Here is a 141,168-nt window from a genome sequence, read left to right as displayed (position 1 = left end):
TTGAGGACAGAGAGGTGAAAATGGGAAGATAGTGGGAGCACACCCTCATAGAAACTCCCAGAATTATATGGATTAGACACGACAGAGGCAGGCTGCCAGAAGACTAGATTCCAGAATTCAAACAAAAAATTATCTTGATACTAAAATTTGTTTTGAGAATTGTATATTGCAGAATACACAGCCTTTCTGTATCTACTCATCAAGTGAGCAGAGCAGACCTGCTCGAACTTCTGATGTCCTAGAATTGCACCTGGATGCAGTGAAGACACAGATGTCAGAGGCTTATCAATTTACTCTCCCCCCTGCCCCTCTTCTAATATCTCAACGCCCATAATCAGCTTGAAGAAGTTAATGAAGAGTCGGCGCCCCTATTCCCTGGGCTTGGGGACTCAGGTGGTTAATATAGGGCTGTCTCTCTAGGGAAAAGTAGTGGTTTTGTTGGAACAGGGAGGATTAGCTAGGATTTATTGCATAGCCATAACCTATTCGTAGAAATATGTATAATTGTTATTAAGGTAAATTTATAATTTCTTAAATGGTACAAAATTTACTTTGATTTCAAATTTAAGGTTTTTATTGGTATGAGCTTCTTATTAATATAAAAGTGAGATGAATATTGTTACTATCATAGGCATTGCACCTGTATAGCACATTTAGGAATACAAGGGTTAGACCCAGTCCTTCTTTAACTTTTTAAACTGATTTGAGATGGCTAGCCTGTAAGTTAAGGGCCTATAGCAAATTCATGGCTCTGAGTTTATTGTTAGGGAGTTTTCTGTATTTTCTTTAGAAATAGCTGAGAGGAGTTAACAGACAACAGTCCAGATTACCTTACATGGATAGTTGGTTTTCAAAACATCAGAAATCCACAGAATTGACGTTACAAACATTTCTGTACTAATGTTCATTTTGATTAGAGACCTGTCTGCTCCTGACAGCTTCCTGTCTTGGATTCTAAGAAGAAATTGAGCATCTTTGGAGTTATTCCAATTGTGGTGAGACAGCCACTAGGTAAGAATTGCCTCTTTCCATCTACAGACAAAATACTGTCCAGAAAAGGACACACTTGCAGAATAATCAACTGATTTTATCTGCCAAGACAGAGTAATCAGCCCTTAATAATTCTGCATCACTAGGTCTGTCAGACAATCCTGACCCAGTAGGCTGAAGATCGGATGCTCCAATGTTCTGTAGTATAGGGACTGTCCAGGTGTTCAGCGGTCTCTATAAATTGGGAATGTTTTAGAAGCTATGCTTTTTGCTTCCCATAATCTCAGTTAACTCAGTCATTCTGGATTTCTGATGGTGTTGAAAACTTATAGCCTCGCCAGGCGGTGGTGGCGCACGCCTTTAATCCCAGCACTTGGGAGGCAGAGGCAGATGGATTTCTGAGTTCGAGGCCAGCCTGGTCTACAGAGTGAGTTCCAGGACAGCCAGGACTACACAGAGAAACCCTGTCTCGAAAAAACAAAAAACAAAACAAAATAAAAAAAAAAAAGAAAAAGAAAACTTATAGTCTCATAGCTGATCCTTGCTATTTACTTTCAGAGAAAAGATTTGAGAGGATGGTTTTCAGCTGACATTCATTCTAAAGCCATGAAAAAAAAAAAAGCCAGGTTCAGAACTAAGTCTTTTATTTAGGAGAGATGACAGAGGTTCTGCTTAGTCAACAAAATGATGGACTGGGTATTAGGTCTATCTTACACCTTACTGACATAAATTAATATAGTTATGCTGTAACTGTATTTTGAGAGAAAAGTTTTATTTAAACAGGAAGGGTGATATGTAGGAGGAGCTAAGGTGGGAGGAGTACAGAGAAGAGGAGTAAGGAGAGGAGGAGGAGAAGGAGAGGAGGAGCTAAGTGATGAGAGAGAAAGAGAGAGGGGGACCAGACATGGAGGCGGATGTTCACATGTCTCCGTCAGTCAAAGATAGTTGATATGTCTAGGTTGGGTATTAGGTTACTCTTCTGATTGATACTGAGCATTGCCAAACTTATAAAGCCTTTGGTTGACATTAAAAATATTGTATAAAAGCAAAAAGGAGAAGGGGGTATGGGATAGGGGTTTTCTAGGGAGGGAAAATGGGGAACGTGGTTGGCATCTGAAATGTAAATAAAATATCAAATAAAAAATAAAAAAAGAAGGTCAGCTCCTTGTACCCAGCCCCATTATTGATTAGAAGACATGGCCTTGTCCTCCACATGCAGGGCTCCCTTCTCTCCCACCTTGTCCTTCTGCCTTGTCTACTCTGTTCTATTTCCTTAGTGACTTATAATCTCTGCCTCCTTTCTTCTGTATTTCCTCTATTCCCTCCCCTTCCTCAATGTCTTTTTCATTCTGTCTCCCACCATGCTGGCTGTCTGAGCCTCTCTCTAATAATCTTACATAATGATGTTGTCAGTGTCCAAACCACTTCAGACACAATGAGGAAGGCTGGGATGAGGAAAAGACATTCAGTCTCTGGCCCTAGCATGGTGACCACCTGCTCCTTGTACTGCCTCCCCTACATCTTACTCTTTGCCCATTCTTGCCTTCAGAGACCTTTCACAGTGCCCAGGCAGAACCAAGGCCTGGAGGATCCCCTCCACCTTGCCCTGCTCCCTGGGGCACAGTCTCCAACTTCCCTGGGCTCTTGGACAGTGACTCTAAATCTTCTCCAGTTTCTAATGGATCCTTTCTATCTGCCCTTCCCATCATAACACTCACTCAGAAGAGGATACCAAGGACCAGAGGAGCCTGGCACTTGTCACGTGACGGCCACATGACTGACTGGACTTCAGTCACATTGAGTTCTTGGAGTCTTCCATTCCACACAGAGACTTCAGTCATCCTGCTCAGTGCAGCATCTGAGGAGGCTCTTTCCACAAAGCACTTGAGTGACTCCCTCTAATCATGATCATGCCAGAACCTTCTTTTGAGTAAGTGTGCAAAGAATGCACAGAGCAGCCATGTGTCACTCGTGACATAAGGTTTGTGATATGTCTGTCAGTGGACACTGCTGGCCTGTGACTTGGTTGGGGACATGAAAGGTTTGGGCGGAGGCTGTAGTGGCCTCAAGGCTGGTTCTAAGGAGGTTCATCCTAACCTTCCCCAGACACAGTCCCATCAGCTCTGTGAATGGGAGGAAGTGATATCAATCTCCATGAGTGACATGCGCAGAGGCAACTTCCCATTTCCTTAGCTTTCCTGGCATTGATCACCTTGTCCACACTTCCCTGCAGCTGGCTATGCAGCCCGCCCTCTCCCATATCTCCTTCTTTTTCTCTTGCTGGACACAGAACCTTGGATTCTGTGCATTCCAGGCAAGGAAGCACTGGACCAGATCAACATCTTTAGCCCCAGCATAGTCTACAGTGGTTCCCTCCTGGTCGTGAGTCCTCACCTCCAGATTTCATCTGCCTTTCCCTTACTCTCTGGGGTGTCTGTGTAAATGGTGACTCAATTGTTAACTCATCCATGAAGATTCTGGACCTGACATGTCTGGCATATGTCCATGTGCTGGAACACAGTATTTTTACACAACAGGTTCTGGTGGGTTCTACAGGATCCCAACTGCCCCTTGTGTCCTGCTCTAACTCTGCCACCTACTGGCTCCTTAATCCCAAGGCACGAGTTCTGTTCTAGTTTGAAGTCCTGAACTCTGTTGACTCTCCATGGGGACTCTGCTTTGGGGTGTGATTCTGCCCTGGATGCTGTCATCAGTCTCCTGAAGTGTCATCCTGCTTCCCCAATACCAGTGACTGTGCCCTGCAGCCATGATGCTTTCTCAGAATGGTACTTGCTGTGTACTAGCACAGGGTTTTGATGTGATTACCAGGATATTTGCATACCATGTGACCATTGGGTGTTTCAGACTGCAGTGTTGGAACCTGGGTGCCACTCAGGCACATGTATGCCCTGCTCCCAATAGAATAAATAGAAAATGTAATTTAAACAACTAAAACCCTAGGTGGCCTAGGCATGGTGGTGCATGCCTTTAATGCTAGCATTTGGGAGACAGAGGCAAAGGAATGTGAATCCCTGTGAGTTTGATGCTAGCCTGGCCTTTATACACAGTTCTAGGGCAGCAAAGGCTACATAGAGAGATTGTGTCTCAATAAATCAACAACAAAATATTAAAGTAAGCAAACAAACAAAATCCAACCCAAACAATAAAAACCTACAAATGAATGAAAACCCCAAGGTGTATACCCATGTTCAGTGGTTCCTGAGTAGTAATGAAGGGCAGCCCTCTAGACTGCACATACATAAACTCACACTTACTTGTACACACATGCATGGTCCTCAGACACAAGTCATGCGAGGATCCTTTCACAGCTCATCTGCCACCACATGTCTGCCCATCTTCATCCTGAGTGAACCCAGACTCTGCCACACCAGGCTCTGGGATTCTTCAGCTTCTGGTTCCTGACAGTGTCTGCAGCTTGCAGACTCTCTGATTTTATACCCAACTGGCTTGTCCCATGACAACAGTGGAACAGAACAGGGTGAACCCTTCCTCTCTGAACCCTCCCATTCCAGATACATCCCTCAAACAGCACATACTGCCGTCTCCATGGGCCCTGACACAGCAGACAATCTCATGATGGCAACTGCATCTGTTCTGTTCCTGTCACACCACCTATACACCCTCCTTGATTTCTCTCCCCCAATGAGAACACACAAACACCAGATGGAACCTCAAAGAAACTTGACCAGAGTGGGCCTTACATAGAGTGGAGGAGATGCTAGAGAGGGTGGCAGAAGGATGCTGGCTGTGGTACAGACAGGATGCTCAGGCTGCAGCTGCAGCTTTACAACAGCACAGTTGCCCTGCTGCCATCTGACCTGGTGTTTCTCCATAGGATGACATCATCATCATTAATGTCCCTCTTCTGGTGCCCAGCCTCAGCATGAGAACCCATAGCACCCTTGCCCAGCAAAGTAACCAGGAAAGGACTCTACACTGTGTCCTAAAGGCCCAGTGAGTAGGATTGGGGACCAGCCCAGTCTCCTCTGTTATGATGTCTGCCAACTTCTGCTGATAGCCAAGGAGAGAGGCATTATATGTAAATCACTGAGTGTGTGGTCACAGAAACAGAGAAACTTTCACTTCTCACTGTGTAATGTTAGGTATGTAGCTTAAAAAAAAAAAAAAAAAAAAACCACATCAAAAAAATCTGTCCACCCCCCCCAAAAAAAAACCCCAAACTGAAAACTACTAATAAGCCAGGCATGGTGCTGGAACACTTCACCCCATTTTGTAGGATGCACAGCAGAGGTGTCTCTGAAATTGAGGCCTGCCTTGTTCAGCAAAGAAAGGTCCAGGACAGTCAGACCTGTATAGTAGAAAGGCCCCTTTCTCAAAAACAAAACCAGAAACAAGAACAAATAAGAAAAACCCTCAAGTATTGATAATCACAATTTCCTAATGTAAATCAGGAGAGGAAACTGGTATCATCATCAAGTCCTCGTCTCCAACAGTAAGGGAACCAGCAGCTGACCTTTCTTCATGACCTGTCTTCACTGCTTTGCTAAGCTTTGCTGTTGGTTTCAAGACAAAGTCTCAGGTAACACAAATGGCCTCAAACTCAAGGGGTAGTAAGATTAGCTTTTGTTTCAGTGGTTCTCAAGCTTTGTAATGCTGGGACAGTATTTCCTCATACACTACCATATAATTACGTCATTGGTATTTCATGACTGTGATTTTGGGACTCTTATGATTATAATATAAACATGTGATATGCGGGACATCTGATATGCGACTCCTGTGAAACAGTCGTTCTACCCTCAAAGTGGTGGTGACTCACAGGTTGAGAACCAGTGCTCCAACTGATAATCCTCCCATCACTACCTGTCAACAGTGGGATGACAGGCATGTTATGATGTCTGATTTCCTCTGGCACTTTGTCTTACTGACCAGCTCAGTCCAGGGAACACACATCCCAAACACTGCTAGCCAGGGCAGAAACCAGTGCCTGCTCTCCAGCTGGACCATAATGTTCCCTTTGGGTGATCAGAGACACAGTCTGCCTAAGTGTGTACAACCTGGGATTCTGTACCTATGTGATGGTGAGAATTTTGGCTCTGTGCTAAGTATTTTTGTTGGTCTCTTTGTGTTTTTTCCCTTCTGAACAATGGAAAAGAACGTGGGAAACCACATAACCATTTGAGCAACTGCATTAAGGCGTCTTCTTTGTGTGTAGCTGCCTGTGGCTATAAACTGACAAACAGAATTGTTTAGATGACTGGACAGACCACCAGCATGACATCATGCTGTGTGAGCACTTCAGGGATGCTCAGAGGAAATACCACCCCAGCTCCCATGCTCACTGTGGCCATGAGAGCTGCTGAGTTCAGCCTCAGGAGGCTTGGATGCAGTCACAACCACAGCAGACACCTCACGGCTGCTCTGGGACACTTCACTTTATCATCTCATGCCTTGGTGACTTCTCCATGGTCCCAATTATTTCCACATTGTCCCATGGGATTATGGTATTTTTCCAATGACCCAGGAAAGGCCCGTGAATGACACTCATTTGAGGCTTTGTGATTGGTGGGCTGGAGCTGCATCTGTGCCACACTGGATCTATGGCTCACTGTGATTGGTAGATCTCTATCAAGCAAGGCAATGCCCCTCTTTGGGCTAATAATTAAAGTTATGAAGTTGCAGTGATATATGTTTATGTGTGTGTGTCCCCATAACATGCTGAATTGTATAAATGATTTGCAACATTATAGAAGCTGGAGAACCACGGAGCCAGACACACACAGGACACGGCTGCTTTCTCTCTCTGCCCTGAGGCCAAGCAGCTGCTATCTGACTTTACATCAGGACAACATGGCAGCTGTAGCCTGCACACATAACTGTGCTGTGGGCATCCTCTCAGAGGCTGACTTTAGTACAGTCAAGAGCCACCTTTGCATGTGGTGGCACATGCTGTAATGTCCACACTCAGGAGGCAGAGGTGAGGCAGATTGCTGTGAGTTCAAAGGCAGATAGATTTACATAGTCAGAATTAGGACAGCTAGGGCTACATGCTGATGCCCTGACATAAAATAAATAAAATATAAAATAAATATGTAAATAAATAAATAAACAAATAAAGCAGATGAAAGAAAAAATAAAGAAGTATTTAAGTTAAAAAAAAATCGAGAGAGGGGAGCAGAGTCAAGTTGTGGGTAGAGCCAAGGTAAAGGAACATGAAACATAGCTCAGACTTCTGGAGCCTGAGAGGACAAGCAAGCTAACCACAGGCATCAAAGCCTGAGCCATGGTGTCTCACAATGTGTCACAGTGAGTTGGGTCCCCAAAATTGACTGCCAACTTTTCAATCCTACGGTTGCTTGCAGAACATGGGGGAAGTATGTGGCCTGGTCAGTCTCCAGCAAGTTCAGGATTCTGAGGACTCCAGATGTTTGACCCTGTGTCTAGTTGAGGATGATCCGGTCCTTGAAGTGCTCATGTATGAAAGGTGGGGTGGATTGGTTGATATATCCTCCAAGGAAGTCTTTCCATTTCCAGATTATCTTCATCTGCAGATCCTTGGCCAACTCCCAGGGGAAGTAGAAGGAGAAGAGGATCTCAGTGGAGCCTCCCTGGACTCCAGAGAGGTTTGCTGGCTGGTTGACCCCAAAGGCAATTTCTCTGCTGGCTCCTGATGATAGATGAAAGCATGGGGAGAATCTGAAGCCACTGCAGGGATGGAAAGGACAACCCAGAGCATCCTGAGCCTTCATCCACAGGCAGGTAGGGACACAAGGCACGACTGTCCCTTTGACTGGTGGGACAGGAAAGCAAGGGGGAGGGTTGGGTTGGTCTCCCTCTGAGGGATGAGCTCTCTCTTGGAGCAGGGAGGCCTGGCTGGCTCCTCTAGCAGACACCTGTCACAAGACACCCTCTCTTCCAAGTCCTGATGTCCCCTCCTGTAGTTAAGTCCCTGCTGTTGAGGTCACCACACTCACCAGTGTGTAGACGTGCTGCTGACAGCAGAAGAAGCAGGATCCAAGCTGTGGTCAGAGTCCCTCCAGCAGAGCCTTCATGAGGGGAGTATGCCTGGTCTAGGGACATTGGGGTGCTCAGGAGTCCAGAGAGAATCAGGGTAAGGTGAGACCGGTCCCCAGGCCTTTTCACGTGGAGGACTGAGTCGGGGCAGGACCTCTCCATCTCCACCCTCTTGTGGCCAGCAACTTCCTTTATTGATCTGCCTTCTTTTCTGATGTTGCAGGAGATCCACCCTTCTCGTCACTGACAACATAACTGGGCGCCTGGGCCCTGCCCCCATGATGGCTGGGAGACATGGCTGACACCTGGGCATGGCTGGTTCTTCTCTCTTCTACCTTGACCGTTTGCCTTATGTTGTCTTTTTCAATCCCTAAGTGGCTTATAATCTCTGTCCTCTTTCCTCTGTATTCCCTCTGTTCTTTATCTTCTCCTTCCCAATCTTTTTCTCACTATGTCTCCCACCATGCTGGTTGTGTGAGTCTCTCTTTAATTACCCATTTAAGGCTGTCAGTTGTGCTCACCTCAGACACAGTGAGGAAGGAGGTGATAACGAAACACACTAAGTCCCCTGCCCTAGCACAGTGACCCCCTTACCCTTCTCTTCCATCCCTCTTCCTGCCTCCCATCTACTCTTTGGCATTTTCTTGTCTTTTAAGGACTGTTCACAGTGTGCAAACAGAACCATGGTCTTGTGGACTTTCTCTGCCTTAGCCTGCTCACTGCTGTACACACCAACTTCCCTGGGCTTCTTGGTCAGTGATTCTAAAGCTACTCCAGTTTCTAAAGGAGTCTTTCTACCTCTCCTTCCACCACCACAATACACACACACACACACACACACACACACACACACGCACGCACACGCACACGCAGAGAGAGAGAGAGAGAGAGAGAGAGAGAGAGAGAGAGAGAGAAGAGAGAGAGAGCATACAAGGCATCTTTAACAGCCGATTAGCATCCATGACTTTACCCAGTCTTCATCCTGAATAAACATGACCTCCTTCAGATCAGGAGGATGTCATAGAAGCTTCTTGCACCTGAACATGCAGACCCAGAACTAGAAGGGAACAGTCATAACTTCTGCTAATCTCAGGATGATTTCCAGCGTTTAGACTTGTCTTGATCTCAGTCTTGCTCTGAACTGACTACCCAAGTAGCTTGAGTTTCTGATCCCACTTTTATTTAAAAGTGTTATTATTTGCATGAGCCAACAGAGGACAGCGCAGTCAGACTCTCAGTATCAGAGACAGACAGGATGACCTGGGCTCTAAGGGGAAGACATGAGAGCCCACATGGCTTCTTAGAGTGTGTCACATACAATCCTGCATACAGGAGCTCTGACTCCCATTCTGTACACAGGAGGGGCTGTAATATGCAGGCTGTGTGCCCTCCATCACTACTTTGATGAAAACTCACTTTCTGGTGAGAGATTTTGGCACCAGGAGGTCTGTTGGCCGTGAATAACAGGTGGTGTCTCACCAGGAGCCTGTGGGTGATGCTGAGAGGCAGAGGACAGTTTTCTCAGTGTACCATTTGGGTCCCCAGGAATCACACACAGGTCACTGTGCTAGGCCGCAGTCTCCGAGTCCATTGAGCTATCTTACTGGGATACACTCTTTTGTTGTTCTTTAATATCTATTTTTAAAATACACCAATTAACATAAATGTATAAAATATTGTGACCATGATTGATCATCTTGAGAGAGATCTACATGGTTTTTTTTATATCATGGCCTCTCATGGGCTTGGAACACACCAATTAGGCTAGACTAGGTACACAGTCAGCCCATGACTCTGTCTGTGTCTTGCTCATTCAGGGCTGGATTACAAATTCCTGCTACATCCCTGGTTTATAATGTGGCTGCTCCGGTTCACACTCAGGTCTTCCTACTCATGCACATCACTCTGGCTGCATCATCTTTCTTACTCCCTTGCATCCCTCTCATAATAAACTTTCCTAATGGTCCTCAGCCTGCCTTTTGGGATCACAGGTGCTCACATGGCTGAGGTCTAGGCTATGGTTTGGCCAAGGTTGTCCTTAAATTTGTTATGTGTTCAAGGATGGTCTCAAACGCCTACAAATCCCACTGTCTGTGCCTCTCATCAGCTGGGATTACAGGTGTGCACCCTCCTGCCCCTTTGTCTCACGGTGGACAAAGAACCTCATTTTCTGTCCGTGACAGGCAAGTAAGCACTCTACCAGATGGACATCTGAGGCTCAGTGTGGCCTAGAAGAATGTCCTGGCCATGAGTACTCACCTCCAGATTTCATCTGCTTTACCCTGTCTGAGGTCTCTGGATAGAAGGTCACCTGACTACTAACCCACCTATGGAGGGGCTGGACCTGACAAGACTGTGGTAAGTCAGCTGCTGGACCCCCAGCATTTTTTAACACAGACTCTGTTTGGTTCTAAATGATGCCAGCTGCCCATTGTTCACTCAGCTGCCTCAGCTGCACTTGCTGCCACCTGCTGGCTCTTTAGTCCCCAGTCATGGGCTCTGTTCTTTGGACAGGAAGTCTAAGGTTTTGGTGTGGACATGGGGCTGTTGCATATCACAGGACCATGGGGAGTTGAGACTGCAGTGCTGGAACCTGGGGGATGCTCAGGTCATAGCACACGTGTCCCTACCGACCCTACACACCTGAGAATAAGTATGTAAGCACTGTTTAAAAATTATAACCCAAGCTGAGCATGGACATACATGCTGCAAGTCTAGCCTTAGGGAGGAGGAAGGCAGAGGCACATGGATCTCACTGTGTTTGAAGCGGGCCTTGTCTATATATCTAGTTTTTAGACAGCAAGGGCTGCACAGTGAAACCTGTATATAAAAAAAAGCAACAACAACAAAAGCAAAGGAAACTCAGCCAAACCTGCAAAAGCCTACGTATCAAACAAAATACCAACCAGTCAAAACCAGAAACACTGTTGATGGTGAACTTGGATAGTGTCCCTAGTCATCATATTTGAGGTTGTCCTCTGCACTTCCCATACATGAGCCTAAATTGACTTGTACACACATGCATCGATCGGCTCTCAGACACATATGCAAGGATACTTTCACAGCTAATCTACCATTACATAGTTACCCAGTCTTCTTTCTGATTAAACAAGGCCTCCCTAAGACCAGGCTCTGTGAGTCTTCAGACCCCAGTTCCTGGCAGTGTCTACAGCATTCAGACTCTCTGATTTTATACCCAGCTAACTTATCCCATGACAGTGGAGGGAGAAAACAGGCTCAAACCTTCCTCATTCTTTGGGAATCATTCAATTCCAGAGACATCCCTCAGATAACAAATACTGCAGGCTCTTTGGGCTCTGACCCAGCAGATAACCTCCTGGATAAAAACTGTCCCTCTTGTCTCCATTTTTGTCACCATTTCATTGATCTCTCTTCCCTAGTGACAACAGAGACCCAGTGTGAGTTCACAAGTAACCTACCCAGACTGATGCCTGAAGATAATGGAGATGCTAGAGAAGCTGGTGATGGAGACAGGAAGCAGCTGCAGCCTTACAATAGCACAGTTGCCCTGCTGCCATTTGACCTCGTGTGTCTCCCCTAATATGACATCATCATCTTCATCTTCATCACCTGCTGCCCAGCTCCAGAATGAGCTTCTGAGTGCAACCCTGTCCAGGGGAGTCCCAGGAAGGGACTCTACACTGTTTCCTAAAGGCTCAGTAATTAGGACTGGGGGAGCAGCTCAGTCTCCTCCAATGCCTCCTGATAGTCAAGGACAGAGATATTTGTACATGTTTCATCAAGTTTGTGGTGACAGAAATAGAGAAATTCCTACCTCCCTCATCAGAGTTATTATTTAACTTAAACAAAACAAAACAAAAACAAATAAATGAACAGCAACAAGAAAAACCCCCAAAGTGTTAATAGCCCCAGTATGGTGGTGCATTTTGTAGTGTGCAGAGGAGGGGCATCTCTGAGTTTGAGGTCAGCCTTGGTGTACTAAACAAGTTCAATGACAGTCAGACCTATAGAGTAGAGAAACCCCCTCCTCAAAACAAAAATAAAAAACAAAACGTAACAACAACAAACAAGCAAAAAGAAAATTATTGATAGTCACAAGTTTTGTAATGTAAATCTAAAGAGGAAACTGGTATCATCTTCAAATTCTTCATCTCCAATTAAAAGGAACCAACAGGTGACTTTTGTCCATGGCATCTCTGTACTGTTAGTAGTTTTGAGTAGTTTTGCTGTTGATTTAAATGTAAAGTCTCATGTACTCAGGCTGGACTAAACTTAAGAGGTACCAGGAATAGCCTCCAATTCAGTGGTTTTCAGTCTTCATAATGCTACAATGTTTCCTCATGGTATAGTGACCTAAAGCATCAGATTATCTCATTGGTACTTCCTAACCATAATTTTGCTACTGTTATGGTCGTAATATAAATACCTGATACTCAGGATATCTGAAATGTGACTCCTGTGAAAGGATGCTTCTAACTTCAAAGAGATGGTGACCCACAGGCTGAGAACCAGTGCTCCAACTGATAATTTTTCCATCACTACCTGTCAACAGTTGGGATAACAGGCATGCTTTGATACCTGATTTCCTCTGGCACGTTGTCTTAATGACCAGTTCAGTCCAGGGAACACACATCCCAAACACTGGTAGCCAAGGCAGAAGCCAATGTCTACTTTTTATTTGGACCCTAAGTTCCCTTTTGGCAGATCAGAGACACGGTCTGCATAAGTGAACTTAGTGGGCTTAGGTACCTATGTGATGTTGAGAATGTTAGCCTTGTAAGTCTTATTTATTTATTTATTCATTTATTTATTTATTATTGGATATTTTATTTACATTTCAGATGCCATCCCCTTTTCCCCATTTCCCCTCCCTAGAAAACACCTATCCCATCCCCCTCCTCCTTTTTGCTTTTATACAATTTTTTAATGTTAATCAAAGGCTTTATAAGTTTGGTAATTCTCAATAACAAGATGCCCATACAATCAGAAGTATTACCCAATACCCAACCTAGATATATCAACTATCTTTGACAGACAGAGACACATAAACATCTGCCTCCATGTTCCCTTCTCTCTCTCTCTCTCTCTCTCTCTCTCTCTCTCTCTCTCTCTCTCTCTCTCTCTCTCTGTGTCTCTGTCTCTCTCTTGTTTCCTAGCTCCTCCTCTCCTTCTCTTCCTCCTCTCCTTACTCCTCTTCTTCTTCTCCTTACTCCTCCCACCTTAGCTCCTCCTACATATCACCCTTCCTGTTAAAATAAAACTTTTCCTCTCAAAATACAATTAGAGCATAGCTATACCAATTTGTGTCAGCAAGGTACAAGATAGACCTAATACTCACTCCATCATTTTGTTGACTAAACCGAACCTCTGTCATCCCTTCTAACTAAAAGACTTAGTTCTGAACCTGGCTTTTTTCTTGGCTTTAGAATGAATGTCAGCTGAAAACCATCCTCTCAAACCTTTTCTCTCAAAGTAAATAGCCAGGATTGGCTATGAGACTATAAGTTTTCACCCCTGTCAAAAATCCAGAATGACTGAGTTAACTGAAATTATGGGAGGCACAAAGCATAGCTTCTAAAACTTAGCCAATTTATAGAGACTGCTGAACACCGGGACAGTCCCTATACTACAGAACATTAGAGCATCTGATCTTCAGCCTTCTGGCCCAGGATCATCTGACAGACCTAGTGATGCAGAATTTTTAAGGGCTGATTACTCTGTCTAGGCAGATATAATCAGTCGACTATTCTGCAAGTGTGTCCTTTTCTGGACAGTGTTTTGTCTGTAGATAAAAAGAGGCAATTCTTGCCTAGTGGCTGTCTCACCACAACTGGAGTAACTCCAAAGACGCTCAATTTCTTCTTAGAATCCAAGACAGGAAGCTGTCAGGAGCAGACAGGTCTCTAATCAAAATGAACATTAATACAGAAATGTTTGTAATGTCAATTCTGTGGACTTCTGACGTTTTGAAAACCAACTATCCATGTAAGGTAATCTGGACTGTTGTCTATTAACTCCTCTAAGCTATTTCTAAATAAAATATAGAAAACACCCTAACAATAAACTCAGAGCCATGAATTTGCTATAGGCCCTTAATTCACAGGCTAACCATCTCAAATCAGTTTAAAAGCTTAAAGAAGGACTGTGTCTAAGCCTTGTATTCCTAAATGTGTTATATAGGCACAATGCCTATGAGAGTAACAATATTCATCTCACTTTTATATCAATAAGAAACTCATACCACTGAAAACCTTAAATTTGAAATCAAAGTAAATTTTGTACCATTTAAGAAATTGTAACTTCATCTTAATAACAAGTATACATATTTCTACCAATGGGTTATGGCTATGCAATAAATCCTAGCTAATCCTCCCTGTTCCCGGAAAACCACTACTTTTCCCTAGAAAGACAGCCCAACATTAACCACCTCCGTTCTCAAGCCCAGGGAATAGGGGCGCCGACTCTTCATTAACTTCTTCAAGCTGATTATGGTCATTGAGATATTAAAAGTGGGACAAGGGGAACAGTAAATTGATAAGGCTCTGACACTGTCTTCACTGCATCCAGCTGGAATTCAGGACATCAGAAGTTCGAGCCGGTCTGCTCAGCTTGCTTGATGAGTAACACCAAGGCTGTGTATTCTGCAATATACAATTCTCAAAACAAATTTTAGTATCAAGATAATGTTTTCTTTGAATTCTGGAATCTAGTCTTCTGGCTGCCTGCCTCTGTCATGTCTAATCCATATAATTCTGGGAGTTTCTATGAGGGTGTGCTCCCATCATCCTCCCATTCCCGCCTCCCTGCTCTCGAATTCCCCAACACAAGGGAATCTGAACTTTCAGGCACCAAGGCCCTCAATTCAGCCATCATGTTATGTGACTACCAGTAGGGTGGTGGTGTGGGTCGTATAGGCTACTTGCATTTGAGCTTGCAGACCCAGAACAAGGAGGGAACTGTCCTAACTCATCTGGTCTCCGGATAAGATTTTCAGGGTTTGGACACATCTAGACCTCAGCCTTGCTCTGGACTGGCTCCCTGAGTTGCTTGTCTTTCTGATCCCTCATTTACTAAAAGTATCATTAACTCCGCAATCAAACAGAAACCAGCACTATCAGGCTGTCAGGACCAGAGACAGACAGGATGACCTGGGTTCTTTAGATAGGACACCAGAGCTCACATGGCAGAACTGGGAGTTATCGTCATATCCCTGCCCAAGGACAAGGATGTTTCACAGAACAATCCTGCAGCCATGTACATTGTGATTCCCAGGAAGAAGAATTTGAAGGTGTGGGATGCAGATGTGTGGTCACCAGTCACTACTCTGATGTAAACTCTCCTCTCTGGTGAGAGAAGCAGGCACCTGGAGGTCTGTTAGGTGGGGACAAACAGACAATGTCTCACCGGGAACCTATGGTGACCCTGAGAGAGAGAAAACAATTGTCTGTTTTATCCATGTGTCATTTAGGTCACCAAGAATCAAATCCAGATCACTGGGCTAGGCAGCAGGCTAAATTTCCCACTAGGCTGTCTCACCGTTACATACTATTGTTTGTTCATTAATATGTAATTTGAAACACTTCAAACAGATTTAGAAAATGTTATGACCACGATTTATCACCTGGAGAAACCCCCCTATGTTTTAAAGACATGATCTTCCATTGGCCTGGACCTACCCAATTTGGCCAGACTAGTTGGACAGCCAGCGTGTGACTGTGCCTGTGTCTTGCTTGTCCAAGGCTGGGACTACAAAGTTTGGCACATCCCTGAGTTATACTGTGAGAGCTCCAGATCTATAAAACTCAGGCCCTCCTACCCATGTCCCATGCTTTCTGACTGAATCATCTCTGGCTCCCTTGCATGCCTCTCATAATGAACTTCCCAGCAGCCCATCAGCTGCCCCTTGGGATGACAGGCACTCACCTCGCTGGGCTTTAGGCTTTACTCTGCTGGCCTGTAGGAGAAGAAACAGTGTCAGTGTGTCAGCCATGCTGGCTCTTAATCCTGCCTCTCAGATGTTCTCTGTGTTCAGACAACATGAGGGGCCCAGGGCAGCAAACAGCTCTGCTGCAGCCAGGCAGGGACAGGTCTGAGAATCCCCAGGACCTGAAGCCAGTGGTCAGCTGACCTTCTGTACCACACAGCAAGTCAGAGGAATGACCACTAGTGTACTGACTCATGCCCTGTCTCCCTTTCCTTCCTTCCCCTGCCCTGACCTCCTGACACAGCTCTGCCTTCTCTGCTCTGCACTCACCATGTCTCCCTTTTGCCTCCCTAGAATCTGGCTCTCTGAGTCTCCCTCTCAGTGCAGGCTGCTGCTCTCTGAGATTCAGCTCAGAGTTTGAATCCCAGTCAGACTTCTGCTGTCTCTCAGGCTGCTGCTCTCCCTCCTCTCAGTTCTACTTCCTGTAATGGAGGGTGGAGCCTGTCTGAAACCATGGGATGCACATTTAAATGTTTCTCTGTAAACCTCTATTACACTCCACCATCCATGCATCTGTCCTCATCCTGTAGTCTTCTAGTTCCCATGGCTTTAAATCTGCTCTGACCTCAGTCCACACTTGGCTCTCGTGTTCTGTGTACAAGGTCTTGGGATCCCAGTGGTCCACAGCTTGGTGTGTAACTGCTGATGTCCTTGAACTCCTAATGCTTCTCTCTGCTCTTCTTATGTGCTGGGATTATTGTGTCCCCCACTGTGTCCCCATTATTGTTTCTTAAAATAGTTACTTATGTTAGAAGACAAATCATTTAATTTTACAAAAATGTCATTGGAATTAAAAAAATTGCATTGTATCTTTTGTTGTGTGTGTGTGTGTGTGTGTTTTGAAAGGAATTAATATATTAAATTTCCCATTCTAGAAATATCCTTACATTTATTGTTTTTACATAATTTAAAAAAATATTCTTTGGGCAGTTGTTTTAAACATGTGTATATTTGCATATGTGCACACATATGTATGTATTTGCATAGTGCACACATATGTGGATGGTAGAGGACAACTTTGGGCATTGTCCTTTAGGAGGTGTCCCCTGTAGACTGTGAGACAGGTGAGTCATTGTTCACCCACTAGGTAGGGCTGGGAGCACAGTGAGCCCCAGGGATCCTAGTTCTCTGCCTGTCCAAGCATCTGACAACTCTTTACGTGGCTCCTGGAGTGATGCTCATGTCCCTGTTTGTGGGACAAAGACGTCAACTGAGACACCTCAGTAGACATTTGGTAATTTTGCTTAGGAGTGTTAGGTTTCTAGTGCCCCAGTTTTATGCCTCTTGGAGATTTTCACTGCCCATTTCTTTATGTTTGCAAGCCTATTACACACCTGCTCTTAATTTCCGTTTTGATCCCACATGCCCAATTCAAACCGGTGTGAATTTTCATAGGTTTCACTTCCTGTGAGATGTAGTCCCTGGATGCTGGTCTAACCTCAGACCTTCTTCAGCAGCCACAGCTGTTTCCGAATGAGCTGTCAGCCCCTAAGGCTCCTGTGAGCCTCCTTGGATTCCTCAGGAGCAGGTCTGTGTTCATCTGCATTTGCTCCTCTCATTTCCAGCTGATCTGGAAGGACAGCAGCTCCAGGGATGCAGGCCTTGTGGAGTTCAGACCCATTTCCCTCCTTCTGTTCTCTTTACTGTTCCCTGCACACGCCTGCCCTTCTCCATCTCCCACAGCTGAGAACACTCCCAGTGGGAAGCTCGGGTGAGGCCTGTCCTGGACCACTTACCTTTGCTTCCACCACAGAAAGATCATCCAGCCGTAGATGGGGATTATGACTACAGCTTTGACTGAGAGCATGACTCCCAGGATCAGCAGTGAAGGATCCCTCTGGCCCCCTGTGTCCTCCAGGCCAGCTGTGGTGACTGCAGAGGTGATGATGGAGGGGCTCCTCATGGTGGTGCTGAGTACTGGGGAGAGATGGGAAGTGAGCAGATCCTCTCTGGATGAGGGAGGGTGGGTGAGGGTCACATCCTGTCTCCTCTGTGTGATGTGGGATGGGGCAGAGCTGTCAGATGTTCACACAGAGAGGAGAACAGATGCTTAAGGCTGAGACTCAAGGAGAGCAAGCTCCAATGTGCAGTCCCCAACTGTCCTGGCTGTGTGTCCAAAGATTGTAATTTGGTCACAGATAAGTAAGGCAGAGACATACAGTGATTTTTTTTTTCACTTAAATATATGTAACATCCAGATTCGCTTAGTTCATAGAGAGTTTGCTGTTTTGGGCCTTAAAACCTGAGTTTGGTCCCTAATATTTATATCAAGAACCTGGTAAAATTGGCATGACCTTTAATCCTAGGTCAAGTCAGAGGCAGGCAGATCTCTGTGAGCTGACAGCTAGCCTGGTCTCTGTGTCATGTTCCACAGCAGACAGAGCTGCATGGGCTGTAATCCTAGTACTGAGGGGGTGGAGACAGGCTTGTCCCTGCTGCTCACTGGCTGGCCAGCCTAGTCTCCATGGGAAACTTGAAGCCAGTGAGAGAGCCCCTTCCAAATAGTAAGGTGGATGAGACCTAGGATCTGCTCTAGCCACTGCATACATATGTGCACACACCCCTACACACAAACACACATGGACACATACACGGACATACAGAGAGAGACATACACAAAGACACACAAGTACACGGAGATACAGACAGAGACATACACAGACACAGAGACATAAACCCACATGCACCCAGAGACACATAGACACAGAAACTTAGACACACACACATACATACACACACACACTCATACAACACATCTGACTTAACAGACCCACATGTTCACACACACTGAATACAACAAAATGTATATCAGAAAAAATACAATTTTAGCCATGTGTGTATAGCTCAGTCCAGGGCAGAATACATCCCTTTGCTTTATAAACATCACTAAGGGTAATTTTCTCAACACCTGCCTATTTGTGAATTCTAGAGCAGAGGTTCCCAACCTGTGCACCACTGACTCACATGGATTGCACACCAGGTATCACCCATGTCAGGTGTTTACCTTGTGACTCACAACAGTAGATAATTAAGTTATGAAGTAGCAATGATATACTTGTATGCATGTGTGTCCCCACACCATGAAGAACTGTATGACAGATGTGCAGCATCAGGAAGGAGGAGAACCACTGAGCCAGACACACACAGGACACGGCTCCTGTCTGTCTCTGCCCTGAGGCCGGGCAGCTGCTATCTCACTTTACATCAGGACAACATGGCAGCTGTAGCCTGCACACATAACTGTGCTGTGGGCATCCTCTCAGAGGCTGACTTTAGTACAGTCAAGAGCCACCTCTGCATGTGGTGGCACATGCTGTAATGTCCACACTCAGGAGGCAGAGGCGAGGCAGATTGCTGTGAGTTCAAAGGCAGATAGATTTACATAGTCAGTATTAGGACAGCTAGGGCTACATGCTGATGCCCTGACATAAAATAAGTAAATGAATGAATAAATAAAGCAAGCTACCAAGGAAACAGAAAGAGATACATAAGTTAACAAAACAAAAAAGATCCACAGAGGAAGAACATCAGAAACATTGCAGCCCCACAGAGTCCCTGCTTCTTTAAGGCCATGTGCAGGAACACACAGTGACTATGCTGGACCTTAGGACACCCAGTGCAGAGGACTGCAGTTACTTCTGGATCAGAGAGCTGAAGGGATCAGAAGACAGAGCAGCTACATCATGAAAATGCAGACATTTTGTTATTCATTATCTAATTACTGAAGAGCCTGGGGAGAGAAGACAGATGTGTCCTGGGGTGCTATCTGGGCATATGGGCTATATGGGCAAATGAGGAACTGTGGTGACCTGTGGCAGTTACAGTTAGACCAGAGGACACCAGGACCTCCAGTGGCCCCTACTATATGTTCTGAGCTGAGGTTGGAGCTGTGTGGAGATGCTGCATACAGGGACCAACAGGACCAAGAGAGTCAGCTCCATTCTGGAGAAGTTCATCCACGTTGAGGTCATGGGGTGAAAGTAGACAGGACCATAGTGTTAGATTTGGAACAATAAGGGTGTGACCTATGGGGTAGGGCCCATGCTGAAGCCCAGAGTGGGGTGTGGTTCTATCAGAGCAGAGAAGGACAGACCACAGCAGAGGAGGCAGCAAACACTTGTCACAACTACAAGGAAAGATGCTGTTGGCAGCGGTGTGGGCAGAGCCATGGTAAAGGAATATGAAAGCAAGCTCAGAGTTGTAAAGTCTGAGATGACATCTAAGGGATAAAGAAGCCACAGGTGTCAAAGCCTGAGCCATGGTTGCTCACCCCGGGTCACGGTGAGTTGTGTCCCAGGAAGAGACTGCCAAAACTTCATGCCTTCTGTTGTTTGCAGAAAAACTCGGCAGAAGTATGTGGTCTGGTCAGTCTCCTTCAAGTTCAGGATTCTGAGGACTCCGGATGTCTGACCCTGTGTCCAGTTCAGGATGAGTCGGTCCTTGAAGTGCTCATGTATGAAATGCAGGGTGGAGTTGTAGATGGATTCTCCAAAAAAGTCCTTCCATCTCCAGGCTATGCTCATCTGTGGATCCTTGGCCAACTCCCAGGGGAAGTAGAAGGAGAAGGGAATCTCGATGGAGCCGCCCTCGACTCCAGAGAGGAGAGCTGGTTGGTTCATCCCAAAGACAGTTTCTCTGCTGTGTGCTGCTGAGTTTCCTGGGAAGAATGAGAACAGTCTGAAGCCACTGCATGGATGGAAAGGACAACCCAGAGCATCCTGGACTGTCATCCACAGGCAGGGGTGACACACAGGACAGGACTGTCCCTATGTCTGGTGAGACAGGAAAGTGAGGGAAAGGTTGGTTTGGGCTCTCTTTGGGGGAAGAGCTGTTTCTTGGTACAGAGAGACCTGGTTGGCCCCTCTAACAGATACTTTTCCACATGACAGCCCACTCTTCCAAGCCCCACTGGCCTCTCCTGTGGCTCAGTCTCTGCTAGTGAGGTCCCCACCACTCACCAGTTTGCAGACATGCTGCTGATAGCAGAAGAAGCAGGATCTGAGCCATGGACAGAGTCCCTGCAGGTCATGAGAACACCAGTGCTTATGGGTAGGAGGAACAGGAATAAGAAGACAAATCCCCAGGCTTACTTAAGGGGAAGCCTATGTGGAGATAAGCTCTCTGAATCTCCACCTTCTTCCTTGGGGCCAGCTACTTCCCATAATGATCTGACTTCTTCTTTTTCTCCTGTGCAGTAGATATCTTCTTGTGGTCACTGACGAGAAGGTCAGCCCCTTGGGCACAGCCCCCATTATTTGCTGGGAGACATGGCCTTGTTCTCCACATACAGGGCTCTTCTCTTCCACCTTGACCTTCTGCCTTGTCTACACTGTTCCATTTCCTAAGTGACTTGTAATCTCTGTCTCCTTTCTTCTGTATTTCCTCTATTCCCTCCCCTTCCTCAATGTCTTTCTCATTCTGTCTCCCACCATGCTGGCTGTCTGAGCCTCTCTCTAATAATCTTACATAATGATGTTGTCAGTGTCCAAACCACGTCAGACACAATGAGGAAGGCTGAGATGAGGAAACACATTCAGTCTCTGGCCCTAGCATGGTGAGAACCTGCCCCTTGTACGGCTTCCCCTACATCTGCACTTTGCCCTTTCTTGCCTTCAAAGACCTTTCACAGTGCCCAGGCAGAACCAAGGCCTGGAGGATCCCCTCCACCTTGCCCTGCTCCTTGTGGCACAGTCTCCAACTTTCCTGGGCTCTTGGACAGTGACTCTAAATCTTCTCCAGTTTCTAATGGATCCTTTCTATCTGCCCTTCCCATTATAACACTCACTCAGAAGAGGACACCAAGGACCAGAGGAGCCTGGCACTTGACCCGTGATGGCCACATGACTGACTGGAGTTCAGTCACATTGAGTTCTTGGAGTCTTCCATTCCACACAGAGACTTCAGTCGGCCTGCTCAGTGTAGCCTCTGAGGAGGCTCTTTCCACAAAGCTCTTGAGTGACTCCCTCTAGTCATGGTCACACCAGAACCTTTTTTTGAGTAAGTGTGCAAAGAATGCACAGAGCAGCCATGTGTCCCTCAAGACTAGGACATTGTCTAGGACATGGCTGACAGTGTGGACACAGCTGGCCTGTGACGCGGGTGGAGACATGAGAGATGGGGTCAGAGGCTGGAGTGTCCTTAGTGCTGTTTTTAAAAAGGTTCATCCTACCCGTACCCATGATATGATGCCATCAGCTTCCTGAAAGGCAGGAACATGATTGCACCAGAGGAAGTGGCATCATTCTTCAGTGGCATCTGAGTGATGTGTGCAGACGCATCTTCCTATTTCCTTAGCTTTTCTGGCATTGATTGTCTTGTTCCATCTTCCCTACAACTGGCTATATACCCCACCCTCTCCCATATCTACTTCTTTTTCTCTTGTTGGACATAGAACCTTAGATTCTGTGCATTCCAGACAAGTAAGCAGTGGACCAGATGAACATCTTTAGTCTCAGTATGATCAGAAAGGGTTTCCTCCTCGTCATGAGTTTTCACCTCCAGATTTCATCTGCCTTTCCCCTTCTCTCTGGTATCTCTGGGTAAATGTTGTCTCAATTGCCATACTGCACAAGAAGAGGCTGGACCACAAAAGTCTGCCATATATCATGTGCTGAATCCCAGCATTTTTCATAACGGGCTCTGGTGGGTTCCACAGGATTTCAGCTGCCCCTTGTACCCTGCTCCATCTCTGCCAACTGCTGGCTCCTTAACCCCAAGTCATGGGCTCTGTTCTAGTTTCAGGTCTTAGATTTAGTTGAATATCCATGGGAACTCTGCTGATGGGGGTGATTTTGCCCAGGATGCTGTCATCAGTCATCTGATGTCATCCTGCTTCCCCAAAACCAGTGACTGTGTCGTGCAGCCATGATGCTTTTGCAGGAGAATGGTACTTTCTGTGTAAAATCAGTCTAGGGTTTTGATGTACTTACAAGGAGTTTTTGCATACCATGTGACCATTGGGTGTGTCAGACTGCAGTGTTGGAACCTGGGTGCTGCTCAGGCACATGTATGCTCTGCCCCCCACAGAATAAATAAGAAATGTTACTTAAACAATTAAATCCCAAGGTGGCCTAGGCATAGTGGGGCTATTTGAGAGACGGAGGCAAAGGAATGTGAATCCCTGTGAGTTTGATGCTAGCCTGGCCTTTATACACAGTTCTAGGGCAGCAAAGGCTACATAGAGAGATTGTGTCTCAATAAATCAACAACAAAATATTAAAGTAAGCAAACAAACAAAATCCAAACCAAACAATAAAAACCTACAAATGAATGAAAACCCCAAAGTGTATACCCATGTTCAGTGGTTCCTGAGTAGTAATGAAGGGCAGCCCTCTAGACTGCACATACATAAACTCACACTTACTTGTACACACATGCACAGTCCTCAGACACAAGTCATGCGAGGATCCTTTCACAGCTCATCTGCCACCACATGTCTGCCCATCTTCATCCTGAGTGAACCCAGACTCTGCCACACCAGGCTCTGGGATTCTTCAGCCTCCAGTTCCTGACAGTGTCTGTAGCTTGCAGACTCTCTGATTTTATACCCAACTGGCTTGTCCCATGACAACAGTGGGAGACAACAGGGTGAGCCCTTCCTCTCTGAACCCTCCCATTCCAGATACATTCCTCAAACAGCACATACTGCCGTCTCCATGGGCCCTGACACAGCAGACAATCTCATGATGGAAACTGCATCTGTTCTGTTCCTGTCACACCACCTACCCACACATTCCTTGATGTCTCTTTTCTAATGAGAACACACAAACACCAGATGGAACCTCAAAGAAACTTGACCAGAATGGGCCTTGCTTAGAGTGGGGGATATGCTAGAGAGGGTGGCAGAAGGATGCTGGCTGTGGTACAGACAGGATGCTCAGGCTGCAGCTGCAGCTTTACAATAGCACAGTTGCCCTGCTGCCATCTGACCTGGTGTTTCTTTCCTAGGATGACATCACCATCTTCATGTTCCCCATCTGCTTCCCAGCCTCAGTATGAGCACCTGCCTGTACACCATCCCAGGGGAGTCACCAAGAAGAGACTCTATCAGTGTCTCTAAATGCTCAGTGGGTGGTACCGGGTGAACAGTTCAGTCACCTGCTCCTCTGGTATGAAGTCTTCCAGCTTCTCCTGATAGCCAAGGTCAGACACATGTAAAGATGTATTATTGATTTTTTGGTCATAGAAACAGAAACTATTATTTTCTCCTCAACAGAATATCTGTAGCTTAAAACAAAAGAAAACAATAGAAAAACAATCAAAGAGACAAAAAGTATGTATTGCCAGACTCTCCCAGTAAGAGAGAGGAGGAGGATGGTGGATCTCTGGGAATTCGAGTACAGCCTGGTCTATATAGGAAATTCCAGGACTGCCAAAGCCTCATAATAGAGCATACCCCAGCCGCATCTCAAAAAACAAAAATAGACAGAAGCAAAACTATTAATAGTCACAAAGTTTGTTTGTGTAAATATGGAGAGAAAACTGATATGATCTTCAAGTTCTTCATCTCCAACCAAAAAGAAACTAAAAGACGACCTCTCTGTACTGTTTGGAGATTTGGTAAGCTTTGCTGTTTGTTTCAAGACAGTCTCATGTAACCCAGACTAGCCCTAGACTCAAGAGGTACTACTGATATCCTCCAATTCAGGAGTTCTCAGCCTGCCTAATGCTTTGATTTTTTAATACAATTCCTCAGGCTGTGGTGACCCACAGTGTACAATTATATCATTGCTATTTCATAACTGTGATTTTGCTACTATTGTGAATCATAATGTAAATATCTGACATGCAATCCCTGGATGCTCTTCTGTGTCCCACAGGCTCTTTGGTAGAAGCTGACCCACTGACTCTCAGATGTTAATATAGACGGGAAGGAAGTCTTGTCCCAGCTGAGACCCAATAAGGCATACAACCTAGTCTCCTTGGCCCACCAGAAGCCAGTGAGAGACCCTGACTCAAAAACTAAGATGGTGAGACTTGAGGGTGTTCTCTCACCTCCTCCAACACAGGAACAAATAAACACACACATACACAGACACACACTCACACAAAGTTACACTGACACATCCACATGTGCACACACACTGAATACATAAAACATTATAGCATAAAGAGGATCATTTTATCTGTAAGATTACAGCTCAGTGCAGGGCAGAATAGAATAATTTGCTCTACAAAGATCAGTACAATTAACTTCCAGAAGCTTTACTAACTGGAAACTCTAAAATCATGAAACATCTTTTTCTCTCTTCTCTGAGCCCCGGCAGCTGCTGTTTGTCATTACATCAAATCAAAATGGCAGCTCTAGACTGCACACAAAACTATCCTGAGGGCATCCTCTCACAGGTTGACTTACTACTGTCAAGAGCCATTGCTGGGCATGGTGGCACATGCCTCTAATCTTGGCACTTGGGATGCAGAAGCAGGCAGATTTCTGTGACTTCAAGGCCAGCCTGGTCCACATAAGGGGCTCCAGGACAACCAGGGCTATAGTGAGACCCTGTCCCCTATAAAGAACAAATGAAAAAACAAGATCCACAGAGCAATGTAATGATCAACAATGAAGTACACAGACTCCCCCAGGTCCTATAAGACCATGTGATGGGAGGGGGCAGTGATGGCCATACAGTAACAGGGCTGGTTCTCCAGGTCTCAGGGATCAGAAGATGGGGCAGCCCCATCGTGAAAACGGGGACATTATTACTGAAGAGCCTGTGGTCTTCTGTGAGAGGTGAGAGCACTGAAGGAGACAGGGGAGTAGGGAAACAGAGAGGAGACAAGACAGTGGTAGGGAGAGATGACAGATGTGTCCTGGGGAGCTAGGAGGGGACATGGGGCACTGTGGGACAGCTGGCAGTTTACAGTTGGCCCATAGGACATTAAACGCTCCCAATGGCATCTACTATATTGTAGGATTGTGAAAGGCAGCCTGGTTTCTGGTCGAGCACAGGCTAGAAACTCCAGTGACTCCAGGAGACCCGGAGGGGATCCCAGATGACCCTGAGGGATCCTAGGTGACCCTAAGGGACAGCAGCCATTTCACCATGCCTCCAGACACCAGGCTCCTGACAGGAGGCTGCAGCCCTCCATAGATTTGTGTTCTTCAGTCATGTAAGGATGAGCAACACCTCTCCACAGGTAGAGGATGTGACCACTGGCCACGTAGCCTCAAGACAGATCTCTTATTTTAATGAGGTACCTAAAGACCAGAAGGGCTTAGCCAATTAAACTTCCCTTCCCAGACGTTTCTCCCTGCAAAAGGGATTTAACCTCAGGCCCGCCCTGAGAAAAAGAGGTACAGTTTCTCATCTACTTTCAGCCATGACAATAAACATCTTAAAACCACAGATTGTTCCTTTTCACAGGATCCTCCGTGGGGAACAATGGAACAGGCCTTCACCTAAGGAGCCACGTCTAATCTCCTGCATTAGACCTCTCTGTGTTCCCAGCCATGGCAACCACCAACCCAAGCAAGCCAACTGCTGTGACAAGGCCAAGGACTCCCTCCCCACGGGACCCTGTTGGAGCTTCTCTCCCTTTCTCCCCTTGGCTGCTGGCCAGTCCAGCCCACAGCCCCCACTTTGTTCTCAGCTCTTCCGAGGTTTCCAGCGGAGCCTGGGTGCCCAAGTGCCTGGAACCATATGGCCCGGGCTGTCCTGCAGGCCCGGGAACCCCCAAGCCACCTCAGGCAGGTCCCCAGAACCTCAGACTGCACTTCCCCACCCCGATGTGGTATCCCCACTGTGGCTTCTCCCAGCCTAGCACCGGCCTGGCACTGGCTGCATGGGGTGATGCAGTCAAACTTCCCGTAGCCTGCTCCCCTGTGGCCTGAGCCTGGTGGCTGCCTCCCTGAGGTCCGAGCCTGGTGGCAGGGTTAGACACAGGACCCACACTTTACCCAAGACTATATGTTCTGGCCTTAGGTTGGAGCTATGTGGAGAAGCTGCTTATGGTAACCAATTTGAGCCCTGCCACAGGACAAAGAGAGTCAGCTCCATCCTGAAGAAGTTCATCTACCCTGAGTTCATGGGGAAGGGTGTATCTGGGTGGCATAGAAGTTAGAGATAGAACAAAAGGCGTATGAGACAGGCTGGGGCATATGCTGAAGCCTAGAGTCAGGTGTGGGTCTCTCTGAGTAGAAAATGGCAGACCATGGCAGAGGAGGCAGCAAACACTTGTCACAACTACAAGAAAAGATGCTGTTGGCAGAGGCAAGGGCACAGAATACGAAAGGAAGTTCAGAGTTGTGAAGCTTGAGGTGACATCTGGGGCCAAGCAAGCCACGTGTTTCAAAGCCTGAGCCATGGTGGCTCACCATGGGTGATGATGTGTTGTGTCCCAGCAACTGACTGAAAACTAATCACGAGTTCAGTTGTTTGCAGATAAACTCAGCAGAAGTATGTGCTCTGGTCATTCTCCTTCAAGTTCAGAATTCTGAGGACTCCGGATTTCTGACCCTGTGTCCAGTTGAGGATGAGCCGGTCCTTGAAGTGCTCATGTATGAAACGCAGGGTGGAGTTGTAGATGGATTCTCCATGGAAGTGCTTCCATCTTCAGGCTATGCTCGTCTACAGATCCTTGGCCTCCTTCCAGGTGAAGTAGAAGGAGAAGGGGATCTCGATGGAGCCGCCCTGGACTCCAGAGAGAGTTGCTGGTTGGTTCACCCCAATGGTGTTTTCTCTGTTGGATCCTGCAGAGTTCTCTAGGAAGGACAGGAAAAATCTGAAGTCACTGCAGGAGACAGTGACAGAGGAAAGTTGTAAAGGACAATCCAGAGCATCTTGGGCCATCATCTATGAGCAGGTGTGAGACACAAGGCAGAACTGTCCCTATGGCTAGAACAGGAAGGCAAGAAAGGGTTTGGTTGTGCTCCCTCTGAGGGATGAGCTCTCTTGGGGCAGAGAGGCTTGGCTGGCTCCTCCAGCAGACAACTGTCTACATGACAGCCCACTCTTCCCAGTCTCCTTCTGTGGTTAAGTCCCTGCTAGTGAGGTCTCCACCATTCACCAGTGTGCAGACATGCTGCTGACAGCAAAAGAAGCAGGATCCAAGCTATGGCCAGAGTCCCTCCAGAAAATGAGACCAGCAGAGCCATCAGGAAGGGGAGAATGCCCTGTGTAGGGACACTGTGGTGCTCAGGAGTCCAGAGAGAATCAGGGTAAAGAGAGACAGATCCCAGGCCTTCTCATGTGGAGGACTGAGCCGGGGCAGGACCTCTCCATCTCCACCTCCTTGTGGCCAGCAACTTCCTTTATTGATCTGGCTTCTTCTTTTTCCATGTTGCAGAAGATCCGCCCTTGTGGTCACTGACAACATAACTGGGCCCTTGGCCAGCCCCCATTGTTGGCCGGTAGACATGGCCTAGACCTTGGCATGGCTGGTTCTCCTCTGTTCCACCTTGACCTTCTGCCTTATCTAGTCTTTTCCATTTCCTAAGTGCCGTGTAATCTCTCTGAGCCCTTTCCTCTATGTTTCCTCTGTTCCTTCCCTCCCCCTCCTTAATCTCTTTCTCATGGTGTCTTCCTTATGCTGCACTACCTTATGCTGGTTGTGTGGGTTTCTCTCTAATAATCTCACATAATGAAGTTGTCAGTCTCTAAACCACTTCAGACCAATGAGGAATGTGATGATGAGGGACATATTCAGTTTCTGGCCCTAGCACAGTTACCCCCTTACCATGCTTTGATTTGATTTTAAATTTAAGGTTTTCATTGATATGAGCTTCTTATTGATATAAAGTGAGATTAATGTTACTCTCATAGGCATTGTGCCTATATAACACATTTAGGAATACAAGGCTTAGACCCAGTCCTTCTTTAACTTTTTAAACCGATTTGAGATGGTTAGCCTGTGAGTTAAGGGCCTATAGCAAATTCCTGGCTCTGAGTTTATTATTAGGGTGTTTTCTATATTTTATTTAGAAATAGCTGAGAGGAGTTAGCAAACAATAATCCAGATTGTATTACATAGATAGTTGGTTTTCAAAATGTCAGAATTGATGTTACAAATATTTCTGTATTAATGTCCATTTTGATTAGAGACCTGTCTCTCCTGACAGCTTCCTGTCTTGGATCCTAAGCAGAAACTGAGCGTTTTTGGTGTTATTTCAGTTGTGGTGGGACAGCCACTAGGCAAGAATTGCCTCTTTTCATCTACAGACAAAACACTGTCCAGAAAAGGACACACTTGCGGAATAGTCGACTGACTATATCTGCCAAGACAGAGTCTTTAATATTTCTGCATCACTAGGTCTGTCAGATGATCCTGGGCCAGAAGGCTGAAGATCAGATGCTCCAACGCTTTGTAGTATAGGGAGTGTCCAGGTGTTCAGCGGTCTCTATAATTTGGCTGAGTTTTAGAAGCTATGCTTTATGCTTCCCATAATTTCAGTTAACTCAGTCATTCTGGATTTCTGATGGGGTTGAAGACCTATAGTCTCATAGCCAATCCCAAGTATTTACTTTGAGAGAAAAGGTTTGAGAGGATGGTTTTCAGCTGACATTCATTCTAAAGCCAAGAAAAAAAAGCCAGGTTCAGAATTAAGTCTTTTAGTTAGAAGGGATGACAGAGGTTCTGTTTAGTCAACAAAATGATCAGGGAGATCATTTTGTTGACTAAACATAATAGCCCTAGGGAGATACATCCTCCCCGGAGGATCCCTGGGACATGATGGCTGCCACTTGGGCCAACTTGGTCAGCTCCAGGTTCAGCGAGAGACCCTGTCTCAAGTAATAAGATGGAGAGTGATTAAGAAAGACACCTGATGCCAACCTCTGGCCTGGATATTAGGTCTATTTTACTGACACAAATTGGTATACTTATTCTCTAATTGTATTCTAAGAGAAAAGTTTTATTTTAACAGGACCGGTGGTATGTAGAGGAGCTAAGGTGGGAGGAGAAGGAGAGGAAGAGGAGGAGTACGGAGAGGGAAAGGAGGAGAAGGAGAGGAGGAGGAGGAGAGGAGGAGCTAGGGGGCGGGGGGGGGGGGGACATGGAGGTGGATGTTTGCGTGTCCCCACCAGCCAAAGATAGTTGATATATCTAGGTTGGGTATTGGGTTACACTTCTGATTGATATTGAGCATTACCAAACTTATAAAGCCTTTGATTAACATTAAAAAAAATAGTATAAAAGCAAAAAGGAGAAGTGGGGGTGGGATAGGGGTTTTTCTAGGGAGGGGAAATGGGGAAAGGGGATGGCATCTGAAATTTATAAAAAATAATATCCAATAAAAAGAAAGGAAAAAAAAAGAAAATCCAGAGTTTTCTGTTTTAAATTATCTGTGTGGGAGGAAGAAGAAGCTCGCTGTAGATCATGCAGTGGTTTTGAGAGGGTGGTAAAATTTTTGTCAGGATCCAGAAAGTCAGTTCATTTGTTTTTGACCCTAGACAAGTAGTTATTTCCTTCGGAGTTAACCCAAAAAAGTGTTAGTCAACCCAAACAGATTTAGCATAATAGTATACACCCAGCTGTGTATCTCTCACTACTTATATTAATTTGATAAAGGGTAAAATGTGCACTAGGAAGATGGCTTAGTTAATAAACTGCTTGCTGAACAAGGAGAAAGACCTGAGTTCATTGCCCCAGAATGTATATAACAAAAAGCTAGGTGTGGCACGTGCACCTGTAGTCCTAGCCCTAGGGAGATAGATCCTCCCAGGAGGATCCCTCGGACATGATGGCTGCCACTTGGGCCAACTTGGTCACCTCCAGGTTCAGTGAGAGACCCTGTCTCAAGTAATAAGATGGAGAGTGATTAAGAAAGACACCTGATGCCAACCTCTGGCCTCCACATGCATAGATCTGCACACACACCTACACATGTGCTTACACATGTGCACATACATACAGAGAAGGAAACATATATGTGAAAGCAAAACATAACACTTACCAGCCTTAGTCCACCAGCTCAGGCAAGCAGAAATAGCGTTTCACTTTTCTCTGTGACTTCAAGTTCTTCCGCCGGCGGGTGGAAATTTTAACTCTGGGTCTCCAGCTCCCATCATTTTCCCTAAGGCAGAGCCAAGGCATGTGGATTGTGATGCCTCTGGGCTTCAGTCCTCATGACATGTACAGGACATGTGCCAGACGTGGCCTCAGGAATCTGCTTAGCCTCCCCTGACTTCTGGCCCACGCTCTTCCCTCAGATGCTATTCTGAGTTAAGGCAAGAGCTCACTTCTCCTTCCTGGCCTCTGACAGGCATTTTGTCTGAGCCACAGATTCTCTAGGTTTCCTTAAGGAAGCTGAGGGTTTGAATTCAGAGCAAGAGCTAGGCCAAAAATGTCAGCCTTATTCTCACCTCAGCCACAGCAGTTCTAAAGTCACAGGTATTGCTTGGACATGGCTCTGCTTAACAGGAAGAAAAATCAACCCACCAAACAAACAAAAACAAAAAACTCAAGGAAAATCACAATTGGATATTACCTTAGAAACACCCAGGAGCTGGCAGAGTAATCCAGTTCAGAGAGCTTGTACCAGGCATGCATGAAACCCTGGGTTCCAGCCCAGCACCACAGAAAAACCTAGCCCGGGTGGAGGCAGGAGGATCAGAGTTTCAAGGTCATCCTCAGCTACATAGTTCAAGTCTAGCCTGGTAGACATGAAACTGGCATAGAAAACAAAGTCCCGGCTATATGTAAGACATACATTTGAATTTTTAAGTTACAATTATTTATTTTGTAGTTGCGGGCACATGCATGCATGCAACAGTGCACATGTACGTTAGGTCTCAGGAAGTCCATTTATACAGAAAAAAGCTCATTATTAAACACTGGCCAGGATGATAGACACCAGCCAGGTACATACCCAGGATTCCCAGAGAACGGCTGCGAATCACTTTAGTTAGGGGTTTATAAAGGCAAAACCCACAAGGCCTTCTTGCCTTTGTTTGATTTGGGAAAAGCGTACACCTTGACATACCTCCTGCCATGTACCTTCCACCTACGTGTGATCAAACACATCCTGTGCAGTAAAGACAACCAACCTTGTTTACAGAAGTGAAAACACACGGTGTGAGGAGCCGCATTCGCCATTATAAGATGGCGCCTGCTTCTGCTTCCTGGTTCTTCACGGAAGCTTTACTTGAGAATGCACCTGCGCATGGCGTGAAAACCGAGTATGACAATTGGATGAAAGATTTGAGCCAATGAGGGATCTGCACGTCTCCCAAAGCTCTATTTAAGCAGCGGGCTTTCTGAGCTTGGCGTCCTTCCCCTTTTCTCCATCTTGAAGAGCTGTTCAATAAATGCTGTCAGAAGAATCCTGAGTGTGGCGTGCTCCTTATCGGCGAGGTAGTGTGTCACAAGTGGAACCGAAACCCGGGATGAAGCCGAACATCTCGGGGTTTTGACCAGTCACGAAGGACCCTGTTGGCTCGCAGAGGATTCAGAACTGGCGGCGCGGAGAGTCTAGACGCTTTTCTGCAAGGAACTCCAGTAAGCGGGATACAGTGGAAGACACCCTGCGCTGGAGAACCAGTGGACTGACAGAGACTCAACGTTTGAACTCCAGTAAGCGGGATACAGTGGAAGACACCATGTGCTGGAGAACCAGTCGACTGACGGAGCTGGTTGAATTCGGAAGTGAAACAAAGGTGATTGCATAGTAACAAAAATGGGGCAAGAAAAAAAAATAAGCAGAAACAGATGAAAAAGGTTTTAAAGATGCAAGGAGTAAATTGCAGGCTGCTCTGAGTCAAGAGAGCCAAACAGATAAATAAAGGTTATAGTAACGAAAATGGGGCAAGAAATAAGTGAGTAAAAACAGATGAAAAAGGCTTTAAAGACTCGAGGAATAAATAGAAGGCTGCTCTAGACAGAGAGCTAAGCAGAATGATAATGTTAATTGATTTAACTTTCAAAGTGGGTGTGATTCTGAGTTGTATAATATTTTTCTGGATAAAAACTCAATGTAAAGGTTTTTCTAGTTACTGGCTTAAGGAAAGGCTAATTTGGAAAAAAAGGTTTTTCTATGAGTTTTCTGATGAGGTCATTAAGGTAGTAGTTATGTCTTCCAGAATTATATGGATCAGACATGACAGAGGTAGGCCTCCAGAACACTAGATTTCAGAGAAACAAAATAATTATCTTGATACTAAACCTTGTTTTGAGATTTGTATATTGCAGAATACACAGCTTTGGAGAATGAATCTTATCACCTGCATGTTCACTGATGCCCTGGACTTCCAGCTGGATGCAGTTAAGACAGACTTCAGATGCTTATCAATTTACCCTTCCCCTCATTCCTCTTCTAATATCTCAACGCCCATGTTCAGCTTGAAGAAGTTAATGAAGAGTCGGCGCCCCAATTCCCTGGACTTGGGGACTGAGGTGGTTAATACTCTCCTCATGGATCTCTTCGGTCTTTTCTTACTTTAAGGAATGGGTGGGGGTAGGGTTATTTGGCTGCATGATCTTTGGGGGAGTGCTGCTTACCCTCTGGTTGCTCTGCAAATTCAAACAACAACATCAAAAGGATAAGGTGGTGATCACGCAAGCATTGCTTGCCGTGGAGCAGGGAACATCCCCTCAAGCCTGGTTGAATCTGCTTAAACAATGAGACACCATCACTTAACAGGATATCCTGAGGGCTCGTGTTCCCATTGCACCAGGTATCCTAGTGGTGGTCCTCCACACTTCCCGGGGCTCAGGTTCCCATTGCATGGGATAAAAGGTGTGGAGGGTCTCGTACTGTTTAACTGCCTTGAACGCCTATCGGTAGAACGGTGGGCTAGATCGGCAACCTAACAGCCCTCGATTGTTGTTGCAGTTTAATAAGGAAGGGGGAGATGTGAGGAGCCGCATTCGCCATTATAAGATGGCTCCGGCTTCTGCTTCTTGGTTCTTCACGGAAGCTTTACTTGAGAATGCACCTGCGCATGGCGTGAAAACCGAGTATGACAATTGGATGAAAGATTTGAGCCAATGAGGGATCTGCACGTCTCCCAAAGCTCTATTTAAGCAGCGGGCTTTCTGAGCTTGGCATCCTTCCCCTTTTCTCCATCTTGAAGAGCTGTTCAATAAATGCTGTCAGAAGAATCCTGAGTGTGGCGTTCTCCTTATCAGGGAGGTAGTGCGTCGCAACACGTCTTGTTAACAACAGTCCCCAGCATTCCAGGAAGTTACCTGGGCAAGTGGGTCTTACAGGTTTATCTGTTCTTTGGCAAGTGGGGATAACACATTAGAGTCATTTGTTTGTTTTTGAGACAGGGTTTCTCTGTATAACCTTGGCTGTCATGGAACTCACTCTGTAGACCAGCCCGACCTCAGACTCACAGAGATCTGCCTGCCTCTGCCTCCTAAGAGCTTGGATTAAAGGCTAAAGGTGTGCACCACCACCACCTAGCTTTTTTTTTATAGATCACTTAAACAGAATGACTTAATCTCAAAACATAAATTTAGCCCTCACATCTTAATAATAATAATAATAATAATAATAATAATAATAATAATAATACCTTCCTTAATGGAGGGGCATTTCAGCACTTACTTTCCTGTGCATCCTCATATTCAGTATAAAAAAACTCAGAGGACAGCTTGCAGGCATTTTTTTCTCTCCTTCTACCATGTGATTGAACTCGGGTCACCACCCTGGGTGGCAAGTGCTTCTTCCAGTTGAGCCCCAAAATTCTGGATTTTAATGGACTGGGCCATGCAGTACCCTGTGTTCGAACCTCCAGAACTGGGTCTTGTTAGAATCGCTGTCTGATTTTCTGTCTGTATTAGGCCAAGTGGTAGACAGAATAAGGGAACCTAGTGAAGAGCTGGTTACTTCCCCAAGGAGGCTGGGATATATGGAGATCAGGACTTCTGGGGGGAGAAGTACCTGTATGAAGACTTCCATACCTGGACTGAGGAGTCTGATTGATATTCATCCCATCTCCACGAAGGTACAGGAAAGATCATGATGTTCTGTGTCTTGCTCACAAATCTCTCTCTCTCTCTCTCTCTCTCTCTCTCTCTCTCTCTCTCTCTCTCTCTCTCTCTCTCTCACACACACACACACACACACACACACACACACACACCAACAAACCCCTTACCCTAGTGTCCTGGAGAGAAGCTTCAAGGGAAGGTGTCATACCTTGGCCACTAACCCACTAACCTTCACTGAGGGTACAAGCCACACCCAGTTGCATGTCCCAGCTATATCAACAAACCTAATCCTCTAGCCACACACAACAGCTTCTTGGCAGGCTTTATTAGTTATTTTTCTAGTTGTTATTGGTACAGGGAAGACTAGGAGTAATAAATTGATGTTATAAAGAATTAAGAGAAATTCAGTTGAAAGAGCACTGCCTCTAATATGACTCAAGGCTGAGTAGTACACTAACCAGACTGTTAGAGACTGTAGGAGGGGAAATTCTATATCTCTTAACTAGTATAGGGAGACAACCTTGACTGACAACCAGCCATCAGGCCCGTCTGCATATTAAAGAACATGTCTCTGGCTACCCTAAGCTTCAAGCTAGCCGGCCTGCAAGCTTCTAGGGATTTCCTGTCTCCACCTTTCATCTCCCCACAGAAATGGTGGGATTACACACACAGAAGCTACCAAGTGTGGCCTTTGCATGGGTTCTGGGGATTCAAACAAAGACCCTCATGCCTCAAGCTTCTTTACATTAAGCCTCCTCAGTAGACTTCTCAGCTGAGTTCTCAGTTTCTTCTACATGTTGCTAAATGGTGTCAACCAAAGCAGAGAGGACTGCGCTTTCAGGACTTGAAGTTGGTCTGTCTGCCACTGCAGGAAAGAATCTGATTGCGGCTGACTGCCATTCATGTAGGAAGTGCCACCCTAGTGCAGTGAAGGTGGTAGCTCTTGCAAAATAGGCAGGATCTCAGCAGGTGGAAGATGGAGGCTTCCATACCCAGGTGATTAAAGTTAGCAGTCCCTTGTGCCCCTAGGATTGTTAATAGAAAAAAAGAAACATAACTCTCACTTCAAGGATGAGAGAGAGTTTATTCTGGAGCCAAAGTTATGGCCTGAGGACTCAGGTTGAAATTGCCCCAAATTCCATGTTCCAACATGGAAGTAGGTTCGTGAAATCTTTTTTTTTTTTTAATTGGAATTTAATTTAATTTTTTTTTGTTGAATATTTTTACATTTCAGATGTTATCCCCTTTCCCCATTCCCCTCCAGAAACCCCTTATCCTGCTCTCCCTCCTGCTACTTCTATGAGGATGTGTCCCCACCCACTCTACCCTCCCCACCCTCGAATTCCCCCACACTGGGGCATCCAGCCTTCATGGGACCAAGGACCTCCTCTCCTACCAATGCATGACAAGGCCATCCTCTCCTACATATACATCTGGAGCCATGAGTCCCTCCAAGCATGTTCCCAGGCTGGTGATTTAGATGCTGGGAGCTCTGGCTGGTTGGTATTGTTGCTCTTCCAATGGGGCCAAAAGCCCCTTCAGTCTTCTCTCTACCTCCTCCATTGGGGACCCCATGATCAGTTTAATGGTTAGCTTCGAGCATCCACCTCTGAATATGTCAGATTCTGGCAGAGCCTCTCAGAAGACAGGTATATCTGGCTCTGGTCAGCATGCACTTCCTGGCATCCACAATTGTGCCTGTGTATGGTGACTGCACAAGGGGTGAATCCCCAGGTAGGGAAGTCTCCAGATGGCCCCTCCTCCAGTCTCTGCTCCACACTTTGTCTCCTTACTTGCTCCCATGAGTATTTTGTTACTCCTTCTAACAAAAAGTGTTACACCCACACTTTGGCCTTCCTTCTTCTTGAGCTTCATGTGGTTTGTGAGTTGTATCTTAGCTATTGTGAGCTCTTTGGCTAATATCCACTTATCAGTGAGTGCATACTATGTATGTTCTTTTGTGACTGGGTTACCTCACTCAGGATGATATTTTCTAGTTCCATCCATTTGCCTAAGAATTTCTCAAATTCATTGTTTTTAATATCTGAGTAATACATTGTGTAAATGTACCACATTTTCTGTATCCATTCCTCTGTTGAAGGACATCTGGGTTCTTTCCAGCTTCTGGCTATTATAAATAAGTCTGCTATGAACATAGTGAAGCATGTGTCCTTGATATATGTTGGAGCATCTTTTGGGTATATGCCCAGTGATGAGCTTATAAAAGGATAAAGAGATAAAGAGAGTGGGTGTGTGGAGAGGTATTGGGGAAGGGGTCTGTCTAGGGTCTATGGTGCCATCTGAGGATAGGTCAGAAGGAACAGGTTCAGTAGAAGCAGCTGTGTATGTGACAGGAGATAGAGCATCTGGAGGTTGCTTTTCTGGAGCTGTTCTGGATGTGCCTGGACTTGACAAGATGTAGGGAATAAGATTAAGTACATTTGGGAGAAAGAAAAAATTTTCTAAGATGTATATTTGAAACCCAGAGGGATCCCACCCTTTGGAATAGGTAGTAAGTGGGAACTTTAGGCAGATGTACTTGTCTGGATGACATCTATTTGGTCCGTAAGAGGTAGATCTGAGTGGGTTTCCTGCAGCTTGTAAGTTTACAAAAGAGATAACAGCATGATTTAACAACACGAGCAGTCTTTAAGATGAGCCTTTGCTGGATCGTATAGTGGAATGTTTTATTAGAGTTAGGCAAGTTTATAGGAACTCGGATATATCAGGACAGTGGCATAGCAAGAAGAGGAAATAAATGATCAATTAAATGATTGATGGCAACTGAGTTTAGGTAATAAGGTAACAAACAATCTGTGAAAGCTTAGCTGTCAATGTAGTCAGAAGTCTGAGAAAGAGCAAGCAATCATCTACCAGTTATGTATTATTTTTAAAAATGACAGAGTCCACTAGCCAACAGTTCCCATGGTCTCCATAGTCTCTTGGGTGAAGTCAGTTTGACTTCCAAGCGCAGAAGACGCAGGGCTTTTTCTCTGTGGAATGGATACGCGTGACATGAGAAATGGCTTACCTTAGATTATCCAAGTCATTTGACTCAGGGCATCCAGTTTAGTCCGCTGCATTTGTTAGTGACTGTATCATCACATACAATCCAGGCTGTATCTCCTAGGTGTCCAAGTCTTCTGAAACCATCTTGGGTCAACTATTAGAGGTTTTGGGAGTTCTGTCGGCCATAAACTTAAATATATATAGTATTAGCAGACTTCTGACAAGATTGAGAGTCATAAGGACTGGTTGTAACTGAATAGAATTTAATAGTAGTAGTAAAAAAACAATCTATTAAGACAGGATAGAAAAGAGTCTTAAGTAACTTTAGCAGGTTGTGTAGATAGAGAAAAGCACATTTTTGTATTAGCAAAGAAACATTTGGCTAGGACCAGAATAAGAAAGCTGGCAACAGTGGCATACGATCGATCATATGGCTGGCGGTTAGGGCTGTGGGCCACAGGTCATGACCCGGGGTTGTGCTATGGGCTCACAGCTGAACACATAGGTGCTGCAGGTCAGGTCCGCAATGACAGGGCAGGACTGCCTACTAGCAGCCGGAAGTCACTGCCCAGTGCCTCTGGCGGCTAGAGTCTGGGCAAGGAAAAGCAAGCATGTCCCCTATCACAGCAATGTTTATGTTAGCTGTTTTGTGGCAGAAGGCACCACTAGCACTCAGCCAAGCCCTTTGCATGGGTGGTTGTGCATGTGGGGAAGCAAGTCTCAGAGACAGTCCCTGGCAGGGTACAAGGAGTAGACCCAGAGCAGAGCTAAGAACCACAAAGGGGAAGGGAGCAAGCAGTGTCCTGGACCCACTGCTTCAGGCGAACCAGCTGAACTAAGTGGCTACAGCTGGCCACAAATGACAGAGGAGGTGAAGAGGTGAAGGGGGGAAGGGAGCAAGCAGGGTGCCAGCCCTGCTGCTTCAGGCAAGCCAGCTGAATTATGTGGTTGCATAGGCAAATGACGGAGGAAAAGCAAGGAGAAGCCTATGCTAGCAGGCGGTGTGAAAGACTGACCCCCTAGTGGAGACACAGTGGGAACTAGAGCTTGGAGCTGGTACTCCTGAGAGAGAACAGTCTGTCTAGGCCTGGCCTGGGTTTCTTAGCTGCAAGAAAGAAACTGTCTCAAGAGGAGAGGGGAAATGTCTCACCCAAGGGGGAGTCCTAGAACGAGGGTCAGGGAAGAACAGGGCTAGTTCCGAGCTCAAGAAATCTTTCCTGGGACCATGTGGATGGTTACTCTGACTAGTGGGGGACAGGGGAGCTTACTAGTTCTAGGCTAGGCTAGTGAGCTTGGCTATCCTTTGGTAGCCGGTCTGATGCAAACCTGCAGATTTCTATATCCGAGTCTCGGCACAAATGATGTGTTTATAAAAGGATAATGAGATAAAGAGAGTATGTTCTGTGGGTGTGTGGAGAGGTATGGGGGAAGGGGATGTCTCAGCAGGCCCATGCAGAGGCATCTTTCCCTCCCCCCACCCCCAAGGAACCAGCCACACACCGGTATAGTATAGAATAGAGTTTATTCAGGGAATGGGGAGGGGAGCCAGGAGGGTAGTAGAGGCAGAGAGAGAAAGAAAGTAGAGAAGTAGAGAAATAGAGAAGTGAAGGCCAGCCATGACCACGAGGAGAGAGGAGGAAGAGAAGGGGGGAGGGGAGAGGGAACAGAGAGAAGCTAGAGGCAAGAGATCAAGGGATCAAGAGAGAGAGGAGGGGGCAAGCAGCCCTTTTTATAGTGGACCAGGCTGCTGAAAGCCAAGACTCCCTTCTTCCTGAGAGCAAATGTCAGTTAAGTAGATAGCCTGAGTTAAGGAAGACTTTATCGGCCTTCCTGCCTGGGAGAGAAAATTAGTAACTTGAACCTAACATGTTTTATTGCCCTCTTGCTCATGAGAAAGTGGTTTGGGCCAAGGAATGCTTGCAAGTGTAGAGTGAAAAATTATAAAGGCCATTTTATGAAATATGTGTAGATTTTTTGCCTTACAGAACTGAAAATAAGATTTCAGGCCTTCACATTCCAGGTGAAGGACACTTGCTGGATTACATTCCTCAAGCCTCGCCCAAGGCAGGAAGGCATTCCTGATTACAGATAAAGATGCTACCACCTAGGTGGGGCCCTAGCCCTATAGCCGGAAAAAGTAAAGCTAGCAATCTGAAATGACCGGATAGGGCACAATGGCATGGTAAAAACCACATTTTTGAGAAGAATGCAGGGCGATTTCCACATGACACTAATCATTTAGAGTGAATACCTCTGAATTGTTCCACTGTTTTCATGTTTTGTATCTTTAACAACCCCATCCCACTCCCCTGGTTTGTGGTTTTTCCCTTTAAAACCCTCCAAGGACTGGCCGAGGGGGTCGGACCTTGACTCCAGCGCGAGTACCTGGTCAGACCGCTGGCTGCCAGCTCTTTCCCTAATAAACCTCTGCTGATTGCATCCAGGTATGGTTTCTTGTGATCTTTGGGTGGTCGAGATTCCGGAGGCTTGAGGAAGGGTCTCCCGAGTATGGGGGTCTTCATTTGGGGGCTCGTCCGGGATATGCGACCACCTTAATCCAAGAACCACGCTGGGAGGTAAAGGGACACCGCGGTTTTTTCTGTCTGGTTGTTGTGTGACCTTTTGTCTAAATCGTCTGATTTCTCGTGTGCTAGGGTTGCCTAAATCGTGTGCTGTTTTGTCTAGGTTTGTTTAAGTTATTTGGTTTCTAAGTTGTTTGTGCCCGTCTGTCTGAATTATTTGGTTTCTGAAAAGTACACTTCGGTTTGGACTGGCAGCTGTTTCTGTCTCGTGAGGGGCAGTAAACCATTTTTGTTTCGAGAGGAGACAAATGAGTGATTAGCAGACGTGCTGGAGAGTCACTAGCTGCTGCACCCCCAGAGACGTTTGGGGGTTCATCTAGGTGCCGGGGAGGACGTGGAATCCCTCTAGGCTGGCACAGGTTTGCATCTAGGTGCCGGAGAGGACGTGGAATCCCTCTTGGCTGGCACTGGCGATTGAGACGGGTTTTTTTGTTAGTCTTTTTGTGTGTTAACAATGAAAACTAGAGAGAAAAGGTCAGAAATGGCCACCGTGGTAGTTGTGCTCTCATGGCAGTGTGTCTATTTTTGGGTTGTTCATTGCTGGTATGTTAGAAATCTGTTAGACTTGGTCCAGCATAGGCTGACCAAGTTGTCTGAATCTGTTAAATCTGAATCTGTGAAGACTGACCGCGTTGTCTGGTTATTGGAGTCTTACTTGGAAGGCGAGAGGACTTCCAGAAGGTCAGGGGATCTGACCGTTGGATTTCAGGGGGAAGGTGAGAGGCCTTCCAGAAGGTCAGGGGATCTGACTGTCAGGTTTCAAGAGACTGAGCGCTCCTACTTGGGAGAAGACGTGGAATCCTTCTCCATCTGGGGTCGTGACCAAATGTAGTTAAGTGTTATTTGTGCCACCCGTGGCAGGGGTGAGCTATCTGTGTTTTAAGTACTACACGTGAGAGGGGTGAGTTATTTGTGTTGTTTTTTTATATGTGTGTGTCTTTTCTTGGCAAATCATCTGTGTGTTAGCTGTTAATCTACTGTGTTAAACATCTTGAGTTAAAAATAGGTAACATGATTGCCGGCAGAGAGAGAAATGAAGCCGCCGGTACAAGAATACAACTGCAGAAAGGCGGGCAGGTCCTTTAATAAGGGGCAGCTACCTCGGTTCGTGCTCGCGGTTCGTGTTCCTACAGCCCGCCTACCGCATGTAGGGTATGCTTCAGGTAACAGCACATGGAGGGTGCCCTCACCCAGCCCCCACTTGGCGGGCTACAACTCGTGGTTCCCCAGCACAGTAACAGCGTGCAACAGCTACCTAGTTTGGTATTCCTGGCTGTACTGGGTACCTTGAGGTCACTAGTGCAACAAATGGCGGTTTTCCACCTGCCGCCTATGAAGATAGATGAGAACCCAGGTGATAAAAGAAAAAAGAAAAAAACCTGGCAGTGGAGCCAGGACAGCTAGACAAACAGCCGCAGCAAGATTGTTCACCTGAGAGTTAATTATTTTTTTTAAAAAAAGAGAGACAAGAACTGGTTAAAACTGCTTACTTAATTTAGTTTAAAACTTACTTGTGAGGCAGTCTTGATTTACACAAGAAAAACTGATAATTCGCCCTGCTCTGTGGCTAGGAGAAGGGCACCAGCAGAAAGTAGAAAAAAAAAGGGGGCCAGCAGTTTTTTAGCTTCTGTAATAAGGAAGTTGATAATGATTTTTCCCAGTTTTATAAGTAAAGGAGTGCTTTTTTTTAAAATTACAGCTTAAAAGTTATAGGCTGCCCTGAGTCAGAAATATATTCAGTTTTGATAAATTTTTTAGCCATTACTGTTTGAGACAATTTCATTATTTGTATAAGATTTTCATTAAGATTTGGTTCAAAGATGAGAGTTCTGACAAGATAAAATTAAAGAAGTGGTGAAGACTTGTGCTCTTATGTTAGACATAAGAATGTTTACTTTATTGTTCTTGTTGTAATCAGAAATAACTCTTCAAAAGGTTTTTATAGAACTATGACCAAAGTTTCTATTTTGTTAAAAGTTAAATTCAAATAAGTGTCAAATGTAACTCAAGTTGCCTTTTAAAAATTGTTAATAACTGTATGAACCTTCAACATCTTAATAATCCTTGCTGTGAAATGCTATAGATAAGGCTATTCATTCTGATTTGGTTTCTTTCTTAGAGCTTCAGAGGTGAGCTCACATTACACCTGTGGACAAGGTACTGTTTGCAGACTGAATTAGGTTATGGTCTCTAGTGTGATGTGAACAGCAGTCATGCAGCCTCACAAATGCATCAGTCTACACAGAGTTCAAAGCAATAAATAAGGTAAAAGCCTTGCTTTCACAAGACCTTTGCAGGTTCTGGTCTTCAGATTGGGGACCCCGTCAATTGATCAGGCCGTGGTCAGCAGCAGGTCAATTTGGAGCAGATGTGACTGAGACCTCCATGTGACAGAAGGTAAGGAACACCCAAAGGCCCACGCCAGATTCCGCTGATAGATCTTGAGAGAGAGGGTTATATGAGACCCCACTAAGTTTGATCGGGACACATGAGGTTAAGCAGAGATCAGATAAGTTACCCACAGCCTTTCTAGACTAGCTCATAGAGACATTCTGTCAGTGTAGACAAGGCTCCAGAGGCTACAGAGACTACAAGATAAGTCATTGAAAGATTTAGGAAGTATACTACATATTAAAATGATTGATGGTAATAGCAAGTGAGAGAAGATTTAAAAGAAAGGAATAGAGAAGAGGAATAGAGAAGGTTTAGTGTAAGTCTAGAAGAAAAGAGTAGAGAAGAAGAATAGAGATCAGTTGCTGTGAGTCCAGAGGAATAGAGAGGAATAGAGGAGACTAGAGAGAGGTGAAGAAAGAGAAAGGTGACAGGAAAGAATTTACAGAAAGCAGAAAAAAGGGATTCCAATCAAAGAGAGATAAAACTCTTTGAAAAAGACCAGTGTGCGCATTGCAAGTAAAGGAGCCAGCTTCAGGGTCCAAGAGGGCCCTAACAAATAGAAGCCAGGGCCAGAAAATCCCAGGCCTCGAAAAACACCCCAAGTGGCGAAGATAACAGCTCTGTGTGAAGACAGCTATTGAGATAGACGGGGCAGCTTGGAGCCACCCAACCTTTGATAGACACAGGGGCTTCCTCCAGGCCAATGGGTCAAAAGGTATTCATGGACTACCCGAAAATGGTGGACTAAGAGATGGGCTGGGTATCCCATTCATTTATGGTCATCCTAGACTGTTCCTACCCTCTGTCGGATCGAGACTTACTCCCCAGGATTGGGGCCCAGACAGGCTGCAACTAACTGACAAGAACTCACTGGTAGAGGAAAGGCTCCTCCTACTGACTCCAGCCGGGAGCCGAGGTAACGTGCTTTACAGACGGGAGCAGTTTTCTCCATGCTGGTCAGAGACAAGCCAGCGCTACTGTGGTGGACACATGCCATCTGGACTGACTCCCCACCCCTGAGATCATCGGTGCAGAGAACAACCTTGGAACTTGGGGCTGACAAGAAAGCCAACATCTGCATGGACAACAGGTGTGCTTTTGCCACAGTCCATGCCTGCAAGGCTATATGCCAAGAGAGGAAACCCCGATGAAACCGGAAGCTGTAAATATTTGTTGCCCAGGATATCAAAAAGGGAGGAGACTCCAGCCTGAGGCAACAACCGGACAGATCAAGTGGCTTGATACAGGAGCCCTCCCAGGTTTGGGGCCTAAAATAGACAATGGCGCACACAAGAAGGGAGAACTATACTCCCCAGAAAGCAAAGGATTTACCAGGCTAAATACACAGATGGACTCTTAAGATATGAGTGCAACCAAGCAGCTAAGAGACTTAAAGCGTATAAGGGACCTTAGGTTCTAAGCCAGAGAAATAATAAGACTTAGAGTAGATAAGAAATACCTAGGAGAAAACAGCCTAGAATAGGGACCTTCCCGAGGTTTCAAGTGTCCTAGGTAATTAGATCAGAGAGCAGTTTTAAGGTAAGTCAGGAATTGAAGATCCACTGTTTATATTGTCTCCGAAGCTCAGGACAGGTAGAGAGAATATACAGGACCCTAAAATTAAACTACCCTTGGGAACTGGCGCTGGCTAGAGTGTCCCTCGTTCTTGCTCCATACCCAGAATGCCCATTTTGTGTGAGAAATGATTTTTCAGGCTACTAAAAGACTGTTCCTGGTGCTGTGGACCATCCGACCTCCTTGAAGTTCACCATCACCACCTGTGACTGATGCCAACTGGAGAAGATCCAGATGCCTGAACAACCCCCTACTCTTTGGCTCCAGGTCTTCTGCTATTCTACAAGGCTAAAGAAGCAGCAGGCCTTGACTCCTGAGACCACCCCAGAGGCACAGGGAAAATGCTGCCTTGGAGGGTGGGACTTAGTGTGTGTACACCCAAGGTTAAATGACAGCTTGTGATTACAAGATTGAAGTTGAAATGTGAATCTAGAGTTATATAGATTTGTTCCTTTTGCAATTTCTCTTTATTATATATGTGATTTTATGTATATGTAGACAGCTATGTGCCACAAAATGTGGAAAAGTCAGAAGACAACTTTGAAAGTGTGCTACAAAGAAAAGGAAATGTTTTGAAACCCCTAGTCAATAGAATAGAGCCCAAGAACCCCTGCTAACAGATACCTAGTGCCTAAAATTGATAAATGGTAGACTTACAGCTCCGGGTTAACACCATGTGTTTCCACTGCTATCTTTGATGAAAACAAAGATTATTGTGTACTTGTCCAGCTAGATCCCGCAGGTACTCTTGAACTGAGTTTGAGATACACCCTAGATGATTCTGCAGACAGCCTATTTTCCTTGACTCTAGCTGTTACATTGTGACTAGGAGTGGCCATAGGTATAGAGACAGGTGTAACTACATTGATACAGACACCTCATTACTTTCATCAGCTGAGAGCTGCCACTGATGTGGATTTGAGAGCCCTAGAACAGTCAGTAACAAAGTTAAGTTGTTACTAGACTTGCTGTTTCTTAAAGTGTGCTGCTCTAAGAAAAAATGTTACTATTATGTAGACCATTCAAGAGTGACCAGAGAGTAAATTCAGAAAAAAAGTTAGACCAGAGACAAGATAGAGATGCACAGCAACTTTGATTCAAGAGTTGGTTCAATCCTCCCTTGCTGGACCCCTTGTGATTTTACTTTTGCTCTTAACCATAGGCCCCTACATTTAAAATAGATTAGTAACTTTTGTTAGAGAAAGGATAAATGCTGTTCAGCTTTTTGTGTTGCGCCACCAATATAAGACTTTGGGTCAAGAAAATGGTAATTATGATGACACTGGAGTTTAAACTTTTCTAAAGATCCTAATCGGAAAAAGTGGGGTGAGAATAGACTTATTAATAATTGAGTTTTTATGATTAAAAACATAGCCAAATCGGAAAAAGTGAGGAATGTAGAGTGAAAAATTATAAAGGCCATTTTATGAAATATGTGTAGATTTTTTTGCCTTACAGAACTGAAAATAAGATTTCAGGCCTTCACATTCCAGGTGAAGGACACTTGCTGGATTACATTCCTCAAGCCTCGCCCAAGGCAGGAAGGCATTCCTGATTACAGATAAAGATGCTACCACCTAGGTGGGGCCCTAGCCCTATAGCCGGAAAAAGTAAAGCTAGCAATCTGAAATGACCGGATAGGGCACAATGGCATGGTAAAAACCACATTTTTGAGAAGAATGCAGGGCGATTTCCACATGACACTAATCATTTAGAGTGAATACCTCTGAATTGTTCCACTGTTTTCATGTTTTGTATCTTTAACAACCCCATCCCACTCCCCTGGTTTGTGGTTTTTCCCTTTAAAACCCTCCAAGGACTGGCCGAGGGGGTCGGACCTTGACTCCAGCGCGAGTACCTGGTCAGACCGCTGGCTGCCAGCTCTTTCCCTAATAAACCTCTGCTGATTGCATCCAGGTATGGTTTCTTGTGATCTTTGGGTGGTCGAGATTCCGGAGGCTTGAGGAAGGGTCTCCCGAGTATGGGGGTCTTCACAAGAACTTAACAATTACTGCATGGCCCTGGACCCTGACCCTTCTCCCTGCTTGTCTTTATAAGGCGACCCATACATTAAAGTTCAAGCACTTGATCAGACATTCAGACTTGTGCTTCTTCTTTGTGTCTCTTGTCCTATCATTCTTTTGCCCCCCCCCCCTTCCCTAGGGTCTCATTGAATCCCCGCTGGCTGGGACATATTGGCGCCTGATGTGTGGCCCTTTGGGTTAGGGTTTGATTGAAGGTTGCTTCCACAGGGATGTCCCGAAAGCATAGGATCGACAAGAAAGAAGATCCGTGTTGTGATCACTGCAGAGTTATCCACCTGTGAAATTGATCCGGGGTAGATAGGAAAAAGCAACGCAATTATGGGACAAGCATTGAGCAAACATGATTTGTTCTTAAGGGCCTCAAAGAGTCCCTCACAGCACAAGGATTAAGTGTTAAGAAAAAGGACTTAAAAGATTCTTGGAATTCATTGGAGAATTCCAAGATGATGTTTGTCCATGGTTTCCCCGAGAGGGAACTATTGATGACAAAATGCCACACCTCCTAAGGAGGAGATGAAAAGTTAGACCTTGAAAATGAGAGAGAAAGGGCTAAAACAGTTGTCTGCTCTCAGGCGTGTTAGTAAAAGAAAAGGAAAAGTCTATTTCAGAGCCCTCCTGGGAGCAGGAGAGAATCAGACGTCCTGGCTCCTACTGGAGAGATTCTTAGTTATGGTTTCTCCATCTATTGCCTGTCCTTGGCGCACCAAATTTGTCCACATGTGTCATTGTCTGTCTTTGTTTCATTGTTTGAATGATTGTTGTTCTGTTTCATGTTCAAAAGAAAAAATGGTTAAAACTTCTGGCTTAATTTAGCTTAAAACTTGCATAAAAGGCAATCTCAATTTACACAACAGAAGCTGATATCCTGCTCTGGGCTGGAAGTAAGGCACGGCAGGAGGAGCCCTGGCAGGAGTGATTATTTGTATAAGCTGCTCTTAGAGAGGCCAACAACTTTTTGGCTTCCATGGTAAAGAAACTGATGGCTTTTTTTTTTTTCCTAGAAAAGTTTCTGTGACAGTGATTATTGGTTTACTGGGTTCAACAAATGACAAGGTGCCTTTCTCTGAAATTAAAGTTCCCTAGGGTCTCGTCGAATCCCCTCGGCCGGGGTACCAGGCCTGCCTGGCTGTTGCCAGGTAACTGTGGAGGTGGAGTTTAGACAGAATACTAACACCCAGGAAGGGTCCTCAGGTAATACTATGTCCAGTTTTCTGAGGAACAACCTGACTGATTTCCAGAGTGGTTGTACCAGCTTGCAATCCCACCAACAATGGAGGAGTGTTCCTATTTGCATTTCCCTGATGACTTAGAATGTTGAACATTTCTTTAGGTGCTTTTTGACCATTTGAGTTGCTTTAGTTGAGAATTCTTTGTTGAGCTCTGTACCCCATTTTTAATAGGGTTATTTAATTGTCTGGAGTCTAATTTCTTGAGTTCTTTGTATACATTAGATATTAGCCCTCTATCAGATGTAGGACTGGTAAAGATCTTTTCCCAATCTGTTGGTTGCTGTTTTGTCCTAATGACAATGTCCTTTGCCTTACAGAAGCTTTGCAATTTTATGAGGTCACATTTGTCAATTCTTGATCTTAGAGCATAAGCCATTGGTGTTCTGTTCAGGAACTTTTCCCCTGTCCCCATGTGATCAAGGCTCTTCCCCACTTTCTCTTCTATTAGTTTCAGTATATCTGGTTTTATGTGAAGATCTTTTATCCACTTGGATTTGAGCTTTGTACAAGGAGATAAGAATGGATCGATTTGCATTCTTCTACATGTTGACCTCCAGTGAACAAGTACCATTTGTTGAAAATGCTGTCTTTTTTCCACTGGAAAAAAAGATCAAGTGACTGTAGGTGTGTGGGTTCATTTCTGGGTCTTCAATTCTATTTCATTGATCTTCTTGCCTATCTTTGTACCAATACCATGCAGTTTTTATTACTACTGCTCTGTAGTACAGCTTGAGGGTCAGGGATGGTGATTCCCCCAGATTTTTTTTTTATTGTTAAGAACAGTTTTCATTATCCTGGGTTTTTTGTTATTCCAAATGTTTTTGAGAATTGCTCTTTCTAACTCTGTGAAGAATTGAGTTGGGATTTTGTTGGGGATTGCATTGAATCTTTAGATTGCTTTCAGCAAGATGGCCATTTTTACTATATTAATCCTGCCAATCCATGAGCATGGGAGATCTTTCCATCTTCTGAGATCTTTGATTTCTTTCTTCAGAGACTTGAAGATCTTGTTGTACAGATCTTTCACTTGCTTGGTTAAATTCACACCAAGGTGTTTTATATCATGATACCTTCTCCAAAACTGACCATATAATTAGCCACAAAACGGGCCTTGACAGTACAAGAAGATTGAAATAATCCCATGCATCCTATCAGCTCGCTGCAGACTAAGGCTGGTCTTCAATACAACAAAAACAGAAAGCCCACATACACATGGAAACTGAACAAGTCTTTACTCAATGATAACTTGTTCAAGGAAGAAATAAAGAAATTAAAGACTTTTTAGAATTTAATGAAATTGAAGTCACATCATACCAAAACTTATGGGACACATTGAAAGCAGTGCTAACAGGAAAACTCATAGCTCTAAGTGCTTACAAAAAGAAACTAGAGAGAGAGCATACACTAGCAGCTTGGCAGCACACCTGAAAACTCTAGAACAAAAAGAAGGGAATACACCCAAGAAAAGAAGACTATAGGAAATAATCAAACTCAGGGCTGAAGTCAGCCAAGTAGAAACAAAAAGAACTATACAAAGTATCAACAAAACCAGGAGCGGGTTCTTTGAGAAAATCAACAAGATAGATAAGACTAACCAGAGGGCACAGAGACAGTATCCAGATTAATAAAATCAGAACTGAAAAAGGGAGACATAACAACAGAAACTGAGGAAATTTTAAAAAACCATCAGATCCTACTACAAAGGCCTATACTCAACAAAACTGGAAAATCTGGATGAAATGAACAATTTTCTAGGCAGATACAAGGTACCAAAGTTAAATCAAGAATCAGATAAACCACCTAAACAATCCCACAACCCCTAAAGAAGTAGGAAGCAAAGCTTGATACTGTAACTTTAAGAGGGAGAACCTATTACCCGAGTTCACTACCACTGAGGACTGCCAAAAGGAAATAAGGCTAGGTTGTGGGAAGACACCAGAGTGCCTCTGACTACTGACAACATGAAAACCTTCAGCCATGAGAACAGGAACACACAGGCTGTCCCTGCAACAAATATGCAGACCCTGGTCCTATTCTCAACACTGATGATCCTCTGTGTCTCTGCAGGTGAGTGGAGAGGCCAGAGAAGTGCAGAGCCATGGGGGTGGACAGTGTGGTCACATAGCCACTGATGTTCTTATCTTCATTCTTCAGTGAACCCTGAGGTGTGGGTGCAAGTCCAGATGGAGGCCACCAACCTCCCGTCCTTTTCAGTTCGCTGTGGAGTCTTAGGATGTAACCTCATCTCCCTGGTAACAGTGAGTTGGAAAGGATTTGTTGATGCCAGAGAGACCAAACTAGCTGTGTTAGATCCAGAACGTGGCACCCAGCAGTGGGCTCCCACCAGCAAGGCCCACTGGGAAACCCCAAACAGCATCTCTGTCACTCTGACCCTGGAACAATCCAAAGCAAGACGCTCCCTGGCCAACACCACATTCTGCTGCGAGTTTGTTACCTTCCCTCATGGTTCCAGGGTTGCCTGTAGAGACCTGCGTAGCTCAGATCCAGGTGTGTGTGGGGGAGAGGAGGGAGACAGGGAGGACCTTAACACTGGCTGCCCATCTGACACTTTTGTCTGTGTCTAGGTCTCTCTGCCCGGACTCCAGCCCCCATTCTTCAGTCATACCTGGCAGGAATCTTGGGAACCTCAGGGTTTTTCCTATTTGCTTTCATCTTTATACTATGTCTCCGGCGACAGCAGAGGCATTGATGAGAATGGATCCAGTAATATCCCCACACCATTGCTTAGGTGCCTTCTGCCACTAACTCTGCCTCTTCTGTCTCACAGGTGTTCCAGTAAATCTCAACCATCCCTCACCAGCACCCAGGCACAGATGGAGACTCAGGTAAGGCTTGAAGGCTGGTGTCGGAGCAGGACACCAGGGATCCACAGCTGGACAGGGACTTGGGGCCTCATGTGACTTTCCTTCATCCCCTACAGCCCACCAAGACCATCCCTGGCCACTGGGGTGCATCCACCACCCCAATTCCTTCACCACCCCCACCCCACCATCCTGTTCAGCAGCTCTGTATGAGGCTGTAGACCATTCTGACCAACACATACTTCAGTGCGTATCACTCCCCACTAGTGACCCACATCAACCCCCCATGCCTGTCTTCTCAGCTTCACCACTTGGCCTCTACACACAGCAGCTTTATCTCCATTGAGAATGGACTGTATGCTCTGGCATGAGCGAAACTTCCCTGCACTCTTCCCAACTTCCACTGTCTGGAGCACAGTACCCTGGAAAAATGCTTGGAAGTTCGATGACAGGTACCCTTTGTCCACTACAGGCCTTTGGGACAGCTGTCTACTGGTGTCTTCATCCTGGGCACCAGGCCTCGTCATGAATCTTGCTCTATTCTTAGGCCTCTGATAAGTGTCATCAAACCCTGCTAGCTAGGATGTGGTTATCATGTGTGCATGTATGGACACAGGTGTGAGTGGAAGAGTATGTCGAAGGCCCAGTTACATCCTGTTTTGTACACATTTCTAACCACCCAGATGACGTCTTTAATAATGTGATTAAAGTGGTCCTTCTGTTTGGAACTTTAGCTTTGGCTTTGTTAGGAATGTTAAAGGCAAATTCAATCCCTTGGGAGGAAGGAACTAGGTTAGAGACAAAAGGGACTGCAACTGAGACGCAGACTGAGGTGGAATGTCCTGAACCTGTGGGTCTTGCTGAGGGACTTAAGCCCCAGTTCTCCTGGGGCTTCAATCTCTGTTATCTGACCTTCTCTTCATGATGGACTCCCTGTGTAGCTGGAGTGGAGCCCTGGAACCCTCTGCCACTGAACTAATGTTCAGAAGCAGAGAGAGGAGAGGGGACAGGGAGGTCTCTTCCAGTTCCCAATACATGCTTCTTCAGCTCTCCTTTTGTGATCAGGGAACGGGACTCCCCACTGGCCATTCAGGGGCATGCTGTAGGGTGTTTTCTGTTAGCTCGTGTTTTCCCTCTTGGCCTCAAGCTCCCTGAATAGCAACTATGAGACTTAAATATATTTACAAATGCCTAGGCCAAAGCTTGAGCCTGCTTTTCAATTATCTCATAATTTAATAACCTATTTGTCCTATTCTTTGTAAATTACATGGCTGGCTACCTCTGCTCAGGTTCTATACATCTGTCCTCTGTAAAGTCCCCAGGGTGACTCCTCCCATGCTTGACTCTATCCCAGAGTTCCTCTCTCTGTACTGGAACTTCCACTTCCCTATTTTCTGCCTAAGCTAATAGGCTAACGGCATTTTTATAGACAGGTGATGCTTCCACACAGTACAGGAGATTCTCTCCACAGAGGCAGGCAGAGAGGCCTTGCAGACACAGGGGTTGAGTATAGCCTCATCTACCTCAGATTGTTCTGGGCAGGAACTGTGATCCTCTTCAGGAGACAAGCACCCTGGGCTCCTGCACCATCTTCAGAGGAGACACAATGACTGAGAGTCTTGTGAACCTTAACGACCACAGGCTTGGATTCCTGGGCCACTCTAGCATGGTAAACCATGTAGCTTGAGTATATGAGAGGCTCCCCATGCTTGTGGGGTACATCCGGAGGGAGGGTGAGAAAGCCTTAGGAGCATGAAGATTGCAAACAGGGAGAATGAGCTGTTGTTTGGCCTGTTTAGGCTTCAGTACCCTCCAACCAAGCCTTAAAGACAGAGAATCCTGGGAGCCTGTCTAGGGCAGGGAATCAGGAGGTCTCTTAAGGGAAGAACTGAGCATAAGCATTCCCGGTGGGCAGAGGAATGCACCCCTGGAAACCCCATCTTGTCCCTACCAGGTGACGACTAACCCCACTGCTGAGGGGCCAGTTGGTCCTCACAGGGCCATAGCACAAGAAGCCTAGAGGGCATTGGCAAGGGGATAAATAACCTCAAAGCAGCTGTGAGTCGGGGCAGGGTGACCTGGAATTCATAGCCCTACCTTCTGCTAGGATGGGAAACTGAACCATCCCCAGCCACTATCCAGAAGCTGCCACCTGTTGTTTCTTTTCCCAACTACTCACCTCTGGGAAGACCAGCAACTAGGACCCCAAGAATCCTCCACAGACTCCTTCTGCCTCCAGTCACCCCAAGCCTGCCTTCCTTGGTACAGTTTCTGCCACCCTCCGCCTCATTCCCTTGACAACTCTGCTTGCGGTGTCCCCTAGTCTCTCTCACTTTCCCTATGCCTGCTGCCTGTCCCCCACCAGCTTACACTTAATGTTGGGTTGTGTACCCCAGTATAGCCCTCCTGTCAGTCTAGATTCATAACTGCTACATCCCAAGAAGCCTGTACCACATTCTGAATTGGCCCAAGATATTTTCTTCCTCAGCCCAACCCCACCCCAACCAGTGACAAGCCTACAAGAGCTGAGACTGAAGGGGCTGTGTGACCTCGAACCAATGGCTAGCTTTTAGACCACAAACCATTGCCTAGTACATTGTTCTCAGGGGCTCAACTCCAGCTTTGTGTGGCTATCATGCACAGGAAGTGGCCTGAAGACTGCCAACAATGACAACAAACTATGGAATATGAAAACCAAGTCAGGTCTGAGTGCTTGACCAACAGGACCAAGAGAAGGCCCTTGTCTCGGGATGATGTGGTATGGGAGGGGTCTGACTGGAACAGTGGGACCCTCTTCCTCCTTTCTAGTGCCGGAGATTTTCCAAAACCTCATGGGAGAGTCACTTTAACCACAGACTGACTGTGATCACATCCCCCAAAGCACATGACATCAGGTGTATTAGCAAAGTTATGGTGAAGGGGGATAAGGGTTCCCAAACTGAGGTTCCAGCCGACCTCTGCAGAGCAGGGGTCAGTGGCAGGAAGGATGCTGTAGATCCACTCTTAACAGATTCAGCATCTATGAAATAAAATAGCTTTCTCACAAGACAGTGATGGCTAGAAAGAGTGCATGGTCTGAGAGCTGCCACAACCACCATCCAGAAGAGTGAAGGGAACAGCACGAGATGTGTGAAGGATGAGATAAAGCAGAGAAGGTCAAAGTGGGAGTGGGGAGGACCAGCCAGCTATGAGATGCATTTTGGTGGGCAGCTGTGGTGCCTTGCCCTCCATATCCTACCTTAGGCTGTCCAAGCACCAACGCATACTGGGCTGGAAAGATGAAGCAGAGTCCACAATGGGTGGGGCTGCAGGATCCTGGTCTTGTCCTGCTAGGAGTGACTGCTACAGATAAGCCTTCTCTGAGGATTGTAGTGTTACAGTTCTTTTAGATAATACTCAATGAAACAGCTTTCTTAGACACTCTTCAGAGAAACATCTGGTGTGCATACACTTGTTGAACTTGTAGTTTTGGAAACTTCTCCAGGTAGAGGTTGTGGAGGTCAAGCTCCCCAGACAAGGTCAGAGAAGGGGAACCCATGCTGGAAAGAGGGAGCCCTCCATTTGTGCCGAGCTCAGATGAGCGAGCTATCTGGACATGGTATGTTGGGTTGTAGTGTGTGCATGGGTCCTGTTGAGTTGAAGTGTGGATTCCACCTCTCTCACCATGTGGCTAGGGCCTCTTGTGGGAAAAGAGGCGCTCACTCCATGCTGGCACCAAGCAGACATCAGACTGTGCGAAGCTGCAGGACTTCACTCAGGGTGGGAGAGCACAGTCTGACTTCCCATGGGGAGCCAGGGCTCTTGGCTTGGAGGTCCTCGAGCCAAAAGGTGGCCAGAAACTGGTTGGTTCTCCAGCCTTTGGGCTCTCAGGTGCTGCTGGAGAGCCTCAGAAGGGCCAAGACCGAAGTGGGAGCATATGGGCTAAATTTGGCTGGCTTGGCTTGTTTGCTTGGGTTGAGTGGCTGGTGGTCTCCATGGCTGAGAACATAGAGAGGTTGTCTGCGGGAGGTTAGGCAGCAGCTTGGCAGTTTAAAACCTTCTCCAGTGTTCCCCACAGCGGGTCCCGAAGAAAAGAAATAGTCTATGGTCTTAAGATATTTATTGACATGGTGAAAAATACATGAAAACAATACCCTAGTTTCTCAGGGTGTGCCTGAGGTTAAATACCTTTTGCAAGGAGAAGGGTCTGGGAAGGAATGCTTAATTGACTTCACCCCTCTGGCCTTTACGTATCTCATTAATATGGAGATCTGTCTTGAGGCTCTGTGGCCTGTAGTCACGCTCTCTACCTGTGGAGAGGCTAGTGGGCATTGTCCTATGTGACTGGGGGGCCCCATTCTATGGAGGTCTTCAGCCTCATGTCAGGAGCCTGGAGTCTGGGAGCTTGTCGAAATGCATGCTGTCCCTTAGGACACCTGGGGTCTCCAGTGATTTCTAGCCAATGCTCCACCAGAAACCACACTATCCTTTCACTGTCCTACAATGGTAGACTTCGACCTCAAGTAGCAAGATGTCCCAACATCTTCCCTGTTTTATTTATAATGGAGAGGTGTCATAGTAGCCCTCAGCCTCTATGCTGGGAACTGTTTGGTATTGAGCTAGAACACAATTGGCAATACTTTTTGTAATGCTACTTACCTGCTGTTTTAAAAATTGGACGAGGCAGGGTGCCAGGAGCAGGACTCTGATAGCCAGTACAGGGCCAAGGAGGGGAAGAAGCCAAGACTCAAGGGGGTTTGAGTACCATGAGGCTGGGGTGTTAGACACATAGCATGCTTGCAGATTCCCAGTGGAGATCTTTGAGCATTTGTATGTCTTGTTCCACTAGACAGATTCACTAATAGAAACAGCATCCATTCCCAACATAATGCAAGTCCCTCTCTGTTTGGCAGTCATCAAGTCCAGAGCAAACCCCTCTAGAAAGTTTATCTGTTGTTGAAGGTTGAAGGGACTTGAGACTGTCCATAGTGGAACCATTGCCTGGTCAAGCTTGTCCTGGAAGTCTCTGGGAAGATGGCCCCTTCCCTGTGCTGAGCTACCTCCAGCATGGACCTGATAAACAGACATTACTTTTTAAAAATTGTTTATTTGATTGATTTACCCTCCCCCACAAATACCCTATCCTATCCTCCCTTCTCCCTGCTTCTATGAGGGTGGTCCCCCACCTTCCTATTCACTCCACCTCAGCACCCTAGCATTCCCCTATGCTGGGGCATTGAGCCTCCACAGGACCAAGGGCCTCCCCTCCCATTATGATTCCAGATAAGACAATCCTCGGCTACATATGCAGCTGGAGTCATGGGTCCTTTCATGTATACTCTTTGGTTGGTGGTTTAGTCCCTGGGAGCTCTAGGGCGTTCTGGTTGGTTGATATTGTTGTTCATCTCATGAACAACCCCTTCAGCTCCTTCAGCCTTTCCCCTAACTTCTCCACTGGGGTCCCTGTGTTCAGTCCAATGGTTGACTGTAAACATCCTTATCTGTATTGGTAACACTCTGGCAGAGCCTCTCAGGAGACATCCATATCAGGCTCCTGTCAGCAAGCACTTCTTGGCATCATCAATAGTGCCCGGGTTTGGTGACTGTATATGGGATGGATCCCCAGGCAGGGAAGTCTCTGGATGGCCTTTTCTTCAGTCTCTGCTCCACTCTTGGTCCCTGAATTTCCTTTAGATAGGAGCAATTCTGGGTTAATATTTTTGAGATGGGTGGGTGGTCCCATTCTTCAACTGGGGGCTGTACCTAACATCTGGATATGGTCTCTATGGGTTTTCTCTCTCTTTTGTTGGGTTTTTCAGCTAATGTGATCCCTATTGGGTCCTGGGAGCCTCTTGCTTTCCTGGCTTCTGGGACTTTCTAGTGGCTACCCCAGCTCCCCCTCCCCCATTGCTATACACCTTTTAATTTCCTGACTGTCCCATCTCCTCCCACACCTGATCCTGCCCCCTTTTCCTTCCTCATCCTCTCTTTCTCCCAGATCCCTCCCTCCATCTACCTCCTATGATTATTTTGTTCCCCCTTCTAAGTATGACTGAATTATCCACACTTTGGTTTTCTTTCTTTTTGAGCTTCATATGGTCTGTGAGTTATATCGTGGGTATTCTGAGGTTTTTGCCTAATATCCACTTATCAGTGAGTGCATACCATGTGTGCTCCTTTGTAACTGAGTTATCTCACTCTGAATAATATTTTCTAGTTCTATCCATTTGCCTGCGAATTTCATGAAGTCATTGTTTTTAATAGCTAAGCAGTACTCCATTGTGTAAATGTACCACATTTTCTGTATCCAGTCTAGTGGTTCCTCAGAAAATTGCAAATAGTACTACTTGAAGACCCAGCTATATCACTCTTGGGCAAATACCCAAAAGATGCTCCAACATATAACAAGGACATATGCTCCACTATATTCATAACAATCTTATTTATAATAGTCAGAAGCTGGAAATAACCCAGACACGACTTTAGATGACTGGCCAGACCCCCGTTGTGGCAGCCTGTTTGTCAGGGTGTTTTCAGGGGTGCTCAGCTGAAACACCAGTCCAGCTGCCAAGATCACTGTGATCATGACTGCTGCCAGGTGCAGTGAATATGGAAAAAAGGTTCCAATGAGTGATTCTTATCACTGGGGTCTTTCTGGGTCACTTTCCAAGCGCCTCTAAACATTGTAGTTAATCATTAAGAGATTTTTAAAAGGTCTTTTGCTGGAGGAGAATATAACAAATGGTACCTTTTCCTGGACAACTGTCTTAAGATATAAGGTGGCTTCAGTTGTGTCATCGACAGATCAAAGTTAATGCAAGACCAAGAACACATTGCTCACCAGCATGGCCTTCAAAGTTTGTGTTTTTAAAAACAACTAAAAGCAAACAAAACCAGAGGTTTTTCTTGGTGCTCCATGGGTTTACCATCATTGCTTTTCCTCTGTCCATCTATTCTTTCCCTCTCTGGCAATCTATCTGGTTACACTCTGCAGAACCAAGGTATAGCTATGGATGCAAGGAGTAAAACTGAGGTAGACAAGATGGCTCAGTGGATAAAAGGTGCTTGCTGCCAAACTGGATGACTCTAGCTCCATTCCCTGGGATCCACGTGGTGGAAGGAGAGAACTGACTTCTACAAATTGTCCTCTTACCCTCGTGGCTGAACAAAAAGTGCACAAAAATGAAGTGATCTGATTCTTCAAACAATGGCTGAGACAAATAAATATTACCTTAAACAAGCAAAGCACAGGTCCTGGTCTATGAACTGTAATACACAACAGAAAAAGGAGGCTCAAAACAAACACATCATACTTGTGGTCATCTGCTTTTTTCCATATAGCATGGATACCACCCCTAGAAATGTATATTTGGAGTCAGTAAAAAAAAAAAAAAAAAAAAAATTTTTCTTCTTACTTAACACAGTATGCTTGCCCACCCTCTGTGTAGAGGGGCTTCTTTGTTTCCACCACACATCAGCTTGAGTTTTCCTTAGTTATTACAACTGCTCCCATAGGGGCTAGAGAGATGGCTCAGCGGTTGAGAGAGCTTGCTGCTCTTGCAGAGGACCCAGGTTCGATTCCCAGCGCCATCATGGTAGCTGACAACTGTCTGAAACTCTAGTTCCAGGAGATACAATGCCCTCTTCTGACCTTCACTGGCACCAGGTAAATGGGACGCACAGACATACATGCAGACAAAACACTCATATTCAAAGAATAAATGATTTCAAGATTTTATGAAATAAATTAAAAAAAAAAAAACCACAAACAAGCAACACACAAAACCTGTTCCCATTGGTATTGCCTGTGTTCTCCAAAGGCAGGTATGTGAGTGCAGGCTCAAACTTGGAATGTTTGATTCAAGACAAACTGAAATGTGTCAGCATCACTGTGCTTGTCTATCCTGGCCTTTCATATGTCCATATATCTCTTATAAAATTTTCTGTTTTTAGCATTATTTTATTTTATGTGTATGAGTGTTTTGCCTGAATGTATCTATGTGTACTATATGTGTGCTATGCCCACAGAGGCTAGAAAAGAACATTGGATCCCCTAGAACAGGAGCTACAGGTGGTTATGAACTGTGTGGTCCCTGAAACCAAACCCAGGTCTTTTGCAAGAGCAGCCAGTGCTCCTTATCATTGGCCATCTCTTCCATTCACTATGACTTCTTTACACATTTCCATGTAAGGCTGTGACCTGGCTGACTCACATATAATAATTACTCTTGGGCAATTGTTCTGAAGCACATCTGCTTCTTCCAGCTTTGTTTACTTTTGGCAACATTGCCAAGAGCAGCTCCACGTTACATCTGACCATGTTCATAGGTTTTTACAAGCCTGTCTTGTATTATTTCAGTGTTTTTCCTAGCTGTCTCTTAGGTAAGAGCTGAGGGTCCCATGTTTCCTGAAAGGGCCTGTTCTAGATGTTGGTTTAATCTGGTCCCAGGATAGAAAAAAAAAATGTCAGATTGAGCAGCAGAGAGCTTTGTCAGGGTGGAGTTTCAGAACAGGCTTATTTGGGTCCGAGGATTTGATTATTTATAGGCACCTTTATCTTTTTATTATTATATGGACTTTAAAAAAATTATGTGCCTGTATATGTGTGTCTTTGTGTCTCTATGTGAGTATGTGCATGTTGCGGTAAATCTCTCGCCCATTGGAAGTCCATAGAATAACGACACAAGTCAATAAGTATCAAATGAATGCTGCATGCCTAGATTGGGCAGATTTACCATTAAACTACACTATTCCCGGGCTATGAGAGCTCTTAACAACTTGCGGTTTCCTAGGTCAAGGCCTTCTTCGTCTTCTCTCTCTCCACCAACTGCCCTCTGGCTTCGACCAACCGCCAACTCCGTGCCGCCTTCTCCCTTCTCGACTCTCCTCGGCTTCTCCCTTTTTCTGCTTTTGGCTCCTCCCACTCCTCTTCTACTGCCCAATCACTGGCTGTAGCCTTTATTTAACAAATTTGATTGGACAGAAGGTTTACAAGATTCACTCCTCCTTCGCAGCCCCTCCCAGGAGTGGAGTTACCATGACAACAAGAGGCTAGGGCTATCCACCACATTTCCCCCTTTTTGTCCAATAATTAAAAAAAAAATTTTTTTTCTTTTCACATATTAATTGAACTCTAATTATATTACCATGTTGTGATTGTTAAAGTACAAGATAAACCTAACACCCAGTCCATCAATTTTGTTAACTAAATAGAACCTTTGCCATCTCTCTCAATTAAAAAACTTAGTTCTGAACCTGGCTTATGTCCTGTCTTCAAAATGAATAGCATCTGAAAATTATCTTCTCAAAGTAAATAGCCTGGGTTGGCTGTGAGATTATAAATCTTCAACCCCATCAGAAATCCAGGATGACTAGTTAATTAAAGATATGGGAAGCACAAAGCGTGGCTTCTAAAACTCAGCCAAATTAAATAGACCACTGAACATCTAGACAGTTCCTTATTTCAAAACGTTGGAGCATCTGGTCTTCAGCCTTCTGGCCCAGGAATCATCTGACAGACCTAGTGATGCAGAATTCCTAAGGGCTGATTACTCTGTCTTGGCAGATATAATCAGTCGACTATTCTGCAAGTGTGTTTCTTTTTTGCACACTATTTTGTCTGTAGATTAAAAGAGGCAATTCTTGCCTAGTGGCTGTCACACCACAACTGGTATAACTCCAAAGATGCTCAATTTCTTCTTAGAATCCAAGACTGGGAAGCTGTCAGGATCAGATAGGTCTCCAATAAAATAAATGTTTATATCAGAATGTTTGTAATGTCAATTCTATGGATTTCTGACGTTTTTGAAAATCAACTATGTAAGGCAATCTGAACAGTTGTCTGTTAATTTCTTTCCACTAATTTTTTTTTTTTTTTGATTAAAAAGAACTGGGTCTAGGCCTTGTATTTCTAAATAAGATATATAGGTACAAAAATTCCATATCAATGTAAGAGATTATAATTTCAACCTTGTAATTATTATAAAGTAATTCTGCATTACTAGGTCTGTCAGATGATTCCTGGGCCAGAAGGCTGAAGACCAGATGCTCCAACGTTTTGAAATAAGGAACTGTCTAGATGTTCAGTGGTCTATTTAATTTGGCTGAGTTTTAGAAGCCACGCTTTGTGCTTCCCATATCTTTAATTAACTAGTCATCCTGGATTTCTGATGGGGTTGAAGATTTATAATCTCACAGCCAACCCAGGCTATTTACTTTGAGAAGATAATTTTCAGATGCTATTCATTTTGAAGACAGGACATAAGCCAGGTTCAGAACTAAGTTTTTTAATTGAGAGAGATGGCAAAGGTTCTATTTAGTTAACAAAATTGATGGACTGGGTGTTAGGTTTATCTTGTACTTTAACAATCACAACATGGTAATATAATTAGAGTTCAATTAATATGTGAAAAGAAAAAAAATTTTTTTTTTTAATTATTGGACAAAAAGGGGGAAATGTGGTGGATAGCCCTAGCCTCTTGTTGTCATGGTAACTCCACTCCTGGGAGGGGCTGCGAAGGAGGAGTGAATCTTGTAAACCTTCTGTCCAATCAAATTTGTTAAATAAAGGCTACAGCCAGTGATTGGGCAGTAGAAGAGGAGTGGGAGGAGCCAGAGGCAGGAAAAGGGAGAAGACGAGGAGAGCAGAGGAGAGAGGAGAAGCGGCGCAGAGTTGGCAGATGGCCGAGGGAGAGGGCAGTTGGTCGAGAGAGAGAGAGAAGACGAAGAAGGCCTTGACCTAGGAAACCGCAAGTTGTTAAGAGCTCTCATAGCCGGGGAAATAGTGTAGTTTAATGGTAAATCTGCCCAATCTAGGCATGCAGCATTCATTTGATACTTATTGACTTGTGTCGTTATTCTATGGACTTCCAATGGGTGAGAGATTTACGGCAACATGTGCACATAAATACAGGTAGGTGTACCAGAGCATCAGATGACCCTGAGGCAAAGTTGTAGGTGGTTTGTAAGCTACCTAAAGTGAGTGCCAGGAACCAAACTCCCTGAATAAGAGCTTTAGTTTTTAAAATAACCCAAGTAGGTTATATGAATATGTTTGTGTTTTGATTCCAGATGTGGCATATGGGGCTGCTTAAGTTTGTCCACAGATGTTAACTATGATTGCCTTGTGTTCTAGGGGGGCATGATTTTTGACAGCTGCAGATAGTTTAATTGTGGGGACTCTGGAGAAGGAATAAATGGGATATCCCAGAGAGGACCCGTGGCAGCTGGTGCTCCCCTCTGATGCTGCCCTCACTGTTGTTGTATTTGCTATTGCTGGATTGCTGAACTGGTGGATATTCTGACAGCTGTTAGCATTTCTAATAGGCTCTGCCCAACAATTATCTAGCAACAGCCAGGTATGAGCATGGCTCACATATAAAAAGACTGGTTTCTCTCTCTCTCTCTCTCTCTCTCTCTCTCTCTCTCTCTCTCTCTCCCTCTCCCCCTCCCTCTCCTCTTTCCACTCCCCTCCCTCTCTCCCTTTCTCCTTGTCTCCCTCTCTCCCCCTCTCCCTCTGTCCCCTTCCCCCTCCTTTTCTCTCTCCCTCTTTCCCTCTCTCTTTCTCTTTTGTTCCTTCTTTCTCTTCCCTTCTTTCTCTTCCTCTACTCTCTTCCCCACAGCCCCTTTCCATACCCCAAATAAACTTCATTTTATATTAGACCTGTCTTATGATTGGTACCTCAGGGTGATGTTTCATTGGGGTTTGAAGGGATCAGGGTGGAATAAGGAAGGGCAGAGGGAGGTAGAGGTAGAAAAACTCAATAAAATAGTAGAAATGTAAGAATGTAATTTCAGGTCTCAGCTTGAACTTAAAATTAAAGATCCTTAAGTTTGAGTTTCTATCAAATATTAGCTGTCCCTGAGGCACATCCCGAGAGGCACACATTCCAAAGACTCAAACAAAAATTCCCGGAAGAAGGGTCCAAGATAAGAGTTTATCAGGAGATGAGCCCTTAACACAGTACACCTGGGTAAACAGAAGCCACTTAAGCTGACTCTCCTTGTTGTACAGATAAGGTGCAAAATTGAGTTACCCAGAAACTGGGCCTGGGACCAGCTGTTTGAAATCCTTTATGGTCTAAGAAATAATTAACTGTCCTTGTGAACTCTGTAAAAATGGTATATACGTTGCCCTTAACTTTAGTTCGGGGTTCTTCTTGCCTGCATGCAAGGGAACCGCAGTGCACTGGTTATCATTATCATTATCATTATCATTATCATTATCATTATCAATAAACCTCATGTTATTGCAGCGAATCCCATCTGTGAGTGTTTCTGTGGGAACACGTCCCCGGGTTTTGGATCTTTAGGTCCAACAGAAACAAATGTCATTGCTCCAGGGCTCTCCAAGAGCAATATAAACTCATGACCTCTTTGCTATCTCTGTCCCCACATGTATTTATTTTTATTCTGTGTGGCTCCACAAACTTCTGTATGTACCTATGCATGTTATGGTGCTTTAGGGAGTCAGTCCCTGAAAATGAACACAGGGCATCTGGCTTTGCAACAAGTCCTTTGTGTTTTTGTTTGTTTGTTTTTGTTTTTTGTTTTTTATTAGCAAAACAAGGACATGATAAGGTTCACATCCCCCCCAAAACCACTATTTGAGTCTTGTGGACAGAAAGCCAAGGGTGCTGGATTGGGGGAGAGGGGAAAGTAAGGGACAATGGCACACAGGAGGCTCCTGAGATGCTCCGGTTAGAAAAGACTGTGTAAGTCAGTATGGGAAGAGAACAGTGAGTGGATTTGATCTGTTTTGAGGACAGGGCTGTTCTGGTGTGGGCAGAAAGGCTAAAAATGGCCTCAGGACACCCAGGGAGAAGGTGCTATTCCTTTAGGAGTCCCTGTCTTTTTAAAACCCGAGGCCTTTGTGTTCCAAAATGTTCCTCCTCCCCCATAACAGTAGCTTGGCTGCAGGCGACTGCCAGGCCTTGTCTTATGAGTTGGGGAAGTATCATTAACAGTTAATGAAGCTGAATACCTAATGTCTCTGAGAGAAGCCACACCCCAGGAGATCCTTTTGGGGATTCAACTTGGTTCAGGGCACGGAAAGGAAAAGTGTGATTCTTAGGTTTAAGGAGAAGACAGATGGTAGCGGCAATGAAGCCAGAGCCCAAGAGTAGATGTAGAAGCCCCCAGAGCCTGCCCTGTAATGGTTCCTAAGGACCAGTGTCTGGCCAATGGCACCCCTCTGTATGCTTGCATTGCTATGACTTGGCAATTGGGTGACTTTCTTCTCAAAGCCTATAGATGATAGGGAAAAGCTAGATGGAAAATGGACATGGCTATCTCTGAACTAGGAGGTGGGGAAAAGTTTGCCTTTTGTCTAGGCTGTGACATAGGCGGTTCCCAGGTGAGTGTGAGGAGTGGGCTCTGAGAAGGTATGCAAGGTTGTCATGGCAACAGATGTCACCTATGTGTGACATTCCTGAGTTTGGAGCTGGTTTGCCAAGCTGGCTCTGGATACCAACACTACTGACAAAGGAAATGGTTCACCTGCCCCCTCTTCTAACTGAACTTTCCATCCAAACTAATTTATCCCAAAGATTCTGTGCCTTTGGGTTCTTAGAGTACAATGGACTTAGTGTGTTAGCGGAACATGTAGAGCTAAGAGAGAAGTCACAGGAGTTCAGAGGCTGGGGAAGGTTAAGGGATCTGAGGACCAGGGGACTGTGGTGATGGCAGATATGAGGGCAGGCTGCCTATCCAGCTGCAGGGAAGTGTGAACAAGACAATCAATGCCAGGACAGCTAAGGAAATGGGAAGTTGCCTCAGTATGTCACTCAGGGAGAATGATGCCACTTCCTTTGATACAATCATGTCTTCCTGCCCCTCAGCAAGGTGGTGACACCTCATCATGGGAAGGGTAGGGTGGCTCTCTTATAGAACTACCCCTGAGCCCACCAGAGTCTCTGCTCCCCAATTCTCAGGTCTCCACCCCAGTTACAGTCTAGCTGTGTCCTCTCTCAGAAATGTCTCAAGTAATATATTGTGAGTGACACATGGCTGCTCTGAGTCCTCTTTGTCCTCTTAGTCCAAAGAAGGTTCTGGAATGGCCACAGCTAGAGGGAGTCATCTCCAGTCCTGGACTTGAGGTGAGGCTGAGTGATATCTTGCAGGCAGGTGCATATCTGTGATGACACAAAGCCTACAAGGACTTAATTAAACTGGAGTCCCCTCAGACCTGCCATTTGATGCTGTATGGCCTGAGCCAGCGCTTCCTCTGGAGGTGTGAGTGCAGAAAGGCTCTTACAGAAACAGGATACACTTTAGAATAGAATAAGGGACCCAGTTCTAGACTTGGGGGCTGAGGAAGCATCCACTTCCACTCTGGAACCAGCTTCGTTAGCGTCTCTTAGCTGAGCATGGGGCTCAACTTGTCACAGACATGTGTCAGCTTTTTTCTTCTTGAACGAGTATGTGATCTCCAGCTAGCCTCTTCCTGGGATTGAAAGTGAGCCTGAGCCATACAGAGAACCAGCAAGATAGGATAAGAGAGAGGGGAGGGATGGTAGATATAAGGAGGGAGAGAGAGGGAGACAGCAAGACACACACACAGAGAGAGAGAGAGAGAGAGAGAGAGAGAGAGAGAGAGAGAACTGGGCAGAGAGGAAGTCAAACTGAAAGAGAGGAGGGCAGGGCATGATAAGGCCATAAATCACTGACAAAAATGGGGGCTGGGCTCAAGACACTGCCATCTTGTCAGTGACCACAAGGTAGGATCTCCTGCAACATGAATGGTTTTTTTTTTTTTTTTTTTTTTTTTTTTTTTTTTTTTGGCTTTTCGAGATAGGGCTTCTCTGTATAGCCCTGGCTGTCCTGGAACTCACTCTGTAGACCAGGCTGGCCTCGAACTCAGAAATTCGCCTGCCTCTGCCTCCCAAGTGCTGGAATTAAAGGCGTGCACCACCACCTCCTGGCTAACATGAATGTTAAAGGAAGTTGCTGGCCACAAGGAGGTGGGGAAGGGAAGGTAATGTATTCATTCAGCCCTCCAAATGAGAAGGCCCTGGGGGATACATGTCAATCTATCCAGATTCTCTCTTGACTCAAAAGTATCTCAGGATCCCTCCAGTGTCTCCTCTCTTGCCTTACAGTTCTGCCAGTCTTATTTCCTGGAGGGACTCTGTCCATGGCTCACATCCTGCTGCTTCTGCTGTCAGCAGCAAGTCTGCATGCTGGTGAGTGGTGGGGACCTCACTAGCAGGGACTTAACCACAGGAGGGGACAGTGGGGCTTGGAAGACTGGGCTGTCATGTGGACAGGTATCTGCTAGAGGAGGCAGCCAGGCCTCTCTGCTCCAAGAGAGAGCTCATTCCCCCAGAGAGAACTGAACCTTGCTTTCCTGTCCCACCAGCCATAGGGAGAGTTCTGCCCTGTGTCCCACCCATTCCTGTGAATGATGGCTCAAGTTGCTCTGGATTGTCCTTTAAAACTGCCCCCTGTCACTGTCCCCTGCAGTGACTTCATATTCTCCCTCTCATTCCTAAGAAACTCTGCAGGATCCAACAGAGAAAACCCCTTTGGGATGAACCAACCAGCTCTCCTCTCTGGAGTCCAGGGCGGCTCCATTGAGATCCCCTTCTCCTTCTCCTTCCCCTGGGAGTTGGCCAAGGATCCAGAGATGAGCATAGCCTGGAGATGGAAGGACTTCCATGGGGAATTCATCTACAAATCAACCCCACCTTTCATACATGAGCACTTCAAGGACCGGCTCATCCTGAACTGGACACAGGGTCAGATATCCAGAGTCCTCAGAATCCTGAACTTGAAGAAGACTGACCAGGCCACATACTTCTGTAAAGTCTGGCTGAGCACAAGAGAAGGCTTGCAGAGTTGGCAGTCAATTGTTGGGACCCAACTCACCATCCTCCATGGTGAGCTATTCTGGCTCAGGCTTCAACACCTGTGGCTTTTAGTCCCCTAGATGTTACCTCAGACCCCACAACTCTGAACTTTGTTTCATAGTTTTTCTCCATGGCCCTGCTCACAGCTATGACAACAGCATTTCTTTCCTTGAAGTTTCGACAAGTGTTTGCTTCTTCCTCTGCTGTGGTCTGTCATTCTCTGCTCTGACAGAACCACACTCCACTCTGGGCTTTCAGCATGTATCCTACCCCATAGCTCACACCCTTTTTGTTCCAACTCTAACATTACAGTCCTGCTCACTTTCATCTTATTACCCCAAGGTAAATGAACTTCTCCAAATGTAGCTGGACTCTCTTGGTCCTGTGGCAGGGCTTTAACTGGTCCCTGTATGCAGCTTCTCCACACAGCTCCAACCTAAGCACAGAACAAACAGATGCCATTGGATGTTCTTGATGTCCCATTGGCCAACTATAAACTGCCAGCTGTCCCGCAGTGCCCCATGTCCCCTCCTAGCTCCCCAGGACACATCTGTCATCTCTCCCTACCACTGTCTTGTCTCCTCTCTGTTTCCCTACTCCCCTGTCTCCTTCAGTGCTCTCATCTCTCACAGAAGACCACAGGCTCTTCAGTAATAATGTCCCCATTTTCACGATGTGGCTGCCCCATCTTCTGATCCCTGAGACCTGGAGAACCAGCCCTGTTACTGTATGGCCATCACTGCCCCCTCCCATCACATGGTCCTATAGGACCTGGGGGAGTCTATGTACTTCATTGTTGATCATGACATTGCTCTGTGGATCTTGTTTTTTCATTTGTTCTTTTTAGGGGACAGGGTCTCACTATAGCCCTGGTTGTCCTGGAACCCCTTATGTGGACCAGGCTGGCCTTAAAGTCACAGAAATCTGCCTGCTTCTGCATCCTAAGTGCCAAGATTAGAGGCATGTGCCACCATGCCCAGCAATGGCTCTTGACAGTAGTAAGTCAACCTGTGAGAGGATGCCCTCAGGATAGTTTTGTGTGCAGTCTAGAGCTGCCATTTTGATTTGATGTAATGACAAACAGCAGCTGCCGGGGCTCAGAGAAGAGAGAAGAAGATGTTTCATGATTTTAGAGTTTCCAGTTAGTAAAGCTTCTGGAAGTTAACTGTACTGACATTTGTAGAGCAAATTATTCTATTCCACCCTGCACTGAGCTGTAATCTTACAGATAAAATGATACTCTTTATGCTATAATGTTTTATGTATTCAGTGTGTGTGTGCACATGTGGATGTGTTAGTGTAACTTTGTGTGAGTGTGTGTCTGTGTGTGTGTGTGTGTGTGTGTGTGTGTGTGTGTTTATTTGTTCCCGTGTTAGAGGAGGTGAGAGAACACCCTCAAGTCTCACCATCTTAGTTTTTGAGTCAGGGTCTTTCACTGGCTTCTGGTGTGCCAAGGAGACTAGGTTGTATGACCAGTGAGTGCAAGCCACCTACCTGTCTTCACCTTCTCAGAACTGGGGTTAGAATCACTCAGCCCTGTTAAGTGTGGAACTCAATATATATCGAAGGCTGGTATTGAACTCACAGACATCTGCCTGTCTCTGTGTCTAAGGCTAAGACTCAAGGCCATGCTCACTCATTTCATCTAAGTTCTTCATGTGAATATGAGGGATCAATCTTGTGTTCTAAGGCTTGAGCAGCAAATACTCTATGGACTGAAACAACTCTGCATGTTACACATATTTATGACAACACAACTGTATTTCTATGACTTAGTTATCTGTGACAAAATGACAATCTGAAGACACATACCAAGACATTTGGAGAACATGAGTTTGACCTTGCTTTCCTTGAGTCTCAGCCTTAAGCATTTGTTCCCCTCTCTGTGAGAACATCTGACAGCTGTTACCCATCTCACATCACACAGAGGAGACAGAATGTGACCCTCACCAACCATCCCTCATCCAGAGAAGGTCTGCTCATTTCTCATCTCCCCCCAGCACTCAGCACCACCATGGGGAGCCCCTCCATCATCACCTCTGCAGTCACCACAGCTGGCCTGGAGGACACAGGGGGCCAGAGGGATCCTTCACTGCTGATTCTGGGAGTCATGGTCTCAGTCAAGGCTGTGGCCATGATCCCTATCTATGGCTGGATGATCTTTTTGTGGTGGAAGCAAAGGTAAGTGGTCTAGGACAGGCCTCACCTGAGCTTCCCCACTGGGAAGTTCTCAGCTGTGGGAGATGGAGAAGGGCAGGCTTGTGCAGGGAACAGTAAGAGAACAGAAGGAGGGAAATGGGTCTGAACTCCACAAGGCCTGCATCCCTGGAGCTGCTGTCCTTCCAGACCAGCTGGAGATGAGAGGAGCAAATGCAGATGAACACAGACCTGCTCCTGAGGAATCCAAGGAGGCTCACGGGAGCCTCAGGGGCTGAGTGCTCATTTGGAAAGAGCTGTGGCTGCTGAAGAAGGTCTGAGGTTAGACCAGCATCCCTGTTGTCAGAGACAACATATTACAGGAAGTGAAACCTATGAAAAGGCACACCTGTTTGAATTGGGCATGTGGGGTCAAAATGGAAATTAAGAGCAGGTGTGTAATAGGCTTGCAAACAGACAGAAATGTGCAGGGAGAGCCCAAAACTACAAGTAGCAAAAGATTTGGACACTAGAAACCTAACTCTCCTGAGCAAAATTATGACACACCCACTGAAGTGTCTCAGTTGACGTCTTTGTCCCACAAACAGAGACATAAACATCATCCCAGGAGCCACATAAACAGTTGTCAGAAGCTTGGACAGGCAGAGAACTAGGATCCCTGGGGCTCACTGTGCTCCCAGCCCTACCTAGTGGGTGAGACCAATGACTCACCTGTCTCACACTCTAGAGAGGACACCTCCTAAAGGACAATATCCAAGGTTGTCCTCTATTATCCACAAGTGTGTGCACATATGCAAATATACACATGTTTAAATGAACTGTCCAATGTAAATTTTAAAAAACATTATGTAAAAGCTATAAATGTAATGATATATCTAGAATGGAAAATTTTATATATTAAGTCCCTGCAAACACACACACACACACACACACACACACACACACACACACACACACACAAAACTAAAGATACAATGCAATTTTTTAAAATTCCAATGGCATTTGGGTAAAATTAAATGATTTGTCTCCTAACATAAGTAACTATTTTAAGAAACAAAAATAGGAACACAGTGGGGGACACAATAATCCCATCACATGGGAAGAGCAGAGAGAAGCATCAGGAGTTCAAGGCCATCAGCAGTTACACACCAAGCTGTGGACCACAGGGATCCCAAGACCTTGTACATACAATACAAGGGCCAAGTGTGGACTGAGGTCAGAGCAGACTTAAAGCCCTGGGAACTACAAGACTCCAGGATGAGGACAGAGATGCATGGATGGTGGAGTGTAATGGAGGTTTACAGAGAAACATTTAAATGTGCATCCCATGGTTTCAGACAGGCTCAGCCCTCCATTACAGGAAGAAGAAGAACTGAGAGGAGGGAGAGCAGCAGCCTGAGAGACAGCAGAAGTCTGACTGGGACTCAAACCCTGAGCTGAATCTGCAGGGAGCAGCAGCCTGCACTGAGAGGGAGACTCAGAGAGCCAGATTCCAGGGAGGCAAAAGGGACACATGGAGACTGCAGAGCACACAAGGCAGAGCTGTGTCAGGAGGTCAGAGCAGGGGTAAGGAAGGAAAGGGAGACAGGACATGGGTCAGTACACTAGTGGTCATCCCTCTGACTTGCTGTGTGGTACAGAAGGTCAGCTGACCACTGGCCTCAGGTCCTGGGGATTCTCAGACCTGTCCCTGCCTGGCTGCAGCAGAGCTGTTTGCTGCCCTGGGCCCCTCATGTTGTCTGAACACAGAGAACAGCTGAGAGGCAGGATGGAGAGCCAACATGGCTGACACACTGACACTGTTTCTTCTCCTACAGGCCAGCAGAGTAAAGCCTAAAGCCCAGCCAGGTGAGTGCCTGTCATCCCAAGGGGCAGCTGAGGGGCTGCTGGGAAGTTTATTATGAGAGGTATGCAAGGGAGCCAGAGATGATTCAGTCAGAAAGCACGGGACATGGGTAGGAGGACCTGAGTTTGATGGATTTGGAGCTCGCACAGTATAAGCCAGGGACGTGGCAGGAATTTGCAGTCCCACCCATGGTCAAGCAAGAGACACGCAGAGTCATGGGTTGGCTGTCCAGCTAGTCTAGAACAATTGCTGAGTTCTAGGCCAATGAAAGATCATGTCTTTAAAAGTGAGAGGGATTTCTCAAGGTGACAAATCATGGTTAAAACATTTTCTAAATATATTGGAAGTGAAGTATTACAAATTACATACTAATGGACAAACAATAGTGTGTATTAGTGAGATAGTCAGTGGGAAATGGAGCTGGGTGTGATTCCTGGAGACGCAAATGGTACACAGAGAAAACTACTGACAATTGTCCTCTGCTTCTCTGGATCATCCACAGGCTCCTGGTGAGACATTATCTGTTAGTCCCCAGCTAACAGACCTCCAGGTGGCAGGATCTCTCACCATGGAGGTGCATTTACATAAAAGTAGTGAGTGATGGACACACATCTGCATCAACTGGCTTCTCTGCATCCTCTATGGGAAGCAGAGCACATGGATGCAGGATCGTGTGGGACACATCCTAAGAAGCTATGTGGCCTCTGATAGCCTCTTCTTGAAACTCAGCTCATCCTGTGTGTCTCTGGTCCTGAGAGCCTGACTGTACTGCTCTGACTACTCGTGGCGTTATTAACACTTTTAATAAAGGTCTTGCTCCCAGATGGGCACCCACCCCTTCCTTATGCCACATGACATTTCTTAGAGAGCTGCACATTGTGTCCTGGATGCAGGACACAGGAAAGATCCAAGAACCATGGTCCACATTGAGAACCACTGCTTGAGATCAGGGTTCCTCTCTCCCTGACTCTCTGGACCCTGCCATCTCATTCACAGCCCTGATCCCTCCATGCTTCACATCAAGTGTCAGACCAAGGCTTCCTTAAGTCCTGTGTTCAGCTTCTTTTCCTCACAAGCCCAACTCTATCCACTTGCTTTCTCAGTTCCTGCAATGTTGATATTCTGGACTCTTGGGGTTTTCTAGGACAAGACTTCTATCTCATGTCCAGTCTGGGTTAACATTTGATAGTCAATATGTCAGCACCTAAGAAAAAGCATCGGGGGGACACAGGAAACCCTCCAGACTGACCAGTAAGCATGAAACCAGGCTTCTCTTGTAGCCAGCGGAGGTGCATGGCCATGCTCGATAGAGACCTACCAACCATAGTGAGCCATAGATGCAGTGTGCCGCAGATGAAGCTTCAGTCCACCAATCACAAGCCTCAAATGAATATCATTTTGGCTTTTCTTAAGTCACTGGGAAAACATTTCCAATCCCTTGAGACAAGTTAGAGATATGCGGGTCATGTAGAAGTCACCAACTCTCCTGTGAGTAAAGTGAGGTGTCCCAGAGCAGCTATGAGGTGTCTGCTGTGGTTGTGACTGCATCCAAGCCTCCTGAGGCTGAACTCAGCAGCTCTCATGGCCACAGTGAGCATGGGAGCTGGGGTGGTGTTTCCTCTGATGGTGGTATGTCCAGTCATCTAAAGGAGTCCATTTGTCAGATCCATGACACAGGCATCTGCACACAGAGAAGGTGCCTTAATTCAGTTCCTCAAATGGTCATGTGACTTCCCAGTTCTTTTTCCATTGTTCATGCAACAGAAGAGATATAAAAAAAGACTTACATAGAGGAGACTGAGCTAGAACCAATTCCACTTTCTGGGCCTTAAGGACTCAGTGTAGAGTCTTTTCCTGGTGACTCCCTGGGCAGGTGTGCAGGCTGGTGCTGATGCTGAGGCTGGGCAGCAGATGTGGGAGATGAAGATGATGATGTCATCCTATGGAGAAGTCAGATGTCAGCAGGACAACTGTGCTATTGTAAAGCTGCAGCTGCAGCCTGAGCATCCTCTACATCACCAGCAGGCATTCTTCCTCCACCCTCTCTAGCATCTCCTCCATTCTCCTCAGAGCCCAGTCTGGGTGGGATACTTTAGGGTTCCGTCTGTAGTCTATGTGTTGTTGTTAGGGAAGAGAAATCAAGGGGTGTGTTGATAGGTGCTGTGACAGAAATGGAGAAAGACAGGGATGCCTTTCATCCATGAGGTTATCTGCTGGGTTAGGGCCAGAGACTGCAGTATGTCATATCTGAGCGATATTTCTGGAATGGGAGGGTTCAGAGAGAAAGAGGAAGCCTTGAGCTTGTTCTCTCTCATCATTATCATAGAATAAACTAATTGGGCAAAAATTTAGAGAATCTGAGTGCAGTGAAGAACTCAATGTGACTAAAATCTAGTCAGTCATGTGGCTGTCATGTGACATGTGCCAGGGCTTCTCTGATTTTTCGTATTCTCTTCTGAGTGAGTGTTATGGTGGGGGGGGTTGGGGGGGACAGAAAGGATCCTTTAGAAAATGCAGTAGCTTTAGAGTCGCTGTCCAAGAATCCCAGGGAAGTCGGAGACTGTGCCATAAGAAGAATGCCAAGGCAGAGGGAGTCCACAAGACCTTGGTTCCACCTGGACACTGTGCAGGGTGCCTAAAAGATACAAAAATGCCAGACAGCATGTGGGGAGCAGGAAGGGGAAAGGGAGAGCATGGTAACGGAGTAACTGTGCTAGGGCAAGGAACTGAATATGTCCTTCATCATCACCTTCCTCATTGATCTGAAGTGGTTTAGAGACTGACAACTTCATTATGTGAGATTATTAGAGAGAAACCCACACAACCAGCATAAGGTTATGCAGCATAAGGAAGACATAATGAGAAAGAGATTAAGGAGGGGGAGGGAAGGAACAGAGGAAACATAGAGGAAAGGGGTCAGAGATATTACACGGCACTTAGGAAATGGAAAATACTAGATAAGGCAGAAGGTCAAGGTGGAACCAAGGAGAACCAGCCATGCCAAGGTCTAGGCCATGTCTACCAGCCCACAATGGGGGCTGGGCCTAAGGGCCCAGTTATGTTATCAGTGACCACAAGGGCGGATCTTCTGCAACATGGGAAACAAGAAGCCAGATCAATAACGGAAGTTGCTGGCCACAAGGAGGTGAAGATGGAGAGGTCCTGCCCCGACTCAGTCCTCCACATGAAAAGGCCTGGGATCTGTCTCTCTTTACCCTCATTCTCTCTGGACTCCTGGGCACCCCAATGTCCCTAGACAGGACATTCTCCCCTTCCTGATGGCTCTTTTGATCTCACTTCCTGGAGGGACTCTGGCCATGGCTCAGATCCTGCTTCTTCTGCTGTCAGCAGCATGTCTGCATACTGGTGAGTGGTGGGGACCTCACTAACAGGGACTTAACTACAGGAGGGGACAGTGGGGCTGGGAAGAGTGGGTATCATGTGGACAGGTGTCTGCTACAGGAGCCAGCCTGGCCTCTCTGTCCCAAGAGAGAGCTCATCCCTCAGAGCTGAGCCCAACCATTTTCTTGCTTTCCTGTCCCACCACTTCCTGTGAATGATGGCTCAAGTTGCTCTGGATTGTCCTTTACAACTGTCCCCTGTCACTGTCCCCTGCAGTGGCTTCAGATTGTCCCCATCCTTCCTAGGGAACTCAGCAAGATACATCCCAGGAAAGGACTATGGAGTCAACCAACCAGCAAACCTCTCTGGAGTCGAGGGCAGCTCCATTGAGATCCCCTTCTCCTTCTACTTCCCCTGGAAGTTGGCCAAGAATCCACAGATGAGGATAAGCTGGAGATGGAAGGGCTTCCATGGAGAATTCATCTACAATTCCACCTCACCTTTCACACATGAGCACTTCAAGGACCGGCTCATCCTCAACTGGACACAGGGTCAGACATCCGGAGTCCTCAGAATCCTGAACTTGAAGGAGAATGACCAGGGTACATACTTCTGTAATGTCTTGCTGAGTACAACAGAAGGCATGAAGAGATGGCAGTCGATTCCTGTGACCCAACTCACCATTGTTAGTGGTGAGTCACCATGACTCAGTCTTTGATGTCTATGTCTTGCTTGTCCCCTAGTGTCACCTCAGGCTCCACAACTCTGAGCTTTCTTTCATATTCCTTTCCCTTGGCTCTGCCAATACCTCTGCCAACAGCATCTTTCCTTATAGATACTTGTGACCCACCTTTACTGCCTCCTTGGCTCTTGTCCATCATTCCCTGCTCAGACAGAACCACACCCCACTCCCTAGGCTTCAGCATGTGCCATGCCCCCTGTCTCACACCCTTTTATCCAACTCTAATTGCTGTCCTGCCCAGGTACACCCTTCCCCATGACCTCACAGTGGATGAAGGTCTCCAGCATGTAGCTGACACTCTTGGTCCTGTGACAGGGCTCCAGTTGGTCCCTTTATGCAGCATCTCCACACAGCTCCAACCTAAACCCAGAACATACAGTAGGTAACACTGAGTCTTTTTGGTGTCCTCTGGTCTAAGTATAACTGCCACCTGTCTCCACAGCCCCTTATTTTCACTCCCAGCTCCTCAGGACACAAGCATCCACCGTCCCTATCCACTGCCTTGTCTCCTCTCTGTTTCCCTACTCCCCTGTCTCCTTCCTAGCCCTACTCTCTCCCATACAAGACCCCAGGCTCTTCAGAAATAATGTCCCCATTTTCATGATTTGGATGCTCTGTCTTCTGATCCCTGTAGTTCTTCAGAAGAAGATGTAACTGAACCACTACACATGGAACCCCGAGGCCCAGCCTAGTCACTGTGTGGTCCTACACATGGCCCTACAGCAGCTGGGGATGGTATGAGCTGCAGTGTTTATCAGGACCTTAGTGGATCTTGATATTATTGTTGTTGTATGTTTGTTTAAGTTTTTCACACTTCTGAGTTTTGTATTGGATATTTTATTTACATTTCAGATGTCATCCCCTTTCCCAATTTCCCCTCCCTAGAAAACTGTTATCCCATGCCCCCTTTTCCTTTTTGCTTTTATACAATTTGTAAAATGTTAATCAAAGGCTTTATAAGTTTGGTAATGTTCAATCAGAAGTGTAACTCAATACCCAACCTAGATATATAAACTATCTTTGACTTGTGGAGACACATGAACATCTGCCTCCATGCCCCCCCTTTCTCTCTCTTTCTCTCATCACCTAGCTCCTCCTCTCCTCTCCTCTCCTCCTCTCCTTACTTCTCCTCTTTCTCTCCCTACTCCTCCTACCTTAGCTCCTCCTACATATCACCCTTCCTGTTAAAATAAAACTTTTCCTCTCAAAATACAATTAGAGCATAACTATACCAGTTTGTACCACTAAGGTATAAGATAGACCTAATACCCAGTCCATCATTTTGTTGACTAACCAGAACCTCTGTCATCCCTTCTAATTAAAAGACTTAGTTCTGAACCTGGCTTTTTTCTTGGCTTTAGAATGAATGTCAGCTGAAAACCATCCTCTCAAACCTTTTCTCTCAAAGTAAATAGCCAGGATTGGCTATGAGACTATAAGTTTTCACCCCTGTCAAAAATCCAGAATGACTGAGTTAACTGAAATTATGGGAAGCACAAAGCATAGCTTCTAAAACTAAGCCAATTTATAGAGACCACTGAACACCTGGACAGTCCCTATACTACAGAACATTGGAGCATCCGACCTTCAGCCTTCTGGTCCAGGATCATCTGACAGACCTAGTGATGCAGAATTTTTAAGGGCTGATTACTCTGTCTAGGCAGATATAATCAGTTGACTATTCTGCAAGTGTGTCCTTTTCTGGACAGTAATTTGTCTATAGATGGAAAGAGGCAATTCTTGTCTAGTGGCTGTCTCACCACAACTGGAGTAACTCCAAAGATGCTCAATTTCTTCTTAGGATCCAAGATAAGAAGCTGTCAGGAGCAGACAGGTCTCTAATCAAAATGAACATTAATACAGAAATGTTTGTAACATCAATTCTGTGGACTTCTGACGTTTTGAAAACCAACTATCTGGACTGTTGTCTATTAAGTCCTCTCAGCTATTTCTAAATAAAATATAGAAAACACCCTAACAATAAACTCAGAGCCATGAATTTGCTATAGGCCCTTAACTCACAAGCTAACCATCTCAAATCAGTTTAAAAAAAGTTAAAGAAGGACTGTGTCTAAGCCTTGTATTCCTAAATGTGTTATACAGTTTCAATGCCTATGAGAGTAACAATATTCATCTCACTTTTATATTAGTAAGAAGCTCATGCCAATGAAAACCTTAAATTTGAAATCAAAGTAAATTTTGTACCATTTAAGAAATTATAACTTCATCTTAATAACAATTATACATATTTCTATGAATAGGTTATGGCTATGCAATAAATCCTAGCTAATCCTCCCTGTTCCACCAAAACCACTACTTTTCCCTAGAAACACAGCTCAATATTAAGCACCTCAGTTCCCAAGCCCAGGGAATAGGGACACCGACTCTTCATTAACTTCTTCAAGCTGATTAAAGGTGATGAGATATTAGAAGAGGGGCAGGGGGAAGAGTAAATTGATAAGGCTCTGACACTGTGTCTTCACTGCATCCACCTGCAATTCCAGGACATCAGAGGTTCGAGCAGGTCTGTTCAGCTTGCCTGATGAGTAGATACACCAAGGCTGTGTATTCAGCAATATACAATTCTCAAAACAAAATTTAGTATCAAGATAATTTTTTGTTTGAATTCTGGAATCTAGTCTTCTGGCGGCCTGCCTCTGTCCTGTCTAATCCATATAATTCTGGGAGTTTCTATGAGGGTGTGCTCCCACCATCCTCCCATTTCTGCCTTCCATGATCTCAAATTCCCCAACACTGGGGAATCCAAACTTTCACGCACCAAGGCCCTCCACTTCCACTAATGCCTAACCCCTTAGCCCCCCTCTAATTACTATGAGGGTGTGCTCCCACCATCCTCTCATTCCCGTCTCCCTGCTCTTGAAATTCCCCAACACTAGGGAATCCAAACTTTCAGGTACCAAGGCTGTCCACTTCCATTGATGCCTGGCAAGGCCACCCTCAACTACATATACAGGTGGAGCCATGAGTCCTTCCTTTTGTGTTCTCAGGCAGGAGATTTTAGAATGGCTGCTCCAGCTTGTTTCTTAGGACCATTTGCTTGAAAAAATGTTTTCCAGCCTTTTACTCTAAGGTAGTGTCTGTCTTTGTCACTGAGGTGGGTTTCCTGTATGCAGCAAAATGCTGGGTCCCGTTTATGTATCCAGTCCATTAGCCTATGTCTTTTAATTGGGGAACTGAGTCCATTGATGTTAAGAAATGTTAAGGAACAGTGATTGTTGTCTCCTGTTATTTTTGTTTTAGAGGTGAAGTTATCTTTGTGTGGCTATCTTCTTTTGGATTTGTTGGAAGAGGGTTACTTTCTTGTTCTTCCTAGGGTATAATTTCCCTCCTTGTATTGGAACTTTCCTGCTATTATCCTTTGTAATGCTGGGTTTGTGGAAAGATATTGTGTAAATTTGGTTTTGTTGTGGAATATCTTGGTTTCTCCATCTATGGTAATTGAGAGTTTTGCTGGGTATAGTAGCCTGGGCTGGCATTTGTGTTCTCTTAGGGTCTGTATGACATCTGTCCAGCATCTTCTAGCTTTTATAGTATCTGGTGAGAAGTCTGGTGTAATTCTGATAGGTCTGCCTTTATATGTTACTTGGCCTTTTTCTCTTACTGCATTTAATATTCTTTCTTTGTTTTGTGCACTTGGTGTTTTGATTATTATGTGACAGGAGGTATTTCTTTTCTGGTCTAGTCTATTTGGTGTTCTATAGGCTTCTTGTATGCTTATGGCATCTTGTTTTTTAGATTAGGGAAGTTTTCTTCTATAATTTTGTTGAAGATATTTATTGGCCCTTTAAGTTAGGAATCTTCACTCTCACCTATACCTATTATCCTTAGGTTTGGTCTCCTCATTGTGTCCTGAATTTCCTGGATGTTTTGTGTTAAGAACTTTTTGCATTTTGTGTTTTCTTTGACAGTTGTGTCAATATTTTCTATGGTATCTTCTGCACATGAGATTCTCTCTTCTATCTCTTGTATTCTGTTGGTGGTGCTTGTGTCTATGACACCTGATTTCTTTCCTAGGTTTTCTATCTCCAGGGTAGTCTCCCTTTGTGATTTCTTGATTGTTTCTACTTCCATTTTTATGTCCTGGATGGTTTTGTTCAATTCCTTCACCTATTTGTTTGTGTTCTCTTGTAATTCTTTAAGGGATTTTTGTGTTTCCTCTTTAAGTCTTCTACCTATTTACCTGTGTTCTCCTCATGTCCTATTTACCTGTGTTATTCATGTCCTTCTTAAAGTCCTCTATCATCATCATTAGAAGTGATTTTAAATCTGAATCTTGCTTTCCTAGTAATATGGGGAATTCAGAAACTTTCTTTTGTGGGAGAACTAGTTTCTAATGATGCCAAGTACCCTGGGTTTCTTACGCTTATGTTCTTGTGCTTGCCTTTCACCATGTGGATCTCCTTAGTGCTACCTGCCCTGTCTCTGACTGGAGCCTGTCTTGCCTATTATCTTGGTTGTATCAGAACTGTGTGTGGTGGGTGTTACTACTGGGATTAGAGCTGGGGACAAAAACCTGCTCAGTGCTCAGGCACAGACAGGAAAGAACCAGTGCTCCTGGCCAGGAGTGACTTCCTGGGTCCTAGTGGGTCCCAGTTACTCCCTTTTTGGGGCGGGCGTTGCTGTCTGCTTAACTAAGATACTGCCAAGGTTAGAGCTCCTGGGAGCCCCACTTCCTCTGGGTTCTTTGAGATTGGGCCCAGAGCTGCCGCCTGGGATCTGCTCAGTGCTTGGGCCCAAACCGGAAGCTTGTTTAAGTTTTTATAAGACGGGGTCTTACCATTAACCCTGGCTATCCTAAAACTCACAATGTAGATTAGGTTGGCCTGGAACTCACAGAAATATGGTTTGATTCTGCCTCATAAGTGCTGACATTAGAGGCATGTGCCACCACCTCTAGAGGTGGCGCTTGATGATATCAAGGTCAACCTCTAAGAGGATGCATGTAGCTCAATTATTTGTGCAATCTAAAGCTGACATGTTCACCTAATATAACTCAAACAACAGATACCAGGGCTCAGAGAACAGAGAGAACATGGCTGTATAGGTCAACCTTTCTAATGTTGCCATACTTTAACAGTTTCTCTTGTTGTGACACCAAAAATTTGTATCATTGGTACTTCTTAATGCTAACTTTGCTAACGTTATGAGTTGTAGTGTAAATATCTGATGTGCCAGATACCTGCTATGGGATCCCTGTGAGGTAGTAGCCCATAGGTTGAGAACTGCTGGTCTAGAGTTTCTAAATAGATTAACATTTTGGAAATTATCCATAGGGATGTTTGTGGAGGAAAGGAATGTTTTCTGCCCTGCAGTGAGATATTTTGTATGACTAAAATGATATATTTTCTATTATACACATTCTTGTATATAATATTATGTGAATATGTGGGTCTGTTAAGGCATGTGTGTGTGTGTGTTTGTGTGTGTGTGTGTGTGTGTGTGCGCGCGCACATTTGTTCACCTACACGTGGAGGCTAGAGCAGATCCTAAAGTCTCATTCTCCTTTGTTGGGAGGACAAGCTCTCTCTCTGGCTTCAAGTTTCCCATGGAGACTAGGCTGGCTGTCCAGTGAGCATCAGGGACAAGCCTGTCTCCACCTCCTCAGTACTAGGATTACAGCTCACTCAGCTCTGTCTGCTGTGGAACCTGACACAGAGACCAGGCCGCCCATCAGCTCACAGAGATCTACATGAGCCTATCTCTTGAACTAGGATTAAAGTTTTCACAGGCTCTTCATATAGATACTACAATTCAAACTCAGTTTCTAAGATTCAAGCACCAAGCTGCCTATGAACTATTTATATCAGTATGCCACATACATTTACATAAAAAACACGGTATTTCTATGGCTTAGATATTTGTGACCAAATGACAATCTGAAGACACATACCAAGACATTTGAAAAACATTTGAGCTTGCTCTCCTTGAGTCTCAGGCTTAATCGTCTTTTCCTCTTTCTGTGAGAACATCTGACAGCTGTTTTCCATCCCACATTGCACAAAGGAGACAGGATGTAACACTCACCCATCTCTCTCTCATTGAGGGAGGATCTGCTCACGTCTCATCTCTCCCCAGCACTCAGGACCACCATGAGGAGCCCCTCCATCTTCACCTCTGCAGTCACCACAGCAGGCCTGGAGGACACAGGGGGACAGAGGGATCCTTCACTGCTGATCCTGGGAGTCATGCTCTCAGTCAAGGCTGTAGCCATGATCCCCATCTACGGCTGGATGATCTTCCTGTGGTGGAAGCAAAGGTAAGTGGTCCAGGACAGGCCTCACCCGAGCTTCCCACTGGGAAGTTCTCAGCTGTGGGAGATGGAGAAGGGCAGGCTTGTGCAAGGAACAGTAAGAGAACAGAAGGAGGGAAATGGGTCTGAACTCCACAAGGCCTGCATCCCTGGAGCCTGCTGTCCTTCCAGACCAGCTGGAGATGAGAGGAGCAAATGCAGATGAACACAGACCTGCTCCTGAGGAATCCAAGGAGGCTCACGGGAGCCTCAGGGGCTGACAGCTCATTTGGAAAGAGCTGTGGCTGCTGAAGAAGGTCTGAGGTTAGACCAGCATTCAGGGACTACATCTCACAGAAAGTGACACTTATGAAAAAAAGATACCTCGTTGAGTTGGGCATGTGTGACCAAAATGGAAATTAAGAGCAGGTGTGTAATAGACCTGCAAACAGAAAGAAATGTGCAGGGAGAACCTAAAATCTCCATGAGGCATAAAACTGGGACACTAGAAACCTAACTCTCCTGAGAAGAATTATGACACACCCACTGAAGTGTCTCAGTTGAAGTGTTTGTCCCACAAACAGGGACATGAGCATCACCCCAAGAGCCACATAAAGAGTCATCAGATGCTTGGACAGACAGAGAACTAGGATCCCTGGGGCTCACTGTGCTCCCAGCCCTACCTAGTGGGTGAACAATGACTCACCTGTCTCACAATCTACAGAGGACACATCCCAAAGGACAATGCCCAAGGTTGTCCTCTACCATCCACATGTGTGTGCATGTATGCAAATATACACATGTGTGTTCACATATGCAAATATACACATGTATGTGCACATGTGCAAATATAGACATGTGGAAGTATACTGATAAAATTAATTTTGATACATTAGGGATATACTAAAAATGTAAGTATATTTGAAGAATGGAAAATTCAATACATTACCTCCTTACAACACACACACACTAAAAATGCAATGCAACTCCTGTTTGAATTCCAATTGCATTTTTTAGGAGAGATAAATGTGCTTTTAATACTTAAAAATGAGACACAAATCTGAAAGTAAACAGAGCCAAATATAAAGATTTGAAAACATTAAATACTGTATGGAAAAAAACTCATAACCTGTTGCCATGGAAATCACATACATCATTTAAATATTTTCCTATCATTCTAATATTCTTTTTTATTGTGTATTTTATTTATTTACTTTTCAGATGCCATCCCCTTTCCCCATTTCCCCTCCCTAGCAGCCCCTATCTTATCCCCTGACCTCTTTTTTGCTTTTATACCATTTTAATTACACACATGTATTAAGGTCAATTTTAGGTTGAGGGTCTAGCAATACAATAGATGCAAATAGTCAAGGAAAAGATAAGATAATAAACACAAATAGTCAAAGAACAAGCAAGGCATCAAACCCAGTTACATGAACACTCACGTGATCACTATTTCTAAAGGCTTGTCAGGATGACCAAAATACCTGAGCCTACTTCCCTGTCCTAGCCCAAAGTCATTTTTATGTCTGAGGCCTACTTCTTTGTTCTAGCCTAAGATTTAGACTCCTACCTGAAATTACTTCTTTGTTCTAGCCTAATGTCAGATTCCTGCCTGAAGCCCACTTCCTTGTCCTTGACCATAGAATTGCATTTTTGTAAAATTAAATGATTTGCCTCCTGACACTCATGAGTATTTTACAAACCAAAATTAAGACACAGTGGGGGATTCCATAATCCCAGCACATGGGACAGGCAGGGGGAAAATCAAAACTTCAAGCCATCAGCAGGTACATAGCAATCTGTAGGCCACTGGGATCCCAAGACCTTGTACACAGAACACAGGCCAAGTGTGGACTGAGGTCAGAGCAGATTTAAAGCCCTGGGAACTAGAAGACTACAGGATGAGGACAGATGCATGGATGGTGGAGTGTAATGGAGGTTTACAGATAAACATTTAAATGTGCATCCCATGGTTTCAGACAGGCTCAGCCCTCCATTACAGGAAGTAGAACTGAGAGGAGGGAGAGCAGCAGCCTGAGAGACAGCAGAAGTCTGACTGGGATTCAAACCCTGCAGGGAGCAGCAGCCTGCACTGAGAGGGAGACTCAGAGAGCCAGATTCCAGGGAGGCAAAAGGGAGACATGGTGAGTGCAGAGCAGAGAAGGCAGAGCTGTGTCAGGAGGTCAGAGCAGGGGAAGGAAGGAAAGGGAGACAGGACATGGGTCAGTACACTAGTGGTCGTTCCTCTGACTTGTTGTGTGGTACAGAAGGTCAGCTGACCACTGGCCTCAGGTCCTGGGGATTCTCAGACCTGTCCGTGCCTGGCTGCAGCAGAGCTGTTTGCTGCCCTGTGCCCCTCATGTTGTCTGAACACAGAGAACAGCTGAGAGGCAGGATGGAGAGCCAACATGGCTGACACACTGACACTGTTTCTTTTCCTACAGGCCAGCAGAGTAAAGCCTAAACCCCAGCCAGGTGAGTGCCTGTCATCCCAAGGGGCAGCTGAGGGGCTGCTGGGAAGTTTATTATGAGATGCATGCAAAGGAACCTGAGAGATGATTCAGTAGAAAAGCATGGGACATGGGTAGAAGGACCTGAGTTTGATGCAGAGCCCACACATTACAACCCTAAGTTGTGCCAAATATTTGTAATCCCAGCCCTGGTATAAAGCAAGAGACAAAGTCATGGGTTGTCTGTTCAGCTAGTCTAGCCTAACTGGTCAGTTCCAGGGCCATTGAAAGATCTTGTCTTTAAAAACAAGGGGCATTGCTTACGTTCTTAAATCATGGTCATAATATTTTCTAAATTTATTTGAACAGAAATATTTCAAATTTCATATTAATGAACAAATAATACTGTGTTCCAGTGATATAACTCAGTGGGAAATGAAGCCTGCTGCCTAGTCCCGATGACCTGGGTGTGATTCCTGGGGATCCAAATTGTACACAAAACTGTCTCTGGACAATTATCCTCTGCCTCTCAAGGTCACCACAGGCTCCCAGTGAGACATTGACTGTTTGTCCCCAGCTAACAGACCTCCAGGTGCCTGCTTCTCTCACCAGGGAGGAGAGCTTACATCAGGGTACTGATTGGTGACCACACATCTGCATCCCATACCTTCAAATTCTTCTACCTGGGAATCACATAGTGCATGGCTGCAGGATTGTTCTGCCAAATATGCAGGAATTGGAAGATAACCCCCAATTCTGCCATGTGGGCTCTGATGTCTTGTCCTCAGAACCAAGGTCATCCTGACTGTCTCTGGTCCTGACAGCCTGACTGTGCTGTTCCCTCTTTGCTCATGAGGTAATGACGCTTTTTAATACAAGAGGAATCAGAAAGTCGAGCGACTCAGGGAGCCAGTTCAGGGCATGGCTGAGATCTTGATGTGTCCAAAGCCTGGAAATCTCATCCTGGGAGCAGCTGAGTTAGGACGGTTCCCTCCTTGCTCTGGTTCTGCTTGCTCAGGTGCAAGTAGCCTGTATGACTCCGACCTCTGCCGTCTTTGAAGTAGTCACGTAACAAGATGGCTGAATTTCAGGTCTAACTTCCTCTCTCCCCATAAGGACATGTCCATCAAGCACCTAAAACTTCTTTTTATGCAAATGAAGCTTTACCAGAACCTCAGCACCAGTCAATAATTTACAGTCACCCCCTATAGTCAATAACCACTGAGGGAGGTTCATATAGCCCTTGTTACCCCCAACAAATAGCTTCACTGAAGATCTCTCAGAGAAGCCTGTTTTTCCACAGGACTCAATCTGAAGAGATCCTGTGAACCCACCAACTCGGAGAAGCATCATTCCTTTCATTCCAGCCCTGTGTTCAACTTGCCTGCATACCCCAAGTGCAGAAGAACCAGGCCAGCAAATAAATATTTTATTGTTGCAAATCTATCTCAGCATTTCTCCTGACCCTCTTCTCCTACGTGAGACGTCTAAGAGAGTTGCAGACTGTGTCCAGGAAACAGGTTAGCGAGAGAGGAGAAAGAGCCATGGTCCTTATTGAAAAACACTGCCTGAGAACTGGGGTTCCTTTCTCCTTTACTCCCGAGATGCTGTTATGTCATTCACAGCCCCGACCACTCCATGCTCCAAATCCAGTGACAGACCATGACTTGCCTGGGTCCCATGTTAGGCTTCCTTTCCTCAGAAGCCCAACAATGTACACTCATTTTCTCATTTTCCACCATGTTGGTATTCTGGACTCTGTTCTCTCCTAAGACAGGATTTTTGTCCCAAGTCCACCCTGTCTTAACGTTTGATTGGCAGAGGGTCAGCCTCTAACAAAAACCCTGTGGGGACACAGGAAACCATCCAGAGTGATCCAGTAAGAGTGAAACCAGGTCCCATCCTATTCTCCCACCGCTCCTGCGAGGGGTCGCAGCAGTTCGTCTGGTGGCAGCTAGGCAGTGCAGCTCCTTGACAGATCAGGGATCGCTCGGGCTGGTCTACCGCCCAAGAGGAAGGTTAATGCAGATGGAGCTGCGAAAGTGGAGCCCAAGCGCCTGCTCCGCGAGGCTGTCGATCAAGCCTCAAGCGGGCCCCTGCCAAGGTGGACGAGAAGCCAAAAAAAAAAAAAAAAAAAAAAGCCGCGGGGAAAGGATAAAGCAGCAGACAAGAAAGTGCAGCTAAAAGGGAAGAGGGGAGCGAAGGGCAAACAGGCTGAAGAGGCTGACCAGCAAACTACAGATCTGCCTGCAGAAAATGGGGAGACGGAAAACCAGAGTCCAGCCTCTGAAGAAGAGAAAGAAGCCAAGTCCGACTAAGCATCCATCACGTCTGTCAGCGGTCCCTGCCGCCCTTCTTGTATAATCCAGAGGAGTATTTTTATCAACTATTTTGTAAATACGAGTTTTTTTAGTAGCTCTAGAAACATTTTTAAAAGGTGAGGGAATCCCACCTCATCCCATTTTTTAAGTGTAAATGGTTTTTTTAAAGAGGTTAAATCATTTGCTGGTTGTTTATTTTTTGGTACAACCAGAAATAGCGGGATACTGAATCAGGAGAGGCTGTGACTGTCTCGGGGTCACCATAACATTCCGTAGAGGGGGCTAGTTTTATACCCTACAATACAAAGCATACTAAGTGGCAGTTTGGAGTCTCAGTCGTGCATTGGTGTCTGGAATATTTTCAGTTATATCTGGCCCCGTGTTTCTAGTAGAACCATTTCGTAAAAAAGCCAGTCTTTGGTCCTTGCCCTGTCAGCGATGTGATGTCTGTGGTTATGGCAATCCATTTCCCTAACAGTTGTGATAATACGCCGTGAAAGATAGAAGCTTTGAGTGTGTTCTGTGTGTGGCATTAAATTGTGAATTGGTGTGAAGGAGAATTCTGAGCATTTGGTTGTTATGCGAGGTCTTACAGAAGCTTGCCAAGTTTGAGGCTGGAACATCACTGGAATAAGTTCAAAGAAAAACAATGTATAGTTCTTCATTTGCGTACATATGAACACAATGTGACTTTTCAGAGTTTGGGTACATGAACACAATATATGGCTCTTTTTGGGTACGTGTAATAAGAATTGGAATGTCTGTGTACTCTGCTCCAATAAAATCTGTTGTGAAAGAAAAAAAAAAAAGAGTGAAACCAAGTTCCTTTTTTAGCCCAAAGTGGTGGAGGGTCATGCTTGATAGAGACCTACCAACCACAGTGAGCCACCGATGCAGCTCCAGTCCTCCAATCACAAGCCTCAAATGAGTGTCATACATTAGCCTTTACCGAGGCATTGGGAAAACTATGTCCAATCCCATGAGTCAAGCTGGAGAAAATATTTGTCATGGACATGAAGAGGTCACCCAGGCTCCTTGTGGTAAAGTGAAGAGTCCCAGAGCAGCCTTGAGGTGTCTGCTGTGGTTGTGACTGCATCCAAGCCTCCTGAGGCTGAACTCAGCAGCTCTCATGGCCACAGTGAGCATGGGAGCTGGGGTGGTGGTTCCTCTGAGCACCCCTGAAGTGTTCACACGGCAGGATGCCATGATGGTGGTCTGTCCAGTCATCTAAAGAATTCTTCTTGTCAGCTTCACGTCACAGGCGGCTACAGAGAAAGGGCCATAATGCAGTTGCTCAAATGGTTATGTGATTTCCCAGATCCTTTTCTGTTGTTCAACAGGGAAAAAACACACGGAGGCCCACAGCAACAACTCACACAGAGCCAACATTTCCAACATCACATGGGTGCTTCCCCCCAGTTGAACGTGTTAGGGAGACTGGATCTCTGCTCTGCCACAAGGGAACTTTATGGTCCAAGTTGGGAGTAGACATTGGGTTCTACTCTGGCTACCCTTGTTTGAAATGTGTGTTCCCTGGACTGAACTAATGAGTAAGAAAAAGTACTATAGGAAATTGGTCCTGATAACAAGAAGTGGCTGTAGTAGGTTGGAGCAGCTTCCAGTGACAAAGGCTTGAGGAAAGAATACTCTTCCCTTAGGCTGTTACAGCTCAATAAAACAGGCACTCTCAGAGGGACTTTGGTGACATAATTCATGTACTTTATTCCTTATGGATAGGATGTTTTAAACATATTGGGGGTGGGGTGGGGTCAGAAGGCAGATACTTTGTATTGGTTTGGTCTGAGATGTGATGGATGCTTCATTTGCATGTGGAAGGGCTTTGGGCATTGACTTTCCTGACTGATTGTCACAGTCCTCTCCATGGTGTGTTCTGGTCATGTGTTTCAGGACAGAAACCAGATCAGGGGTAGATTTAAACACCTGGCATTTTCAATTATGAGAAGTGCCAAGGTTTCTTAATCCTCTCAAGCTTACCAGGTTTTCTGTGTGGTGGCACTGTCCACTGCCCCACAACTGCCTGCCACCATCCTTCCAACACCCTCTCTAGCATCTCCTCCACTCACCACAAGCCCTAGTCTGAGTGGGGTATTCTAGGGTTCCATCTGGGTTCTCTGGGCTTTCTGTTTTGTCACTAGGGAAGAGAAATCAGGGAGAGTATTGGGTAGGTAGTTTAACATAAATGGAGAAGAGGGGGATACTTTTCATCTGTGAGGTTATCTACTGGGTCAGGGCCCACAGAGACTGCAGTATGTCTTATCTGAGGGATGTTTCTGGAATGAGAAAGACCAGAGAGAGAGGAAGGCTTGAGCCTGTTCTCTCTCACTGCTGTCATGGAATAATCCACTTGGCCATAAAATCAGAGAATCTGAATGCTATTGGCTTGTCAGTAACTGGAGTCTGAAGAATCACTGAGCCTGGTCTGAGGAAGGCCATGTTTGTCAGGATTGAAGACTGGGGTACTGACCTTCTGTTAAAGATGCCTTGTATGTCTCTCTCTCTCTCTCTCTCTCTCTCTCTCTCTCTCTCTCTCTCTCTCTCTGTTTCTACATCTCTCTCTGTCTCTCTGTCTCTGTCTCTCTCTTTCTCTCTGTGTGTGTGCATGTGTGTTCATGTATATGTTATGGTGGTGGGAGGGGGAGGTATAAAGGCTCTCTGTCTGTCTGTCTATCTGTCTGTCTCTCTCTCTCTGCATGAGTGTGCATGTGTGTGTTATGGTGGTGGGAGGGGGAGGTAGAAAGGCTCCTTTATAAACTGAAGAAACTTTATAGTCACTTTCTAAGAAGCCCAGGATTCTTCCAAAGTGACTGTGCCACAGGGAGGAGGGCAAGGCAGAGAGAGCTCACAAGGCCTTGGTTCTGCCTGGGCACTGTGAAGAGTCCCTAAAAGACAAGAAAATGCCAAAGAGCAGATTGGGGGGCAGGCAGAGGGAAGGAGGAACAGGGTAAGGGGGTCACTGTGCTAGGACCAGGGACTGAATTTGTTTCTCATTGTGTCTGAGGTGAGCAGAACAGACTTCATTCCATGAGATTATTAGAGAGAGACTCAGATAACTAGCATGGTGGGAGACAGAATGACAACCTGAGGAGGGGGAGGGAAGGAACAGAGGAAACATAGAGGAAAGGGCTCAGAGAGATTACACGGCACTTATGAAATGGAAAAGACTAGATAAGGCAGAAGGTCAAGGTGGAACAGAGGAGAACCAGCCATGCCAAGGTCTAGGCCATGTCTCCCAGCAATGGGGGCTAGCCCAAGGGCCCAGTTATGTTGTCAGTGACCACAAGGGCGGATCATCTGCAACATGAGAAAAGAAGAAGCCAGATCAATAAAGGAAGTTGCTGGCCACAAGGAGGTGGAGATGGAGAGGTCCTGCCCCGACTCAGTCCTCCACATGAGAAGGCCTGGGGTCTGTCTCTCTTACCTTGATTCTCTCTGGACTCCTGAGCACCACAGTGTCCCTAGGCAGGGCATTCTCCCCTTCCTGATGGCTCTGCTAGTCTCATTTTCTGGAGAAACTCTGGCCATAGCTTGGATCCTGCTTCTTTTGCTGTCAGCAGCATGTCTGCTCACTGGTGAGTGTGGGGACCTCACTAGCAGGGACTTAACCACAGAAGGAGACTGGGAAGAGTGGGCTGTCATGTAGACAGTTGTCTGCTGGAGGAGCCAGCCTAGCCTCTCTGCCCCAAGAGAGCTCATTCCTCAGAGGGAGCACAACCAAACCCTTTCTTGCCTTCCTGTTCTAGCCATAGGGACAGTTCTGCCTTGTGTCTCACACCTGCTCATAGATGATGGCCCAAGATGCTCTGGATTGTCCTTTACAACTGTCCCCTGTCACTGTCTCCTGCAGTGACTTCAGATTTTTCCTGTCCTTCCTAGGGAACTCTGCAGGATCCAACAGAGAAAACACCATTGGAGTGAACCAACCAGCAACTCTCTCTGGAGTCCAGGGCGGCTCCATCGAGATCCCCTTCTCCTTCTACTTCACCTGGAAGGAGGCCAAGGATCTGTAGACGAGCATAGCCTGGAAATGGAAGGTCTTCCATGGAGAATCCATCTACAACTCCACCCTGCGTTTCATACATGAGCACTTCAAGGACTGGCTCATCCTCAACTGGACACAGGGTCAGACATCTGGAGTCCTCAGAATCCTGAACTTGAAGGAGACTGACCAGAGCACATACTTCTGCTGAGTTTATCTGCAAACAACTGAACTCGTGATTAGTTTTCAGTCCATTGCTGGGACACAACTCATCATTACCCATTGTGAGCCACCATGGCTCAGGCTTTGAAACACGTGGCTTGCTTGGCCCCAGATGTTACCTCAAGCTTCACAACTCTGAGCTTCCTTTCGTATTCTGTGCCCTTGCCTCTGCCAACAGCATCTTTCCTTGTAGTTGTGACAAGTGTTTGCTGCCTCCTCTGCCATGGTCTGCCATTTTCTACTCAGAGAGACCCACACCTGACTCTAGGCTTCAGCATATGCCCCAGCCTGTCTCATACGCCTTTTGTTCTATCTCTAACTTCTATGCCACCCAGGTACACCCTTCCCCATGAACTCAGGGTAGATGAACTTCTTCAGGATGGAGCTGACTCTCTTTGTCCTGTGGCAGGGCTCAAATTGGTTGCCATAAACAGCTTCTCCACATAGCTCCAACCTAAGGCCAGAACATATAGTGTTGGGTAAAGTACAGGTCCTGTGTCTATCCCTGCCACCAAGCTCAGGCCTCAGGGAGGCAGGCTATGGGGAGTTTGACAGCATCACCCCATGCTAGGCTGTGAGAAGCCACAGTGGGGACACCACACTGGGGTGGGGAAGTGCAGTCTGAGGTACTGGGGACCTGCCTAAGGTGGCTTGGGGGTTCCCGGGCCTGCAGGGCAGCCTGGGCCATATGGTTCCAGGCACTTGGGTACCCAGGCTCCGCTGGAAGCCTCGGAAGAGCTGAGAACAAAGTGGGGGCCGTGGGCTGGACTGGCCAGCAGCCAAGGGGAGAAAGGGAGAGAAGCTCCAACAGGGTCCGGTGGGGAGGGAGTCCTTGGCCTGGTCACAGCAGTTGGCTTGCTTGGGTTGGTGGTTGCCATGGCTGGGAACACAGAGAGGTCTAATGCAGGAGATTAGACATGGCTCCTTAGGTGAAGGCCTGTTCCATTGTTCCCCACGGAGGATCCTGTGAAAAGGAACAATCTATGGTTTTAAGATGTTTATTGTCATGGCTGAAAGTAGATGAGAAACTGTACCTCTTTTTCTCAGGGCGGGCCTGAGGTTTAATCCCTTTTGCAGGGAGAAACGTCTGGGAAGGGAAGTTTAATTGGCTAAGCCCTTCTGGTCTTTAGGTACCTCATTAAAATAAGAGATCTGTCTTGAGGCTACGTGGCCAGTGGTCACATCCTCTACCTGTGGAGAGGTGTTGCTCATCCTTACATGACTGAAGAACACAAATCTATGGAGGGCTGCAGCCTCCTGTCAGGAGCCTGGTGTCTGGAGGCATGGTGAAATGGCTGCTGTCCCTTAGGGTCACCTAGGATCCCTCAGGGTCATCTGGGATCCCCTCCGGGTCTCCTGGAGTCACTGGAGTTTCTAGCCTGTGCTCGACCAGAAACCAGGCTGCCTTTCACAATCCTACAATATAGTAGATGCCATTGGGAGCGTTTAATGTCCTATGGGCCAACTGTAAACTGCCAGCTGTCCCACAGTGCCCCATGTTCCCTCCTAGCTCCCCAGGACACATCTGTCATCTCTCCCTACCACTGTCTTGTCTCCTCTCTGTTTCCCTACTCCCCTGTCTCCTTCAGTGCTCTCACCTCTCACATAAGAACCATAGGCTTTTCAGTAATAATGTCCCCATTTTCATGATGTGGCTGCCCCATCTTCTGATCCCTGAGACCTGGAGAACCAGCCCTATTACTGTATGGCCATCACTGCCCCCTCCCATCACATGGTCTTATAGGACCTGGGGGAGTCTGTGTACTTCATTGTTGATCATTACATTGCTCTGTGGATCTTGTTTTTTCATTTGGTCTTTTTAGGGGACAGGGTCTCACTATAGCCCTGGTTGTCCTGGAACCCCTTATGTGGACCAGGCTGGCCTTGAAGTCACAGAAATCTGCCTGCCTCTGCATCCCAAGTGCCAAGATTAGAGGCATGTGCCACCATGCCCAGCAATGGCTCTTGACAGTAGTAAGTCAACCTGTGAGAGGATGCCCTCAGGATAGTTTTGTGTGCAGTCTAGAGCTGCCATTTTGATTTGATGTAATGACAAACAGCAGCTGCCGGGGCTCAGAGAAGAGAGAAAAAGATGTTTCATGATTTTAGAGTTTCCAGTTAGTAAAGCTTCTGGAAGTTAACTGTACTGACATTTGTAGAGCAAATTATTCTATTCTGCCCTGCACTGAGCTGTAATCTTACAGATACAATGATCCTCTTTATGCTATAACGTTTTATGTATTCAGTGTGTGTGCACATGTGGATGTGTCAGTGTAACTTTGTGTGAGTGTGTGTCTGTGTATGTGTGTGTTTATTTGTTCCTGTGTTGGAGGAGGTGAGAGAACACCCTCAAGTCTCACCATCTTAGTTTTTGAGTCAGGGTCTCTCACTGGCTTCTGGTGGGCCAAGGAGACTAGGTTGTATGCCTTATTGGGTCTCAGCTGGGACAAGACTTCCTTCCCGTCTATATTAACATCTGAGAGTCAGTGGGTCAGCTTCTACCAAAGAGCCTGTGGGACACAGAAGAGCATCCAGGGATTGCATGTCAGATATTTACATTGTGATTCACAATAGTAGCAAAATCACAGTTATGAAATAGCAATGAGATAATTGTACATTGTGGGTCACCTCAGCCTGAGGAATTTTATTAAAAAATCAAAGCATTAGGCAGGCTGAGAACCCCTGAATTGGAGGATATCAGTAGTACCTCTTGAGTCTGGGGCTAGTCTGGGCTACATGAGACTGTCTTGAAACAAACAGCAAAGCTTACCAAATCTCCAAACAGTACACAGAGGTCGTCTTTTAGTTTCTTTTTGGTTGGAGATGAAGAACTTGAAGATCATATCAGTTTTCTCTCCATATTTACATAAACAAACTTTGTGACTATTAATAGTTTTGCTTCTGTCTATTTTTGTTTTTTGAGATGCGGCTGGGGTATGCTCTATTATGAGGCTTTGGCAGTCCTGGAATTTCCTATATAGACCAGGCTGTACTCGAATTCCCAGAGATCCACCATCCTCCTCCTCTCTCTTACTGGGAGAGTCTGGCAATACATAATTTTTGTCTCTTTGATTGTTTTTCTATTGTTTTCTTTTGTTTTAAGCTACAGATATTCTGTTGAGGAGAAAATAATAGTTTCTGTTTCTGTGACCAAAAAATCAATGATACATCTTTACATGTGTCTGACCTTGGCTATCAGGAGAAGCTGGAAGACTTCATACCAGAGGAGCAGGTGACTGAACTGTTCACCCGGTACCACCCACTGAGCATTTAGAGACACCGATGGAGTCTCTTCTTGGTGACTCCCCTGGGATGATGTGCAGGCAGGTGCTCATGCTGAGGCTGGGCACCAGAAGAGGGACATTAATGATGATGATGTCATCCTAGGGAGAAATACCAGGTCAGATGGCAGCAGGGCAACTGTGCTGTTGTAAAGCTGCAGCTGCAGCCTGAGCATCCTGTCTGTACCACAGCCAGCATCCTTCTGCCACCCTCTCTAGCATCTCCCCCACTCTATGCAAGGCCCACTCTGGTCAAGTTTCTTTGAGGTTCCATCTGGTGTTTGTGTGTTCTCATTGGGGGAGAGAAATCAAGGAGGGTGTATAGGTGGTGTGACAGGAACAGAACAGATGCAGTTTCCATCATGAGATTGTCTGCTGTGTCAGGGCCCATGGAGATGGCAGTATGTGCTATTTGAGGGATGTGGCTGGTATGGGAGGGTTCAGAGAGGAAGGGCTCACCCTGTTGTCTCCCACTGTTGTCATGGAATAAGCCAGTTGGGTATAAAATCAGAGAGTCTGCAAGCTACAGACACTGTCAGGAACGGGAGGCTGAAGAATCCCAGAGCCTGGTGTGGCAGAGTCTGGGTTCACTCAGGATGAAGATGGGCAGACATGTGGTGGCAGATGAGCTGTGAAAGGATCCTCGCATGACTTGTGTCTGAGGACCATGCATGTGTGTACAAGTAAGTGTGAGTTTATGTATGTGCAGTCTAGAGGGCTGCCCTTCATTACTACTCAGGAACCACTGAACATGGGTATACACCTTGGGGTTTTCATTCATTTGTAGGTTTTTATTGTTTGGTTTGGATTTTGTTTGTTTGCTTACTTTAATATTTTGTTGTTGTGGATTTTTTGAGACACAATCTCACTATGTAGCCCTTGCTGCCCTAGAACTGTGTATAAAGGCCAGGCTAGCCTCAAACTCACAGGGATTCACATTCCTTTGCCTCTGTCTCCCAAATAGCCCCACTATGCCTAGGCCACCTTGGGATTTAATTGTTTAAGTAACATTTCTTATTTATTCTGTGGGGGGCAGAGCATACATGTGCCTGAGCAGCACCCAGGTTCCAAAACTGCAGTCTGACACACCCACTGGTCACATGGTATGCAAAAACTCCTTGTAAGTACATCAAAAGCCTAGACTGATTTTACACAGAAAGTGCCATTCTCCTGCAAAAGCATCATGGCTGCACGACACAGTCACTGGTTTGGGGGAAGCAGGATGACATCAGATGACTGATGACAGCATCCTGGGCAAAATCACCCCCATCAGCAGAGTTCCCATGGATATTCAACTAAATATAAGACCTGAAACTAGAACAGAGCCCATGACTTGGGGTTAAGGAGCCAGCAGTTGGCAGAGATGGAGCAGGGTACAAGGGGCAGCTGAAATCCTGTGGAACCCACCAGAGCCCGTTATGAAGAATGCTGGGATTCAGCACATGATATATGGCAGACTTTTGTGGTCCAGCCTCTTCTTGTGCAGTATGGCAATTGAGACAACATTTACCCAGAGATACCAGAGAGAAGGGGAAAGGCAGATGAAATCTGGAGGTGAAAACTCATGACGAGGAGGAAACCCTTTCTGATCATACTGAGACTAAAGATGTTCATCTGGTCCACTGCTTACTTGTCTGGAATGCACAGAATCTAAGGTTCTATGTCCAACAAGAGAAAAAGAAGTAGATATGGGAGAGGGTGGGGTATATAGCCAGTTGTAGGGAAGATGGAACAAGACAATCAATGCCAGAAAAGCTAAGGAAATAGGAAGATGCGTCTGCACACATCACTCAGATGCCACTGAAGAATGATGCCACTTCCTCTGGTGCAATCATGTTCCTGCCTTTCAGGAAGCTGATGGCATCATATCATGGGTACGGGTAGGATGAACCTTTTTAAAAACAGCACTAAGGACACTCCAGCCTCTGACCCCATCTCTCATGTCTCCACCCGCGTCACAGGCCAGCTGTGTCCACACTGTCAGCCATGTCCTAGACAATGTCCTAGTCTTGAGGGACACATGGCTGCTCTGTGCATTCTTTGCACACTTACTCAAAAAAAGGTTCTGGTGTGACCATGACTAGAGGGAGTCACTCAAGAGCTTTGTGGAAAGAGCCTCCTCAGAGGCTGCACTGAGCAGGCCGACTGAAGTTTCTGTGTGGAATGGAAGACTCCAAGAACTCAATGTGACTGAAGTCCAGTCAGTCATGTGGCCATCACGGGTCAAGTGCCAGGCTCCTCTGGTCCTTGGTGTCCTCTTCTGAGTGAGTGTTATAATGGGAAGGGCAGATAGAAAGGATCCATTAGAAACTGGAGAAGATTTAGAGTCACTGTCCAAGAGCCCAGGAAAGTTGGAGACTGTGCCACAAGGAGCAGGGCAAGGTGGAGGGGATCCTCCAGGCCTTGGTTCTGCCTGGGCACTGTGAAAGGTCTTTGAAGGCAAGAAAGGGCAAAGTGCAGATGTAGGGGAAGCCATACAAGGGGCAGGTTCTCACCATGCTAGGGCCAGAGACTGAATGTGTTTCCTCATCTCAGCCTTCCTCATTGTGTCTGACGTGGTTTGGACACTGACAACATCATTATGTAAGATTATTAGAGAGAGGCTCAGACAGCCAGCATGGTGGGAGACAGAATGAGAAAGACATTGAGGAAGGGGAGGGAATAGAGGAAATACAGAAGAAAGGAGACAGAGATTATAAGCCACTTAGGAAATGGAACAGTGTAGACAAGGCAGAAGGTCAAGGCGGAAGAGAAGAGCCCTGCATGTGGAGGACAAGGCCATGTCTCCCAGCAAATAATGGGGGCTGTGCCCAAGGGGCTGACCTTCTCATCAGTGACCACAAGAAGATATCTACTGCACAGGAGAAAAAGAAGAAGTCAGATCATTATGGGAAGTAGCTGGCCCCAAGGAAGAAGGTGGAGATTCAGAGAGCCTATCTCCACATAGGCTTCCCCTTAAGTAAGCCTGGGGATTTGTCTTCTTATTCCTGTTCCTCCTACCCATAAGCACTGGTGTTCTCATGACCTGCAGGGACTCTGTCCATGGCTCAGATCCTGCTTCTTCTGCTATCAGCAGCATGTCTGCACACTGGTGAGTGGTGGGGACCTCACTAGCAGAGACTGAGCCACAGGAGAGGCCAGTGGGGCTTGGAAGAGTGGGCTGTCATGTGGAAAAGTGTCTGTTAGAGGGGCCAACCAGGTCTCTCTGTACCAAGAAACAGCTCTTCCCCCAAAGAGAGCCCAAACCAACCTTTCCCTCACTTTCCTGTCTCACCAGACATAGGGACAGTCCTGTCCTGTGTGTCACCCCTGCCTGTGGATGACAGTCCAGGATGCTCTGGGTTGTCCTTTCCATCCATGCAGTGGCTTCAGACTGTTCTCATTCTTCCCAGGAAACTCAGCAGCACACAGCAGAGAAACTGTCTTTGGGATGAACCAACCAGCTCTCCTCTCTGGAGTCGAGGGCGGCTCCATCGAGATTCCCTTCTCCTTCTACTTCCCCTGGGAGTTGGCCAAGGATCCACAGATGAGCATAGCCTGGAGATGGAAGGACTTTTTTGGAGAATCCATCTACAACTCCACCCTGCATTTCATACATGAGCACTTCAAGGACCGACTCATCCTGAACTGGACACAGGGTCAGACATCCGGAGTCCTCAGAATCCTGAATTTGAAGGAGACTGACCAGACCACATACTTCTGCCGAATTTTTCTGCAAACAACAGAAGGCATGAAGTTTTGGCAGTCTCTTCCTGGGACACAACTCACCGTGACCCGGGGTGAGCAACCATGGCTCAGGCTTTGACACCTGTGGCTTCTCCGTCCCTTAGATGTCATCTCAGACTTTACAACTCTGAGCTTGCTTTCCTATTCCCTTACCATGGCTCTGCCCACACCGCTGCCAACAGCATCTTTCCTTGTAGTTGTGACAAGTGTTTGCTGCCTCCTCTGCTGTGGTCTGTCCTTCTCTGCTCTGATAGAACCACACCCCACTCTGGGCTTCAGCATGGGCCCTACCCCATAGGTCACACCCTTATTGTTCCAAATCTAACACTATGGTCCTGTCTACTTTCACCCCATGACCTCAACGTGGATGAACTTCTCCAGAATGGAGCTGACTCTCTTGGTCCTGTTGGTCCCTGTATGCAGCATCTCCACACAGCTCCAACCTCAGCTCAGAACATATAGTAGGGGCCACTGGAGGTCCTGGTGTCCTCTGGTCTAACTGTAACTGCCACAGGTCACCACAGTTCCTCATTTGCCCATATAGCCCATATGCCCAGATAACACCCCAGGACACATCTGTCTTCTCTCCCCAGGCTCTTCAGTAATTAGATAATGAATAACAAAATGTCTGCATTTTCATGATGTAGCTGCTCTGTCTTCTGATCCCTTCAGCTCTCTGATCCAGAAGTAACTGTAGTCCTCTGCACTGGGTGTCCTAAGGTCCAGCATAGTCACTGTGTGTTCCTGCAAATGGCCTTAAAGAAGCAGGGACTCTGTGGGGCTGCAATGTTTCTGATGTTCTTCCTCTGTGGATCTTTTTTGTTTTGTTAACTTATGTATCTCTTTCTGTTTCCTTGGTAGCTTGCTTTATTTATTCATTCATTTACTTATTTTATGTCAGGGCATCAGCATGTAGCCCTAGCTGTCCTAATTCTGACTATGTAAATCTATCTGCCTTTGAACTCACAGCAATCTGCCTCGCCTCTGCCTCCTGAGTGTGGACATTACAGCATGTGCCACCACATGCAGAGGTGGCTCTTGACTGTACTAAAGTCAGCCTCTGAGAGGATGCCCACAGCACAGTTATGTGTGCAGGCTACAGCTGCCATGTTGTCCTGATGTAAAGTGAGACAGCAGCTGCCCAGCCTCAGGGCAGAGACAGACAGGAGCTGTGTCCTCTGTGTGTCTGGCTCAGTGGTTCTCCTCCTTCCTGATGCTGCACATCTGTCATACAGTTCCTCATGGTGTGGGGACACACATGCATACAAGTATATCATCGCTACTTCATAACTTAATTATCTACTGTTGTGAGTCACAAGGTAAATACCTGACATGGGTGATACCTGGTGTGCAATCCATGTGAGTCAGTGGTGCACAGGTTGGGAACCTCTGCTCTAGAATTCACAAATAGGCAGGTGTTGAGAAAATTACCCTTAGTGATGTTTATAAAGCAAAGGGATGTGTTCTGCCCTGGACTGAGCTATACACACATGGCTAAAATTGTATTTTTTCTGATATACATTTTGTTGTATTCAGTGTGTGTGAACATGTGGGTCTGTTAAGTCAGATGTGTTGTATGAGTGTGTGTGTATGTATGTATGTGTGTGTGTCTAAGTTTCTGTGTCTATGTGTCTCTGGGTGCATGTGGGTTTATGTCTCTGTGTCTGTGTATGTCTCTGTGTGTGTCTCCGTGTACTTGTGTGTCTTTGTGTATGTCTCTCTCTGTATGTCCGTGTATGTGTCCATGTGTGTTTGTGTGTAGGGGTGTGTGCACATATGTATGCAGTGGCTAGAGCAGATCCTAGGTCTCATCCACCTTACTATTTGGAAGGGGCTCTCTCACTGGCTTCAAGTTTCCCATGGAGACTAGGCTGGCCAGCCAGTGAGCAGCAGGGACAAGCCTGTCTCCACCCCCTCAGTACTAGGATTACAGCCCATGCAGCTCTGTCTGCTGTGGAACATGACACAGAGACCAGGCTAGCTGTCAGCTCACAGAGATCTGCCTGCCTCTGACTTGACCTAGGATTAAAGGTCATGCCAATTTTACCAGGTTCTTGATATAAATATTAGGGACCAAACTCAGGTTTTAAGGCCCAAAACAGCAAACTCTCTATGAACTAAGCGAATCTGGATGTTACATATATTTAAGTGAAAAAAAAATCACTGTATGTCTCTGCCTTACTTATCTGTGACCAAATTACAATCTCTGGACACACAGCCAGGACAGTTGGGGACTGCACATTGGAGCTTGCTCTCCTTGAGTCTCAGCCTTAAGCATCTGTTCTCCTCTCTGTGTGAACATCTGACAGCTGTTACCCATCTCACATCACACAGAGGAGACAGGATGTGACCCTCACCCACCCTCCCTCATCCAGAGAGGGTCTGCTCACTTCCCATCTCTCCCCAGCACTCAGGACCACCATGAGGAGCCCCTCCATCATCACCTCTGCAGTCACCACAGCAGGCCTGGAGGACACAGGGGGACAGAGGGATCCTTCACTGCTGATCCTGGGAGTCACGCTCTCAGTCAAGGCTGTAGCCATGATCCCCATCTACGGCTGGATGATCTTCCTGTGGTGGAAGCAAAGGTAAGTGGTCCAGGACAGGCCTCACCCGAGCTTCCCACTGGGAAGTTCTCAGCTGTGGGGGATGGAGAAGGGCAGGCTTGTGCAAGGAACAGTAAGAGAACAGAAGGAGGGAAATGGGTCTGAACTCCACAAGGCCTGCATCCCTGGAGCTGCTGTCCTTCCAGACCAGCTGGAAATGAGAGGAGCAAATGCAGATGAACACAGACCTGCTCCTGAGGAATCCAAGGAGGCTCACAGGAGCCTTAGGGGCTGACAGCTCATTCGGAAACAGCTGTGGCTGCTGAAGAAGGTCTGAGGTTAGACCAGCATCCAGGGACTACATCTCACAGGAAGTGAAACCTATGAAAATTCACACCTGTTTGAATTGGGCATGCGGGATCAAAACGGAAATTAAGAGCAGGTGTGTAATAGGCTTGCAAACATAAAGAAATGGGCAGTGAAAATCTCCAAGAGGCATAAAACTGGGGCACTAGAAACCTAACACTCCTAAGCAAAATTACCAAATGTCTACTGAGGTGTCTCAGTTGACGTCTTTGTCCCACAAACAGGGACATGAGCATCACTCCAGGAGCCACGTAAAGAGTTGTCAGATGCTTGGACAGGCAGAGAACTAGGATCCCTGGGGCTCACTGTGCTCCCAGCCCTACCTAGTGGGTGAACAATGACTCACCTGTCTCACAGTCTACAGGGGACACCTCCTAAAGGACAATGTCCAAAGTTGTCCTCTACCATCCACATATGTGTGCACTATGCAAATACATACATATGTGTGCACATATGCAAATATACACATGTTTAAAACAACTGCCCAAAGAATATTTTTTTAAAAATTATGTAAAAACAATAAATGTAAGAATATTTCTAGAATGGGAAATTTAATATATTAAGTCCCTTCAAAACACACACACACACACACACACACACACACACACACACACACAAAACTAAAGATACAATGTAACTTTTTTCTAATTCCAATGGCATTTGGGTAAAATTAAATGATTTGTCCTCTAAGATAAATGAGTATTTTAAGAAACAATAATGGGGACACAGTGGGGGACACAAAAATCCCATCACATGGGAAGAGTAGAGAGAAGCATCAGGAGTTCAAGGCCATCAGCAGTTACATAGAAAGCTGTAGGCCACTGGGATCCAAAGACCTTGTACACAGAACACAAGAGCCAAGTGTGGACTGAGGTCAGAGCAGACTTAAAGCCATGGGAACTAGAAGACTCCAGGATGGGGACAGAGATGCATGGATGGTGGAGTGTAATGGAGGTTTACAGAGAAACATTTAAATGTGCATCCCATGGTTTCAGACAGGCTCAGCCCTCCATTACAGGAAGTAGAACTGAGAGGAGGGAGAGCAGCAGCCTGAGAGACAGCAGAAGTCTGACTGGGACTCAAACCCTGAGCTGAATCTCAGGGAGCAGCAGCCTGCACTGAGAGGGAGACTCAGAGAGCCAGATTCCAGGGAGGCAAAAGGGAGACATGGTGAGTGCAGAGCAGAGAAGGCAGAGCTGTGTCAGGAGGTCAGAGCAGGGGTAAGGAAGGAAAGGGAGACAGGGCATGGGTCAGTACACTAGTAGTCATTCCTCTGACTTGCTGTGTGGTACAGAAGGTCAGCTGACCACTGGCCTCAGGTCCTGGGGATTCTCAGACCTGTCCCTGCCTGGCTGCAGCAGAGCTGTTTGCTGCCCTGGGCCCCTCATGTTGTCTGAACACAGAGAACAGCTGAGAGGCAGGATGGAGAACCAGCATGGCTGACACACTGACACTGTTTCTTCTCCTACAGGCCAGCAGAGTAAAGCCTAAACCCCAGCCAGGTGAGTGCCTGTCATCCCAAGGGGCAGCTGAGGGGCTGCTGGGAAGTTTATTATGAGAGGCAGGATAAAGAGGCAGAGAGATTATTCAGTCAGAAAACATGGGACATGCGTAGGAGGACCTGAGTTTGATAGATCTGGAGCTCTCACAGTATAACTCAGGGATGTGCCAAAACTTTGTAGTCCCAGCCTGGGACAAGCAAGACACAGGCACAGTCATACGTTGGCTGGCCAACTAGTCTGGCCAAATTGGGTAGGTCCAGGCCAATGGAAGATCATGTCTTTATTACCAAGGGGTTTCTCTAGGTGAAAAATCGTGGTCATAACATTTTCTAAATCTGTTTGAAGTGTTTCAAATTACATGTTAATGGACAAACAATGGTATGTAACAGTGAGACAGCCTCGTGGGAAATTTAGCCTGCTGCCTAGCCCAGTGATCTGGATTTGATTCTTGGTGACCTAAATGGCACATGGATAAAAGAGACAATTGTTTTCTCTCTCTCAGGGTCACCACAGGCTCCCGGTGAGACATTGTCTGTTTGTCCCCACCTAACAGACCTCCAGGTGCCTGCTTCTCTTACCAGAGAGGAGAGTTTACATCAGAGTAGTGACTGGTGACCACACATCTGCATCCCACACCTTCAAATTCTTCTTCCTGGGAATCACAATGTACATGGCTGCAGGATTGTTCTGTGAAACATCCTTGTCCTTGGGCAGGGATATGACGATAACTCCCAGTTCTGCCATGTGAGCTCTGGTGTCCTATCTAAAGAACCCAGGTCATCCTGTCTGTCTCTGGTCCTGACAGCCTGATAGTGCTGGTCCCTGTTTGATTGTGGAGTTAATGATACTTTTAGTAAATGAGGGATCAGAAAGACAAGCAACTCAGGGAGCCAGTCCAGAGCAAGGCTGAGGTCTAGATGTGTCCAAACCCTGAAAATCTTATCCGGAGACCAGATGAGTTAGGACAGTTCCCTCCTTGTTCTGGGTCTGCAAGCTCAAATGCAAGTAGCCTATATGACCCACACCACCACCATCCTACTGGTAGTCACATAACATGATGGCTGAATTGAGGGCCTTGGTGCCTGAAAGTTCAGATTCCCTTGTGTTGGGGAATTCGAGAGCAGGGAGGCGGGAATGGGAGGATGATGGGAGCACACCCTCATAGAAACTCCCAGAATTATATGGATTAGACATGACAGAGGCAGGCAGCCAGAAGACTAGATTCCAGAATTCAAAGAAAACATTATCTTGATACTAAAATTTGTTTTGAGAATTGTATATTGCAGAATACACAGCCTTGGTGTTACTCATCAAGCAAGCTGAGCAGACTGGCTCGAACTTCTGATGTCCTGAATTCCAGCTGGATGCAGTGAAGACAGTGTCAGAGCCTTATCAATTTACTGTTCCCCTTGTCCCACTTTTAATATCTCAATGACCATAATCAGCTTGAAGAAGTTAATGAAGAGTCGGTGCCCCTATTCCCTGGGCTTGAGAACGGAGGTGGTTAATGTTGGGCTGTCTTTCTAGGGAAAAGTAGTGGTTTTCCGGGAACAGGGAGGATTAACTAGGATTTATTGCATAGCTGTAACCCATTGGTAGAAATATGTATACTTGTTATTAAGATGAAGTTACAATTTCTTAAATGGTACAAAATTTACTTTGATTTCAAATTTAAGGTTTTCAGTGGTATGAGTTTCTTATTGATATAAAAGTGAGATGAATATTGTTACTATCATAGGCATTGTGCCTATATAACACATTTAGGAATACAAGGCCTAGACCCAGTCCTTCTTTAAGCTTTTAAACTGATTTGAGATGGTTAACCTGTGAATTAAGGGCCTATAGCAAATTCATGGCTCTGAGTTTATTGTTAGGGTGTTTTCTATATTTTATTTAGAAATAGCTGAGAGGAGTTAATAGACAACAGTCCAGATTACCTTACATGGATAGTTGGTTTTCAAAACGTCAGAAGTCCACAGAATTGACATTACAAACATTTCTGTATTAATGTTCATTTTGATTAGAGACCTGTCTGCTCCTGACAGCTTCCTGTCTTGGATTCTAAGAAGAAATTGAGCGTCTTTGGAGTTACTCCAGTTGTGGTGAGACAGCCACTAGGCAAGAATTGCCTCTTTTTATCTACAGACAAAACACTGTCCAGAAAAGGACACACTTGCAGAATAGTCGACTGATTATATCTGCCTAGACAGAGTAATCAGCCCTTAAAAATTCTGCATCACTAGGTCTGTCAGATGATCCTGGGCCAGAAGGCTGAAGATCAGATGCTCTAATGTTCTGTAGTATAGGGACTGTCCCGGTGTTCAGCAGTCTCTATAAATTGGCTAAGTTTTAGAAGCTATGCTTTGTGCCTCCCATAATTTCAGTTAACTCAGTCATTCTGGATTTTTGACAGGGGTGAAAACTTATAGTCTCATAGCCAATCCTGGCTATTTACTTTGAGAGAAAAGGTTTGAGAGGATGGTTTTCAGCTGACATTCATTCTAAAGCCAAGAAAAAAGCCAGGTTCAGAACTAAGTCTTTTAGTTAGAAGGGATGACAGAGGTTCGGTTTAGTCAACAAAATGATGGAGTGAGTATTAGGTCTATCTTGTACCTTGCTGACACAAATTGGTATAGCTATGCTCTAATTGTATTTTGAGAGGAAAAGTTTTATTTTAACAGGAAGGGTGATATGTAGGAGGAGCTAAGGTGGGAGGAGTAAGGAGAAGAAGAAGAGGAGTAAGGAGAGGAGGAAGAGAAGGAGAGGAGGAGCTAGGAAACAAGAGAGAGACAGAGAAACAGAGAGAGAGAGAGAGAGAGAGAGAGAGCGAGAGAGAGAGAGAGAGAGAGAGAGAGAGAGAGAGAGAGAGAGAGAGACGGGAACATGGAGGCAGATGTTTATGTGTCTCTGTCTGTCAAAGATAGTTGATATATCTAGGTTGGGTATTGGGTAATACTTCTGATTGTATGGGCATCTTGTTATTGAGAATTACCAAACTTATAAAGCCTTTGATTAACATTAAAAAATTATATAAAAGCAAAAAGGAGGAGGGGGATGGGATAGGTGTTTTCTAGGGAGGGGAAATGGGGAAAAGGGGATGGCATCTGAAATGTAAATAAAATATCCAATAATAAATAAATAAATAAATAAGACTTACAAGGCTAACATTCTCAACATCACATAGGTACCTAAGCCCACTAAGTTCACTTATGCAGACCGTGTCTCTGATCTGCCGAAAGGGAACTTAGGGTCCAAATAAAAAGTAGACATTGGCTTCTGCCTTGGCTAGCAGTGTTTGGGATGTGTGTTCCCTGGACTGAACTGGTCATTAAGACAACGTGCCAGAGGAAATCAGGCATCAAAGCATGCCTGTTATCCCAACTGTTGACAGGTAGTGATGGAAAAATTATCAGTTGGAGCACTGGTTCTCAGCCTGTGGGTCACCATCTCTTTGAAGTTAGAAGCATCCTTTCACAGGAGTCACATTTCAGATATCCTGAGTATCAGGTATTTATATTACGACCATAACAGTAGCAAAATTATGGTTAGGAAGTACCAATGAGATAATCTGATGCTTTAGGTCACTATACCACGAGGAAACATTGTAGCATTATGAAGACTGAAAACCACTGAATTGGAGGCTATTCCTGGTACCTCTTAAGTTTAGTCCAGCCTGAGTACATGAGACTTTACATTTAAATCAACAGCAAAACTACTCAAAACTACTAACAGTACAGAGATGCCATGGACAAAAGTCACCTGTTGGTTCCTTTTAGTTGGAGATGAAGAATTTGAAGATGATACCAGTTTCCTCTTTAGATTTACATTACAAAACTTGTGACTATCAATAATTTTCTTTTTGCTTGTTTGTTGTTGTTACGTTTTGTTTTTTATTTTTGTTTTGAGGAGGGGGTTTCTCTACTCTATAGGTCTGACTGTCATTGAACTTGTTTAGTACACCAAGGCTGACCTCAAACTCAGAGATGCCCCTCCTCTGCACCCTACAAAATGCACCACCATACTGGGGCTATTAACACTTTGGGGGTTTTTCTTGTTGCTGTTCATTTATTTGTTTTTGTTTTGTTTTGTTTAAGTTAAATAATAACTCTGATGAGGGAGGTAGGAATTTCTCTATTTCTGTCACCACAAACTTGATGAAACATGTACAAATATCTCTGTCCTTGACTATCAGGAGGCATTGGAGGAGACTGAGCTGCTCCCCCAGTCCTAATTACTGAGCCTTTAGGAAACAGTGTAGAGTCCCTTCCTGGGACTCCCCTGGACAGGGTTGCACTCAGAAGCTCATGCTGGAGCTGGGCAGCAGGTGATGAAGATGAAGATGATGATGTCATATTAGGGGAGACACACGAGGTCAAATGGCAGCAGGGCAACTGTGCTATTGTAAGGCTGCAGCTGCTTCCTGTCTCCATCACCAGCTTCTCTAGCATCTCCATTATCTTCAGGCATCAGTCTGGGTAGGTTACTTGTGAACTCACACTGGGTCTCTGTTGTCACTAGGGAAGAGAGATCAATGAAATGGTGACAAAAATGGAGACAAGAGGGACAGTTTTTATCCAGGAGGTTATCTGCTGGGTCAGAGCCCAAAGAGCCTGCAGTATTTGTTATCTGAGGGATGTCTCTGGAATTGAATGATTCCCAAAGAATGAGGAAGATTTGAGCCTGTTTTCTCCCTCCACTGTCATGGGATAAGTTAGCTGGGTATAAAATCAGAGCGTCTGAATGCTGTAGACACTGCCAGGAACTGGGGTCTGAAGACTCACAGAGCCTGGTCTTAGGGAGGCCTTGTTTAATCAGAAAGAAGACTGGGTAACTATGTAATGGTAGATTAGCTGTGAAAGTATCCTTGCATATGTGTCTGAGAGCCGATCGATGCATGTGTGTACAAGTCAGTTTAGGCTCATGTATGGGAAGTGCAGAGGACAACCTCAAATATGATGACTAGGGACACTATCCAAGTTCACCATCAACAGTGTTTCTGGTTTTGACTGGTTGGTATTTTGTTTGATACGTAGGCTTTTGCAGGTTTGGCTGAGTTTCCTTTGCTTTTGTTGTTGTTGCTTTTTTTTATATACAGGTTTCACTGTGCAGCCCTTGCTGTCTAAAAACTAGATATATAGACAAGGCCCGCTTCAAACACAGTGAGATCCATGTGCCTCTGCCTTCCTCCTCCCTAAGGCTAGACTTGCAGCATGTATGTCCATGCTCAGCTTGGGTTATAATTTTTAAACAGTGCTTACATACTTATTCTCAGGTGTGTAGGGTCGGTAGGGACACGTGTGCTATGACCTGAGCATCCCCCAGGTTCCAGCACTGCAGTCTCAACTCCCCATGGTCCTGTGATATGCAACAGCCCCATGTCCACACCAAAACCTTAGACTTCCTGTCCAAAGAACAGAGCCCATGACTGGGGACTAAAGAGCCAGCAGGTGGCAGCAAGTGCAGCTGAGGCAGCTGAGTGAACAATGGGCAGCTGGCATCATTTAGAACCAAACAGAGTCTGTGTTAAAAAATGCTGGGGGTCCAGCAGCTGACTTACCACAGTCTTGTCAGGTCCAGCCCCTCCATAGATGGGTTAGTAGTCAGGTGACCTTCTATCCAGAGACCTCAGACAGGGTAAAGCAGATGAAATCTGGAGGTGAGTACTCATGGCCAGGACATTCTTCTAGGCCACACTGAGCCTCAGATGTCCATCTGGTAGAGTGCTTACTTGCCTGTCACGGACAGAAAATGAGGTTCTTTGTCCACCGTGAGACAAAGGGGCAGGAGGGTGCACACCTGTAATCCCAGCTGATGAGAGGCACAGACAGTGGGATTTGTAGGCGTTTGAGATCATCCTTGAACACATAACAAATTTAAGGACAACCTTGGCCAAACCATAGCCTAGACCTCAGCCATGTGAGCACCTGTGATCCCAAAAGGCAGGCTGAGGACCATTAGGAAAGTTTATTATGAAAGGGATGCAAGGAGTAAGAAAGATGATGCAGCCAGAGTGATGTGCATGAGTAGGAAGACCTGAGTGTGAACCGGAGCAGCCACATTATAAACCAGGGATGTAGCAGGAATTTGTAATCCAGCCCTGAATGAGCAAGACACAGACAGAGTCATGGGCTGACTGTGTACCTAGTCTAGCCTAATTGGTGTGTTCCAAGCCCATGAGAGGCCATGATATAAAAAACCATGTAGATCTCTCTCAAGATGATCAATCATGGTCACAATATTTTATACATTTATGTTAATTGGTGTATTTTAAAAATAGATATTAATGAACAACAAAAGAGTGTATCCCAGTAAGATAGCTCAATGGACTCGGAGACTGTGGCCTAGCACAGTGACCTGTGTGTGATTCCTGGGGACCCAAATGGTACACTGAGAAAACTGTCCTCTGCCTCTCAGCATCACCCACAGGCTCCTGGTGAGACACCACCTGTTATTCACGGCCAACAGACCTCCTGGTGCCAAAATCTCTCACCAGAAAGTGAGTTTTCATCAAAGTAGTGATGGAGGGCACACAGCCTGCATATTACAGCCCCTCCTGTGTACAGAATGGGAGTCAGAGCTCCTGTATGCAGGATTGTATGTGACACACTCTAAGAAGCCATGTGGGCTCTCATGTCTTCCCCTTAGAGCCCAGGTCATCCTGTCTGTCTCTGATACTGAGAGTCTGACTGTGCTGTCCTCTGTTGGCTCATGCAAATAATAACACTTTTAAATAAAAGTGGGATCAGAAACTCAAGCTACTTGGGTAGTCAGTTCAGAGCAAGACTGAGATCAAGACAAGTCTAAACGCTGGAAATCATCCTGAGATTAGCAGAAGTTATGACTGTTCCCTTCTAGTTCTGGGTCTGCATGTTCAGGTGCAAGAAGCTTCTATGACATCCTCCTGATCTGAAGGAGGTCATGTTTATTCAGGATGAAGACTGGGTAAAGTCGTGGATGCTAATCGGCTGTTAAAGATGCCTTGTATGCTCTCTCTCTCTTCTCTCTCTCTCTCTCTCTCTCTCTCTCTCTCTCTCTCTCTCTCTCTCTCTCTCTCTCTGCGTGTGCGTGTGCGTGTGCGTGTGTGTGTGTGTGTGTGTGTGTGTGTATTGTGGTGGTGGAAGGAGAGGTAGAAAGACTCCTTTAGAAACTGGAGTAGCTTTAGAATCACTGACCAAGAAGCCCAGGGAAGTTGGTGTGTACAGCAGTGAGCAGGCTAAGGCAGAGAAAGTCCACAAGACCATGGTTCTGTTTGCACACTGTGAACAGTCCTTAAAAGACAAGAAAATGCCAAAGAGTAGATGGGAGGCAGGAAGAGGGATGGAAGAGAAGGGTAAGGGGGTCACTGTGCTAGGGCAGGGGACTTAGTGTGTTTCGTTATCACCTCCTTCCTCACTGTGTCTGAGGTGAGCACAACTGACAGCCTTAAATGGGTAATTAAAGAGAGACTCACACAACCAGCATGGTGGGAGACATAGTGAGAAAAAGATTGGGAAGGAGAAGATAAAGAACAGAGGGAATACAGAGGAAAGAGGACAGAGATTATAAGCCACTTAGGGATTGAAAAAGACAACATAAGGCAAACGGTCAAGGTAGAAGAGAGAAGAACCAGCCATGCCCAGGTGTCAGCCATGTCTCCCAGCCATCATGGGGGCAGGGCCCAGGCGCCCAGTTATGTTGTCATTGACGAGAAGGGTGGATCTCCTGCAACATCAGAAAAGAAGGCAGATCAATAAAGGAAGTTGCTGGCCACAAGAGGGTGGAGATGGAGAGGTCCTGCCCCGACTCAGTCCTCCACGTGAAAAGGCCTGGGGACCGGTCTCACCTTACCCTGATTCTCTCTGGACTCCTGAGCACCCCAATGTCCCTAGACCAGGCATACTCCCCTCATGAAGGCTCTGCTGGAGGGACTCTGACCACAGCTTGGATCCTGCTTCTTCTGCTGTCAGCAGCATGTCTACACACTGGTGAGTGTGGTGACCTCAACAGCAGGGACTTAACTACAGGAGGGGACATCAGGACTTGGAAGAGAGGGTGTCTTGTGACAGGTGTCTGCTAGAGGAGCCAGCCAGGCCTCCCTGCTCCAAGAGAGAGCTCATCCCTCAGAGGGAGACCAACCCAACCCTCCCCCTTGCTTTCCTGTCCCACCAGTCAAAGGGACAGTCGTGCCTTGTGTCCCTACCTGCCTGTGGATGAAGGCTCAGGATGCTCTGGGTTGTCCTTTCCATCCCTGCAGTGGCTTCAGATTCTCCCCATGCTTTCATCTATCATCAGGAGCCAGCAGAGAAATTGCCTTTGGGGTCAACCAGCCAGCAAACCTCTCTGGAGTCCAGGGAGGCTCCACTGAGATCCCCTTCTCCTACTTCCCCTGGGAGTTGGCCAAGGATCTGCAGATGAAGATAATCTGGAAATGGAAAGACTTCCTTGGAGGATATATCAACCAATCCACCTCACCTTTCACACATGAGCACTTCAAGGACCAGATCATCCTCAAATAGACACAGGGTCAAACATCTGGAGTCCTCAGAATCCTGAACTTGCTGGAGACTGACCAGGCCACATACTTCCCCCATGTTCTGCAAGCAACCGTAGGATTGAAAAGTTGGCAGTCAATTTTGGGGACCCAACTCACTGTGACACATTGTGAGACACCATAGCTCAAGCTTTGATGCCTGTGGTTAGCTTGCTTGTCCTCTCAGGCTCCAGAAGTCTGAGCTATGTTTCATGTTCCTTTACCTTGGCTCTACCCACAACTTGACTCTGCTTCCCTCTCTCGATTTTTTTTTAACTTAAATACTTCTTTATTTTTTCTTTCATCTGCTTTATTTGTTTATTTATTTATTTACATATTTATTTTATATTTTATTTATTTTATGTCAGGGCATCAGCATGTAGCCTTAGCTGTCCTAATTCTGACTATGTAAATCTATCTGCCCTGGAACTCACAGCAATCTGCCTCGCCTCTGCCTCCTGAGTGTGGACATTACAGCATGTGCCACCACATGCAAAGGTGGCTCTTGACTGTACTAAAGTCAGCCTCTGAGAGGAAGCCCACAGCACAGTTATGTGTGCAGGCTACAGCTGCCATGTTGTCCTGATGTAAAGTCAGATAGCAGCTGCTTGGCCTCAGGGCAGAGAGAGAAAGCAGCCGTGTCCTGTGTGTGTCTGGCTCCGTGGTTCTCCAGCTTCTATAATGTTGCAAATCATTTATACAATTCAGCATGTTATGGGGACACACACACATAAACATATATCACTGCAACTTCATAACTTTAATTATTAGCCCAAAGAGGGGCATTGCCTTGCTTGATAGAGATCTACCAATCACAGTGAGCCATAGATCCAGTGTGGCACAGATGCAGCTCCAGCCCACCAATCACAAAGCCTCAAATGAGTGTCATTCACGGGCCTTTCCTGGGTCATTGGAAAAATACCATAATCCCATGGGACAATGTGGAAATAATTGGGACCATGGAGAAGTCACCAAGGCATGAGATGATAAAGTGAAGTGTCCCAGAGCAGCCGTGAGGTGTCTGCTGTGCTTGTGATGGCATCCAAGCCTCCTGAGGCTGAACTCAGCAGCTCTCATGGCCACAGTGAGCATGGGAGCTGGGGTGGTATTTCCTCTGAGCATCCCTGAAGTGCTCACACAGCATGATGTCATGCTGGTGGTCTGTCCAGTCATCTAAACAATTCTGTTTGTCAGTTTATAGCCACAGGCAGCTACACACAAAGAAGACGCCTTAATGCAGTTGCTCAAATGGTTATGTGGTTTCCCACGTTCTTTTCCATTGTTCAGAAGGGAAAAAACACAAAGAGACCAACAAAAATACTTAGCACAGAGCCAAAATTCTCACCATCACATAGGTACAGAATCCCAGGTTGTACACACTTAGGCAGACTGTGTCTCTGATCACCCAAAGGGGACATTATGGTCCAGCTGGAGAGCAGGCACTGGTTTCTGCTCCGGCTAGCAGTGTTTGGGATGTGTGTTCCCTGGACTGAGCTGGTCAGTAAGACAAAGTGCCAGAGGAAATCAGACATCATAACATGCCTGTCATCTCACTGTTGACAGGTAGTGATGGGAGGATTATCAGTTGGAGCACTGGTTCTCAACCTGTGAGTCACCACCACTTTGAGGGTAGAACGACTGTTTCACAGGAGTCGCATATCAGATGTCCCGCATATCACATGTTTATATTATAATCATAAGAGTCCCAAAATCACAGTCATGAAATACCAATGACGTAATTATATGGTAGTGTATGAGGAAATACTGTCCCAGCATTACAAAGCTTGAGAACCACTGAAACAAAAGCTGTCCTTACTACCCCTTGAGTTTGAGGCCATTTGTGTTACCTGAGACTTTGTCTTGAAACCAACAGCAAAGCTTAGCAAAGCAGTGAAGACAGGTCATGAAGAAAGGTCAGCTGCTGGTTCCCTTACTGTTGGAGACGAGGACTTGATTATGATACCAGTTTCCTCTCCTTATTTACATTAGGAAATTGTGATTATCAATACTTTAGGGTTTTTCTTATTTGTTCTTGTTTCTGTTTTTGTTTTTGAGAAAGGGGCCTTTCTACTATACAGGTCTGACTGTCCTGGACCTTTCTTTGCTGAACAAGGCAGGCCTCAATTTCAGAGACGCCTCTGCTGTGCATCCTACAAAATGGGGTGAAGTGTTCCAGCACCATGCCTGGCTTAGTAGTAGTTTTCAGTTTGGGGTTTTTTTTGGGGGGGGGGATGGGGGGTGGACAGATTTTTTTGATGTGGTTTTGTTTTGTTTTTAAGCTACATACCTAACATTACACAGTGAGAAGTGAAAGTTTCTCTGTTTCTGTGACCACACACTCAGTGATTTACATATAATGCCTCTGTCGTTGGCTATCAGCAGAAGTTGGCAGACATCATAACAGAGGAGACTGGGCTGGTCCCCAATCACACTCACTGGGCCTTTAGGACACAGTGTAGAGTCCTTTCCTGGTTACTTTGCTGGGAAGGGTGCTATGGGTTCTCATGCTGAGGCTGGGCACCAGAAGAGGGACATTAATGATGATGATGTCATCCTATGGAGAAACACCAGGTCAGATGGCAGCAGGGCAACTGTGCTGTTGTAAAGCTGCAGCTGCAGCCTGAGCATCCTGTCTGTACCACAGCCAGCATCCTTCTGCCACCCTCTCTAGCATCTCCCCTACTCTATGTAAGGCCCATTCTGGTCAAGTTTCAGAGGTTCCATCTGGTGTTTGTGCGTTCTCATTGGGGGAGAGAAATCAAGGAGGGTGTATAGGTGGTGTGACAGGAACAGAACAGATGCAGTTTCCATCATGAGATTGTCTGCTGTGTCAGGGCCCATGGAGACTGCAGTATGTGCTGTTTGAGGGATGTGTCTGGAATGGGAGGGTTCAGAGAGGAAGGGCTCACCCTGTTGTCTCCCACTGTTGTCATGGAATAAGCCAGTTGGGTATAAAATCAGAGAGTCTGCAAGCTACAGACACTGTCAGACACCAGAAGCTGAAGAATCCCAGAGCCTGGTGTGCCAGAGTCTGGGTTCACTCAGGATGAAGATGGGCAGACATGTGGTGGCAGATGAGCTGTGAAAGGATCCTCGCATGACTTGTGTCTGAGGACCATGCATGTGTGTACAAGTAAGTGTGAGTTTATGTATGTGCAGTCTAGAGGGCTGCCCTTCATTACTACTCAGGAACCACTGAACATGGGTATACACCTTGGGGTTTTCATTCATTTGTAGGTTTTTATTGTTTGGTTTGGATTTTGTTTGTTTGCTTACTTTAATATTTTGTTGTTGGTTTTTTGAGACACAATCTCTCTATGTAGCCCTTACTGCTCTAGAACTGTGTATAAAGGCCAGGCTAGCATCAAACTCACAGGGATTCACATTCCTTTGCCTCTGTCTCCCAAATGCTAGCATTAAAGCCATGCACCACCATGCCTAGGCCACCTAGGGTTTTAGTTGTTTAAATTACATTTTCTATTCAATCTATTGGGGGCAGGGCATACATGTGCCTGAGCGGCACCCAGGTTCTAACACAGTAGTCCGAAAAACCCAATGGTCACATGGTATGCAAATATCCTGGTAATCACATCAAAACCCTGTGCTAGTACACAGCAAGTACCACTCTGAGAAAGCATCATGGCTGCAGGGCACAGTCACTGGTATTGGGGAGGCAGGATGACACTTCAGGAGACTGATGACAGCATCCAGGGCAGAATCACACCCCAAAGCAGAGTCCCCACGGAGATTCAACAGAGTTCAGGACTTCAAACTAGAACAGAACTCATGCCTTGGGATTAAGGAGCCAGTAGGTGGCAGAGTTGGAGCAGGACACAAGGGGCATTTGGGATCCTGTAGAACCCACCAGAACCTGTTGTGTAAAAATGCTGTGTTCCAGCACATGACATGTCAGGTCCAGAATCTTCATATATGAGTTAACAATAGAGTCACCATTTACACAGACACCCCAGAGAGTAAGGGAAAGGCAGATGAAATCTGGAGGTGAGGACTCACGACCAGGAGGGAACCCTAGCAGACCATATTGGGGCTAAAGATGTTGATCTGGTCCAGTGCTTCCTTGCCTGGAATGCACAGAATCCAAGGTTCCATGTCCAGCAAGAAAAAAAGAAGGAGATATGGGAGAGGGCGGGCTGCATAGCCAGCTGCAGGGAAGTGTGGACAAGGTGATCAATGCCAGGAAAGCTAAGGAAATGGGAAGTTGCCTCTGCGCATGTCATTCAGGGAGATTGATGTCACTTCCTGCCATTCATGGAGCTGATGGGACTGTGTCTGGGGAAGGTTAGGATGAACCTCCTTAGAACCAGCCTTGAGGCCACTACAGCCTCCACCCAAACCTTTCATGTCCCCAACCAAGTCACAGGCCAGCGGTGTCCACTGACAGCCACATCACAAGCCTTATGTCACGAGTGACACATGGCTGCTCTGTGCATTCTTTGCACACTTACTCAAAAGAAGATTCTGGCATGACCATGACTAGAGGGAGTCACTCAAGCGCTTTGTGGAAAGAGCCGCCTCAGATGCTGCACTGAGCAGGACGACTGAAGTCTCTGTGTGGAATGGAAGACTCCAAGAACTCAATGTGAATGAAGTCTAGTCAATCAGTCATGTGGCCGTCACGTGACAAGTGCCAGGCTCCTCTGGTCCTTGGTATCCTCTTCTGAGTGAGTGTTATGATGGGAAGGGCAGATAGAAAGGATCCACTAGAAACTGGAGAAGATTTAGAGTCACTGTCCAAGAGCCCAGGGAAGTTGGAGACTGTGCCACAGGGAGCAAGGCAAGGTGGAGGGGATCCTCAAGGCCTTGGTTCTGCCTGGGCTCTGTGAAAGGTCTCTGAAGGCAAGAATGGGCAAAGCATAGATGTGGGGGAAGCAGTACAAGGGGCGGGTGCTCACCATGCTAGGGCCAGGGACTGAATGTGTTTCCTCATCTCAGCCTTGTTCATTGTGTTTGAAGTGGTTTGGACACTGACAACATCATTATGTAAGATTATTAGAGAGAGGTCAGACAGCCAGCATGGTGGGAGACAGAATGAAAAAGATATTGAGGAAGGGGAGGGAAGGAATAGAGGAAATACAGAAGAAAGGAGACAGAGATTACAAGTCACTTAGGAAATCGAACAGAGTAGACAAGGCAGAAGGTCAAGGTGGAAGAGAAGGGAGCCCTGCATGTGGAGGACAAGGCCATGTCTTCTAATCAATAATAGGGCTGGGTATAAGGGGCTGACTTTCTTTTTTTATTTTTTATTTGATATTTTATTTACATTTCAGATGCCAACCCCTTTCCCCATTTTCCCTCCCTAGAAAATCCCTATCCCATACCCCCTTCTCCTTTTTGCTTTTATACAATATTTTTAATGTTAACCAAAGGCTTTATAAGTTTGGTAATGCTCAATATCAATCAGAAGAGTAACCTAATACCCAATCTAGAAATATCAACTATCTTTGACTGGCGGAGACATGTGAACATCCGCCTCCATGTCTGGTCCCCTCTCTCTTTCTCTCTCATCACCTAGTTCCTCCTCTCCTTCTCCTCCTCCTCTTTTTCTCCTCCTCTTCTCCTTACTCCTTCTCTCTGTACTCCTCCCACCTTAGCTCCTCGTACATATCACCATTCCTGTTTAAATAAAACTTTTCTCTCAAAATACAGTTGGAGCATAACTATATTAATTTATGTCAGTAAGGTGTAAAATAGACCTAATACCCAGTCCATCATTTTGTTGACTAAGCAGAACCTCAGTCATCTCTCCTAAATAAAAGACTTAGTTCTAACCTGGCTTTTTTTCATGGCTTTAGAATGAATGTCAGCTGAAAACCATCCTCTCAAATCTTTTCTCTGAAAGTAAATACCAAGGATTGTCTATGAGACTATAAGTTTTCAACCCCATCAGAAATCCAGAATGACTGAGCTAACTGAGATTATGAGAAGCAAAAAGTATAGCTTCTAAAACATACCCAATTTATAGAGACCGCTGAACACCTGGACAGTCCCTATAGTACAAAATGTTGGAGCATCCAATCTTCAGCCTTCTGGGTCTGGATTGTCTGACAGACCTAGTGATGCAGAATTTTTAAGGGCTGATTACTCTGTCTTGGCAGATAAAATCAGTCGACTATTCTGCAAGTGTGTCCTTTTCTGGACAGTATTTTGTGTGTAGATGGAAAGAGGCAATTCTTGCCTAGTGGCTGTCTCACCACAATTGGAATAACTCCAAAGATGCTCAATTTCTTCTTAGAATCCAAGACAGGAAGCTGTCAGGAGCAGACAGGTCTCTAATCAAAATGAACATTAATACAGAAATGTTTGTAACGTCAATTCTGTGGATTTCTGATGTTTTGAAAATCAACTATCCATGTAAGGTAATCTGTACTGTTGTCTCTTAACTCCTCTCAGCTATTTCTAAAGAAAATACAGAAAACTCCCTAACAATAAACTCAGAGCCATGAATTTGCTATAGGCCCTTAACTCACAGGCTAACCATCTCAAATCAGTTTAAAAAGTTAAAGAAGGACTGGGTCTAAGCCTTATATTCCTAAATGTGTTATACAGGCATAATGCCTATGATAGTAACAATATTCATCTCACTTTTATATTAATAAGAAGCTCATACTAATAAAAACCTTAAATTTGAAATCAAAGTAAATTTTGTACCATTTAAGAAATTATAACTTCATCTTAATCACGATTATACATATTTCTACCAGTAAGTTATGGCTATGCAGTAAATCCTAGCTAATCCTCCCTGTTCCACCAAAACCACTACTTTTCCCTAGAAAGATAGCCCAGTATTAACCACCTCAGTCCCCAAGCTCAGGGAATAGGGGCGCCGACTCTTCATTAACTTCTTCAAGCTGATTATGGGTGTTGAGATATTAGAACAGGGGTTGGGGGAAGAATAAATTGATAATCCTCTGACACTGTCTTCACTGCATCCGGCTAGAATTCCAGGACATCAAAGGTTCGAGCAGGTTTGCTCAGCTTGCCTGATGAGTAGATACACCAAGGCTATGTATTCTGCAATATACAATTCTCAAAACAAATTTTAGTATCAAGATAATTGTTTGTTTGAATTCTGGAATCTAGTCTTCTGGCTGCTTGCCTCTGTCATGTCTAATCCATATAATTCTGGGAGTTTCTATGAGGGTGTGCTCCCACCATCCTCCTATTTTTGCCTCCCTGCTCTCAAATTCCTCAACACTAGGGAATCCAAACTTTCAGGCACCAAGGCCCTCCACTTCCACTGATGCCTAACCCCTTACCCCCCTCTAATTACTATGAGGGTGTGCTCCCACCATCCTCTCAGTCCCATCTCCCTGCTCTTGAAATTCCCCAACACTAGGGAATCCAAACTTTCAGGCACCAAGGCCCTCCACTTCCACTGATGCCTAACCCCTTACCCCCCTCCAATTACTATAAGGGTGTGCTCCCACCATCCTCTCATTCCCATCTCCCTGCTCTTGAAATTCCCCAACACTAGAGAATCCAAACTTTCAGGTACCAAGGCTGTCAACTTCCACTGATGCCTGGCAAGGCCACCCTCAACTACATATACAGGTGGAGCCGTGAGTCCTTCCTTTTGTGTTCTCAGGCAGGAGATTTTAGAATGGCTATTCTAGCTTGTTTCTTAGGACCATTTGCTTGAAAAATTGTTTTCCAGACTTTTACTCTAAGGTAGAGTCTGTCTTTGTACTGAGGTGGGTTTCCTGTATGCAGCAAAATGCTGGGTCCCGTTTATGTATCCAGTCCATTAGCCTATGTCTTTTAATTGGGGAACTGAGTCCATTGATGTTAAGAGATATTAAGGAACAGTGATTGTTGTCTCCTGTTATTTTTGTTATTAGAGGCGAAGTTATCTTTGTGTGGCCATCTTCTGTTGGATTTGTTGGAAGAGGATTACTTTCTTGCTCTTTCTAGAGTATAATTTCCCTCCTTGTATTGGAGCTTTCCTGCTATTATCCATTGTAATGCTGGGTTTGTAGAAAGATACTGTGTAAATTTGGTTTTGTCGTGGAATATCTTGGTTTCTCCATTTATGGTAATTGAGACTTTTGCTGGGTATAGTAGCCTAGGCTGGCATTTGTGTTCTCTTAGGGTCTGTATGACATCTGTCCAGCATCTTCTCACTTTTATAGTATCTGGTAAGAAGTCTGGTGTAATTCTGATAGGTCTGCCTTTATATGTTACTTGGCCTTTTTCTCTTACTTCACTTAATATTCTTTCTTTGTTTTGTGCACTTGGTGTTTTGATTATTATGTGACAGGAGGTATTTCTTTTCTGGTCTAGTCTATTTGGCATTCTCTAGGCTTCTTGTATGTTTATGGGCATCTCATTCTTTAGATTAGGGAAGTTTTCTTCTATAATTTTGTTCAAGATATTTACTGGCCCTTTAAGTTGGGAATCTTCACTCTCATCTATACCTATTATCCTTAGGTTTGGTCTTCTCATTGTGTCCTGAATTTCCTGGATGTTTTGTGTTAAGAACTTTTTGCATTTTGCGATTTTTTTGACAGTTTTGTCAATATTTTCTATGATATCTTCTGCACCTGAGATTCTCTCTTCTGTCTCTTGTATTCTGTTGGTGATGCTTGCATCTGTGACTCCTGATTTCTTTCCTAGGTTTTCTATCTCCAGGGTAGTCTCCCTTTGTGATTTCTTGATTGTTTCTACTTCCATTTTTATGTCCTGAATGGTTTTGTTCAATTCCTTCACCTGTTTGGTTGTGTTCTCTTGTAATTCTTTAAGGGATTTTTGTGTTTTCACTTTAAGGGCTTCTACCTGTTTATGTGTGTTCTCCTCAAATTCTTTGAGAGTGTTATTTATGTCCTTCTTGAAGTCCTCTATCATCATCATTAGAAGTGATTTTAAATCTGAATCTTGCTTTCCTAGTGATATGGGAAATTCAGGACTTTCTTGTGTGAGAAAACTAGGTTCTAATGATGCCAAGTACCCTGGGTTACTGATGTTTATGTTCTTGCACTTGCCTTTTGCCATCTGTATCTCCTTAGTCCTACCTGCCCTGTCCCTGACTGGAGCCTGTCTTTTCTATTATCTTGGATGTATCAGAACTTTGTGGGGTGGGTTTAACTACTGGGGTAAGTTCTGGGGCCCAAAATCTGCTCAGTGCTCAAGCTCAGACAAGATACTGCCTGAGTTAGAGCACCCAGGATTCCCGCTTTCTCTGGGTTCTTAGAGATTGGGGGCAGAGCTGCCACCCAAGATCTGCTCAGTGCTCTGGCCCAGACCGGAAGGAACCAGTACTCTGGGCCGGGAATGAGTTCCTGGGTCCTTGTGGGTCCCAGTTACTAAGGGCCAACCTTCTCATCAGTGACCACAAGAGCACATCTACTGCACATGAGAAAAGAAGCCAGATCATTAAAGGAAGTTGCTGGCCCCAAGGAGGTGGAGATTCAGACAGCCTATCTCCACATAGGCTTCCCCTGAAGAAGGTCTGGGGATCTGTCTTTCTTTACCCTGATTCTCTCTGAATTCCTGAGCACCCCAGTGTTGCTGCACTAAGTGTTTTCTCCTGCCTGTAGCTGTGGTGTTCTCATGACCTGCAGAGACTCTGACCATGGCTCCAATCCTGCTTCTTCTGCTGACAGCAGCATGTCTGCAGACAGGTAAGTGGTGGGGACCTCAGTAGCAGGGACTTAATCACAAGAGGGACAGTGGAGCTCAGAAGAGTAGGCTATCATGTGGACAGTAGTCTGTTAAAGGCCAACCAGGCCTCTCTGTACCGAGAGAAATCTTCCCTTAGAGGAAGCCAACCTGACCCTTCCCTCATTTTCCTGTCCCACCAGCCATAGGGACAGTCCTCTCCTGTGTCTCACCTCTGCCTGTGGATGACAGTCCAGAATGCACTGGGTTGTCCTTTCCATCCATGCAGTGGCTTCAGATTGTTCTCATTCTTCTCAGGAAACTCAGCAGCATACAGCAGAGAAAATGACTATGGGGTCAACCAACCAGCACATCTCTCTGGAGTCCAGGGCGGCTCCATCGAGTTCCCCTTCTCCTTCTACTTCCCCTGGGAGTTGGCCAAGAATTCACACATGAACATAGCCTGGAGATGGAAGGACTACCATGGAGAATTCATCTACAAATCAACACCACCCTTCATACATGAGCACTTCAAGGACCGGCTCATCCTGAACTGGACACAGGGTCAGACATCCGGAGTCCTCAGAATCCTGAACTTGAAGGAGACTGACCAGACCACATACTTCTGCCAAGTTTTTCTGCAAACAACAGAAGGCATGATGTTGTTGCAGTCTATTTCTGGGACACAACTCACCGTGACCCGTGGTGAGCAAACTTAGCTCAGGCTTTGACACCTGTGGCTGCTTTGTCCCTTAAATGTCATCTCAGACTTCACAACTCTGAGTTGCTTTCATATTCCCTTACCATGGCTCTGCCCACACCGCTGCCAACAGCATCTTTCCTTGTAGTTGTGACAAGGGTTTGCTGCCTCCTCTGCTGTGGTCTAACATTCTCTGCTCTGACAGAACCACATCCTACTCTGGGCTTCAGCATGTGTCCTACCCCATAAATCACACCCTTATTCTTCCAAATCTAATTACTGTCCTGCCCACTTTCACCCCATGACCTCAAGGTGGATGAACTTCTCCAGCATGGAGCTGACTCTTGGTCCTGTTGGTCCCTGTATGCAGCATCTCCACACAGCTCCAACCTACGCTCAGAACATATAGTAGGGGCCACTGAAGGTCCTGGTGTCCTCTGGTCTAACTGTAACTGCCACCTGTCACCACAGCTTCTCATTTGCCCCCATAGCACCCCAGGACACATCTGTCTTCTCTCCCCAGGCTCTTCAGTAATTAGAAAATGAATAATAAAATGTCTGCATTTTCATGATGTGGCAGCTCTGTCTTCTGATCCCTCCAGGCCCTGTGATGCAGAAGTAACTGCAGTACTCTGCAATGGGCGTCCTAAGGCCCAGCATAGTCACTCTGTAATCCTGCACATGGCCTTAGAGAAGCAGGGACTCTGTGAATGCATTGCTTCTGATGACCTTGCTCTGTGGATATTTTTTTTTCTTAACTTACCTATATCTTTCTGGTTGCTTGGTTGCTTGCTTTACTTACTTACTTATTTTATGTGAGGACACCAGCGCATTCAGCCCTGGCTGTCCTAATACTGACTATGTAGACCCATCTGGCCTTAACTCACAGCGATCTGCCTCACCTCTGCCTCCTGAGTGTGGACATTACAGCATGTGCCACCACATGCAGAGGTGGCTCTTGACTGTACTAAAGTCAGCCTCTGAGAGGAAGCCCACAGCACAGTTATGTGTGCAGGCTACAGCTGCCATGTTGTCATGATGTAAAGTCAGATAGCAGCTGCCCGGCCTCAGGGCAGAGAGAGACAGGAGCCGTGTCCTGTGTGTGTCTGGCTCAGTGGTTCTCCTCCTTCCTGATGCTGCACATCTGTCATACAGTTCCTCATGGTGTGGGGGCTACACACATAAGAGCTACTTTATAACTTAATTATCTACTGTTATTAATCACAAAGTAAACACCTGACATGGGTGATACCTGGTGTGCAATCCCTGTGAGTCAGTGGTGCACAGGTTGGGAACCTCTGCTCTAGAATTCACAAATAGGTCTGTGTTGGGGAAATTATCCTTAGTGATATTTATAAAGCAAAGGGATGTGTTCTGCCCTGGACTGAGCTATACATATACGGCTAAAATTATATTTTTTCTGTTATACATTTTGGTGAATTCAGTGTGTGTGAACATGTGGGTCTGTTAAGTCAGAAGATGTGTGTATATGTCTCTAAGTCTCACTGTTTCTTTCTCTTTGTCTCTCTCAATCGCTCTCTGTGTGTGTGTGTATGTGTGCCTGTGTATTGCTGTGTGTGCATCTGTGTGTATGTCCTTATGTCTGAGTGTGTCTCTGTGTGTGTCTCTTTGCAAGTGTGTTTGTATCTGTGTGTGTGTCTGTATATGTGTGTCTGTGTGTTTGTATCTGTGTGTGTTTATTTGTGTCTGTGCATGCGTGCGTGCTTGCGTGCATGCGTGCGTGCATGCGTGCGTGCGTGTGTGTATGCATATTTGTTTATGCATGTTGAGGCTACAGGAGAGCATAGGGTCTCATCCATCTTACTATTTGAAATGGGCTCTCTCACTGGCTTCAAGTTTCCCATGGAGTCTAGGTTGCCTGGCCAGTGAGCAGCAGGGACAAGCCTGTCTCCACCTCCTCAGTACTAGGATTACAGCTCACTCCACTCTCTATCTAGTGTTGAACCTGACACATAGACCAGGCTGATTGTCAGCTCACAGAGATCTGCCTGCCTCTGTCTCCAGCTAGGATTAAAGGTCATGCCCGCTTTACTGGGTTCTTGATGTAGATATTAGGGACCAAATTCAGGTTCTAAGGCTCAAGCAGCAAAGTCTCTATGAACTAATTATTAGTTCATAACTAATAACTGTTAGTAATTACTAACTGTTCCCCTTTCTGTGAGAACATCTGACAGCTGTTCCCCATCTCAAATCACATGGAGGAGACAAGATGTGACACTCATCCACCATCCTTCATCCAGAGAGGGTCTACTCATGTCTCATCCTTCCCCAGCACTCAGGACCACCATGAGGAGCCCCTCCATCATCACCTCTGCAGTCACCACAGCTGGCCTGGAGGACACAGGGGGACAGAGGGATCCTTCACTGCTGATCCTGAGAGTCATGGTCATGATGATCATAGTCAAGGCTGTGGCCATAATCCCCATCTGTGGATTCATGATCATCCTGTGCTGGAAGCAAAGGTAAGTGGTCCAGGACAGGCCTCACCCGAGCTTCCCACTGGGAGTGTTCTCAGTTGTGGGGGATGGAGAAGGGCAGGTGTGTGCAGGGAACAGTAAAGAGAACAGAAGGAGGGAAATGGGTCTGAACTCCACAAGGCCTGCATCCCTGGAGCTGCTGTCCTTCCAGACCAGCTGGGAATGAGAGGAGCAAATGCAGATGAACACAGACCTGCTCCTGAGGAATCCAAGGAGGCTCACGGGAGCCTCAGGGGCTGAGTGCTCATTCGGAAAGAGCTGTGGCTGCTGAAGAAGGTCTTAGGTTAGACCAGCATTCAGGGACTACACACTTCTCACAGGAAGTGACACCTAATGAAGAGACACCTCTATGAGTTGGGCATGAGGGATCAAAATAGAAATTAAGAGCAGGTGTGTAATAGACCCTCAAACAGACAGAAATGTGCAGGGAGAGCCTAAAACTACAAGTAGCAAAAGATTTGGACACTAGAAACCTAACTAACTCTCCTGAGCAAAATTATGACACCAATGAAGTGTCTCAGTTGACGTCTTTGTCCCACAAACAGGGACATGAGCATCATCCCAGGAGCCACATAAAGAGTTGTCAGAAGCTTGGACAGGCAGAGAACTAGGATCTCTGAGACTCACTGTACTGCCAGCCCTACCTAGTGGGTGAGACCAATGACTGACCTGTCTCACACTCTAGAGAGGACACCTCCTAAAGGACAATGCCCAAGGTTGTCCTCTATTATCCACAAGTGTGTGCACATATGCAAATATACACATGTTTAAATGAATTGTCCAATGTAAATTTTAAAAAACATTATGTAAAAACTATAAATGTAATGATATATGTAGAATACAAAGTTTTATATATTAAGTCCCTGCAAAACACACACACACAATTAAAGTTACAATGCAGTTTTTTCTAATTCCAATGACATTTTTGTAAAACTAAATGATTTGTCTCCTGGCATAAATAATTATTTTAAGAAACAAATATGGGGACACAGTGGGGGACACAATAATCCCAGCACATAAGAAGGGCACAGAGAGGAATCAAAACTTCAAGCCATCAGCAGTTACATAGAAAGCTGTAGGCCACTGGGATCCAAAGACCTTGTACACAGAACACAGGCCAAGTGTGTACTGGGGTCAGAGCAGATTTAAAGCCCTGGGAACTAGAAGACTCCAGGATGAGGACAGAGATGCATGGATGGTGGAGTGTAATGGAGGTTTACAGAGAAACATTTAAATGTGCATCCCATGGTTTCAGACAGGCTCAGCCCTCCATTACAGGAAGTAGAACTGAGAGGAGGGAGAGCAGCAGCCTGAGAGACAGCAGAAGTCTGACTGGGATCAAACCCTGAGCTGAATCTGCAGGGAGCAGCAGCCTGCACTGAGAGGGAGACTCAGAGAGCCAGATTCCAGGGAGGCAAAATGGAGACATGGTGAGTGCAGAGCAGAGAAGGCAGAGCTGTGTCAGGAGGTCAGAGCAGCAGGAAGGAAGGGAGACAGGGCATGGGTCAGTACACTAGTAGTCATTCCTCTGACTTGCTGTGTGGTACAGAAGGTCAGCTGATCACTGGCCTCAGGTCTTGGGGATTCTCAGACCTGTCCCTGCCTGGCTGCAGCAGAGCTGTTTGCTGCTCTGGGCCCCTCATGTTGTCTGAACACAGAGAACAGCTGAGAGGCAGGATGGAGAGTCAGCATGGCTGACACACTGACACTGTTTCTTCTCCTACAGGCCAGCAGAGTAAAGCCTAAACCCTAGCCAGGTGAATGCCTGTCATCCCAAGGGGCAGCTGAGGGGCTGCTGGGAAGTTTATTATGAGAGTCAGGATAAAGAGGCAGAGAGATTATTCAGTCAGAAAAGACTGGGACATAGGCAGGAGGACCTCAGTTTGATAGATAGGAGCTCACATATAAGCCATGGATGTGTCAGAAATTTGCAATCCTACCCTAATCAAGCAAGAAACAGGCAGAGTCCTAAGTTGGTTGTCAGCCTAATTTAGCCTAATTTGTGAGTTCTATTCCAATGAAATGTTGTGTCCTTAAAAATGGGGTGGGGGAGCCTGTCAGTGTTGAAGGTGATAAATCATGGTCATTAACATTTTCTAAAATGGTCTTATGTAAAGTATTTCTAATTACATATTAACGGATAAACAATACTGTGTGCTAGTGTGTTGATGCAATGGGAAATGGACCCTGCTGCCCAGCCCAGTGACCTGGATGTGATTACTGGGGACCCAAATGGTACACAGAGAAAACTGACTTTGGACAATTGTCCTTTCCCTCTCAGGCTCACCCACAGGCTCCTGTGAGACATTATCTCTTACTCCCCAGCTAACAAACTTCTCAGTGATATGATCTCTCACCAGGCAGGTGAGTTTACATCAGAGTAGTCATTGGTGAGCGCACATCTGCATACCAACTCCTTCCTCTCTGGGAATCAGAGCTCATGGCTGCAGGATTGTGATGTGAAACATGACCATTCTTGGACAGACATAAGAAGATAACCCCAGCTTCTGCCATGTGAGCTCTGATACCCTCTCCTCTGAACCTGGGTCGTTCTGTGTGTCTCTGGTGCTGAGAGCCTGACTGTGCTCTTCTCTGTCTGCTCATGGAGTTATTAACAATTTCAATAAATGTCTTACTGCCAGCAATCCACCTCAGTGTATCTCTTGAGGCCATGACCCTTGCCCCACATGACACCTCTTAGAGAGCTGCACATTGTGTCCAGGATGCAGGTCACAGGGAAAGATGCAAGGACCATGGTCCCCATTGATAACCACTGACTGAGACTGGGATTCCCCCTTTTCTTACTCCCAAGATGCTGCCATCTCATCCAGAGCCCCAATCCCTCCATGCTTCACATCAAATGACAGACCATGGCTTGCTTGGGTCCCATGATGGGCTTCTTTTGCTCATGGGTCCAACTGTATGCATTCACTTTCTCACTTCCCACCATGTTGATATTCTGGCCTCTGGGATCTCTCCTAGGACAGGACTTTTTAACAAGTCCAGTCTGTCTTAACATTTGATAGTCAAAAGGTCAGGTAAGCTTCTAACAAAAAGCTTGTGGGTACACAGGAAACCATCCAGAATGACCCATGAGGAGGGAAACCAGGATCCTTTTATTAGCCCAAAGTGGTGCATTGCCGTGCTTGATAGATAGTTACCAACCACAGTGTGTCACAGATTCAGCTCCAGCCCACCAATCACAAGCTTCAAATGAGTGTCACTCATGAGCCTTTCCTGGATCATTGGAAAAATACCATAATCCCATGGGACAATGTAGAAATAATTGGGACCATGGAGAAGTCACCAAGGCATCAGATGGTAAAGTGAAGTGTCCCAGAGCAGCCGTGAGGTGTCTGCTGTGGTTGTGACTGCATCCAAGCCTCCTGAGGCTGAACTCAGCAGCTCTCATGGCCACAGTGAGCATGGGAGCTGGGGTGGTGTTTCCTCTGAGCACCCCTGAAGTGTTCACACAGCAGGATGCCATGATGGTGGTCTGACCAGTCATCTACACAATTCTATTTGTCAGCTTTTAGCCACAGGCATCTACACACAAAGAAGACACCTTAATGCAGTTGCTCAAATAATTATGGGATTTCCCAGGTCCTTTTCCATTGTTCAGAAGGGAAAAAAAAACACAAGGAGGCCCACAGAAAAGACTTACACAGAGCCAAAATTCTCACCATCACATAGGTACAGAATGCCAGGTTGTACACACTTAGGCAGACTGTGTCTCTGATCACCCAAAGGGAACATTATGGTCCAGCTGGAGAGCAGGCACTGGTTTCTGTCCTGGCTAGCAGTGTTTGGGATGTGTGTTCCCTGGACTGAGCTGGTCAGTAAGACAAAGTGCCAGAGGAAATCAGACATCATAACATGCCTGTCATCCCACTGTTGACAGGTAGAGTATCAGTTGGAGCAGTGGTTCTCAACCTATGGGTCACCACCTATTTGAGGGTAGAAATATCTTGTCACAGGAGTCGCATATCAGATGTTTATATTATAATCATAACAATTGCAAAATCACAGTCATGAAATACCAATGACATAATTTTATGGTAGGAAATGAGGAAATACTGTCCCAGCATTACAAAGCTTGAGAACCACTGAAACAGAAGCTAATCTTAGTACCTCTTGTGTTTGAGGCCATTTGGGTTACCTGAGACTTTGTCTTGAAACCAACAGCAAAGCTTAGCAAAGCAGGAAAGACAGGTCATGAAGAAAGGTCAGCTGCTGGTTCCCTTACTGTTGGAGACGAGGACTTGAAGATGATACCAGTTTCCTCTCCTGATTTACATTAGGAAATTGTGATTATCGATACTTTAGGGTTTTTTTTTATTTGTTCTTGTTTCTGTTTTTGTTTTTGAGAAAGGGGCCTTTCTACTATACAGGTCTGACTGTCCTGGACCTTTCTTTGCTGAACAAGGCAGGCCTCAATTTCAGAGACGCCTCTGCTGTGCATCCTACAAAATGGGGTGAAGTGTTCCAGCACCATACCTGGGTTATTAGTAGTTTTCAGTTTGGGGGGTTTTTGGGAGGGGCAGATTTTTATTGTTGTTTTGTTTTGTTTTTAAGCTACATACCTAACATTACACAGTGAGAAATGAAAGTTTCTCTGTTTCTGTGACCACAAACTCAATGATTCACATATAATGCCTCTCTCCTTGGCTATCAGCAGAAGTTGGCAGACATCATAACAGAGGAGACTGGGCTGGTCCCAAATCCTGTTCATTGGTCCTTTAGGACACAGTATAGAGTCCTTTCCTGGTTACTTTGCTGGGCAAGGGTGCTATGGGTTCTCATGCTGAGGCTGGGTATCAGAATAGGGACATTAATGATGTCATCCTATGGAGAAACACCAGGTCAGATGGCAGCAGGGCAACTGTGCTGTTGTAAAGCTGCAGCTGCAGCCTGAGCATCCTGTCTGTACCACAGCCAGCATCCTTCTGCCACCCCCTCCAGCATCTCCTGCACTCACCCCAGGCCACTGTCTGAGTGGGGTATTTTGAGGTTCCATCCAGGGTTTGTGTTTTGTTACTAAGGAAAAGAAATCAAGGTATGTATAGGTAGGTGGTATGACAGAAGTAGAGAAGACTGGAATAATTTTCATCCATGATGTTTTCTGCTAGGTCAGGGCCCACAGAGCCTGCAGAATCTGTTATCTGAGGGATGTTTCTTAAATGGAAGAGTTCAGAGGGACATTGAAAGCCTTCATCCTGTTCTCTCTCACCACGATCATAGAATAAACCAATTGGGCAAAAATTTAGAGAATCTGAATGCTGTGAACACTGTCAGGAACTGGAATCTGTAGAATCACTGAGCCTGGTCTGAGGGAGGCCATGTTTACTCAGGATGAAGACTGGGTAAAGTGGAAGCTGATCAGCTGTTAAAGGTGACTTGTATGTGTTCTCTCTCTCTCTCTCTCTCTCTCTCTCTCTCTCTCTCTCTCTCTCTCTCTCTCCTTGCTGCTCTGAAACTGGATATATAGACCAGGCTAACTTCCAACTGAAGGAGATCCATTTGCCTCCTCTCTGCATCTGCCTCCCAAAAAGCTAGAATTAAAGTCAAGGATGAACATGCCCACCTCCAGCTTTAGTATTTAACTACACTCATTTAGTTAAATTGTGGCAGGCAGGGCACACACATATTACTACCTAAGCCACACCTATGTTCTAACACTGCACTCTGACAACCTGCATGATCCCATGGTGTGCAGAAGCTTCTCATGTGCACACCAAAAAACCCAGCATCCCTTTTTACAGAAAGTGCCCTTCCCCTGGAAAAGCATCATGGCTGCAGAGCACAGTCACTGGTATTGGGGAAACAGGATGACACTCCAGGAGACTGATGACAGGATCCTGGGCAGAATCACCACACACACACACACACACACACACACACACACACACACACACACACAGCAGGATTCTCATGGGGATTCAACTAAGGCCAGGACTTGAAACTAGGACAAGCTCATGACTTGGGACCCAGGAGCCAGCAGGTGACAGCAGTGGAGCAGGGCACAGGAGCACCTGGGCACCTGTAGAACCCACCAGAATATGTTGTGTAAAACTGCTGGGGTCTAGCACATGATACATTACAGTTTTGTCAGGTCCATGACCTTCTCTGGTAAGTTAACAAGCAGGCGACCTTTACCCAGAGAGCACAGAGAGTAAGGGAGCCCAGATGAAATCTAGAGGTGACAATTCATGACCAGGAGGGCATCCTCGGAGACCTCACTACTGCTGCAGGGGTGGTTCACCTGCTAGACTGCTTACTTGCCTGGCATGCACAGAACCAAAGGCTTTATTTCCAACAGGTAATAAAGAATAAAGGGTCATGATAGTGCACACCTGTCATCCCTGCTCAAGGGAGGACCAGGCAGGAGGATCTGCAGTCATTCATGATCATCTTTGGCTACATAACAAGTTCAAGGACGAGTTTGTGCTACTTGAAATAAAAATTTAAAACACACACACACACACACAAACACACACACACAGGCATGCAGGCACATGCACATGCACACACATGCACACAGACAAAGTACCATTGCCCTGTCCATGTCCTGTTTGATCTTCCATCTGAGGCCAACGCATCTCAATGGGTTTTTTGCCTCAGTGTCTCCAAGGGAACTCTGGATACTAAAGTCTGTCCATGTGCAACTGGCAGTGAAGCACTGACACATTGTGTTTGGCTCAGGTCAAAGATCTAAGGCCTATGGAAACTGTGAGGAAGGCAGAGAATCAGATTTGAGAGAGGGTGGGCTGCATAGCCAACTGCAGGGAAGCTTGGCCAACGTGACCAATACCAGGGAAGCTAAGGAAATGGGAAGTTGCCTCTGCGCATGTCACTCAGGGAGATTGATGTCACTTCCTCTGCTAGAGTCATGCCTTCCTGACGTTCAGGGAGCTGATGGCACTGCGTCCTGGGGAAGGGTAGGATAGCCATCCTTAGAACCAGTCCTGAGGCCACCACAGCCTCTGTCCCAACCTCTCATGTCTCCACCCAAGTCACAGGCCAGCTGTGTCCACTCACAGACATATCCCAAGCCTTATGTCATGAGTGACACATGACTGCTTTGAGCTGTCTTTACCCACTTAATCTAAAGAAGGTTCCTGTGTGACCATAACTAGAGGGAGTCCCTCAAGAGCTTTGTGGAAAGAGACTTCTTAGAGGCTGCGCCGAGCAGGACGACTGAAGTCTCTGTGTTGAATGAAAGACAACTCAATGTGACTAAAGTCTAGTCAGTCATGTGGCTGTCATGTGACATGTGCCAGGGCTTCTCTGATTTTCCGTATTCTCTTCTGAGCCAGTGTTATGGTGATGGGGGGCGGGGGACACAGAAAGGATCCTTTAGAAAATGCAGTAGCTTTAGAGTCGCTGTCCAAGAAGCCCAGGGAAGTCGGAGACTGTGCCATAAGAAGAATGCCAAGGCAGAGGGAGTCCACAAGACCTTGGTTCCACCTGGACACTGTGAAGGGTGCCTAAAAGATACAAAAATGCCAGACAGCATGTGGGGAGCAGGAAGGGGAAAGGGAGAGCATGGTAAGGGGGTAACTGTGCTAGAGCCAGGAACTGAATATGTTCCTTATTGAGCCAGAGTGGTTTAGAGACTGACAACTTAATTTTGTGAGATTATTAGAGAGAAACCCACACAACCAGCATGGTGGAAGACATCATGAGAAAGAGATTAAGGAGGTGGAGGGAAGGAACAGAGGAAACATAGAGGAAAGGGGTCAGAGAGATTACAAGGCACTTAGGAAATGGAAAAGACTAGATAAGGCAGAAGGTCAAGGTAGAACCAAGGAGAACCAGCTATGCCAAGGTCTAGGCCATGTCTCTCAGCCCACAATGGGGGCTGGGCCCAAGAGCCCAGTTATGTTGTCAGTGACCACAAGGGCAGATCTTCTGCAACATCAGAAAAGAAGATCATATCAATAAAAGAAGTTGTTGGCGACAAGGAGGTGGAGATGGAGAAGTCCTGCCTCAACTCAGTCCTCCACATGAGAAGGCCTGGGGATCTGTCTCATTTTACCCTGGTTCTCTCTGGACTCCTGGGCACCCCAGTGTCCATAGACAGGACATTCTCCCCTTCCTGATGGCTCTTTTGATCTCACTTCCTGGAGGGACTCTGGCCATGGCTCAGATCCTGCTTCTTCTGCTGTCAGCAGCATGTCTGCTCACTGGTGAGTGGTGGGGACCTCACTAACAGGGACTAAACCACAGAAGGGGACAGTGGGGCTGGGAAAAGTGGGCATCATGTGGACAGGTATCTGCTAGAGGAACCAACTAGGCCTCTGTTCCCCCAAGAGAGCTCATCCCACAGCCGAGCCCTTGCTTTCAAGTCCCACCAGCCATAGGAACAGTCCTGCCCTGTATCTTACCCCTGCCTGTGGATGAAGGCTCAGGATACTCTGGATTGTCCTTTCCATGTGTCCTAACACTGCCCCTTACACTGGCTTCAGATTCTCTCTGTCCTTCTCAGTAAACTCAGCAGGATACAGCAGAAAAAATGACTACAGGGTCAGTCAACCAGCTCTCCTCTCTGGAGTCCAGGGCAGCTCCATCAAGATCCCCTTCTCCTTCTACTTCCCCGGGGAGGATGTCAAGAATCCACAGATGAGGATATTTTGGAAATGGAAGCACTTCCATGAGGAGTTCATCTACAACTCCATCCCGCCTTTCATACATGAGCACTTCAAGGACCGGCTCATCCTGAACTGGACACAGGGTCAGACATCCGGAGTCCTCAGAATCCTGAACTTGAAGGAGACTGACCAGGGTACATACTTCTGTAATGTCTGGCTGAGCACAATAGAAGGCATGAGGAAATGGCAGTCGATACCTGGGACCCAACTCACAATCATTAATGGTGAGTCACCATGACTCAGTCTTTGATGTCTATAGCTTGCTTGTCCCCTAGTGTCACCTCAGGCTCCACAACTCTGAGCTTTCTTTCATATTCCTTTCCCTTTGCTCTGCCAACAGCATCTTTCCTTATAGATACTTGTGACCCACCTTTACTGCCTCCTTGGCTCTTGTCCATCCTTCCCTGCTCAGACAGAACCACACTCCACTCCCTAGGCTTCAGTATGTGCCATGCCCCCTGTCTCACACCCTTTTATCCAACTCTAATTGCTGTCCTGCCCAGGTACACCCTTCCCCATGACCTCACGGTGGATGAAGGTCTCCAGCATGTAGCTGACACTCTTGGTCCTGTGACAGGGCTCCAGTTGGTCCCTTTATGCAGCATCTCCACACAGCTCCAACCTAAGCCCAGAACATACAGAAGATACTACTGAGTCTTCTTGGTGTCCTCTGGTCTAAGCATAACTGCCACCTGTTTCCAAAACCCTTCATTTCCCTCCCAGCTCCTCGGCACACAACCATCCACCGTCCGTATCCACTGCCTTGTCTCCTCTCTGTTTCCCTACTCCCCTGTCTCCTTCCTAGCCCTACTCTCTCCCATACAAGACCCCAGGCTCTTCAGAAATAATGTCCCCATTTTCATGATTTGGATGCTCTGTCTTCTGATCCCTGTAGCTCTTTGGAAGCAGATGTAACTGCATCCCTACACATGGAAAACTGAGGCTCAGCCTTGTCACTCACTGTGTGGTCCTACACATGGCCCTACAGCAGCTGGGGATGCTATGAGCTGCAGTGTTTATCAGGACCTTCGTGGATCTTGTTATTATTGTTCTTATTTGTTTAAGTTTTTGTAAGACAGGGTCTTAACATTTACCCTGGCTATCCTAAAACTCACAATGTAGACCAGGCTGGCCTGGAACTCACAGAAATCTGGTTTGATTCTAAGGGCTGACATTAGAGGCATGAGCCACCACCTCCAGAGGTGGCTCTTGAATACATCAAGGTCACCCTAAGAGAGGATACCCATAGCTGTGCAATCTAAAGCTGACATGTTCACTTAATATAAGTCAAACAACAGATACCAGGGCTCAGAGAACAGAGAGAACAAGATTGTATCGAGGGGTCAACCTTCCTAATACCGCTATACTTTAACACAGTTTCTCATATTGTGACACCAAAAAAAAATCAATCATTGACACTTTATAATTCTAACTTTGCTAACGTTATGAGTTGTAATGTAAATATCTGATGAGCCAGATACCTGCTATGGGACCCCCTGTGAGGTAGTAGCTCACAGATTGAGAACTGCTGGTCTAGAGTTTCTAAATAGATTAATGTTTTGGAAATTATCCATAGGGATGTTTGTAGAGAAAAAGAATGTTCTCTGCCCTGCAGTGAGCTGTTTTGTATGGCTAAAATGATATGTTTTCTATTATATACATTTATATATATAGTATTGTGTGTGAATATGTGGGTCTGTTATGTTTCTCTCTCTCTCTCTCTCTCTCTCTCTCTCTCTCTCTCTCTCTCTCTCTCTCTCTGTGAACATATTTGTTTATGCATGTTGAGGCTACAGGAGAGCATAGGGTCTCATCCATCTTACTATTTGAAATGGGCTCTCTCACTGGCTTCAAGTTTCCCATGGAGTCTAGGTTGCCTGGCCAGTGAGCAGCAGGGACAAGCCTGTCTCCACCTCCTCAGTACTAGGATTACAGCTCACACAGCTCTGTCTGGTGTGGAACCTGACACAGAGACCAGGCCGCCCGTCAGCTCACAGAGATCTACATGAGCCTATCTCTTGAACTAGGATTAAAGTTTTCACAGACTCTTCATATGGATACTACAATTCAAACTCAGCTTCTAAGATTCAAGCACCAAGCTGCCTATGAACTATTTATATCAGTATGCCACATAAAATTACAAAAAAAAAAAAAAAAAAAAAAAAAAAAAAAAAAAAAAAAAAACCATTGTATTTCCATGGCTTAGATATCTGAGACCAAATGACAATCTGAAGACACATACCAAGACATTTGGAGAACATGCATTGGAGCTTGCTCTCCTTGAGTCTCAGCCTTAAGCATCTGTTCCCCTCTCTGTGTGAACATCTGACAGAGATGTTCACACATCACACAGAGGAGACAGGATGTGACCCTCACCAACCATCCCTCATCCGGAGAGGGTCTGCTCACATCTCATCTCCCCCCAGCACTCAGCACCACCATGAGGAGCCCCTCCATCATCACCTTTGCAGTCACCACAGCTGGCCTGGAGGACACAGGGGGCCAGAGGGATCCTTTACTGCTGATCCTGGGAGTCATGGTCATAATGGTCATAGCCAAGGCTGTAGCCATGATCCCCCTCTATGGATTCATGATCTTCCTGTGCTGGAAGCAAAGGTAAGTGGTCCAGGACAGGCCTCACCCGAGCTTCCCACTGGGAAGTTCTCAGCTGTGGGAGATGGAGAAGGGCAGGCTTGTGCAGGGAACAGTAAAGAGAACAGAAGGAGGGAAATGTGTCTGAACTCCACAAGGCCTGCATCCCTGGAGCTGCTGTCCTTCCAGACCAGCTGGAAATGACAGGAGCAAATGCAGATGAACACAGACCTGCTCCTGAGGAATCCAAGGAGGCTCATGGGAGCCTCAGGGGCTGAGTGCTCATTCAGAAAGAGCTGTGGCTGCTGAAGAAGGTCTGAGGTTAGACCGGCATCCAGGGACTACATCTCACAGGAAGTGACACTTAAGAAAAGACACACTGTTTGAGTTGAATATGTGGAATCAAAATGAAAATTAAGAGCAAGTGTGTAGTAGACACAGATAGACAGTGTATAGGGAAAGACTTAAAAACGGACTGAGGTTAAAGATTTGGACACTAAACAAAACACTACATGGCGAAGTTACAAATAGCCAGTGAGGTGGCTCAGTTGAAATGTTTGCTCCACAAACACTGGGACATGGGTTTCATCCTTAGGAGCACAGAAAGAGTTGTCAGATACTTGGACAGGCTGCCTCACTAGGATCCATGGGGTCACGGTGCTGTCAGCCTTATCCAATGGATGGGGAAAACCAAATACAGACCTGACTCAGTAACTATGGTACAGTGCTTCTGAAGAACAATATCCAAGGTTGTGTTCTACCATTAACATGTGTGTGTGAATACCCAGATATACACCTACACATACAGACTGCCTAAAAATAAATCTAAAAATTAAGGAAATAGTAAAAACCGTAAAGATATTCATAGAATAGAAAATTTTATACAGTCTTTCCAATACACACACACACACACACTACAAATTCAATGCCATCCCCATTCAACTCCAAATCGCAGTTTGTAAAGATAAATGATTTGTCTTCTAACACTCATAAGTATTCGAGAAACAAAAATGGGGACACAGTGAAGGACACCCAAATCCCAGCACTGAGGAAGGGCAGAGAGGGGCATCAGGAGCCCGAGGCCATCAGCAGTTACACAGCAAGCTGAAAACTAATCTGGGCTCCATGATACCTCGAACACACAAATCAAGAGCCCAATGTAGACGGGGTACCGCACAGATTTAAAGCCGGGGTGACTGGAAGACACAGACAAAGGTAGTGATGTATAATGGAACATCCAGAGTGAAGAGGGACGAAGAAGGGCTCAGCACACCAATACGGTTGACAGCAACTGAGAGAAGGGAGAGCAGCAGCCTGAGAGACAGCAGAAGTCTGACTGGGATTCAAACCCTGAGCTGAATCTCAGGGAACAGCAGCCTGCACTGAGGGGGAGACTCAGAGAACCAGATTCCAGGGAGGCAAAAGGGACACATGGAGACTGCAGAGCAAAGAAGGCAGAGCTGTGTCAGGAGGTCAGAGCAGAGGGAAGGAAGGAAAGGGAGACAGGGCATAGGCCAGTACACTAGTGGTCATTCCTCTGACTTGCTGTGTGGTACAGAAGGTCAGCTGACCACTGGCCTCAGGTCCTGGGGATTCTCAGACCTGTCCCTGCCTGGCTGCAGCAGAGCTTTTGCTGCCCTGGGCCCCTCATGTTGTCTGAACACAGAGAACAGCTGAGAGGCAGGATAGAGAACCAGCATGGCTGACACACTGACACTGTTTCTTCTTCTACAGGCCAGCAGAGTAAAGCCTAAAGCCCAGCCAGGTGAGTGCCTGTCATCCCAAGGGGCAGCTGAGGGGCTGCTGGGAAGTTCATTATGAGAGGCATGCAAGGGAGCCAGAGATGATTCAGTCAGAAAGCACGGGACATGGGTAGGAGGACCTGAGTTTCATGGATTCGGAGCTCACACATGTAAGGCAGGGATGTGGCAGAAATTTGCAATCTCATTCCTGGTCAAGCAAGAGACAGGCAGAGTCATAGGTTGGCTGTTTACTTAGTCTAGAACAATTGGTTTGATGAAGGTGATAAATCACAGTCATAACATTTTCTAAATTGATTTTATGTGAAGTATTTTAAATTACATATTAATGGACAAACATTTATGTGTACCAGTGAGATAGCTCCATAGGAAATGGAGCCTGGTGCCCAGCTCAAGGACATGGGTGTGATTCCTGGGGATCCAAATGGTTACACAGAGAAAACTGACTGTGGACAATTGTCCTCTGCCTCCTAGGGTAACCACAGGCTCCTGATGAGACACTGTTAGTTCCCTGCTAAAAGACCTCCCAGTGCCATGATGTCTCACCAGGGGTGTGAGTTTACATCTAAATGGTTATTGGTGACCACGCATCTGCATACCACCCCTTCCCTGTCTCCTCTCTGGAAATCGGAGCTCATGGCTACAGGATCGTGTTGTGAAACATGACCATTCTTGGACAGATGTAAGAAGATAATCCTCAAGTAGGCTCTGACACCCTCTCCTCAGAACCCAGGTCATCCTGTGTGTCTCTGGTCCTGAGAGCCTGACTGTGCTATTTCTGTCTGCTCATGGAGCTATTAACAATTTTAATAAATGTCTTACTCCCAGCAATCCATCTCATTGTCTCTCTTGAGGCCCTGCCCCTTGCCCCACATGACACCTTTTAGAGAGTTGTACATTGTGTCCAGGATGCACGTCACAGGGAAAGATGCAAGGACCATGGTATGCATTGATAGCCACTGACTGAGAATCGTGGTTCCCCTCTCCCTTAAATCCAAGAACTATCATCTCATCCACAGCTCTGGCCTCTCAACGCTAGATATCAGGTGACATCACGGCTTTCTAGGATCCCGTGTTGGTTGCTCACAAACCCAACTGTATGCACCCAATTCTTCACTTGCTGCCATGTTGATATTCTGGACTTTTTGGTCTTTCTGAAGATAAAACTTCTGTCCCATGTCCAGTTTGTCCCATCATTTGATAGTCAGCTGGTCAGCTTCTAACAGAAAGCTTGTAGAGACACAGGAAACCACCTAGCCTGATCAAGTAAGAGAGATAGCAGGCTTCCCTTGTAGCCAGAAGAGGCTCATGGCCATGCTTGATAGAGATCTACCAATCACAGTGAGCCATAGATGCAGTGAACCACAGATGCAGCTCCAGTCCACCAATCACAAGCCTCAAATGAGTGTCCTTCATGGGCCTTTGCTGAGGCATTGAGAAAATGATACCAATTTCATGAGACCAGCTCAAGATAATTGGGATCCTAGAGAAGTCACCAAGGCTTCTTGGAGCTAAAGTGAGGTGTCCCAGAGCAGCCTTGAGGTGTCTGCTGTGGTTGTGACAGCATCCAAGCCTCCTGAGGCTGAACTCAGCAGCTCTCATGGCCACAGTGAGCATGGGAGCTGGGCTGGTGTTTCCTCTGAGCATCCCTGAAGTGTTCACACAGCAGGTTGCCATGATGATGGTCTGTCCAGTCATTTAAAGGAGTCCATTTGTCAGCTCCATGTCACAGGCATCTGGAAACCTAGAAGGCACCTTAATTCAGTTGCTCAAATGGTCATGCAAATTCCCAGATTCTTTTCCATTGTTCAAAGGGGAAAAAACAGAGATGCCCCAGCAAAGATTTACACAGAGCCAACATTCTCAACATCACACAGGTGCTTAATTCTGGTTGAATACACTTAGGGAGACTGGATCTCTGATCTGCCACAAGTGAACATTATGGTCCAGCTGGGGAGAAGACGTTGGCTTCTGTCTGGCTATCAGTCTTTGTAATGTGTGTTTCCTGGACTGAGCTGGTCAGTAAGAAAAAGTACCAAAGGAAATTGGACAGGATAACAAGCCTGTCATTCCAACTATTGACAGGTAGTGATGGGAAGAGTATCAGTTGGAGCACTAGTTCTCAACCTGTGGGCACCTCTTTCAGGGTAAAACTACCCTTTCACAGGAGTGGCATGTCAGATATCCTTTATATCAGATGTTTATATTGTGATCATAACAGTAGATCAATCATAGTTATGAAATAACAATGAGATAATTTTATGATTGGAGTCAGCCCCATGATAAAAGGTTGTCACAGCATTAGGAAGGCTGAGAATCACTCATTTGAAGGCTACTCTTAGCACCTTTTTGAGGCCAGCCTGGGTTACATGGAACTTTGCCTTGAAACCAACAGCAAAGTTAACCAAACCTCAAATGAACAGAGAGGTCGTGGAGAAAGATCATTGATTAGTTCCCTTTCGGCTGGAGATGGAAATCAGGAGGATACCAGTTATCTCTCCAGATTTATATAAACAACGTTTGTGACTATCAATATCATAATATTACTTTGTTTTTAATTTTATTCTTTTTGTTTTGTTTGTTTTTGAGAATGGGGTCTCTACTATGTAGATTTTACTGTCCCGGAACTTGCTCTGTAGACCAGACAGGCCTCAAACTGAGAGATGCCCCTGCTGCTGCATCCTATAAAATGGGATGAATTCCTGCACCACCATGCCTGGCTTATCAATACTTTTGGGGTTTTTGTTTATTTGTTTGATTTCAGTTTGGTTCTTTAAACTACACACATAACACTGAGGAGGGAGAGGGAGTTTCTTTGTTTCTGTGAGCACAAACTCAATGATTCTTGTATAAATGCCTCTGTCCTTGGCTATTGGCAGTAGTTGGGAGACCTCACACCAGAGGACACTGAGCTGGACACAGTTCTACTCACTGGGCCTTTAGGACTCAGTGTAGAGTCTCTTCCTGGTGACTCCCTGGGCAGGTGTGCAGGCAGGTGCTGATGCTGAGGTTGGGCAGCAGATGAGGGGGATGAAGATGATGATGTCATCCTAGGGAGAAACACCAGGTGAGATGTCAGCAGGGCAACTGTGCTATTGTAAAGCTGCAGCCGCAGCCTGAGCATCCTCTACATCACCAGCAGGCATCCTTCCTCCAGCCTCTCTAGCATCTCCTCCATTCTCCTCAGAGCCCAGTCTGTGTGGGATACTTTAGGGTTCCATCTGTAGTCTGTGTGTTGTTATTAGGGAAGAAAAGGGGTGTGTTGATAGGTGCTGTGACAGAAATGGAGAAAGAGAGGGTTACTTTTCATCCATGAGGTTATCTGCTGGGTTAGGGCCAGAGACTGCAGTATGTCATATCTGAGCGATATTTCTGGAATGGGAAGGTTCAGAGAGAAAGAGGAAACCTTGAGCTTGTTCTCTCTCACTGCTGTCATAGGATAACACAATTGAGCATAAAATCATAGAACCTGAATGCTGTGAGCAGTGTCAGGAACTGGAGTATGAAGAGACACTGAGCCTGGTCTGAGGGAGGCCATGTTTACTCAGGAAGAAGACTGGGTAAAGTCATGGAAGCTGATCAGCTGTTAAAGATGCTCTCTGTCTCTCTCTCTCTCTCTCTCTCTCTCTCTCTCTCTCTGTCTCTCTCTCTGTCTCTGTCTCTCTGTCTGTCTGTCTGTCTGTCTGTCTGTCTGTCTCTCTCTCTCTCTCTCTCTCTCTCTCTCTGTGTGTGTGTGTGTGTGTGTGTGTGTGTGTGTGTGTGTGTGTGTGTGTGTGTGTTTGCAAGTACATGTGTGTGCTCAGGTATGCAGAGTCCAGAGGACAACCTCAGGCATTATGAATAGGGACACCATTCAACTTCCAACTTGACTATCAACCTTGGGTTTCTTTACTTGGTTTCTTGTTATTTTGATACAGTGGGATTTTTATTTGTTTAGTTTTTTATTGTTTGTTGTCTTAGTTTGTTTTTGTTGTTGTTGTTGTTGTTGTTGTTGTTGAGGGGGTTTTTTTTGAGGCAAATTTTTACTATGTAGTCCATTCTGCCCTGAAACTGGATATATAGACCGGGCTAGCTTTAAACTAATAGAGATCCATTAGACTCTTCTCTGCCTCTGCCATCCAAAAAAGCTAGAATTAAAGACACGGATGACTGTGCCCACCTTGGGCTTTATTTTTTAATACAATAAATTGTTTATACAGTGGGAGGCAGGACACATGTCTACTACTACCTAAGCCACACCTATGTTCTAACACTGCACTCTGACAACCTACATGATCCCAGGGCCGGCAGAAGCTCCTTGTGTGCACACCAAATCTCAGAGTGCTCATTTACAGAAAGTGCACCTCCCCTCCCCTGGGAAAACAGTATGAGGGCAGGGAAAAATCACTGGTATTGGGGAAGCAAGATGACACTGGTATTGGGGAAACTGATGACAGCATCCTGGACAGAATCACAGCCCACAGCAGGGCTATCTATCACGCAGGGGGTTGGCTGAGTCCTAAACATGAAACTGGAACAGAGCCTATGACTTGGGATTAAGGAACCAGCAGGTGGCAGCAGTGGAGCAGGGCACAACCTGCAGCTGGGCTCCTGTAGAACCCACCAGAGCCTGTTGTGTAAAAATGCTGGGATATAGCTGGGATATAGTCCCATTACATTCGTATAAAGCTCAGCGATTGGGCTGCATGAGAGGTAGGCAGAGCGAGGAGTCAGGAGGAGGAAAGAAGAAGGGAAGGAAAAGAAGGAGCTAGAGGAGAGAGGTAGCAGCCATGGAGAACTACGGATGGATCAAGAACAGTCCTGGGTAACAATTTATATCTAAGGTTAGGTATTGGGTAACAACTCTAATTGTGTGGGCATCTTGTTAATTGATTATTTCCAAATATATAAATATTAGATGATCTTTAAGCATTAAGAGTCTACTGGGTACCGTGGTCATAGCATGATAGTCTGGGCTCAGCCAAACATTGTGGACAGTGTGGTGGATTGGCAAAGCCAGCCACCACGTTGGCATCTCGTGGGTGCCAGGGCCGGTGTTTCTACATAACCAGAGCCGAGGCCCAGAGCTGGAGCCACTGGAAAATGGCAGCTGTCTGGGAACAGCCTGGACAGGGCACCATTTTTTAATTATTATCTGCAACAAGTGACACACCGACTTTAAGCACCAATTCACTAAAAATTTAATACTATTCACCTGAGAGTAAAAGTTGTAGTTTTTATTTTTTTTTTTTAAATGAAAGTGAGTGAGTAAATAGGGCTGATACAAGTCACATGACTCCAGCGTGGAAACTTTGAGCAAAGAAACTGCTTGCAGCCAGGTCTCCTGAAAAGAGAAATTACAGAGTACTGCAGTCAGAAAGCCATATAAACAAGCCTCCAAAGTTTTGGGGCAGCTGCTGATTTAATTGCAAATTTATAATATGGGGATTATTTGCTTTTAGGAAAGAATTTATAAACAGATTTGTCCGAATCACCTGGGGAGTCTAACCCATGGCTCGAAACTAGATAGGGAAAATTGTCACTGACTCCAGAGTAGAGAGTAGAGTATAAATACAGGCTACTCTAGGTAGACAGCCAAATATAGAGGTGTGAATCAGTTGTATTAAGATAATATAATAATAATATAAACTTATATTGCTAAATATGCCTGACGGGATACTCGAGTTCTGCCTAATGTGGATCCCACAGGAATCTTAGGTTTTATCCTGTTTGGCAAAATAGGAAAGGCCTAAGAATAGACACACACAGTACTTTAGTTGCTTCATTTGTTTTAGATTGATTTAA

General features: G+C 45.9%; 7 protein-coding genes, 1 long non-coding RNA gene and 3 pseudogenes across 9 annotated transcripts in view; 8 read left to right on the top strand and 3 right to left on the bottom strand.

Annotated features, from left to right (window-relative positions):
- Positions 1 to 12,856: 12,856 nt before the first annotated feature.
- LOC143437975 (paired immunoglobulin-like type 2 receptor beta-2) lies at positions 12,857 to 21,093 on the bottom strand. Its single transcript, XM_076923359.1, has 5 exons — positions 20,911 to 21,093; positions 20,223 to 20,609; positions 17,689 to 17,869; positions 15,892 to 15,922; positions 12,857 to 15,390 (listed from the first exon to the last, which is right to left on the bottom strand). Exons 1-4 carry the CDS (start codon positions 20,957 to 20,959, stop codon positions 15,910 to 15,912), a joined length of 630 nt encoding a protein of 209 aa, XP_076779474.1. The 5' UTR covers positions 20,960 to 21,093; the 3' UTR covers positions 12,857 to 15,390; positions 15,892 to 15,909.
- Positions 21,094 to 26,881: 5,788 nt separating this feature from the next.
- LOC143438248 (paired immunoglobulin-like type 2 receptor alpha) lies at positions 26,882 to 28,282 on the bottom strand (annotated as a pseudogene).
- A 21,338-nt stretch (positions 28,283 to 49,620) lies between these two features.
- On the top strand, positions 49,621 to 54,494 carry Pvrig (PVR related immunoglobulin domain containing). The gene is made up of 5 exons (XM_076923943.1): positions 49,621 to 49,726; positions 49,814 to 50,167; positions 50,245 to 50,367; positions 50,447 to 50,505; positions 54,156 to 54,494. Exons 1-5 carry the CDS (start codon positions 49,621 to 49,623, stop codon positions 54,492 to 54,494), a joined length of 981 nt encoding a protein of 326 aa, XP_076780058.1.
- A 6,635-nt stretch (positions 54,495 to 61,129) lies between these two features.
- Positions 61,130 to 70,944, top strand: LOC143437974 (paired immunoglobulin-like type 2 receptor beta). Its single transcript, XM_076923358.1, has 5 exons — positions 61,130 to 61,372; positions 65,559 to 65,646; positions 65,953 to 66,338; positions 68,309 to 68,489; positions 70,283 to 70,944. Exons 1-5 carry the CDS (start codon positions 61,321 to 61,323, stop codon positions 70,293 to 70,295), a joined length of 720 nt encoding a protein of 239 aa, XP_076779473.1. The 5' UTR covers positions 61,130 to 61,320; the 3' UTR covers positions 70,296 to 70,944.
- Positions 70,945 to 72,792: 1,848 nt separating this feature from the next.
- LOC143437972 (paired immunoglobulin-like type 2 receptor beta-2) lies at positions 72,793 to 85,074 on the top strand. 2 transcript variants are annotated; one of them, XM_076923355.1, is made up of 5 exons: positions 72,793 to 73,677; positions 73,959 to 74,345; positions 80,492 to 80,672; positions 83,093 to 83,123; positions 84,402 to 85,074. In XM_076923355.1, exons 1-4 carry the CDS (start codon positions 73,590 to 73,592, stop codon positions 83,103 to 83,105), a joined length of 669 nt encoding a protein of 222 aa, XP_076779470.1. In that variant the 5' UTR covers positions 72,793 to 73,589; the 3' UTR covers positions 83,106 to 83,123; positions 84,402 to 85,074. The 2 variants fall into 2 exon arrangements, with proteins under 2 accessions (XP_076779470.1, XP_076779469.1); XM_076923354.1 differs by having other exon boundaries at positions 73,602 to 74,345.
- On the top strand, positions 84,839 to 86,222 carry LOC143438246 (non-histone chromosomal protein HMG-14 pseudogene; annotated as a pseudogene).
- Positions 86,223 to 88,921: 2,699 nt separating this feature from the next.
- LOC143437481 (paired immunoglobulin-like type 2 receptor alpha) lies at positions 88,922 to 89,976 on the top strand (annotated as a pseudogene).
- Positions 89,977 to 95,914: 5,938 nt separating this feature from the next.
- On the top strand, positions 95,915 to 104,100 carry LOC143437973 (paired immunoglobulin-like type 2 receptor beta-2). The gene is made up of 5 exons (XM_076923356.1): positions 95,915 to 96,010; positions 96,312 to 96,698; positions 99,053 to 99,233; positions 101,029 to 101,059; positions 101,562 to 104,100. The coding sequence occupies exons 1-4, from the start codon at positions 95,962 to 95,964 to the stop codon at positions 101,039 to 101,041; spliced, it is 630 nt and encodes a 209-aa protein (XP_076779471.1). The 5' UTR covers positions 95,915 to 95,961; the 3' UTR covers positions 101,042 to 101,059; positions 101,562 to 104,100.
- Positions 104,101 to 119,040: 14,940 nt separating this feature from the next.
- On the top strand, positions 119,041 to 124,120 carry LOC143438245 (paired immunoglobulin-like type 2 receptor beta-2). Its single transcript, XM_076923942.1, has 4 exons — positions 119,041 to 119,206; positions 119,502 to 119,888; positions 122,177 to 122,366; positions 124,108 to 124,120. Exons 1-4 carry the CDS (start codon positions 119,158 to 119,160, stop codon positions 124,118 to 124,120), a joined length of 639 nt encoding a protein of 212 aa, XP_076780057.1. The 5' UTR covers positions 119,041 to 119,157.
- Positions 124,121 to 130,356: 6,236 nt separating this feature from the next.
- Positions 130,357 to 135,936, top strand: LOC143437480 (paired immunoglobulin-like type 2 receptor beta). The gene is made up of 5 exons (XM_076922265.1): positions 130,357 to 130,570; positions 130,870 to 131,256; positions 133,459 to 133,648; positions 135,359 to 135,389; positions 135,859 to 135,936. The coding sequence occupies exons 1-4, from the start codon at positions 130,483 to 130,485 to the stop codon at positions 135,369 to 135,371; spliced, it is 678 nt and encodes a 225-aa protein (XP_076778380.1). The 5' UTR covers positions 130,357 to 130,482; the 3' UTR covers positions 135,372 to 135,389; positions 135,859 to 135,936.
- Positions 135,937 to 140,608: 4,672 nt separating this feature from the next.
- The window catches only part of LOC143437971 (uncharacterized), a 16,618-nt gene continuing 16,058 nt past the window's right edge, over positions 140,609 to 141,168 (bottom strand). The window contains exon 6 of the long non-coding RNA XR_013107105.1: positions 140,609 to 140,707. This is a non-coding gene — a long non-coding RNA (uncharacterized LOC143437971). The remainder of the gene's footprint in view (positions 140,708 to 141,168) is intronic.

The sequence above is a fragment of the Arvicanthis niloticus genome, chromosome 24 (genome assembly GCF_011762505.2).
Source record: "Arvicanthis niloticus isolate mArvNil1 chromosome 24, mArvNil1.pat.X, whole genome shotgun sequence".
Classification (NCBI taxonomy): domain Eukaryota; kingdom Metazoa; phylum Chordata; class Mammalia; order Rodentia; family Muridae; genus Arvicanthis; species Arvicanthis niloticus.
Note: the sequence above shows the minus strand (reverse complement) of the source record. Positions and strands in the feature narration are given on the sequence as shown.

What these genes read in the sequence shown, in the direction of transcription:
- LOC143437480 (XM_076922265.1), top strand. Translation starts at nt 130,483, where the DNA reads ATGGCTCTTTTGATCTCACTTCCTGGAGGGACTCTGGCCATGGCTCAG. An exon ending in AGCAGCATGTCTGCTCACTG is followed by an intron (nt 130,571 to 130,869) that starts GTGAGTGGTGGG and finishes TGTCCTTCTCAG; the next exon opens with TAAACTCAGCAGGATACAGC. An exon ending in CCAACTCACAATCATTAATG is followed by an intron (nt 131,257 to 133,458) that starts GTGAGTCACCAT and finishes ATCTCCCCCCAG; the next exon opens with CACTCAGCACCACCATGAGG.
- LOC143437973 (XM_076923356.1), top strand. Translation starts at nt 95,962, where the DNA reads ATGGCTCAGATCCTGCTTCTTCTGCTATCAGCAGCATGTCTGCACACT. An exon ending in AGCAGCATGTCTGCACACTG is followed by an intron (nt 96,011 to 96,311) that starts GTGAGTGGTGGG and finishes CATTCTTCCCAG; the next exon opens with GAAACTCAGCAGCACACAGC. An exon ending in ACAACTCACCGTGACCCGGG is followed by an intron (nt 96,699 to 99,052) that starts GTGAGCAACCAT and finishes ATCTCTCCCCAG; the next exon opens with CACTCAGGACCACCATGAGG.
- LOC143438245 (XM_076923942.1), top strand. Translation starts at nt 119,158, where the DNA reads ATGGCTCCAATCCTGCTTCTTCTGCTGACAGCAGCATGTCTGCAGACA. An exon ending in AGCAGCATGTCTGCAGACAG is followed by an intron (nt 119,207 to 119,501) that starts GTAAGTGGTGGG and finishes CATTCTTCTCAG; the next exon opens with GAAACTCAGCAGCATACAGC. An exon ending in ACAACTCACCGTGACCCGTG is followed by an intron (nt 119,889 to 122,176) that starts GTGAGCAAACTT and finishes ATCCTTCCCCAG; the next exon opens with CACTCAGGACCACCATGAGG.
- LOC143437975 (XM_076923359.1), bottom strand. Translation starts at nt 20,959, where the DNA reads ATGGCTCAGATCCTGCTTCTTCTGCTATCAGCAGCATGTCTGCAAACT. An exon ending in AGCAGCATGTCTGCAAACTG is followed by an intron (nt 20,610 to 20,910) that starts GTGAGTGGTGGG and finishes CATTCTTCCCAG; the next exon opens with GAAACTCAGCAGCACACAGC. An exon ending in ACAACTCACCGTGACCCGGG is followed by an intron (nt 17,870 to 20,222) that starts GTGAGCAACCAT and finishes ATCTCTCCCCAG; the next exon opens with TACTCAGCACCACCATGAGG.
- LOC143437972 (XM_076923354.1), top strand. Translation starts at nt 73,868, where the DNA reads ATGATGGCTCAAGTTGCTCTGGATTGTCCTTTACAACTGTCCCCTGTC. An exon ending in CCAACTCACCATTGTTAGTG is followed by an intron (nt 74,346 to 80,491) that starts GTGAGTCACCAT and finishes ATCTCTCCCCAG; the next exon opens with CACTCAGGACCACCATGAGG.
- Pvrig (XM_076923943.1), top strand. Translation starts at nt 49,621, where the DNA reads ATGAAAACCTTCAGCCATGAGAACAGGAACACACAGGCTGTCCCTGCA. An exon ending in GATCCTCTGTGTCTCTGCAG is followed by an intron (nt 49,727 to 49,813) that starts GTGAGTGGAGAG and finishes TTCATTCTTCAG; the next exon opens with TGAACCCTGAGGTGTGGGTG. An exon ending in CCTGCGTAGCTCAGATCCAG is followed by an intron (nt 50,168 to 50,244) that starts GTGTGTGTGGGG and finishes GTCTGTGTCTAG; the next exon opens with GTCTCTCTGCCCGGACTCCA.
- LOC143437974 (XM_076923358.1), top strand. Translation starts at nt 61,321, where the DNA reads ATGGACTTCCAATGGGTGAGAGATTTACGGCAACATGTGCACATAAAT. An exon ending in ACATGTGCACATAAATACAG is followed by an intron (nt 61,373 to 65,558) that starts GTAGGTGTACCA and finishes CTTGCCTTACAG; the next exon opens with TTCTGCCAGTCTTATTTCCT. An exon ending in CCAACTCACCATCCTCCATG is followed by an intron (nt 66,339 to 68,308) that starts GTGAGCTATTCT and finishes ATCTCCCCCCAG; the next exon opens with CACTCAGCACCACCATGGGG.